A 144,179-nucleotide genomic window follows, 5' to 3' on the forward strand; every position below is an offset into this window, starting at 1 on the left:
ACATGGATGATACAGCAGAGGATTGGGAGAATGTCATGTGGTCAGATGAAACCAAAGTAGAACTTTTTGGTATAAACTCAACTCGTCGTGTTTGGAGGAAGAAGAATACTGAGTTGCATCCCAAGAACACCATACCTACTGTGATGGCCATGTATCGTGAGATTTTGAGCCAAAACCTCCTTCCATCAGTGAGAACTTTGAAGATGAAACGAGGCTGGGTCTTCCAACATGACAATGATCCAAAACACACCGCCCGGGCAACAAAGGAGTGGCTCCGTAAGAAGCATTTGAAAGTCCTGGAGTGGCCTAGCCAGTCTCCAGACCTCAACCCCATAGAAAATCTGTGGCGGGAGTTGAAAGTCCGTGTTGCTCGGCGACAGCCCCAAAACATCACTGCTCTCGAGAAGATCTGCATGGAGGAATGGGCCAAAATACCAGCTACTGTGTGTGCAAACCTGGTAAAGACCTATAGTAAACGTTTGACCTCTGTTATTGCCAACAAAGGTTATGTTACAAAGTATTGAGTTGTATTTTTGTTATTGACCAAATACTTATTTTCCACCCTGATTTACGAATAAATTCTTTACAAATCCTACCATGTGGATTCATGGATTTTTTTTTCACATTCTGTCTCTCACAGTTGAAGTGTACCTCTGGTGCAAATTACTGACCTCTGTCATCATTTTAAGTGGGGGAACTTGCACAATTGGTGGCTGACTAAATACTTTTTTGCCCCACTGTATTGCCGTGCTGAATAAGACATGTGCAGTAGCGATAATGTTCCATTTTCATGAGCATGTACAGGCAAATTTGCACAAAGTAACCTACCTATTCAGCCCTGGCCTTTGATTTTAAAACGAGTAAGTACTGCACCGTCCACTTGAACATTGTGTCCTCAGTTGGACCTGCACAAAAGCAGAGCAGTTTGCACACTCTATAGTCAAACAGAGGGTTATTTGACCTCACTTTCAGCAACTTACAGTAGTTAACAAACTTTTTAGTTTGCTCTGGGGTTTCCCAGCATTCAGTGCATGTTCAATTAGCCCCAATCTACGTTTTGCTGTCATGCGTTGTGTGTTTTGGCCTTAAAACAGTCTCTCATTACAGAGACACATGCGATAAGGGGAAAGAAATCAACTCTAATTTACTGTAGAGCTCTTGACTTGGTATTTGTTTTGGAATCTAGAAGAGCTTCTGTACTAGTTTAATAAAAAAAAAAACCACATCTGCAAAGACCTTGGCTTATTCATGATATAATATAACAGTGATGTGATGGATCTGTGTGGTGTGATTATTTGTATACCTACAAGAAGAGCAAAGGACCCCAAAAGTCGTTACGTCTGCCCATTAGCAGCGAGCTGTTCAGGAGAAGAACACAATGCCCACCTACTTACCCATTCACTTCACCCTTCTCTCCCTCACTTCTCTCCCTCTCCATCCCATTCTTTCTCTCTAGATGCCATTTGTCCACCGTGGTACTCTGATGCCCTTCCGGAGAGTCGAGTATCACGTTTCTTCCCCAGTGTCCCCCAGTTCCCTCCACCATGCATTTTTAATGGACACACTCGTGCAACGGACAAATGATTTTTATTTTTGACAGGGGAGGGTGGGCTCCAGTTACATAGGGATGGAGAGCGAGCGAGCAACACACACCCACAAGAACATGGTGAAGAATGTGCGCACGCACACACATCATGGAAACAACTAGGAAAGAAAATCAGAAATGCTTTGCACTAAAGTCGAAAAAGATGAAACATTTTCACAAATTTATACAGAGAAATTTAGCAGAGATTCTTTCCTTACATGTTTCCCAAAGCAAAGACCACACATACAGACACACACACTCATCCTCCGCTTACCAAAAAGTGGCTGATTAATTCACCACTTGGACTGCAGTGGTCCAATGTCTAGGATGATGAAAGGGGCGAGCAGCACACTAAACCAGCATTCATTAAACCAGGATTAGAGTCCGTCTAAATCCATTAACTCTGGCTTAAAACCACTTTAATTCCAATTAAATCAGAATTAAAATTCACTTTGTGAGATTATGTACATCCTACACTCTGTGATAGCAGTCTGCTATGTGCTAAATCGTCAAATTGTGTGTGTGTGTGTGTGTGTGTGTGTGTGTGTGTGTGTGTGTGTGTGTGAGAGAGAGAGAGAGAGAGAGAGAGAGAGAGAGATAGGAGATCTATAACCGGGTATACTTAACAGAAACCACAGCACTATTATTACAATGATATTCCATTTAATTGTTGTGGTCAGAGGGAAAGGTCAAGAACAAGACATTTGTTAATATTTAAGTAACTAAAGATAACACAGGAGGAAATAATTTGAAGTAATATCTTATAGGGGACCTGTTATTCTTATTTCCAGCTCCAGATCTTTATTCCTGAATACTACTACAGTTAGTTTCCGTGCCTTCCAGATTAAAATAATGCTTATGTATCATTTACTGCGCACTGGTGCAGCTCCTTAGCTCATCCTGTGCATGAAACTAGCAGCTTTAGCTTCTCTTTTAAGCCAAGTTTGTTGTGATTGGCTGTTCCTACATGAAAGAGGTTTGAATAGGAGGTGGGTGTGGCTTCTGTGCTCACAGCAAGAGCTGTGCCTCATAGTTAACCACAATAAAGATATTCACTCTTACTGACATCCAATGTCCCAATCTTTTAACTTTATTTGACTATTTGAAACTTTGTCGAATTTTAATATGAACATTCACCATTGTAACAAAATGTGTGGGTCATACACTCATTATGGGCATGAGTGTTATGGTAATCTGGGGTACCTAATTTTTTTTAACAGCTTTTTTCCTTTCCCCGGGGCACACAAGTTTGAATCGAGGGTAAAAAGTACATATATACACATACACCTCCACTGATATTTGTTTAAACGTTCCTAAGACAGTTGCACCTCGATAAGATATTTCTGGTATCCATCAACAAGCTTTTGGTATAGTTCTGCGTGGATATTTGACCACTTCTCTTAGACGAATTGGTAGAGTTCATTTTAAGTGATTGGGTTCCTGATGAACTATTATTCTATTGGTCTAAACTGTGTCCAAATTTCAACCATTATTAAATCCATTTTGTGCAATGTTCCAGAACCACTGGCAGCAAAAAATGCCACCACCATGCTTGATGGTAGAGTGTTCTTAGGTGTGAAAGCCTCACCTTTACTCCTCCAAACATATTTCTTTTCATTCTGTTTAATTTTTGGCCTCATCTGGTCATACAACTTAAAAAGCAGCATAACAACATAAAAAGCAGCTGCAAATTTTAGTCAAGCCTAAAGATGTAGATTTCAGGGCAAGGACTTATTTCCCGGTCAACACCGTCTCCATCAGTGGCAATGTAAAACTCACTTCACTGTGGATAGTAACACTGGTTCATGATCCTGTTCATGATAGCCTCCTGAACCACCAAGGATCAGTTTGGGCTTTCTTCCAAAGTGGTGACACATTTGAATGTACTTACATACAATAGTTTTGTTGTAGTTTGTATTTCTTCTTCTTAGATCTTCTTAGATTCCTGGACTTTCCCATTGTTCTCAGTATTTCTCAATCCAGCGAGTCAATCAAGTCTCTTTTATGTTGGCCAAGAGAAACTTTCGATTGTAGTCAGTCGTGATCAATAATCAGAGGTTAATAGTCATTTTCGAACTACACGGCAGTGTAGAACCTTCTGTACCACATGTTAAAGGATTTAAATGAGTGTATGTATGTATTTGAGCCTGTATATATTGTGTGTGGGTTAGCAAAATTAAATAAAAAAATCAAACTTGTGCACCCAATTATAGTTTTTTTAAATTAATTAAAGATGTATGCTGTATAATCGTTTCACCCTCAAAAAAGGACAGTTTGCAGAAATCGTTCAAAGCCCCAAATTATAAGCTATATGACATTTATGATGAGTGTGTGTGAACATCTGACCACAACAGTACATAACACAACAAAGGGAACTCCCATTGATGATCAGTACTGCTCCTATATGTTTCATTTCAGTGTAAACCTCAGTGTCAGGTGATTTCCTTACAACAGAACAAAGAAAATGTTAGAAAATCTGTCTCCAGTCCACATGCTGTGACGCAACCATCTCCTGGCTTTAATTTAATATTTACTTCATAGTTATGACAGTTTCCTGACGGGGGTTAATAATTTTCACAGAACTAAGAAATAAGAGCACGAAACAAACAAACAAAAAACTAAGAACATTATTTGAGCAAATATTTCTATTAAACAGCACAAACTGAAAAAAAAAACTATCTCATTTCAGTGTAGAAAATATGTGCTCTATAATATATATTATAGCATGCATGATGGATGCTTTTTTTAGATGTGTTAGTGCATATACATTAGACAGAATCTGAATGCCCATGAACTGATTTTCTCTCCCCACAAACAAAAGGTTCCTTTTTTACACTTCTTCCTACATCTAAAGCTCTGCTTTAAAGTAGAAGTAAACATAAGTAAAGTCAGTTTGATATGTTACTTTTCCCCGCAAAAGAGAGGAAATGATGGGGAGAGAGAAAATGTTCGGCAGGTTAGCTGAAAGAGCATTCCCAGGTGTGACCACAGCATTCCCTCTGTACATTTTAGCAGACCAATGTGTGTGTGTGTGTGTGTGTGTGTGTGTGTGTGTGTGTGTGTGTGTGTGTGTGTGTGTGTGTGTGTGTGTGTGTGTGTGTGTTTGAGGTTTGCTTGCAGCCAAACTGGAGCTGAACTTCATTCCTCCAGCCAATAACAACAATTTTAAACTCAAACGCACCCACACTGACACACAAACACAGACTTTGTTAAACACATTTGCACGTTGTGAGGTGACAAGTGAGGGTGAAAATGATTTTCATTTGAACACGCAGCTTTCGACGTTTAATTATGGGTAACTTGTCCTTGGAACTTTCTCAGTGTGCACTGGTAAAAAAGCAAATGGGTGGTTTGTGTTGTTGTGTGAGCGAGTGTGCAGCGGTGAGTGTGTACGATGCCTTAAAGCGTTCCTGACAGTGTGTTAGGACATTAGCTCGGTTTCACTTTTTTCTTCTCTTAATCCTCGCTCTTTTGGCTTCAGGTTTGAATGAAAGAAATTTGGCTGATTATGTGCTTGAAATGTGTCTGCGTCATGACAACCAGAGCCAAAATATGGAGTATGTGCTTGTATAAATGCATGAGCTTGTGTGGTTAATTGTGTGTGTGTGTGTGTGTGTGTGTGTGTGTGTGTAATGCGAGCCTCTTTGTGTCACAGCAGTTGGCAGATAGAGGGGACTGAGTTACCCATGCTCCTTTGGGGCATCTACATTATAGAGTGCTGCCTGGGGCACTGCAGCGGTGTGCATAGGTGTGTGTATGGGTGTGGATGTGCATACTCATCTCCTGGTAAGGAAACATGGTGGTTCATGCATGGGGAAAGAAAGATGGCAGCCTGTGGTAGAAAAAGAGGTAAACATGTGAGTCTATCATATGAAAGATAGTAACCCACAGTAAGAGCAAACCAAGAAAAAGGCACTGAAATAAAAACAGAAAAAATAGCACAGAAACACAGGGAATAATACTACATATTATTTCTTTTTGGAAGTAAATTTGCTTTCATTCTGTATGCTTAAAACCCTTATTTGTAAGATCTGCTGTTATAAACAGAGTGGCAATAATACTAAACCCTGACTGGCCTGTGCACGACTTTCACTAATGCCATCTTAATCCTCCTGTTTCATTGTAGTTTCATTATATGGAAATCCAAGTAAAACAGTTGACAACATTGCAGAAAGAGAAACTTGTTACTGAATTGTGGTAAAACATCAATAAAGTTAATTCTGACAGCAATCTTAAAGCTGCGCAAATTATTATGTTTACATTGGCGGTACATCAGATGACCAATGTTTAATGTGGAATGCATTTACTAATTGCTAATTTGGCTTCATAGCCTGTAACATTACTGTTTTGTAATCATTCTCATCGCGTTCATCCAGCATCTAGGATGGTGGGGGGGTGAAAGGTATCGTATGCCATTGGTGTACCACAAGAAATGAAAGACATAATGCGCAGTTAGAGATCTAAACAGCTGCTGCTCAGGAAGTAAAGCTGAGAGTTCATTAATAGCAAGGTTGGTGTTTGGTCTCTGCACACCGAAGTGATCTTAGGCAGGACTCATTTTTCTTTCAGATACAGTGAAAATGCTTTTAACAAGAATCCTGCTTTATTGTTAAAGTAAGTCATGCATTACTTGTTTACGCTCTGCTGCGATCAGTCGGTTGTTTAGTTCACGGTATTCCAAACAGATCTATTGCCAACAGGGAAGTTGGGAAGTTTACCTCTGATGAACAAGGTGTTTCTTATCTCTCTCATCCACGATTTTAAATACTGATACTTATATATTAACAAATAGCTAATATTGACCGATATATCGGCAGAGCTCTAAATACATCCATCTGTTTGAGTGTGAAAAGAGATGTGTGAATGGCTAAGTGTGGCTTGAAATGTGAAGCACTAGATATTAGTACTCTAATGAAAAATTGTACTGACTACATGAAATAAGTATGTTTTGTTACACTGTAAGTGTAAATAAAGATAAGGTAGATTTTAATGGAATACTTATTTGGGAAAATACTCGGCCTGCCTTGTTAGGCTGAAAACAGCAGCAGCTGCTGGATGGGATCTAACAGATGGTACAGGTACATTGCTAAGACACACACACTCTGCTTGCATGATGCAATGCATCACATTGCACACTCTATGCACACCCTACCTGTAGCATAACCTGCGAATGAACACAAATGAGATATAATGGCAGTTTTACATATCCGTCATCTAACTTTCTCCCCATTCTCTCTTTGAGACTTGTTCTCTCACTGTCCCTCCTCTGTTCACCAACTCCATTCAGCCTGACCTTGTTATTTGAATGAGAGGAGTGGACCACCCTGGGGAGGAATAGGGGAGATCACATTACCCCCAAAAATGTAGAGGGCCTACAAAAGAGCCATGAGACATCAGGGTGAGGGAAAGAGGGCAGCAGTGAGAGAGAGAAATAGGAGAGCACATGAAAGAGTGCATTAGTGAGAGGGAGAGAGAGAGAGAGAGAGAGATTGATTGGGATGAAGAGATGAGGGGACGGATAAAGAGAGGTGGAGGTGAGATCAGAGAATGGCTGAATGTGGAAAAACACTTCTTTTTATTATAACAGTCAAAGCTTGTATATGTACAGGACTTCCACCTGCCTTCTGAATATGATTGAAAGTGTATATTCAGTCTTTTTCATTCAACCTGCCATTATTTTTTCTGTTTTGGCCATTATTTGCAACCAACTTCCTGAAATCTAGAAAAAAATCAGACCATTACAGAGGTTTTGATCAATCTCCGACGACCCAATTTAATTCTATTTTTTATCCAGGTTGTCCATTTCTGTCAATTCTTCTAAACATTTGGCTTCACATTTGACTTCACAGTGATCTCTCTTAAAAGAACCAAAGCATTTTTATTGCTTTATGTCTACTTCCTGGACTGGAAATACTGTTAAAGTAATCTTTGTAGTAGGTAAAAAAGATGCAACCTATAGGACACAGGATTACTAACTTACCAAGCTTACTGCTCTGTGGCTTTCGACTGCAATGTAAAATTATTCCTGATATGTAAGAATGCATATTGTGCTTTCTCTGCCCGTTAGATAGATCGATCCTTCATTAATCATTTGCAGGAAATTACATTGCCACAGCAACTACAACACGGACATAACACCACATATCCCAAACAGCAGAACAATATAAATTCCCAATAAAGTTTGTAACATATAAATGAATAAAACTGTCAATCACTAATATTTGCCAGCAGGGAAATATGCAGATAAAAATATATAATTATTTTTCTATAAACAGTCTTATCACAGTGGGTATGAAGGACCTCCTGGGATGCTCAGAGTTGCAGTCTTCGACTGAAAATGCTACTGTTGACAACCTGAAGGGTATGAAGTAGATGTGCAGGGGAGGTCATAACTGATTTCAGCTCCTAGAGCATTCATCTCTCCATAAACTGCTGGACTCTCTTCTCTTCAGACCTGACTACATAGCCAGGATTCTTGATAAGTTTTTCTATTTGTTTCCTGTCTGATGTGCAGATACCTAATCAAACAGAGCATCCTTTTATTTAAAATCCTGCAAACCACACTATATTGGATGTTGGAGCTAATGTATACCTGTTGATTCAGGACATATATTGCTACAATATTCTTCTGTATGACCCTGTAATTTATGGGTATGAATGTAGGCTAATTATGGAAGAGATAAGGGTATTCTCAAATATAAGTCAACCATTGAATTTCTCATAAGTTAACTGAGCTTCTTTCCTCTCACAGAAGTAAATCAATCTTTCAGGAAAGCTGCAGCTTCCAATACTTGTCCTTAGGGGGCGCTGTGGGTCAGGACTTTGGGGATTTTTTGGAGAGTCTAACTCTTCCTTTCACTTTCATTGACATCTAATGATAATTATAACTTGGGTCACATCAGGGGGACATACACACACACACACACACACATAGGTTCACTAACCACACGCACACACTGCCTGGTTAAAAACATGAAGACATTAGCAGTAACTTGACGCTGAGTGAGTATTGATCTAGTCTCAGGGGGCTTAGAGAGTGAGAGAACACCAGACAGCACTTTATCAGAGCACTTGAATATCGCAGCTCAACGAGCGTTAAGTGTGTGTATTAGTGTGCGCCTTTATGTTACAGATAGGAAGAAGCAACATTTGCAAAACAGTTTGTTAATCATTTATTACGGGGTGAAAGTCCAGTCTCTTAAAGTCTAGCATCGTTTTAGTCAGAGAAAGATTTTATTTGGCACTAACTTTCTTTCATTGCTACATTTTACTCAGATTTTCTAATAAATTATTACTTTCCTCTCTTGCATCACTTTTCCTCCCAGTGTCCTCCTGTGAGGTCCTGACTGGCATGTTCAATCTGCATCTATAACATTATACAGACCAGACTGAGGAGCAATCAGGCCTGTGTGTGTGTGTGTGTGTGTGTGTGTGTGTGTGTGTGTGTGTGTGTGTGTGTGTGTGTGTGTGTGTGTGTGTGTGTGTGTGTGTGTGTGTGTGTGTATCAGACCAGTGGGGAGTTCATGATTATGACCGCTGAGGACACGTACTGCTCAGATTCTTCTCGGTGATTGCCTCCAAACGAAACATAATGCAGGAGAGAGAGAGAGATGACAACATCCTATACTCGGAGTCTTGTTTCTTGAAGATATCCAGACCACAATAACAAGAGTAAAAAGTGACCAAGAAGGACCTGAAAACAAGGAGCAGATGGAAAAACAACCGCATAAGAGTGCACACGTGTGTTTCCATGCTCATGCTCATTTATCTATATATTACTTTATGTACACTGACTGCTGTGGTGTTTTCAGTAACTGTAGCGTGTGCATACAGGTTGTTGTGCGTATAGCTGTTTTTCTTATTCCACCACTTATTTTAACTGATTTGTATGTCCATCATCTATCCATTTGTGCACACTGAGCAAAGGTTTGCAAGCTCTTAATGAAAAAAAAGTCAGTTTTTAATAATACTGTGAAAAAATTAGAAAAACAGATATTTGCTCCCATTTATAGTGCATATAATTAAGCTGTTCTGTGGATTCCGGCTTTTTCTATGTGTCTTAGTTCTCTTTGTGTAGTTTGAGCCTGACTCAGTGAGTCTGGGACTACACACGGCTCTGTGGAGACCATACTGTCTGTTGCTGAACTTCTTCTTGTCGCTCAAGCTACACTACAAGGGCAAAAGTAATGGACCACTTACATTGCACTTATAGGAACTGCCTAGCCATGGAATCCATGCCATGAAGCTCCCAGTGCACAGTTTTTATGCTGATAACAATACCCGCTCTGTAACTTTGTTGCTGAGTCTGCACTAATACGACTTGATACTTGAATGGCAATATTAGCATCATATTACAGTATCACTCTTGTATTTGCTGAGCTCTTTAGAATGACCCATTCTTTTGCAAATATTTGTAAAGGCACAGTGTATGGTTAGGTGCTTGATGTTGTGGCATTGGGACCAGGATTCAAAGATCAAGAGGTGTGGCCTAGTACTTTTCAATACTTTTATAAGGCATTTTATTCATATAGTGTATTCAGGACCAACCTGCATGTTTGAGGTCATTTCCATGTTGCAGACTGAATCTGAGGTCACTCAAATGATACCTGATGGTATTACATGATAAATAATCTAAATCTCCACAAGGGCTCTTTAGAAAATTGGCACAGTATTGCACATTTGCAACTCTTTCATCACCAACTGAGCACATACACTGAGACACACTGTCATCTCCTCAGAAGCCAAGCCAAGTGTGACTACAGAGGCGCTGGTCCGAAGTACTATAGATCTTATGTCTCCAACCTCAGGGCAGTTGGCACATCTCTCCCCTCCCTTTGCTCGTCTCGTTTGTTTTCTTTCTATTCCCATCTAAACTTGTGACCTGCTTACTGTTACCACTCCTGCTCGGAGCCGTGTTGTCAATCTCATAAACATCATTGCTCCACTTTTGATATCTTTGTCCTGCTTCATTAGTTCGGTGCTTCTTTACCTCTGACCTGTGCGCAGTGATTTATGAACAGCACACTCACATAAAGTACCTACATGTTTGAATCCCATGTACAATATACACACAACGATTATATTTATGTCCCTCTTAATTTATTTAAGGAAATTAACTGGTGCTAAAAAAAATTATTGATTTTCTCTGTAATGTTTTGGGACAACACTAATGTCCACGAACTTACAAAAACAACGGCTTGAGCTTTGAAAGTTCTCAGATTTGATTTAAAGAGAAATTCATTTAAAATAACATTTGACATATTCTGCTCAGTGGCTCAGTTCTCTGTTCAAATATCAAATGATTGATTATTTAAAGGGGATTTTGAGAGAGAAAAACAGTTGCTACACTTTTAAAGAAATTGACTGTGTAGGGAAAACAGTGTGAGTAAACAACAACAACAACAACAACAACAAACCATAGAGGAAACACATTTTTATTCCAGAAATTGAAATTTGACACAATTGAGTTTGCAGTAAGGTTTGTACATTTACAAATCAATTTTAACTCAGTAAATATGAACAATATACTGATGATTAAAACAACTTTCAAAATAGCAAAAGCAAAATTCCCTTCATATAAATCTGAAAAATACACGTTTCTCAAATTAAAGTAATTCAAACATAATTCCCTCACAACCACAGTTAAGCAGGCTTGTCAGTCATTCTCCATCTCGAACCTTCATTAGCTCTGACAAAAGCAGACTCACACTCGTGTAAAACATGCAGAGGAGTCCAGACTAAATGAAGCCGTATGCCCCGTTCTTCCATTCTTCCCTTTTCTCCCTCAGTGTTTTCTTCTCTCGATCCCTTTTCTCTTTTAATTTGGCCCCTCTGTTTGTTTTTCTTCATTCTTTCATTAGTTGAAAAAACATAGCAGGCATTCCAGCTGTAATACCACCGAGATTCAGTATCAGCACGGCTGTGGATTCATACATGGGAGTGTTTTAGTGGTGAAAAGACTGAAAAAGAGAGCGAGATTGTCGTACACTATTGTCATGTGGTATTACCTCATAACCATTCATTCATGTACTCTGTATACATGTAGACCGATATTAGCCACAATATGGGGCATTGTGGAAATACTGTATATCTATTACATTCAATCACTGAAAATTTTGGTTACATAAATATCCACAACATTACAAAAAAGAGAGTTTCAAATGAGTCCTTATTTTATGAGGACTTTGTAGTTTTGCAGAATGTCTATTTTACTTGTGTTATCCCTACTGACAATTCAGGTGGAAGAATTTTTGTCTTACCGCGAAAGTATGGAAAGAGTTTTTCGGTAAAAGTGTATCTGATGGTACGTACGGGCACTTTCCGGCCAAGGTCAAAAAATGATAGTATTCCTTTGTCATAATCTAAGTTCACTCTGACCTTCTGAGGAAATGAATCTTCCATTACCTGTTTGTCAATGTCTTCTGGTGTAAGTTCAAACAGAATGTTAGCGCAAATACACACATAGATGCCCCAGATCTTTTTAGAATAAGAAACACTGGTTCGAGCAGCCACACCAACAGTCCAGTAACCATCTACCTCTACATCCCAGCTGTGCTTTCCAGAACTAAAGCCTTCATATCCAAGAATATCTGAACCATCCAGCCTTTCAGGGTTTTCAGGAAATAATGTAGAATCACATGATGTTAGACTTGTCAAATGTTCTGATACAGTCATTCCCTGGGAGCAAGTGTTGGGATCCATAACTACAGGAGCTATTAGGTAAAGAAATAGAAATAAAAGGTTTTAGTACAACACCCTGTTCTTTTACTTAATGAAAACATTCAACAGGTACTTGCAAAAGTCCCAGGTACTTCAGATATAAGGTCAAAAAGGGGAGTCAGAAACAACAATATTTTGCTTACTGTATTGGATTAGAGTCTTCATTTTTATCCAGACTGAGAAGAGCAGTTTCCCAAGGTGTTTGGCCTCATCGATCAGAGCTCCTGATGGAGTGACTGGATCTGAGAGTGTGCACTGAGATCTGAAAGAATGGCCAAACAAAACAAATCAAATGCACCGCCGTTGATTTTTATTTGATTTATTTATTTATTTTGCCTTTTTGTTCACATGTAGTCACTCAAAGAGAAGTGAGTGGTTATGATGGACGGATTTTCAAACTTGAATACATCATTAACCAGCAGTTTCTTGTACTTACCGCTCCATAGTGGATTCGATGTTCTATCAAATAAAGAGGAAAGAAATTATTTTTAAAATCTGTACTTCAGATTTTGTTAGATGGCAAAATTTAAATCAAAAGTATTGATTACCACATATACCATCATAAATGCCATGTCTCCAGCTTTCATCTCCCCCTCTAAGGTTTTGATTTTGTCTCTAAGTGAGGAGATCTCAGCAGTCATGTTTACGATCTTCAGGTTCATTGTCTGACTCTTGAGTGCTGCCTCCTTCCTCACTGCATCTATCCTCCCAGCTTCCTCTGCTCTCAGGAACTGGTAAAGCTTCTGAAACTCTCCTTTGATGGTCTTCTCTGTATCCTGGGCCTGGAGCTGAGGAGAAACACAATTCTGATGGAAGACAAGATACAATGTTTGCTTTAGCTTCAATAGCATTGTATGTCTGTAACTTACCTTAATGTGGTTAGCCATTTTATCATATCTGAGTTTTTCTGCTTCAAACGTCCCCAGTTTGCTCTTTAAGTGCATCACCTCAATCTTGATTTTAGTCTACAAATAAAGTGAATAATTATTACATAGTATACGGGGGATCACTTAGTTAGATTTCACTCAGATTATTTACAAAACATTTGTTAACTTTTGTTAACTACCAAATTAAAAACAAATATCCATGGACTGCTTACTCTGTGCTCTTCTGCTGCTTCGTTGATGGGGACACAGTTGTGTTTCTTATGTTGTTTAGAGAGACTAAACTTAAGGCTTGACAATAACGCTCCCCTGAGTTTTGTTTAAAAAACTAAGGAAGCACAAGGTGCCAGACTTCCGGCCTGCAGGCCACATACGGCAGTTAATAATGTCAATTGTTAATGGCCCAATTGTTATTGGCTCTGCTGAGAATCCATGCAGGTAGGGATGGGACTTTATTTTGAGGGGCACACCATGTGGCCAATCACATGCAAAGAAAGACTTGGCTCATACCATTATGTAAAAGAAGGAAGGAGATCTGTGTTCTCCAAAAGTTGATTCTGTTCATCTGAACGTAGCGTTTTGTGGGAGAAACGTTTCGTCACTCATCCAAATGACTTCTTCAGTCTCAGCTGACTGCAGGTTTCCCCAATCTTATAAACAGTACATTTGCATAATGACTGAAACCGGCCCACTGAAGGAACAATGGGCTGGGAGGTCAGTTACTTCATCATGATTATGCAAATTCTCATGACCATTGATCAACAACCACTGATCAATGACCATGAGTACCATTCACAGAGAGTTGCGGAATGCCTGCGATCACAGCATTATAAGATGGTGAAAGATGTACCCTCAGGCCCCCTCCTCAATTCAAAGATGGTCTTTCCCTTTTCAAGTAAATGGCCTCCTTGACTCTGCGAGCGTTCCTCCCTGTCCAGGATGTGTACATCCTCATCATTGAAAGAGTGTCCACTGGCCTGTAGGTTTAGATAGACTGCAGAGTCCTGGCTTGACAAGGTAGCTCTTCTGTGTTGTGCCATCTGCTTCGCCAGAGGTTGTTTGGTTTCTCCAGTGTATAAATCCTGGCAATCCTCCTGGCACTTAACAGCGTACGCTATGTTAGTCTGTTTGTGTCAGGGGACGCGATCCTTGGGGTGGACCAATTTTTGGTGCAGCGTGTTTTGGGGTTTGAAAGCCACAGAGACCCGGTGTTTAGAAAAAATGCATCTCAACTGCTCCGATAATCCTGACACATACGGGATCACTACAGGTTTTCGCTTAGTCAATGGCTAAGAGAAAACCTGTAGGCCTGAATGGGCACTTAAATCCGTTTCTAATTCTTAACTTGTTTGATCTGCTGCTCACCACAAACAAGCACAAGGACTTTTTGGACTTTTAATTGTTTTGCAGCTTTTAATACTGATAAAAACCTCCATTCATACTACACAAAATAATTAAGCAATAATTAGTTAAAACCTGTTGAACCCTAATGCCCCCGGTACCAGGCTAAAACATTTCAACAACCACCAAACAGCTAAAACAACTGAAGAGCAGGTAACCCGATTCCACCAAAAGATGTAAACAAAAACATGTATCTTTCACCGCTGTCTTGCTTCCACCATGATAAAATCACACGTTTTATTTATACTTATTTCATATTGTAAGTCATGTGCCATGTAAAGTGCCTTGAGGTGATTCTTGATCCAGTTTGGTGGTACATATATAAAAACTGAAGTGATTTAACATTAGAAATTCTGAAGCAGATACATACTGGGTAAAAGTCATGTATGGCTACGTAGAATCTGAGATCACATATTTTCCAAATTGATGATTAACTTACATCAAGTCACTGTTACAAGCAAAAGCACACCACCAATCATTTTCTTCCATTCTCTTCCCCCCACCAATCGTTTTTCTCATGGCCATGCATTTGCATGAAGGCACACACATAAGCTACATCCATCAGATTCTAGACAGTGAAAATTTCTAATGATTTGTCCTCTGACCACTGCAGCAGCTATCAAAGGCTAACTGTTTTAACATGACAGCACTCACCACCATGTGGCTACTACAGTTCCCGCTCTCCCCGCTCTACTTTAAAAAAAAAAAAAAAGTGGAGTCTGTCTGTCCCCTCCCGCTTAATGTAACCAACTTGAGACATGGCATTGATTTGATTCAACTGTTGGGTTATCTACATCTCTCACACTACGCAGTGTGAGGTCAGTTACGCAGCTTTTCCCACTTACCTACAGGCTGGCGTAATTATTAGAGCAGGGTGCTGTGGTGCGACTGTTTCTATACTTAAATATTATGTCCATAACCATAAAACATTCAATCTACATAAAACCTAGTGTTCTGGATCTGGCCACAGTAGCATCCCAAGGGTGGTGCTGTAAAGCCGTCCAGAGCCACAATTAGATGGAGAGAGTTGGAAGAAATACTGGATGGTGGCCGGGACTGAACGAGAGCACAGCTGATGGTAAACTAATTTTGTTGGCCTGATACCCCTACCCAATACACACACATACACACAAACCACATGCTTCTAAGTGAAACACAGACACTGCACTGTGCTTTCACACATGAGAGTAGCCTCTCGAGCCTCTGAATGTAGGACGAAATCACACACTTTCCTGCTCTTTCCATCTTGCTTCTCAGCTGCTCTAACACACACTTGATCTCCATCTCAGCGAGTAAGGCATATGCTCCATCATCTGCCTCCAGGGACAAAAGACTAAATACTGGGAAGTAGTTCAGTGAGACACCAAGTGTTGGAGAAAAGTGTTGTATGATATTTGAAATGTGTTTGGAGACTTTGGAGAACATTTTTGATACATTATATATATTACAAAATCTCATAGCATTTTTTTTAGACCTCTAAAGCTCATCTCAGCTCATTAAAATGACATAATTAGACGTTAGACCTTCATGCATGCAAAAAGGTGTAACTGTAAACTGACCTCATTTAGAATCCGCAAATCCATTAACATGCAAATCATTCCTCGCCTCTGTAAACCCTACTCACAAGTTCTCTTGTGATGGGCTACACTGCTGAAGTGTGTGTTTTGTTAAGAGGGAGAGGGCCTTATTAGTAAGGCCTTATCAGTGCCTTATTAGTAAATCAGGAAGTCTGTAACCCAGCTAGGGCACCGTTCTGGTGGGTCAGAGGAGAGCAAAGACCTCATGTCCATCCCCTCCTGCCTGGCCATGCAAATCACACACTACATTTCTTTCAAGTGCAACTGTTCTCCCTGGATATGTCTTCTTCTTCTGTTCAGTGCACAATAAAACTCACCTCAAGGTGCTTTATTATTGCAGGGTAGAGACTCAACGAAAATAAAGAGAAAACTTTTTAGATGACCAAAAATGAATAAACACTTGGCGACAGTGGGAAAGAAAAACTCCTTTTTAAGAGGAAGAAACATCAGATAAAACAAGACCAGGGAGGAACAACATGTGCAATGACCAGTTGGGGAGGAGGGGGGGAAAGAGCAGAGAAAGACGGGAGAAAAGACTTGACTCACATTAAGAAGGTGAGTTTAATAACTGTAAATATTCTTAAGATAAATGTGTCAGAAACTTTCACTGTCTGAATGCAAACTGTTATTTTTTTAATGATTAACTAAGTTAAAACAAAACAAAAATAAATTTTGAGGAGCAATGTAACCAGAGGAGCAGCTCTGCAGCAGGGCATTACATGAATTTACGACGTGTGAAATGTTTCCTTTGTTCTTCCCTGTGGCAGCTTGCTCCGGGCAATTACAGAAGGCAGTGACCTGAAGTGAGATCATTACCCCCACAACCTATCATCAGCCCACATCATTTTTGTCCAGTATGATATGATTGACGCAGGAAAACTTTTCATATGCTCTTTATCAGCTCTTGCAGTAACACGGGGTTGGTGGTAACATGAAAGTAGCTTTTGCCTTCTGCGTTTCCACCTTAAATAGCTGTTAGAAGTGTAATTTATCATCATGTTTTCCCAGTATTGTGGTAAAATCTTACACCGAGCCGTGGCACCTTGCCAAAGTCTAAATTGCTCCACACTTCTTCTGTTTTTTTCTGGGCACTCGGCCCCTGAAATAAACTCCATTTGCCATTCCATTTTGTAAACCAATTTGAGATGTAGGGTGGGGGCAGGAAAGGGAGAGGTATAGGTTAGCTGTAGTAATAACCATAAATCACCTCTGAAATGCTGCCATGTCACATGCCACACTGCACCACTAATGACCGGACCCATCTTTCACTGGGTATTTTTATCTGTGTGCCCTGACACTCGACTTCTGGAATCGTCCTCTCGTTTTACGTCGTCAGCACCTCGGCCAGGACTGAGCACAAGTTCCTCACATATCTATAAATACCAGCCAGCTAAATGGCATTTTCTCTCAACCCACCCCCTGCTTGGCAAGAACCGGGAGCTCTGTGACTTGGCACACAGACTCACAGTCCTACGCCACGAAACATCTTGGGGCTTAGCCCCCCCGCACCCCACCCCAGCGTCACCCTCCAGAGAACAGCTGGCCAAAAAAATAGATCCATCTGCCACTGCCTTCAAATTCCAAAGTGGTCTCAGTTTAATTGAAAAAGCGTCAATCGGGCTTCACAAAATCGTGTAAAACATGACAAATATCGGCACTGCGGCTCTGCTTTAGGCCGCCTGTTGGATTAACTCTTTAGACTGCTGATGTAGCTGAAGCATTAACATACCGTACGTCAGCGCATGTCGGCTCATACGCACAGGCAGTCTCACACACACCAAGAGGAACACACAAACACCTGTACATGCTTCCTTTGTGCAGAATGTTCTGCCAAGTTTTTTAAGCTTGCTGACATGCGGCACTAGAGACTGCAGTTCAGCAACAGCTTCTTGCTATTCTGGGATGTGTCACAGCACGAGGTTTTAATTCATTCTGCCAGAATGTGTCAATCACTTAGCGGCGGGGTCCAGGCCCGGGTTCTGCTGCTGGACTGAGAAGCAGGAAGGCACAACAGGCTAGGCCTTATTAAAGGAGTCAAACAAGGATTCAGCTAAACTGTGCTATTCATAGACTTTCTTCAGAGGTGGGGTGTTAGAGGGGGCGAGGGGGTAGCACAGGTAAAACAGACTGACACGTGCACAACAACAAGTTGGCTGTTTACATAGTTTAAACTAGGTGACAAATAAGAAAATGAGACTGATATTTCCAAGTGTTTATATTAAAAGAGAGTGGGGGTACTAGTCACAGAGCACTGTGCTTCACCTCCTTTCAAGATAACACTCTAAGTCTATTTTATAAAGCATTTTTTTCTAATTGCTGTGTATTTGAGAGAAAATGCAACTATAGCTTTCTCTTTCTTCTGCCATCAGGGTACCATTTGCCATGCAAGTTCCTGTACACAAGCCATGCCAAGGGTTTGAATTTGACCCACCCAATGCGGTGCCAAAACACACATATCAGTCATCATGCGATGTCATGCCAGCTACAAATGGCATCAAATGACTTTGCACTACTTATCCTGTCCAATTCCATGTGATAAATGATGAAAAAGTTAAATTGTGCAGTAGTGTGACTTTGGAAGATGACAGACCTCATTTCTGTGCCCTGTCATTTGGTGATCACTGTAAAAAATGAACATTGTGAAAGCGGCTATGAAACTTAATGTGAGATACGTCTTTCCTTTCTTACCCACAAACACAAAGAAAGATATTTACTTCCATTAGAAGGTATAGTTTTGGTAAAGGGCTGCTCCCACTTTCCTGCCTTTTCTTTAGGGCGACTTTGACTTTTTGTCTCTGGGATTGCCAGTTAAACTGCCAGCCAGTCCAACAAGGAAATTTTTTTTTGTTTTTTAGTGTTTGTGCAAAGCATTTGAAACCACAGAAACTTTGGCTCTTTTCATCTTACATAATATTACCAAGAAAACTTTGCACATAAACAAAAATTGTGTGTTTGTGAGTGTGTGTATGCGAGGGATAGTAAAAGAAAGTAGTGGAAAGCATTTTTCACTTTCTTGTATCTGTGTGTGTGTGTGTGTGTGTGTGTGTGTGTGTGTGTGTGTGTGTGTGTGTGTGTGTGTGTGTGTGTGTGTGTGTGTGGGCATGCGTGTGTGAACATTAACAGGATCTCTAAAGCAACAATCAGCGATCAGTCAGAGTGGTCGCTGACATCACGATCTTAAATAAATGACAGCATGGTAAAAGAGCGCTGATCCGAAGCCAGCGGGGCCCAACAGTCGGAGAATCTATAAGCCATAACAAACAATATTTCAAATAAACAGACCCCATGGCCAAGCCTGTCATCTTTCTGGGGCGTCTCCAAAACAGTCCTGTCTGACTTTACTCTCATGCTGTTTTCTGTTTGTTTTTTCGTTGCATCTCCAGCGTGTTTTCTGGCATCGTTGTCCTCTGTCTGATCCCCTGCCTGTAACTGTATACAGATTAACCACCACATTTTCCTTTGACGTGTTTGCATAAGTTTGCATTTTTGCCTTTCATGTTTACATATGTACTGTGTATTTTTAAAAAGCTGGCTTTCTATGGATGTTGTTTTTGAATATAAAAATACAGTAAAAAGTCTATATATACTTTTGCTATACAATTTTTTTTCTGAATCCTTTATAATACTGGATTAATGGACTAATTGGAGACCAGATAGATAGATTGATAGCTAGATGTTTTTGCTCCTGTGGGATATATAAAACTGTGAGCACATCATTTGGGCCAAACTATTAATAAGAAATCATTTTGGTCCCCTCCACCCCACCCCACTCTGAACCCCATTACTTCTTTGGACTCTTGCCCGGTAGTATCCGCATGGCAGCTGGACGCATGCGCAGGAGCAATCTTCAATAATGTCCCATGCCTCTGAACTGCCTGGTGCTCAAACTTGGACGCGGACTGAAAATAATGTTGTTTCCCGCGGGGGCGAGCGTTCCGGTCACCGAAAGCGAGCCTCGGGACTCGTGTTTGAGTTTGTAAAATTGTTTTAAGGACTCTGAATAACTCATCGGCTTGTTTTTGGACTCTTGCTGATAATGGCAAGCAGTAGCTGAGTGTTTTGATCCCGGTCAGTGACAGCCTGCAGACGGCAGGGAGAGCTGTGTGGCGATCACGCAGTACTTGATTATGAGCGCTCGCAAGAAGTGAAGAGAATCTGGGAGCTGATTTCTCGCTGGGACGACAATAGGTTTAACACAGGTATGTTTAAACTAGTTTGTGTTTTCCCCAGACGGCTGTGGCTTTATTATTAGACACTTAAATTGTAGGTCAGGTGGCAGAAGCGAGAAAACTGTTATAGTTTTGTTGAGTTTGATTAATTCCGATTTAAAAACATTTATATGAAAGAAAAACAACAACAATTCAGTAAAATGTATCAGTAACATTAAAATGAATTATCCTCCATCAAAGAGTGATAGACTCTGTCCAGTTTTCTATAATATTATTATTAATATAAGTCTTTACCTTACGTTATTGTTGTTGTAAGGCCAGTGCATGCCTGTTAATAACGCTGATGTGTTAAGTGTGTGTTCTCCGACTTCATCCCAGCCCCGGAATCACGGCACACCGATAGATTACCTGATATTAAACAAGTGGACAAAAAATAATAATAATAAAGATTTAGTGGTTGCTGTAATTTTTTGCTGAAACATGGCAATAAATGAACAGACAATTACGTCAGATCCTTCCCCGTAAAACTGAATAGTTGTGCAAAAGGGTTTTCTTATTAAAAAGAAAAGAATGATAAAATTACAGTGATTATTTTTTGGTGGTTATTGGTCACACATCAGTCTTTAACTGCAGGTCAGTGCGGTCCATCCTTTTTTCCCCTCTCAGTTTGTGGACACGTGAAGGAGTTTAGTCCCCTTGGTGTCCCCTCAGTTCTCAGTCTTCATCCCTCCGCGTGTCCATGGCTTTTTCTCTCCATCTCGGCTCTCATCCCACGTGGAGTTTGTGTTTATATTTGATATGTAGGAAATGGGAATCTTATACCACTGCCGGGCTCTCAGGGCTTGAATGGCCCCCGGCTATTGGCCTGCCTCTAACAACATGACAAGTTACACGCCGACTCAAAATCTGATAGGGGCCTACTGCGCCGTAATCCATACTGATTAGATTTCACACTAAGGGCTCATACTTAAACAACGCGCATTAATGCGCAAGATTTAGAGTGTGGAGAATTTTTGGAAAATTGTAAACTCCTGCACTGGCCTTCTATCTCATTTTACATTACGGCTCGGTCTAAGGATGATAATCCCACCAGAAATGTGAAATATTTAGGATTAAATATTTTAATGCAGCCAAAGGGGATTTTTAGTGGGTGTTGGCGTTTGCTAGTATATTTACATTTTTTGTTTAAATGTTTTTTTGGTTCTTTGTAATATCGGTTAATTAGAGGCCACCTTAAGGCATTAAATAATCCCGTATATAAACTGTATTTAACACGTCACATTTGTTTCTATTTATTCATTTTATTTTTCCTCTAGTGGGAGAACTCTAAGAGTATCCGTTTCATTATCTGGAAACTGTTTTATGTTGTTTAACCCTGACCCGAAACGGGGAGGGCTGCAAAACACACTGTTTTATCCCTTTTAAAATGACCAGAATAAAGAACAGCATCGCACTCTTACATTTTCCAAATCTTTTTTTGTACTTAAAAAAATGAACTCGTATATGCATATCGCATTGTTTATAGAAATGTTGCGTTAGGCCTAAACCTGCCTAGCATAAAATATTTTATTCTGATATGAAGATTTGAGTCTTCATATCAGAATAAAATATTGTATTTTTATTTATTTGTATATTTTAACTTTTTAGGTTAAAAGCAAATGTAAATATTGACCATTTAAACGTCAGAGGCCTTAGGGGTTTTTTTTTTTTGGGGGGGGGGGGGGGGGGGGGGGGTGTAAACAGTTTAAATTTTGCACAGACTAATCCTTAACTGGTAATCTTGGAAACTGCTCGTGTCATTTAAAGATCGATAGCTGCATATAAGCGATTGCTAAGACAGCGAGGTTAAACTCAAATTTAACATATGATTTTTCCCTGCAGCCACTCCGACCTGCAGCAGTCTGCGGTTTGTTCAACATTCTCCTTCCTTCGGCTTTTATAGCGTGAAATTACCGCGGTGTAGCTATTTGGTCCACTTTCTAACCCTCTGCCGTCCCATATGTGTTTCTTATGTCGCTGTCAATAGCCATAGTGAGAAATATAATTCTCTCTTCTGGGACGCCGAAGGAAATGGCAGGCACTATTGATTCCCTGTTTAGTGTCAGGTAACTGCTGGGTGGGTTTTAGGGCCGTGCAGGGCAGCTGGGGCAGATAGACAGCATCATTTAATAAGAATTAGTTCTGACATTAAAAAAAAAAAAAAGATCCCCTTTTAATCAGCAAAACTCCTTGTGGCTTATTTGTGCTATACTTTAATATAAAAAAAAACAACAACTAAGGAAAACTAAGACAAATGCTCCATTACAAGCATGAAGTAAACTTTGCTCTTTGTGGGTTTACTGCCCATCACATTTCCGCTAAAGAAGAATAAATCATGAAGGGAAGGGTGAAACCCAGCCAGCTCGAATAGAAGGCTGATTATGTCCTCCACAAAGGTGAGAGAGAGAGGGCGGGAGGGAGGGAGAGGGTGGGGGTTGAGGGAAGCAGGGAGGCTTGGGCACAAATCAATTCACCTGAGAGACGCATTATTGTCTTCGGTTTCAGGCTAGGAGGAGCTGAGCGCTATGAAAAATTAAAAGGATGCCAGTTAGTTTAAAGGATCGAGCCAGAAAACTCCACAGTGCACACACATGCAAACACACTCGGCAACAAAACACTGCGCAGACTGAAGAACAACTTGGAGTGCCCCAATTTTGTGCTCATACCTGTCCATATTTTGGGAAAAACATTTTAGACCCTGATCAGTCTTTGTGGTAAAAGTAAACAAATCCCTTGTATCTGTCTTTTAGAAAGAGCAACACACTTGTATGCACATTGTAGTATTCACGATTACAGTCAAAAAGTGTTACAGTAAAATAAAAAGTGTATTTTGATGGAGAACTTGAGATAGGTACAGTTAGTGGCACTCTTTACCACATTGCTGGGAACAACAGATCTAATGACGGGGAGGACCTTTGTGTTTGCAGGTTGTGTGTGTGTGTTTTTGCAGCTTATTCTTTTTTCTGACGCCTTTTGCGCAACATACCAGAAAGGAGCCATTCAGTGTCACCCTGTTGGGATAATGGCACCTTTTTCCATTGTTTTGTTTTGTTTTTTTGCAGTCCTTTGTTGCCGCGTCACTCCGTGCATGACAGTAGCGACAACAAGACGAGGACGCATTGTAGCTTCTGTCCTCATCTGGCTGATCGCAACGCCTCATCTTCGCTTAACTTGTAGACAATCACCTCAGGCTTCTCCGAACTCCTCCGCCAACCTGTCTCCTGTCTAGTATTAATAGGGTCACTCACTATCTTCGTGCGCTAGCCAGCCACTGTGTCTGTGGTCCAGAGGCAGCCAAGCGGCCCTATCACTTACACTTCTCCATTTTCATTGTTGATATTTACTTCTGCAATTATCTCTCCACTTCACCCTCGGCTGAAGATGATATGCTGAAGTTAACGCTGTCGCTTCCCTCCTTCGCTCTCCTGTTGCTCACACATAAACGCAGTGACTGAAGGGCTAACCGACAGATGCACACACACGTACAAAGTAACTTAAATGCTGAACCGTGCGCGATTTCATTCACGATATAAGCCATGAAACTCCCAGAAGAGTGGTTTGTTTTTGCTGGGATTTTGGTGGAAAACATCTCAGTCTATCAGATGATCTTGTTTACTTTTAAGTAAACAAAGCGTCACTTTTAGGCTTCTGACATCTATTTTATTTCCCTATTTTCTTTTTTGGCTTTCAAGTGTGTGGCAGATCAAAGCCAGAGGAGCCATGGAGGCCTCACAGGACCTCAGCGAACAGATGGTGAGTTAAAGGCTACTGTATGTAAGTGTGTGTGGCTGAGCGAGTAAGTATACCTTGTATCGGCCACACAAGTGTGAGGAATGGGTGCATTAGAGACATACATTGTGTGTGTGTGTGTGTGTCCAGGCTAATACACAGCAGCTGTGTTTCAGTGAGCGTACAGTAACCATATGGCACCAGTCAGAGTGAATGAGACTTCAGGAGAAACAATGTTGGGCATAGATGTCAATTTAACAATCATGTGTGTGAATTTTGTGAGCCGAAGTGTGTAACGCAATTCAAATCACTCATTAAATTGAAAAAGGAGGTAATTTTTATCTTTATCTTTTACATTTCAGTCACACACTGACACAGACACACAAACGCACACACACACACACACCACACTTGAGCCCGAGGGTTTGTGAGCGTCCCAGGACAGCGGGCCATCTCTGCGTCACGTCAGCGCAGCGTCCCAGTTCTGCTTGTTTAAAGATCAGGCCGTATTGTTGGGAAAATGATTTTGGCGGCGAGCGAGGGCCACTCGCATTTCAAAGTCGTTAGTCAGCCACCAGAACAGGTGTAATTTCATCTTCTTCTCCTCCTCCATGAAGCAGCGTTCTCTCTCCCTCCCTCTCTCTGACCTGCCAGCCTCGACAGTAATAATAGCGCAAAGTGGGACAGAGCCCACGAAGTATGTTGTTTTTTTTTTTCCCCCCCGACTTTTTGTGCTGCTCTGTTAGCCTCACTTCAGGTTGGATTACAGGCGGACCCCAGCGGAGTACATGTCACTCATACATAAAATGCACGCGCACACACGCACAGACACGCACACTAAAGAACACAAAAACACAGAAATAAAGAGAGAACAGAGAAAAACATCTATCTTGTCTTGCCGCTATCGCGACATCAAATATTGATGTGCATATTCCACAGTTACTTCACCTACTTTAAATAGGGCAGTGATATCATCTATAAGTGAATTTGAGCTGCGGCTCAAAGACATTGATTAATTGTTCGTGTTGGAAATGAGATATCGGAGCAAGGACAGAGATTTTTATTAGTTCGATGGTTTTATAGGCTCAGATTTGTGACTTCTAAAATGTTCAGGCTCAGCATTTTCTGTAAAGGGGCCAAAGCTTACTTTGTAACTTGGACAACCGGAGAATTCAGGTGTGTTGGTATTTAGGAAACTCGGTATATGGTTTTCACATGTGGACATAGCTAAAATCAATACAGGTCAATATAATAGCCCTGCACTAACACTACTTTCAGTTATTGGAAAAATTGAGTGATATTTGGGGTCATTAGTTCCAGTTCTAACACCCGACAGTATGCTGTAACTGTACTTAAGGACTGAGACTGAATTACTATAAGGTGGCCACTGTTTTCAGATATATGGCTAAACTTTGAACTGCAGTCTAATTTCAAAGGTTTATCAAAAAGATAAAGAAAACTGCAGTTTCATCTGAAACTGTTAAAACAGCTGACATATGCCATTTTTTCCTTTTAAAAATGGTTCAAAATATGTCAACCTCAAATACATTCAACCTCTTTTTCAAGGCTTTAAATGGAAATTTAATTTGCAGCTTTGCTCGTATTGTTTCAGTCTGATTACAGCTGAACCTTTAAACCTTTGATTCTAAGTATGAATGACAGCTTTAACATCTGACTGAACATTTTAAATTATAAACTTATCCTATACTTGTAAAAAAATTTTCAAGCTTTCCTTTTGGTTTTAGTCTTTAAACTGAAATTGGCTAATTCTTTCCCCGCACTCCTTCATTGAAATAGGCGTGTCTCGGGTGACTAAGAAAACAACTCAGACCTCACACACAAGGTTTCGGGGAGTTGTCTGTTGATATTTAATACCCCCACTCCTCCTCTTTACCCTTTAAAGTACCCTTACTTCCTCCACCCCGCCCTTTTCCCACCACATCCATCGCACGTCATCTGGGTTATGGTCAGGCGTCCTCTCTGGCCGCTTGCCTGTCGAGAGCCAGCCTGCCGTCTGGGGTCCTCTGGGAGCGCTGGAAAGGAGCCTGAGATGGCGCTTGCAATGGTTCGCTCCGAAGCGCTGCTTACAGCTTCTTGAGGTGTTTCGCTTCACCTGTTGTCGCATATTTTGTTTCGCTTTGGAGAAAAGCTGTTGTTTTTAGGTGATGCTCTGTGAGATGATGTCGACGAATACAACGATTTGTATTTGAATTCAGCTGTGAACATTAAGGAGATTGGATTGACAGATCAGCGTCAGTCATTCAGTGCACACACAGAAAACAGAAAACGCATGCAAACTCCACACACAGTCTCAAGAGCTCCTGATCCAACAGACCTCCGATTGAAGTCTCCAGTCTTTGGCTTGGTGGAGGTGGAAGCAGTGAGAGATGGGGGAGCAGGAGCATTTGTTGACCCCAGGGAGCTTTGCAGGATTTAAAATGTTGAGCCACCTGAAGGGAAAAAAAGTAAGAGAGATGGAGAAGAAAGAAAAAGCGTCTGAAACATGAGGGGAAAGGGTTCTTTTAGCTTTAGCCTTTTCCTCTGGTGCACTGGGAGAGGCCCCTAGTATGGCAGCTGTCCTAGTGTGTGTGCATGTGCGTGAGACACAGAGCGAGAGACCAAGTAGGAGAAGGAAAGGGGTCAGGTTGCACCCCTCTTTCACCCCTACAACCCCATACAGACACATTCACACAAACGTACATGCAGCAGCAGTAGCTTAATATGACTACAGCCCAACCCTGATTGCTAAGATTGCACTGGCGTCATAGATGGCCGTTTCAAAATCTGCCCGGCAACGGGACAGATCACTGAAGTGTAGAGTGTAACAGCTACCCCACTGGCATCCCTCTGGTAGGCTGGCATCCTAGCTGGGGCACCGAGGGGCACTTCAATTTCAGCTTGGTGTACAGTGCTTCTCGTAAGATTTATGTGTAGCTGACAGCTGAGTGTTGCTGAGTGAGTCTTCTCTCTCTGTGCAAGAAACGCTGCAGATTATTTTGATCAGCACAGGAGAAGGCAGTGGAGTAGGGAGAGCAGGATATGAAATATGGCATGCACAATGTAGACAATAAATGCTAAATGATATTAAACTGCATGCAGTTGCAGAGAAACCGTGACAAGAAAACCAAGCAAATGAGAGCAGATTTAGAAAATCATAGCATAATAGCAGGAGTTATGATAGTTTTAAGATTGCATGCAGAAGAATGCTCAGAATTTCAATATGTACATATATTTAATTAAAGGAATGCCTTTCAAGGACCGACAAACTCTGAGCCTCCATCCCAAAGTTTATATTAATGTAGTATTCAGGTTGACTAAACATTATATTGTTAAAGCTACAAACTTTAGCATGAGCCCAATATGGTAAGTGCTTACAATTTTAGCGGGAAATGCTAGTTTTTGGCCAATGAGTTAAATTGGGCTTACCATGGCAACACCGTTTGATCTAAATGGTGCGTGTGGGGGGGAAAAATTCACTGAAAAGTGTGTTAAACAGTTGGACACATGTTTCATCTCTAAAGGACTTCTTTCCCCAGTCACTAAATCACCCATCAGCACCTGAACCGCTAAATAAGCTAAACCTGTTGTTGCACTGGTGCAACAATGGATAAGACTCACAACAGATTCCCAACAGCTCCACCCATGTGGCGATGCATAGTTGCGCGTTACTGTAATAAAGATGTAGGGAAGTGCACAGCACAGTGTTTTTCCTTGGCTTAGTGCATCCATAACATGAATCGTCCTGGTGCTGCACATTGTTATTATTTAAGATGTGTGAAACAACCAAAACATCTGTCTTTCGCCAAAAGCCCTTCAGTCCATGCTTTGGTACAGATAATTTATAACTCGTATATGAGAATAGAGTGAGAGTCTGTCTGGCCAGAGAAAGGCAGCTAGGTGTGAGGTCAGCGGGTCACAGACAGTCCCTGAGCCACTCAAAGCCTGACAGAGTCAAAGCCCCCAAAACAGACTGGAGAATCCATCTAGAAGCCAGAGCAAGTGGCGTGGGTTTTCTAGAAGAACACACCAGACAGGAAACCACATGATATGTGTGCTTTAGTGTCTGGTGTGTGAGAGTACGAGTGTGTAGGTGTTTCTTTCTCTGTTATACGCATATACTCTCTGTGGTGTGGGTTGGCTGAGGTCATCTGAGTGGAGACTGTCTAATACTGTGGCCATGCTTGTTTAATGGAAGTCAATCAGGGCTATGTATTTCTTGCCAAGACTCATCACTTTATTGATTACTCTGAGACTTCTCAAGAAAATCCCTATATTGCCAGATGTGACATTTTAACATAGTTGGTTATTATTTCTTTCTTTCTTTTTTTTTGTAACTGACGTGCTGAACTGATGCTTTGAATTTGCTCCGTAAAGATAAAACACGTTTAAAATGTAAAAGCATAACCCCAAGAAGAAGTCATTATTAAAATAGTAAAACATTTTCTTCTTTGTTTGCAGTAACTTCCATAAATAGAGCCGTCGATATAGCCCACCTTTTGTTCGGCCCCAACTTCTGGCTAATGCTCATCTGCCATTGGTTCCAAAAAGAGGAGCATATTTCCTCATTTTGCTGGGAAGGAAATGAAATTGCAACAATTGTGCTTTGGTAACGGAGGAACCTTCTGCCTCGCCTGCCGCAAGAACTTCCTCTGTTGCTCTGCTGGGAGATTGGATTTCTTTCTCTGCAGCAGCGCAGAATCAGAGAGGTGGGAGAGAGGGGTCGGCGAGGCTGTGACCTGTGTCTCTGTGCTGACTTGACTATTGCTACAACTAATGGCTGTTTTCATTATCTGCCACTTTGTTTCTTGTTTTAAGCAGAGATTAATGCCTTATATTATTAGTGTTCATAGTCATGAGCATGGCCAAGTCACATATTTTAAAAAATCCATTTAAAACCAAAAGATCTTCAGTTTTTCATCGAATCTGACAGTTTGGAATTGGAATTTTGCACTTGTGTGCAATTCATGCTTTCCTGTCTCTTAAGAGTATTCCTTCCTGAATACATTAAAATAATATTGATATTAATTTCTTACATGTTTGTGCTTTGTATTTGGTGCTGGTGTTAGCCTAAAGTTCTGCATGGAGTAGAACAATGACTGGATACACTGAAAGTAAAAAAATTATTTATTAATCTTAATATTCATGAAAGACTTTTTGGTTTTGGTTTTTTGCGACCACATCTGAACTGCATCATTGCAGCAGTGATATCCAAAGAGAAAAATGAAGTCTTTTTTTTTGTTGTTGTTGTTGTTTTTGGTTTTGTCGTGTTCTTCTTCTTCTTCTTCTTCTTCTTCTTCTTCTTCTTCTTTTTTTTTTTTTTTTTTTTTTTTTTTTTTTTTTTTTTTTTTTTGCTCCATGTCCTTGATTTTTTTTTTCCTTTTCTTCGATCTGTCTGACTGACTGTCTGTCCCACCTTCTCTTTCCCCGCCGGCCTTCCCGCCTCTTCGTCTCTCTCTGTGTCTCTCTGGCTACAGAGTGATGATTCAGGCCCTATTGTGAAGTCAGCAATCCGATACAGAGCAAGCCCAAGAGCGAGGGTGGGGGGGGGAGGGAGGAGGGGGTGGATGGAAGGATAGAGAGAGGGAGAGAGCAGGGGGGGGGGGGTGGATGAGAAACAGGATTATGGGTGTTCTCGTAGCGGCGTCCGTGCTATTGCGAGCCCTAGGCGGTTTGGCACCCTTACCTGTCCTCTTCTTTACCTGTTGCTCTCATTCTCCAAGTTCACTCTGTAGTCTACGTGTCTCTCCTTCTTTGTTTTCCTTTATCTTTATCCTCCTCACACCCACCGAACTCCTCACTGACCTTTTTTTCTTTTTTCTTTTTTTTAAGCTCCTTGACCATCTTTTTTTTTTTTTTTTTTTTACACTTACATACTCTCTCTCCCCTCAATCTGTCTTCCTTTTTTGTAGACATCTGGTATTGTGAGTGATTTTATTAGGAAGTTGATATGAAGTGTTTCGAGGCCTGGTATGATGGAACAGCTTGCCACTTCTGAGACATTTAACTCCTGTTTGCTCTCCGTGGTGCATAGGCCAGCCGTAACTTCTAATAATCAGCCGCATAAAGAATCCACAAGCAGATGGTGTTTGCATGTGTGGGTGTGTGCGAGAGAGACCATACCTTTCTCTGCACTGAAAGTCTCTCCTTGTGTCCCTTTTTTTTTTTAAGGATATCTACCTTATGTTGTACCTCTCGCATGCATGCACACTGTGATGTCATGAGCAGCATTATTTAACAGGCAGCTGGGAGGCCATTCATCATTTAATTAAAAGCGTCTGAAAGGGATCTGAGGCCTAATGAGATTAGCTTTAATTATTGATGCCGCTGCTGCTGCTGCCCCACACACACACCACCTCCAGTGATGACCACCACAGATATTTAGACCGTCTAGTCTTTCAGCCTTAACACAAGTAGTTGCATGCACATTTTTTTTGCTTTTCAGTTCTTTTCTTCCCTACCTGATGTCTTCCCAGACCCACGCACATCCCATTGATATTTGTTTCCCTTTGGGATGTCAAGGTGCTTTGGAGGGGGGGGGGCTACGGTATGAAGACCAAGCAGGGGGTGCGGTAGCTGTGGTCAGGTTGGCGATGGGGGTGTTGCTTGAGGCTGGTGTTGAGTTTCTTTAGGTCTCGCACACCAGCAGAGAACTTGCTGCTTTATTTTTTTCCCCTTAGTTTCATCGCTTTCATACATATCAGTGGATTTATTTTGGATCCATTCTGTTAAGTCCTTGGTTTTCATACTGTAGCCTGGGCAGAAGGTAATATTTTGTATGGCTTGTGATAACAACTTACTTCATGTCACACTATGAAACATTAGTATAGAACCAGACCCAGACAGCATTTTCTTCCACTCTGGCTGTAGCTTATCATAGCAGGCCAAACCTTTTTAACTTTAACAAGGATCTGGTGTCGCCTTTATTAATCGTTGAAGAACACTATTAGGTACACCTTGCTAGTGTCAGGTTGGACCACCAAATGTTTTCAGGATGGCCATAATTCCTCATGAAATAGATTCAAAAAGGTGTTGGAAACATTTCTCAGAGATTTACGTCATGTTGATATGAGAGCATCAAACAATTGCTGCAGATTTATCAACCTCACATCCATGATGTGATTCTCCTGTTCTTCCACATCCCAAAGGCGCTCTATTGGATTGCGATCCGGTGACTGTGGAGGCCATTTGAGTGCAGTGAACTCAATGTCATGTTCAAGAAATGAATTTGAAATTCTTTGAACTTTGTGACGTGGTGTGTTATCCTGCTGCAAGTAGCCATGAGAAGATGGGTACACTGTAGTTATAAAGAGAGCAAAAATAACAGTCAGCTAAAATATCAGCTAGGCTGTGATCATGCTCAGTTGGTACTAGAAGGCTCAGTGTGCTAAGAAAATATCCCCCACACTATTACACCAGCACCACCCTGAACTTCTGGTACAAGACAGGATGGATCCATGCTTTCACGTTGTGTACCCCAAATTCTGAGCCTAACATCCGAACGTTGCAGCAGAAAATGAGATTCATCAGACCGGGCAAAGTTTTTCTAATCTTCAGTTGTCCAATTTTCATGAGCCAGTGTGAAAAGTAGGCTCCGTTTCCTGTTCTTTGCTGTCAGGAGTGGGGTCTTTTATTACTGTAGTCTATCTGCTTTATCATGTTGTCCATTCACAGATGTTTTTATGCATGGTTGTAATGACTAGTTAAGTTCCAAGGCATTCTCCTCTGACCTCTGGCATCAACAAGACATTTTCACCCGAACATCTGTAACTCACTGGATATTTTCTCTTTATTGGGCCATTCTCAGTAAAGCCTCGGGATGGTTGTCCCGGTTCGACCAAGTCTAGATGACTTGGGCCGCAATCACATGTTGTTCAGATAATAAAAACTCTGAAGACCTCTGCCCTTTAAAAACCTCTTTTTATTTTCTGTTTAAAATGTAATTTATAATTAAAATTCAATCTATCTGTCCAAGGTCATGACGCGAGAGAAAGGATCACCAGTATGTTTAAATAGAACACCATTAAAAAAATGTAAAAGTGGAATATTGGCCAGGTAAAATGGTTCCAAGTTAGGCAGATTGCTTGATCAAGGCTTTTAGAACAACTTATAACACCACGGTCCAGAAAAGTCTTCTCACTTACTTTTAAGCTTAATCTGTGAAAACTCATATTCCTTCTCTTTCACCTCAAGGCTTTTACATTCATATCACACTTCCCAGGAGTTTCATATATTGTAGTCATAATTTTTACGACTGCATCGTGGGGTCTAAACCAGCGATTTATGGGGATAAAGCTAATGCAGGTGGGGAAAAGATGACAAAAGAAAAATTATTGCATGAAAATTACTTATATTACCTTGCATGCAGGGAAATTTGCAAATTAGTTTGCCATTGTGCTGAATTTTCTTTTAATAAAATTTAACATTGGTCCTTTAAACAGCATACTAAATCGCAATGCAGCGCAGATATGGGAGTCACTTAATGACGCATACGTTATGTTGTCATTTAGATCAATTAAGGGTCACTGATTAATCATTATGTCTGAAAAAGGTTAACCAACAGTCGATTAAATAGCATTTTAAATTATACTGATCCTTCCAGTTCATTGTCCACTCATCTGACCTACTGTCAGACTTTCAAGAACTTCATATTAAGGTGTTTGTTCTGGAGTGTGGTTCTATACCACTAAGTAGTTGAGTGATGTGCTCAGTATGTGTGTGTGTCCGTGCACGCAGTCAGCCATGGAGTGGTTTAAGTTTCTCCCAGTTGTTTTTTTAATCACTCTCATCAGATTAGCTGAGCAGGGCCAGTTGAGGCCAAACGCACTATTAACAACCCAGAACCAGTGTACACACACACACACACACACACACACACACACACACACACACACACACACACACACACACACACACACACACACACACATCCATCACTGACTTTTCATTTGTCTCCACTGAGTAAAGCTGCATTAAATCGTGTCTGTGATCCGTCACTCCCTTAGACAATGAGGAGCCAATTTAAATAGGCGATATGAAGACCACCAGCACGGTGAGCAGCATGGAGATTGGTCTGTTCCCCTCTGTAGCTCTTCCTCCCCCAAACACGTGGATTTACTACCGCAGTTCGACTGAAGAAAAACAAACGCTTGGGACTTCAGGATTAGTAAGATGCACTAATGATATCTGCGGTTTTGCTTAAACATAAACGCCCAGAATTTATACTGTGATAAGACTTAAATGGAAAAAGAAAAACAGTTTTACTGTAAAAGTGTGACTTTTATCAGCGAGCCGAATGGAACAAAAACTAGATCCACGAGGCGGGCGATAGTCATTGATTCCTTGTAGGCAGCCCACTTAGCCTTTAGTGGCTCATTCTGACCTTTGTCAGCAAGCTTGTTAGAAAGAAGAAATAATAAAATAAAAAAAAACTTGTTTTTTATGTATTTTTATATTTTAAAAAAGTCCCAGTTTACCTTTGGAGACGCTGATAACAGAACAGCTTAGAACACAGTATTGTGCAACATTTTGCTGGCTTCATTTTTATTTGTATTTAACTGTTTATATTTTTAAATGTCTTTAATTGATTAGCATAATGTAGCTACTGCTTGTTGTAACAATAACTATTTATTTGGTGAAATCTTTCACTGCGATTAGTTATGCTGTCCAACTTCATCATATTAGTACAAATATATTCTCCTGGCATGGTTTGCTGAAGACATCGCAAGTCACTCGGTGTTGTGAGTTAGGCTCTCTTTCTATGTAGTAAAAGTTGTGAACATCACCAGGCTGGCAAATTTATGTAAGCATGGCCAGGTGAAGCGAAGTATACCTGGCTAGAAAGACATGGAGGGAGAGAGAGTGAGAGAGGTTTTCGGAGAGTACCTATTTCACCCAAACACCTCCTCCTTCTCCCTGCTCCACAAACTGTTCTCTCCTTTCACTCCCTCACTTTTTTCCCCTCCTTTATAGCTTCCTACTACACCTGAAAAAGGGGCATTTTTGGAGGCATAAAGAGAGGGATAGATTTACACCTCCCCAGGCTTGGGGAACTGTGGGGTGTAGGAGGAGGGAGGGCTGGAGGGTGGAGGCTCGGCACAATGTATTTTACATGAAAGGAAGGGGATAGAGTTACCATCCCGATAACCACTCATACAAACGTGGAGAGCAGAGAGCTTTGAGCAGGGGACAGGTAAACGGGTGACTCTGTGTGTGTGCATATGCGTGCACGAGGGGAAAATGCAGAGTATAGATCGAGATGAAGCTTGTGTTTGTGTGGTGAGCAACATTCTTCATGAATGTTTTGTGGTCGACACACCAGCCGATGGCGCAGGCAGGGATGGTTGGGTGATCGTGTTGCACAGGTGTATGCGTGCATGCCCGTGTTTGTGCGCGTGTGCAACGACTGTCCCTCTGTGTCCCATTAACTACACAACTAAAGACTACACAGCTACATTCTTTTTCTGATCCTGATGTTTTTTAGCCTTTTTAAATGCAATTAAATTAAAACTATAGGATTTATTTAATACAGAAAAACATTTAGTGTCCATTTACATTTACAGTTTTCAAGTTTTAGGATTATCATCAGTAACTATTTAGAGCAGTTGTGACTATTTTTTTTTTCACCCTTTTTAGAATTTTATCCAAATCATATAATCAGGCATATGAAAAAGAAGAAGAAAAAAGTCCATAATTAAGCTGGTCACCCCTCTGTAATAGATTCCTTGGGTCTGGCTCTTTCAGGTTAAAAGGAGGGTGTTTTTATTTAGTTTTTTTCTCCATTGTTGCTAGCTGCTCACTCACAGCACCACCTGGATCATTGTGTTTTTAACTAAAATGTCCTGTAAGGGCTGTTTTAAAGTAGTGGTACTTTAGTTCTGTAAAAGGACGTGCTAAGGATATAAAGAATGTGAATACTTTTAACACCACTAAGGTTAGCTTACTAAACCTAGCCAAACACTGGCCTTAACTGGGAATTCTGGTGCAATGTTGTGTCTTGAAATGAGGTTTTTGGAGATCTGGAATGTTAATGCTTTTGTCTGGAAAGCATTTTAGTGCAACTTCTGTTGATTTAAATGTGCCATATGAATAAAACACATTTGATCTGACTTGACTTGATCTTCTTGTCTAACTTTAACTGATGAAGTGAATGAGCCTATGCTTAGGCCAGATTTAATAAATCAATTCTAAATTTGTTAGATCAACATCAAAGTGCTCAGAAGTGGATTTTTAAAGTGTGATGATGGAGCTAAAAAAATATAAGTAAATCATGAAAAGCTAGATAAAAAAGGAGCAGGGTCTGTCTTAGTCAGCCCTCCTGTTGGAGGTGAAGAGATAAACTGCTGTTGTTCCACTTGAAGAACACAGTTATTCTCAAGGGCCTCTTCAAATTGAATGAGCCACCTCCAACAGGCCCTTTGAAAACACTCCTAAAGTCAACAAAAACCAAAAGTAAGTGCAGCTATTTGACTGTATTAATATAATGCCCTCTTCCTCTGCTCAGTTCACTGCTCAGATGTGCCCATGCCCCACTCCTGTTTTTTTTTTTTTTCTTTTTGTATGTGTGTGTGTGTGTGTGTGTGCAAGTGCATTTCATCAGGCGTGTTTTGGGACGCCTCCCCTGCTCCCTTCTCCACTTGCTGTGAAAATATTTCATCGGGGATGTTTTTGGACGACCCCCCGCCCCCCGATCGGGTCTAGCCTGGCTAATAATAAAGTGCTTGAGTTGTCAAGCGCTTCGGCAACACCCTAATCTGTTCTGACAGCCAGTCCTCCACATTCACTCTCAAACGTCCAGTACACACACACGCGCGAACGCACGTCGGCATCCACATATAACACACTTTCAACAGACATTCGCCACGATCTGTGCACACAGGTCCTCTAGACAGTCTATCAATCACGGAGTTTATTGGGGCCGGGGATAAATGCTTTGGGACGGGGCCGCATGCTGTCACTATGGTGAGCGAGCTAAAGGTGGCTGGAGCACAGTTGGAGACAGTGGCTCTGTTCCAGATTGGTCTCCAGGCCTGTATAGATTTGTTACTGCTCCCTTAGCTATTTTCTATTGCCGTGTACACACACAGCAACATTCAAAATGTTCTGAATGTTGTTGAAGGATCATTCATGCCAATTAAATTCTATTTAGTTATAATCGTATCTAGCCACCATTTGCAACTATTAACAGTCAATTCATTCTTGATTGGTCTATTTAAAGTGGCATCACCAGCATAAAAAGCCTACACATCATGTTTTACATCTCATATTTTCCAGAATTTTAAGTGCTTTGACATTAAAACCCATCCACACACATATTGAAACAGCAAAAAATACAATAACTAAAACTAAAATGTTAATAGTAACTTTAGAAATGTGATGCTTTGTGTGCATAAATCTAAAAGAGTCAAGATCCACTGGTTTCCCCAGCAATATGCAACAATATGAGGTCTAAAATGTAAACAGGAGGAGTTTTGTTGTGCCTAAATTCATTAATTTTTTTCACAAGGCACCTTCATGTAATATAAAGTTAGTGAAGAGCACTGAATTTTCTTCCCCTCTGGGTTAAACAGGACTAAAATTGGGCCACGTCTCTCCAAAATGTGCTGAGGGAGTCAGATGTCAAGAGTTTGCTTCATGAAATATTTTTCTCCTCAAGTGCTTTTGTGTTAAATGTGTTTTTGTTGTTTTTTTAGGTCCTTTCAACTTTAAAACTCTGATTTTTTTTTTTTCAAATCATGGGGAAAAAAGTAATGATCTCTATTTTTGTTTCCCATTTTAACCATAGCAGTATAAATAGAATAGCATTCGTCTTGTGTTTACTGGGAAATCTCAGAAACATTTATCTCAAAACTATACGCATGATCCTGTGCTGATACAGAAAAGTAAAAAAGCCAGTTTTGTAATGTGGGCGATCTGATCCAAGTATTGGTTCTATGGTGACGTTTAGGTAAAGAAGTGAGTGTCAGAAATTTGCAGTGGCCTAGTTTAGGCGCATGTATGAGTGTGAAATCATTCACTTTTGTTTGCTTAACTCCTAGTGAGTGTGCAAATGTGTGTTTGAGTCTGTCTCCAGGGGTTAAAGTGGGATTTGGCATGTTGGGGAACCCTAAGATTGGTTGTAAAGGCACCGTATGGGTAAAAGAATTACTTGTGAAGCTGTGATCAGCTGACCCAAGCTGCTACCCTGATTTATGGCTCTCTGTGGGTTCTACAAGATATAAGCAAATGTTTCATGAGCCATGGCTGATTTTCCAGTATGATAAACACTGTGAAGCTAATATAAAAGGTAGAATTCAGTGAGTGATTCTAATCAGCATCTTTACCTTAAATATAAACAGATTTTTGTTACCTTTTGATGTAACCTAACACTGATCTTGAATGCCGTGTCTCCTGTGTACCAGTCCAGCATATAGTGTATCACTGTGAACTTCACCATAATAGCACAAGCCAACCTGTTTAGCCTGCTCTACAATGCTTTGTTGAGCATTCCGTACCTCCTGTCCTCTTTCTTACATTTTTCTCTATTTTGTGACAAACATATTCCTGTTTGTGTACTTGCTGATATTTGTTCAGAGGCTCACAAAGATGCATCTTAATTTATCTCCCAAGTAAAGACAAAAAAGTTACTGCTTATAGCTCCATTCAGTGCCTCTAGCTAGTTGAGAAGCAGTTTATATCTACACCTTGAACGCATCACACGGATGAGAGGAAAGGATGTGTGGAGGGTTTAAGTGGGCTGTGGGATGTCTTTATTTTCTTGTTACTGAGCAAGTATCTCCATGAAGCATTAACTCGTTTGACGGTAACACGTCTTAAGATGCCTTTTTGGAGTTAATTACTCGTTAGTTGACAGCGCCGGAACGCCGGTCCAGATCATTCCGAGCCCACTTTGACCCCTGTTGTTGTGAAAGGGTGCCATCTTCAGACTGAGGAAACTGGCCGCTTGTGTGTCTGTGTGTGAGTGTGATTTGATATTACACTCAGCCCATTGCGCTAGCTCTGTTAGACTTCACATATGAGACAGATGTGCAGCCGTGTGTTTCCAGTTAACACAGATTGAAAGTATGTGTGTGCGCGTGTGCTCAGGTGCACATGTGAGTCAGTGGGTGAGATGGGGGAGGGTGTGTGGGGGTAGTGGTGTGTGTGTGTGTGTGTGTGTGGGGGGGGGGGGGGTCTCCTGCATGGTGTGAAGTTTATGGTCTGGCCTGTACTTTCTACTGCACAGCAAGATATTGACACTGCGTCCACACCATTTCAGCTTCATGGAAGTAATCACGGCAGAGCTGCCATCAGCAGGATTTATATACGTGGATGTCTTTGATTTTAGGAAACATCCTAAAAACGTGTGTACAGCTCAGATGTTTCCTAACTTAGTTACTTCTGTTTTTCATTTAAATTCTCTTCCTTTTATGTTTTCATTCACAATCGAGTTAGGGAATTAAGTTTAACGGTGCCTATGTTAGGATTGGACCCACACATAAAAAAAAATGACATCTGTTACATTTAAAAAGTTCTTTGGGTTTAAACGTAAGCTTGAGTGAGCCTGTAATGAGTGACAGCTGAGAGAGGGAGAGGGAGGGAGAGAGGAGGAGGAGGAGGAGGAGGAGGAAGAGGAGAAGAGAAAAAGAGGGGGTGGAGGCAAAGGAGGAGGGAAATGGGACGAGTGAAATGTTCCCCATTACTGGAGTCGAGAAGACAGAAGCTGAGCATGGATTGACCTTAGAGACAGAGAGGAAGAGAAAACGCTTGGTTTTTGTGCGGTCGTCATTTTCTAGCCCCTAGATATTTCTTCTGAGTGAAAGGGAGCGTCACAAAAGGAAGCAGGAAAAAAGTCGTCATTTGCTCCCTTAAAGCAGAAACTAGATAAACGTAACACCTGGAGTGCAAAGTGAGGAGAGGCAGGTAGACAGAGACGAGCGCTCAGTGTGTTTTCCGATAGTGTGTGAGAGACCAGCGAGCCTGCCTGTGAAGGGGAAGCTGGTGGATCGTACAGCTCTGTAATGCTTTGTGGAAATAAAGGACTGCTAACGGACCCGATTACACCCTGAGGTAAGAAAAGGATCTCTCGGTCTGTATGGACGTGAGTGTGTTTCACGCTCAGAGTAATGCTAGTTATTTTTATTCAAGCAACTGAGATATTTTCTATATTCTTACATAGTTTGCTCATTTGTGAACAAATGTAAGTTGGACATCATTTGACACAGCACTCAGAGAATTTTTAAATGTATGGTGACAGCAGTGTTACTGGATTAACATTTGTTTTACTTAAATAAGACACGCTTTTACCGTAATTCTGTGTAAATACATTTTTCTTTGTGCTTTTAATACAAGGCGTGTTTTATTCTTCATAGTACTGTTTTCACATATACTGAAAAATATTCCACTTGTTTTTTTAAATGTTAATGTAGAAAATATAACCTCATCTGTATTTTCCAGTTTTTAAAAAAGTAAAAAAAAAATTACAATTTTGATCAAAGTAGGATAGCGACAGAAATTGACAAAAAAAACCTTTTTTTAAAAAATTGTGAACCATAAAATCTTATTTGTAGACAAATTTAGAAATTGTGTTTTTTAAAACCATCAAATATTAAGTGTGTGTGTAACTCACTCATTGCTGATGTGCTGGATTATGTGTTGTTCTTCATTCTCCATCCCTGTTTTGTCTTCCTGCACTGAACTTCCATAATGTATCAAAGAAAATAACAAAAAACTCGTTCAAGCACCATTTTTATGAACACTTTTGGATTCTGTAGTGAACTTTTCTTTTTAGAAGAACAAGCAAGAGAAGGAAACACAACTCTGACTAGACCAAGGGCAGCTTCTGCTTATTTCTGACTCTCACATACGCGTTAATGCTTCTTAAGGCCAAAGAAGGCCTCACGTTATTATTACATCCATTAGATTGAACAAACATCATTAGTTACACAAACACAGCAGTGTATAATTCCCTTTAATAAATCATTGTTATTAGTTCTAATTACCTGTAGCACTTGTATTTTTCCCGTAGGGAGTGCTCGGGCTGCCTAGGTAGTGTTCTAGACCGGTCACCTGGCCAACCAGGTCAAAGGTCACCTATTTAAATGGCTCAGGTGACACAATTGGGGTCTTCGAGCATAGTGGCCACCAAAGAGTGGACTCAGAGGTGTGTCGTTTCAGTATTAGAAATGAAAATTGGTGCATTGTACTACAAAATAAAGGAAGAATAGCATAGACTATCTAAATGCGGGGCTTAGTCATCATTTATTTGCAGCTTTTTTTAATGTGCTGCAAGTTGACATCAATAATGTAGTTTAATAATATAGTCGATGAAAATGGCTAAAGTCTGTATTGATCAAAGCCAAAACAAGTGGAACAAATGAAAGCTGGATGAAACAGGAAAAATAATGCTTTTGATTGTTTTATTATGTTAAAAAGAAATTGTGATGTGATTAGATCAGTAAGAGAGTTGAGTAAAATCAATATGTGGAATCTGTTTAAATGTGAAACTAGTTGTCCTCGATCCGACTGAAAAAGATAAAAGTGGCGAGATGTTAAGAGAGGTGAGAGCCTCTAGACCGCGGTTGACGCGGAGGGAAAGCGTGCGTGGGGATAAAGCACGACGATAAAAGCTTTTCAGGATCAAAGCCCGCGTGTGCTTTCACAGATCATGCCGGGACAGAAACAGTCCGGCTTGTGTATTTTCAAGTGTGTGTGTGTGTGTGTATACGCACGAGAGCTGTGTGTACACCTGCGTGCTGTATGTAGCCCTATGTGTACGTTACATGTGCATTGCAGTTTCTCACGGCCATGACGCTGATGTCGTGAGTGACAGCCTTGTTAAATTTCACTAAAGCATGAAACGTGACATGAAAGTGGCTTGTGTGTGTGTGTGTGTGTGTGTGTGTGTGTGTGTGTGTGTGTGTGTGTGTGTGTGTGTGTGTGTGTAAAGTGATCCATACTAGGGCACCGGCTAACCTTTGAACCCCGTCTTAAACAGCTAAGTGCTGCTTCTTATTCACTCACAGCAGGACCCTCTAATCAGAACCATAACAGCACAGTGTGTTCTCCACACACACACACACACACACACACACACACACACACACACACACACACACACACACACACACACATAAATATTAAAATGTCTACATACCTGCAGTTCAGAGTCTGCTTAGCCATGCACTTTCTCTGTATACTTACCTGTGATTGCGATAATGTGCAAATGACTGCTTGAATTTGGTGTGGGTGTGCGTCTGTATGCGAATTTCCATGTACGGGTGTGTGTCTTTGGCACCCCACACGTGCCCTACACCTCAGCAGTGTGTTGACACAGTGATTATAGGGCAGCTGGTACACATTGGCCCTGGCTCCGCCCTGCATTTACTGTTCTAATTAGTTCCTGTTGCAAATAAGACAGAGGAATTTTAATAGAGAACCACTGGTCTGCAGTCTAGCTGCACACATACCCTCACACACAGCAACAGCCTGCGTGTGAGCACAAGGAGAAAGTTTGCGGCTGAAGAGTGTTTTCTTGATTCTTTTTTCTTCCCTACATCAGTGAAGAAGTAAAAAGTTCCAGCGCACTAACTGACATGGCCAAATGTCCCCCCACCCACACAAAAAAAGTTAAGGCTTGTTTTAGTGTCTGTGGTGACCTGTTTAACGGCGAAGACTAAACCCCGTGCTTTGACCTAACATGACCCCGCCGTGACCTTTCAACTCTTTAAGGGTTGAAAATGAGGCTTGAGCGTGAGCTGGAGTGGGGTCACGGGTGAACAAGGGAAAATTAATATCTGTCACTTAGATGCCAGTTAGTACTTCTGTCACAGTGGCGGCTACAGCTACTGACACCACATCCTGATTTATTTCTTTTTAAACATTTAACATTTGAAAATGAGAACATTTGTAAGTCACATTTGATGTGATGTAATTTCCCGTTGAGGTAACTGATGATGCGATTTGGGTTTTTAATGCCTACTTGGCAGAATTTTCTCTGTATTTGGTGTTGTTCAAAATGTGATGATTCTAGTATATGAAAAAAAGATCTGTGTTCAGCTGCTCACGTATTAACATGGTCGGTAGTGGCACATGTTGGAATTGACAGATTTTTAAGCGGGATGCCCTTCCCAAACGCAAGCCCGAAAGGATTTGTGTCTCCCCCCAGGATCGAACTGGCAAACCTTAATTTGTTAGTTAAATGTGTTAGCCACTTCGGTGTTAATACTAATATAATCTGTCCTGTTTACAAACTGATTTATGAGGTTTGTTTATGACACACTAAATGCGTTTTCTCATGAACTGTATGTGTGTGTGTGTGTGTGTGTGTGTGTGTGTGTGTGTGTGTGTGTGTGTGTGTGTGTGTGTTTAATAACATTTCCTTTCCTCTGTTGTCTCGGCAGGTAAAGAAATCACACACTGAATCTCATGTTCCAGACCCTTCAGACGTCAGGTACGCTCATGTGTCTGTTTGCATAATGTGAGATACAGAATGTGCTTTTTCAGAACTGTGTGTGTGTGTGTGTGTGTGTGTGTGTGTGTGTGTGTGTGTGTGTGTGTGTGTGTGTGTGTGTGTCCGTCCTAGTTCATTAGTCATGGTACAGAGAGGTGAGGTTTCACTGCAGTTGCAAGCAGTGATGAGGTCATCAACACTTCCCCAAGACCTCTGTGTCCTAAAACTGCACACCTACACACACACACACACACACACACACACACACACACACACACACACACACACACACACACACAAAGAGGAAAAGATGTACTGATTTGATCAAACAGACAATAAAAAGGGAATGTGCTTTACACACAGTCAGTACATCAATTAGTCAAATTAGGAAATCAACTACATGCACTAAAATGCTACACCTTTGAATCTTTGAATTCAGGAAAATCAAGCACCCTTAGTGCAATCTGTCTGTCTCTGTACTACGATGCCCCCTCCAGTTTGTGGAATTCCTCCCCTCTTGGGAATTCTACGATCAGCTGAAAGCTTTAGGCATTAACATCAGCACAAAAACTGTGCGCTGGGAGCTTCATCGAGAGTCAAAAAATTTTACAGTGTCAAAAGACTGCTGTAGCATGCTGCGTCTAGTTAGCTGTTGATAGCCTGAAGTGCTGGCAAATGTAGACAGTTTTGTTTTTGTTTTTTTAATTATCCACTTTAACTACTTATCCTAGTCTGAAATAGCTTAAATTGCAGAAACAGAGTAGCTGCAACCTGACAATTTGGAGATTTGACTTACTGCATGCCAGGATCCTGTAGCTTTGCCATTCTTCTCTTACTACCTGTTTTCCCCTTTTGTCCCCCTTTGGTAGCTTATTGATGAAGCAGTTTATACTTCTTAACAGCTGCATTGCAGCTCCTAACTATTTTTCTTTTTCTTCTTCTTCTTTTTTTTGCCTTCAGAAGGAATTGACAAGAAGGCACTTTCTTGCATAAAAAAATCCTCTGAAATGGGCTTCTGTTTATATACTGCAACTTATTCAGTTAAGAGGGGGGAAAGGAGTGGATAAATCAAAAACAACCAGCTACAGGCCTAAATCTGCTAATTTAATAACAAAACGCGCCGTGCATCTCGGTAATATAGAGCATATTTTTTCAATAACCGAGCCATGATGTGAAAACCAGAGAAGAGTTTATGAAACACCACAACTCTTGCCATCGCCTCCCGAGAGGAGTGAAACAGAGGGAAAAGAGGAAAAAACAAGAAGGGGAGACAGAATCATTTCCTGCTGTTGAAAGACAAAAGAAAAGGATGGATGAAGGGGTTTAAGCACATGATGGAGAGAAAAAAAAATGCGGGTTGGGGGTGGGAAACGAAGTGGTGGCGGCAACATAATCTGTGAAAGTTCTTAACTTTTCCCTTGTGTAGCAGATACACTTAAGGCCTTTGTTTGAAGGTAGGACTTGGCTCGTTTATTTTGTCCGCCGTAAACTGTCGTTGACGTCCATGCAATGAACGGGAGAACAAAATGAGTGTTTAGCCGTAAATAAGGAAACAAAAAGAAGAGTTGACCGAAATGGAGAGAGCTGATTTAGAGTGTTTATCTTTCACGCATTCTCCATTTTGCACCGTTTAGCAGGGTCTTTCTCGTTTGCTGAAAGCTATATGTTTATACCCGTCAGTCCGACTGTGGGTTGCAGTCATGTGTGGAGATACTATCTGCCCATAGCATTGAGATGGCCTTCTGCCAGACCGCCACACAGATGCACACGCTCTCTTTTCGTACACACACACACGTGCGCGCATAAACACACACCGAGCAGCAGCGGCCCGCATTTGTTTTATTCTTCTTCCATCTCTGTCATTTCTGGCTTTGATGTCTCACACAAGAGCACAAGTGTGACCAACCTGCGGGCTGCATGAGTCAGTGCTCAGAAATATGCACACACACACATTCGTAAGAAGTATTGTCCACACACAGACCGATTCAACATGAAACTATAGTCTTGGTCCGAATGTACTGAAATCTGGGTTTGTGGTAACAGTGGTGAAAAGTCTGAATAAAGTATTTAATATACATTTGCTTGAAATCTAGAACTATAAAAATTTATTAATAGGATTTTTACCTCTTAGTTAGGGGTTATAGAGCCTATAGAGAGAGCAGTTGTTGCCACAATAAACTGTAATACACAAAAGGCAGACTTTTATTCCACTATGTGCATCTGCACTCTGTTCATGTCTTACTTACTTCCACTTCCAGTCATCCGCGCACACACGCAGACACACTCTCACTTTACCATTACCACCTTGTGTGCTGGTTCGTCCCAGTCATGCATGTGGAACACATTGTAAAACTAAAGCACGCTGGCAGGCTGTGGGTTTGTATTGGAGCCCAGAATTTATATATATACACACACACACATACCGCCACACCATAAAAGAGCCAGCAGGCCCACATACAAGGTGTAGCCCCTCTGAACACATGCTCATGTAAGCTAACTGGTGCTGAGAAGTATGAAGTTTATGACTGTGAGGATCTACAGTACAGTGGGATCTTAACATAATGTATGGTCGATGTAAATTCCCACCTGTGAGAACATATTGGCATTGATCTGCTATTCATTAAATAGCACATACAGCACATAACAGTAGAAGAGAGTTTACCTCTTTTTCCTTGCCATCTTCTCTCCCCAAATAGGTCTATGGAAATGCAGGACCTAGCCAGTCCTCATAACCGAGTGGGAGGTGGAGATTCGACAGGCTCCAAGCTGGACAAGAACAACCTTGGCAGCCCGTCTATCACCACCAATGGAACAGGAGGTGAGAAGATGGGATTTTTAGGAGGTTTTCTTAGGGGCTCCAGTATTTTGTACTCAGCTGTGTATCTGAAACTCAAAGAAAAAAATGTGTTCGACTGCTTAATAAATCTGCACACATTCCCAGAGGAAGTCAATATGATGGCAAATGCATAGATTTAGTTGTTTTCTGAGAAAAAGTGGGCTTATGGGTTCATGGCAACCCCAATGCTACTCCACCATCCCCACATTACTTTCAAGTAGCTGATCAGCTCCCTCCCACTCTAAGATGCCAGTTTAAGTAAAGCACAAAAAAAGAACTAAGAATTTTAAAAATTAAGTTTTATTTTTCCAAAATAAAGGTTGACGTTAAATTATATGAATCTTTCTTTGTTTGCAATCTTCTTCCATGAAAAAGGACATTCGATATGCTGCTGCAATAGATCTTTGCATTATTGACTGCCCACTGTGTCACAAAACCACTGTCTGACTATGGCCAACTGTAGTCAAAGGCATGACCTAATATCCCTGTGTGGATGCTTTTCCCACATCGTCATATTAATGTTGGTCCAGAATGAGTGTTACAGCTGACCAATAATGTTGTGATGTCATAGCTTTGTAATGTTGGGGTGGGGGGGCTTTTGTTAGTATAAAATTCTCTTCTGGAACAAATGCTAAGCATTTCAAGCATTTTCTTTATTCATTTATACAATATGATAAATATTGTTTGGGTTACATTTAGATTTAAATTTAGGTTACCAATGTTGCTTTGCTACAAGTGATAGTTTCTTTATAGCATTAGCTAACCTCTTGGCTAATGCTAACTGATTGCTCAGACAACATCATCCGTCAGATGCAATGTTTATCCAGGAACAACACCAACATGGGGTATGTCAGATACATAAATATCAAATATACTATATAAGAAATAAATAAATAAAACCTATATGTTTCCCTTTTGAACTAAACAAACAAGATTTGTTCATTTTTAAGCTTAAAAAGGTGCTGGTAAGCCAGATTGGTTACATTTGGACAGGAAAAAGCCAACAGTTTCATGTGTTTCAAGGCTAACTAATCTGACCCTCTTAGTCCTTTCTAACTCTAAGCTAGAAAACAAATTTGCCAGTATGTACGTTTACTTGAAATGCTGCATAAAGGTCCATGATGTATTAAAGTTAAAGGGTGAATTATTTCTTTGAAGAAAGGAGAGAGCCATTGATGCAGGAACAGTGAATTTACTGATTTCTATTTTTTTTTACGTTGTATAAAATGTAGTTGAAAGTCTAAACTCCTCCATTCAGAATACTCATTGTCTTTTATTCCTTTTTTTAATATAATCTTAATGCCAAAGGAGGTCCAATGCACATGTTGAAAGTCACTTAAGGCAAGAGCATTTGATGAGAAAAATGTAATGCAATGAAATTTATTGCAAAATCATCAGTCAGAAATCCTTTCAGCATGTAGAGATAAATACTTTTTGAGGAATTTATGGAGATGGAGGGACACACGCACATACAAATGCATGCATACACACTTCCAAGCTGGCATGAGTTCTTGAATAAACCACCGGAGAATGTGTGTAAACACACGGCGAAGCACTTCTGCACTCCTCCGCTAACGGCTTGGCAAAGTGTCTGTATGTGTGTGTTGGAGAGCAAGCTCAAAATCCCACTGGAAACTATTTCCTCTACAAGAGCATTAAAGCATCACTGCTCTCTTATATGTCAACACCAGTGAGCCCGCTCCTCTCTTTTTCTTCTTTTTCTTTACTCTGAGTCCGTATGCGTTTCTCCTTCTTTCTATTAATCTTTTTTTTCTCCTCTCACCCTTGATCTTCCCACTTTCTCATGCTCTGTCCTCTGGAACCATTTCTGTCAGGACAGTTTGATGATATAGCCCTGGACATGGTACTTTTGTTGAGGGCCATTGTTTGATCTATTGCTGATTTACCAGGCGGTGGAAACCACTTCTAATAATAATAATAATGTCATGGAAAAAGTGAGATGCTGTATTTTAGTCATTTTGATGTGTTAACATACTCGCAGTCACACATGCTCAGTGTGGGCTAACAGCACACCGAGACTGTATTAGAGCACATTAAATCATTTTTGATGAGCTCACAGTTAATGATTTAAGCAGACAGAGCTCGGGCTTCACAGAGAGCCAAAACAATCTACATACTCAACATTCCCCTCACCTGACATCAGCGAACGCTCAGGCCCAAAGGCCATCTCCATAGCAATTCATTTGTCTTCATTACAGCTTGTCCAGTGGATTGTATTGTTCCCTTAGGGGATTAATGAAGTTGTCCTGAACTCAATTGAGTTTTCAGATGGTTGCTAGTGATGGGCGTTTGAGAAAAGAAGCCCCTGAAACACATTATGTAGAATGATAAACTGATTAACAGGTGTCCTCTTCTTTTAAAAAGCGCAATCATGTGATGATAGATGAGCTGCTAATTAGAAGAATAGCTCGAGACTTTAGCAAGAACATATTTGTAGAGACAGAAATATCAGGAGATTAATCTAATAGCTGTTTGTTAAAGCAGATACAGTTGTCATGTATTATAATAAAATAGCTCTGTCTTAAAAGTCGCATATCCTTCTACTTTGACATATTAATGTTAGTCTCACATGTCCCCAGAATGTATATGTATTTATATTTCTCACTCTAACTCAAGCTATCTAAATGTGCCTTTTTGTGGATGAATCAGGGATTAAATGTGTTTAACCAAAATTCAGTTCAGTTTCATTAGCTACAACCAGTCCTGGCTACTACCAGACCTGTTGAATCAAGAACTTATTGAAACAGAATCTGTATGACAAAGTGAAATAGGCTTATAGACCTCAAAAAGTCCCAGATCATGCCACCATCTATAGAAATGTAAGACCTGTTTAGAATCGGTTAAAGTCACTGGTTGGAAACTGCCATTTCTAAGGCATTGGGACTGCATGGTGAGAGCTATTTTCCACAAATGGAGAAAAAGTGGAACCATGGTGAACCTTCTCCGGAGCGGTCAAGCTACCAAAATTACTCCAAGAGCACATCGACAATTCATTCAGGAGGTCACAAAAGAACTGAGAATAACATCTAAAGAACTAAAAGGCCATACGTTCCTTCAGTTATGGTCAGTGTTCATGATTCAACAATAACAAAGACTGGGCAAAAATGGCACCCTTTGGAGAGTTCCAAGGAGAAAACCGCTGATGACCAAAAAGAACACAAAGATTCACATTTGCCAAAAAACTTGATGATGCCCAAGACTTCTGGGAAAATATTCTCTGGACTGATGAGACAACACTTGAACTTTTGGGAAGATCTGAGTTCTGTTTTATCTGGCATAAAACTAACACAGTATTTCATAAAAATACAAAACCAATATTCAAACATGGTGGTGGTAGTGGGATGGTTTGTGGCTGCTTTGCTGTTTCAGGACCTGGACGACTTGCCATAACTGATGGAACCATAAATTCTGCTCTCTACCAGAAAATTCTGGAGAATGAGGAGAATGTCCGGCCATCAGTTCATGCCCTGATATTCAAGCAGGACAATAATTTGAAACACCAGCATTCCACCTCTGAATGGCTCAGAGAAAAAAGGTTTTGGAGTGGCCTAGTTATAGTCTGGATTTCTGATTGAGATTCTTTGGCATGACAGGACGATCATGCTTAAAAACCCTTTAATGTTGTTGAATTGAAACTATTCTGCAAAGAAGAGTGGGCCAAAATTCCTCCGAAGTGACATGAAGACTCACTACATGGGTTGCTGTGTGACTTTGTGTGACCAATTGAGGCAGCATCAGTTCTTTCTTCTGAAACATGCTCAGTTTCAGAAAGTTTTTTTTATTGGATCTTTGATATCATAAAGAAGGGATATCCTTAATATGGTCATCACAGCCTTCTGGTTATGGATGTGAGCACAGGAGCCCAATCCATCCGTTCTCTTCAGTTTATCCAATTCAGGGTTGCTGGTGGGCTGGAGCCTATCTCAGCTGTCTTAGGGTGAGAGGCAGGGTACACCCCGGACAGGTCATCAGTCTGTCGCGGGGGAAAGCACATAGAGACAGACAACCATTTGCACCACATTGACTCACCCAGCTATTTTTCTTTTCTCTTTTTCCCTAAGGGGCAGCCAATTACAAGAATGTTTGCATAAATGGGGTGACTTAAAGGGAAAATTATTCAGACAGAGAATGATTTGAAGGGCTTACCAAAATCCAGTGTGAGATACATAAGGGTTATTTTGACCTACACCCAAATGGATATATTACCTTTGATTTAAGACTCAAACTAGACTTAACAGGTGGGAAAATTACGTCTGGCTTTGTCCAAGGGTAACAAAATCCACCTACCAGCACCTCTAGAGTTCTGAAATCAGTTTGTTTTAATCTGTACAAAAAATCAGCAGGTTGGGGGTTATATATGCCTTTACTGACATCTTGTTTCTAAGCTTTTGGAGCGCTGGGAAGCAGCTGTTCTACCAGTTTTATAAGCTAACCATTTCCTTACTCTAGCTTCATATTTAGCATAGAGACAAAATTGTTACTGACCGTCTTAATAACTTGGCAAGAAAACATGAAAGCAAGACGATGGGGAAAAAAACACAAGTCTTTAAATATTCTCACAATATAACTATTTCGGGAATGTTTGTTTTTCTTTTATATTCAACGCAAATGTCTACGAAAAGATCAGTACCATGTGACCCCGTATACCTTTGACCTGCATCTGGTTTTCAGTGGGTCGTATCCTCATCACCTTCCCACCTTGCACCCCTATAGGTGAAAGCATGACCGTTCTTAACACGGCTGATTGGCTGTTGGGCTGCAGCAGCCCATCCCCTGCCACAGGCTCCAAGGAATATGGTACAGAGGTGCATGTGTGTGAATCCCAGAGCAAAGATTTTACAGCAATACAGCAAAAGCATAGCCGTTGAACTTTCTTTAGTTTTAGCTAGCCACGGTTGTTGACTTGTTGTTAGTTGTGTTTTTTTTATTTTGGGTTTTGTTTGTTGGTTCTTGCCAGAGTTGCTCTGACTGATTTTTGGTTTGCTGTGAATTTTTTCTCTGCTTTCTGAATCTTCATTGTTTTTCTGCATCCCAGTTTATTACTGTGTGTGAAGTTTCTTTCTCTCTTTTTTATTTTTTTATTTTTATAGTATATTTACAGGGTTCCTACCAAAGACCCTCTGAAAAGAGGGGAATTTGATAAATTTGCAGGGGGAGGGCAATAAATCGCAAACATTTGCTAAGGATCACTTTGCATTAATTCATTTTTGAATGTGTTACTTACATTTTATAGTTTTCAAAGTCATCCATATCTTAAAAATAGCATCAGAAAACAATGACGAAGTAAAAAGCTTCAAGCATAGTGGTTATAGAGAGCCATTTAAAGACTGTGAAATTAAATAGTGCTTGCAATGGGAACCCTGCACGCAGCATTAAGTTGACATGCTGGAATTGCATGGACGTTTTCTGCTCTTACCCACTAAGGTTTGTTTCTGTCTGTGTGTTGCGGGAAGTCTTTACTGCTTTACCCTAATACTGACCTTTTCCTTTTCCTTTAAGTGAAAACAGAGCCGTTGAACAACAGCGATACAGTTACTACGACAGGGGACACAGCCCTGGATACATATGCAGGCTCAGGTAAAGCACAGACCCTTGGATAAATATGCACACAATTCAGAAATATCACCAAAGTCCATACCTGTCAGTCAGAGTTTATTCATTAATCTAGCATTAAGAATCCAAAAGGAAGACTAGGAATTTGCAAAGCATCATGGGCAGGATAATGGCGTGTGGACTTGTGACAAAACCAGAAGAAGTGTATTTTGCATAGATTATAGTTAGTTTTTAACTTGCTTCCCCAAAACAGCTATTGCTAATTTTAAATTTGCAGGCTTGAGTTTAACCTTTTGACTGTCTTTATGTAGTAGTTGTATAAGTAGCTGTGATAGTGGTCAGAAAGCTGATCAATATATAATATACATTCTGTGATTCAGGTGAATACACTGCTTTTTAAAAACAGTGTAGGTTTGAAAAAATCAAATCCCTCTGCACTCGGAGTTGCTGTAAGACTGTAGATGGGGAAAAAAAGTACAGTGAGTTGACAACTGAATCAGCCATAGATAGACGCAGAAATATAAATGCCTTCTGGTCTCCGCTTGTCTGTTTTTGTTCAGACGCACAGAAGTCACACAATCACCATCATCCATTTGAGCTCACTGGTAGACCTGCTGAAAGCTTTAATCCAGTGAAATATTGCCTGTCCTTGGATTGCATCATCAAAGGCTGGCAGAGGGATAAGAGAGGGGCAGAGACATTTTACATTTGTCTTTTTTCTTTTTTTTTGGACTCACACACGTCCCCCATTCTCTTTCACACTGTAACACACACACAAAGCCATTCTACAAAACAGAGAGAGGGGTTTAAACCCAGCAGGGTGTTTGTCAGTACTGAGCTCTGACATCTCAATGACCACAAACAGACATTGTGTTTTGCTATGAGGCCCACTGTAAGGGTTTCAGGGACTGCGGTGATCTCTAAAGGAAGAACTTGGCTCCCCTCCATTCAAAATGCTTCAAATTACGTTTACTGGAACGGCATCTCGGCTCAAATAAGCTGGAGGCCCCGAATTGTCCTGCTCAGGAGTGGTTTTGGTAAATGCTCAGAAAAACAGCAGATTTGAGTTGACACCATCCGTAACATGTTTTTGCCTTGTTGTTTTTGATTATTTTGCTGTTTTTAGTAATCACCAGCAGCGGCTACAGCCCTCGTTCAGCCCACCAGTACTCTCCCCCTCTCTACCCATCCAAGTAAGTCCAAGTTTTAAAACTGAACAGGCATCTTTGTTTACATTCTGTAAGGTTAGCTAAAGTTGAATTTTACTCAACGAAATAACTCCTAAATGCTATAATATACCAAGTGGCTAATTTACCTACTCCCACTGTCACTTTCCTCTCTCTTATAGGCCCTACCCTCACATCCTCTCCACGCCGGCAGCTCCTTCCATGCCGACGTACACCGGCCAACCTCAGTTCAGCAGCATGCAGCAATCAACCGTCTATACTGCTTATTCGCAGACAGGCCAGGCCTACGGATTGTCTACCTATGGTGTGAACCAACACACGCTGAATAAGCCACATAGTTCTACCCACACATCTCCATACAAAAACTGCAGAAAAATTATTTTTCGAAGATTTACAAACTAAACTGCAAGTGTTGTGTGAAAGAAGGAATCTTATTTATATGGTATTATTTTGTGGTAGGAGACATTGTTCAAACTCAAACCTAAGTTTTCCCATGCAACTGGGTTGATGTGTTTGTGCTGAGTGACTGGTTTGGATGCCCTTTAAAAACTAGAAGTAAACTCATTATGCTGTATTCTATTTGGGGAGAAATTAAATATTTTCACCCATTCAATCATTGCAACTGGGTACAGCCAAAGATTCGAATAAACTGAACTGAAAGTGAACTCGTAGCAGAATGAGGACAATATGCAGTTAGATCCATAAGTATGTAGGCGATGAAACAATCTCTTGTAACTTTTCCTGTTGTACACCACCGCACTGGATTTTAAAACAAGCAATCAAGATGTGATTGAAGAGCAGACTTCCAGCTTTAATTAAATTGAATTAACAAAAGTATTGTATTAACTGTTTAGAAATTACAGCCATTTTCATACCAGTCTCCCCATTTTTAGAGGCTCAAAATTAATTGCGTAGTTGACTTTTGTTCAGTTTCGTGTCCCAGTAAGGCCTATTCATTTGTTATTCAATGAAAAATTAAGCAGATGAAAATGTGGAGTTGATTCAAAGTGTTTTTATATTACATTTTGGTTATTCTTCATTAAAACTGTCAAAATGAGGTCTAAAGAGATGTTGATGTAAGTGAGGGAAGCCCAAATAAAGCTATCAGAGAGACAGTGGCCAAATCACTGGTAGACTCTTAAAAATCTACGGCGTTACTGCCCATCTCAGCAACACCAAAAGTCTTGAAAGAACACAGAGGCTAACTAAAGTGGATGAGGACAGAACTATTTCCGTGGTTAAGAAAAACAACTTCAGAACATTTAAACACGTCGGGAACACTTTCACAGAGATAGGTGTTTCATTGTCAAGGCCTACAATCAAGCAACACCTTCATGAATGGAAATGCAGACCAGCAAAGTGCAGACCGCTGGTTACACTCAAGAACAAGAAGGCCAGAGTGGACTTTGCCAGAAAACATCTAAAAGAGTCTGCACAGTTCTGACAAAAATTTTTGGACACATGGAACTGAGATTAATGTGTATGGGTGCCAGTGGAGCTGGGTCACTAGTGTTTATTGATGATGTGACTGCTGATAGAAGTAGCAGGATGAATTGTGAAGTATTATGGGCTTTACTCTCTGCTCAGATTCAGCTGCAAAACTGATTGGACAGCACTTCACAGTGCAAACGTTAATGACCCAAAACGAACTGCAAAAGCAACCTAGAGTTTCTGAAAGCAAGAAAAATAGACTCTTTCTGATGGGATATGCTTTTCAGTCACCTGATCACAGCCAATCAGAGCATGCTTTGCAGTTACTGATGACAAAACTGAATGCACCGAGAACCTCAAACAAGCAGCAACTGAAGGTGGTGGAAGTAAAGGCCTGGCAGAGCATCTCAAGCATGGAAGGAGCATATAGTGATGCCCATAGTATCTTGACTTCAGTCAGTCATTAACTGCAAAGGATTATTGTTATAAAAATAATCCTTATAATTGAAATTACGTTAGTTTGTTCAGTTTATTTCGAGTCTCTAAAACTGGGGACAATGTATATGTAAATAGTTAATGCAATACTTTTCAAATTCAAATTTTATTTGTCACACACACAACCATACACAGTACGACACGTGGTGAAATGCTTATTGCTGTGCAATGCCCGACCATTAAATGATTTACATATTTACAGATTACTACAAAATTTGCAGATTTTAACTTAGAAATTTACAGTTAAAATGTGCAAATAACAGTTTACGTAAGAAATTATGAATAAAAAGAAATGAGAGGAGTCCATTGTTGGGATGGGAGAGGTCCATCATAATCTTCCTGGCTTTAGTCTTGCACTGCTTGGTGTAGATGGACAGCAGGTCAGGAAGCTCTGATTGAATGATGAGTTCAGCCGAGCGCACCACTCTTTGCAGATCTTGTCTGTCCTGCTTGGTGCCGTTCCCAAACCAGGTGCAGATGTTTCCCGTCAGGACGCTCTTGATGGTGCAGGAGCAGAAGTTCTTAAGCACCCTCAGTAGCAGGTGGAAGTCTCCAAGTCTTCTGAGGAAGAAGAGACTTTTGTTAAACTCTGCAAATTAAAGCTGAAACATTTAATATCATTATTTTTTTTTCAATTGCCATAGACCTCGGTGTAATGCTTCCCGGCATAAAAACAGAAAGCGGCCTAGCCCAGAGTCAGTCTCCTCTGCAGACAGGCCTCAGCTACAGCCCCGGCTTTACCACACCTCAGCCTGGACAGACTGCCTACTCCCCCTATCCAATGCCAGGTCTGTTTATAACACAGCCTTTTATTTAACTTAAACATTTTTGGTTTTTAAGTTCTTGCTAAAGGGGGGTTAATTTCTGAACAGGTTCCAGTTTCACTCCTTCCTCAGGCCTCTACACCACCAACAACTCAGTGTCCAACCCCGCCAACTACACTGCCACACAGCAGGTACGACCGCATGCATTTGTGAACACAGGTTGGTCTATCATACTAATACGAATTTCATATTAGTTGCATTAGGATTTCAGACCAGAAATGGTTTTCCAGGCATGCTCCCACGCAGTTTTCATCATCACAATGCAACCTTGCAACAGGGAAAATTCTGGGAGAGAAACAGACAATTAGTCTTTGTGAAAGAGTGTTATGGTCTGAATATTTCTCTATGTCCATATGGTGAATTGCATTGTGGTAGTAAAAATGCTTAAAGGGGGATTTTAATGTCTCACTATGATAGATGTGGCTGTTTACAGGAAGAAAGTCAAGGTTTGGCCCATGTGGGTGGATTAAGGGGGAATATAGTGTGTGCGTATGTGTGTGTACTTGTATTACTCATGTTGTGGGGACATAAATCTTTTTAAACAGTCACACTGTGGGGACCTGCCTCTCTTTTGGGGACAAAGAAGCAAGATCCAGTTGCATGAATTGCAACATTTAAGTTGGTTTAAGGTTAGGGTTAATCTTGTTGGGTAAGCAAAGTAAAGTCGAAGTCATGGTTAGTCTCCGGGAAACAAATGCAAGTCAAAGTAAAAATCTCTATGTAGAAACAAGCTTACTTTCTATGACTCTGTTGCGTTTACATTTTTCCTTTACCCCTTTTGATACTTCAGAGCGTGCGCACAAGTGTTGCACTGTATGACTACACACCAACTGTGCCTTCTTATTGTGTGTGGCTTTGTTTAAGGACTTCTGGAGATGGATGTAGTGACAGGTTTAGAGAGCTGACTCATAAAAAACGTCCATCTCCACTGGGTCTGTAAAAAGCAGCAGCACGAGGTTTTAATTGTTTCAGAGATATAAAATACAGAAAGGCAGGGACAAAAGATTAGAGACATGAGAGGGAACACTTGTAAAATCTGTCTTCAGAAGTCAGACTGGTCCTTTCAGGAAAACCTCTCCGTCTCCCTGTTTCTTTTTGTTTGCTTGGTATGTCTTTGCGTGCTCATAATTCTTGTTATTTTCCGCAGGATTATCCCTCATATACGACATTTGGCCAAAACCAGTATGCTCAGTATTATTCCACCTCCCCTTACGGGACGTACATGACCTCCAACAACGTGGATGGCACCGGTTCCACAGCAGCCTACCAGCTGCAAGATCCCACCCCCGCCATAACCGGACAGGCTGCTGAACTTCACCCAGGTTTGTGTTAACATGGGCATAGTTTAGAAAGAAGCAGTCGAATTACCAACACCACACCCCGGCTCTAACTTCATAAATATGCAAACAAATGTCAAAAGAATTTTTCACCACTTCTGATTGCGGTTTCATAATCTTGTTTCCACAGTTTTAAGTTAACTGAGTTCAAAGCCCTCTTTCTACGATGATGAAGCACAGGAAGTAACTTTAGACTGTAGCCATAGTTACCTGGCATTGCGCTGGCTAATTGGAGAATCGACATGTGTTTACATTAGCGTCCGAGACTTTGATTAGAGACAAGTCACGTTAAATATTGCACTTTGGTGGGCAAGCCGGAGGAGAAAGTGGGAAGCAAGAAGGACTTAAACTGCACACTTGTGCTCAGGAATATGGATTCGTGTTCGGCTTTTCGTTTTTTCCATATTATTATTTGGTTTATTTTGGCTGTAATTCAGGAAGCCTGATTAAAGGAGCTTATCATTCTTCCTGTCACTAGCTCTTTTTCTTCCGCTGGCTTTCTCACTTTTTCTCTTTCGCTCTTTGTCCAGGAGTGTCTTTTTTTATTTTATCACCAACTTTTTCTTGTGTGTGAGTATCTTTATCCACCCCCCCCCCCCCCCCCACCCCCCCTTTCACTCTCTCCACCCCCCCTCCCTTTTTCTCCCTGATTGAGACATAATAATATGCGAGCCGAAGCTCAGAGTCTGGTTCTAGTTACCGCGCAGCAGTGGGAGCATATGGCGTTAGGAAAGTGTGCGTGTGTGTGTGTTTGAGCCTTTGGGAGCATTCCCATGTATTCTCCTCAAGAAAATTGTATGTACTGTATCTTAGCAAGAAGCATCACATTACCTAACCTAACTAATTTATTGCACACTTCAATCTTCCCACTCCCCTGTTAAATCTTTGCATGTGCACGCTGTCATGAATCAGTCAGAATACCGGTGGTACTTTTGTTTAGGTTTCTTGGTAGCCTTTAAGTTGATCCGTCATGCCAATTACCTTGAATTATTAAACCTGACAACATGGCTTATTACTGTACAGGGTTTGAATTATTGCTTCTCCTGAAGTGGCTACAACTCCAGAGCACCTGTGGGATCACCTCAAACCACATCATTAGTGCTGCTTTTAATGGAGTGACTTTAGTTTGTGATTGCTTGTGCAGTTTAAGACAGATATTTGATCACATGTAAATTTAAAATGTTTCAAAAGCCCTGTGTGTGTTTATATACACTCTCAGGGGACTTTGATACAGTGCAGAGCCCTTCCACACCCATCAAAGAGCTGGATGACAGAGCCTGCCGGAGTGGGGGGTCTAAGTCTCGGGGCAGGGGCCGCAAGAACAACCCCTCCCCTCCTCCTGATAGTGACCTGGAGGTAAGAGACTAGAAAACATACACTGAGAGCACCGAGATTACTGAATGAATGCTCCCATGGACACATGGTATTTTCTTTGATCTTTGTCCATTTTCTTTACTTTAGTCTCCAAATTCAATCAAGCAGAAGCTATTAGAGTCATTGTCATTGTCAATACAGGCCTGAATGTATATATTGGCCCTTATTTGCTAATATGCATATATGTAAAACAAAACAAAAAAGTGTAGATGCTATATTAACAGCAGATTTATAAAATCTGTACACCGGACTATTTTATTTGTACTACTGCGCATTATATTAGTAAATCAAACTGTGAAACAGCAGGGTTGTGCAATCTGCATCCTGCTCCGTCCCAGTTTCTCTATATAAGGAAGCATTTACCGTTAGATGGAATTAGATTAGATGGCAGGGGGAAAAAAGAAAGAAGTGGTGACAGCGTTGTGAGAGTTGAGCTTGCATCTCTAAAGCAAGAAAGCAGGAGACAGACTGAAGAAACTGAAACAATCGCGTCCAAAGACGGGGACAGAAAAGGCGCCCTCTTCATAAAGCGAGGCTCCGGCTGAAATAACAGAGGTTTAGAATATTGTTTCTCCTGAGAACGCTCACTGTGGCTCAGGTTTGGACATCAAAGCTGATGTGAAAAAAAGGCTAACAGAATATAAGAAAAAGAAGAAAACAGATGGACGACAAGGAGAACATGATCTGTCAGCCTGTGATGAGAAACTCATTAAAAATAAATAAAAAGCACCAGTGGGATAGTGCCAAGATATTAGACTGTAGGTGATGACATCCAGCAATAATAGAAGTCATTTTTAATGGAAGACCAGATATTTTAAGATAAGAGAAAAGGAATGCTGGGATATGTTTAAGTAAACACTTTAAAGTCTGCATCTTTATATCTCCTACTTTGTTTTCTTTACATACAATTTAATTTTAGGTTAAATCCGACTGTAATTCTGAGCATTTTATTGATTTATGGTGTTTTTGAAAGCAGTAAATAATAACCAATAGGCAATAATAGTAGTATAATAATCATGCTATCATCTTACTATAATGATGTAGCCTATGTTTGTCTGTTTCCTAACTCCACCTAGACAATCATAATATTTTCATGTACAGATTCACATCTACATTTGTTCATGAAGTGTAAGTAAATTCAGGAATGAAAATGTTGATAAATCAGAACATTTGTACTTAATAAATAAATGTACTTATTAAATAAGGGCCATTTGTAAAATCAGAAGAATAGACTCAAATTTCTTGCATTGTGTCTTTTTTGTTGTGATGTGCAGAGGGTGTTTGTTTGGGATCTGGATGAGACGATTATTGTCTTCCATTCTCTGCTCACAGGCTCCTATGCACAAAAATATGGCAAGGTAAGACTGTTTTACTGTGTTTACTTGCTACGTTAAGTTTACTGTTCGTAAAGCTTCTATATGTATCTACGCTTGACTGCCCATTGGATTCACGAGCAATGAACCTTCACATCGTGCCAGATTTAAAGCTTAAGCATCAGTTTGACTACTAACACAACTCATAATAGATCATCCATAATAACTGAGCCATCGAGAGGAGGGCCTAATCTTGAACTTTACAAAAGGTGGGCATGAAAATAAAGCCAGTGTTGTTTCTTGAACCTTCAACTCCCCAAGTGAGTCTATTCATGTGGATACTCATTTAAAAAATCTGGTACAGAAAGAAAACGAAAATTGTTACAGTACAACAGGAGGTAAACTCACCCAGTTAAGTGATGACACCTAATGTTACGCATTATTAGAGGTGTGGCGTGTTGGTGCTGACACCAGCAGCTGCACCCAGCAGCTGTCTGCTAAGCTGCACCTCAGCTATGTAACGCAGCCCTAAGTACACCAAATGATTCGATAGTTTGTGCAGCTAGCTTTAGCAGCAATAACTTGTTAAATTGTTTGATGTCCACAGCACTTAAGTGGCGTTTAGATCTGGACTTTGATTGCCTTGTTTGTTTGTTTGTTTTTTCTTTTTCCTTTTTCTGTCATTCTGTTGTCGATTTGCTGCTGTGCTTGAGGTCATTGTCCTTTTTGTGACCCAATTTGGGCCAGCTTTAGCTGCTAGACACATGGCCTCAAATTTTACTCCAGAACACTTTAGTATACAGAGCGGTTCATGGTCAACTCGATGATTGCAAGGTGCCGAGGTCCTGTAGCTGCAAAACAAACCCAAATCATCACCTTGTGTAACCGCTGTGGCAGACAGTTGGTATGAGGCATTTGTGCTGATATTCTGTGTTTGATTTTCTCTAAACATCACACATTATGGCCACACATCTCCACTTTGGTCTCGTCTGTTCAAAGGACATTGTTCTAAAAGTTCCTGTGGTTTGTTCAGAAGCAACTTTACATCCCTAAATTCTGCCTCCATGTTCACGCTGCCCGGGAGCCTTTCTTCTGGTAACACTTCCAAGCTAGCAATTCTTGTTCAGTATTTTTTCTAATTGCATTGTCATGAGCATTTAGTATGCTACCACAGACCTGTAAAGTCTAAGATGTAGCTCTTGGGGTTTTGGCTATTTGTCTGAACATTTCACGGTATAACTTTAAGGTGAATTTGCTGGGGAGATTTGGGCACACCTGAATGATCTGCACTATTAAACAGCTAAAATTCCTGCTGTTATAAGGGCGCTCACACTTGCTGCATAGTTAATCAAGGGTATACTTACTCTCTTGAAGAAAATATATGGTGGTGGTTTACTGTTCAGGCTACTGTGCCCTGTGGTGTAGTGAGGTGTGGAGCTTTTTTTTGGTGGTACATGGCCACATTCTGAAAACACATCCCACCTCTTCTTATTTACAGGTGGAAAATAACGTTAAATGCTAGGTTAAATTTTAGCTTTGAAAGTTAATGTTTTCTTGAAAAGATACAATCAACATAGATTAAAATTGGTAAGTTACCATAAATTGGTAAATTATATAATGTAGTGAGGATCTATCAGTGAAGCAGATTTTTAGGGACCAATACTCCACCTTCATACACCATCTCTGAAACCAGAGTTTCCATCCTTACTTTGATTTTCACAATGAGCACGCAAAGTGAATAAGCTTCATTTGTCTCTGTAGATTTTTCAAAATGACATCAGCCACTTCAGGAATGTTACGGTCAATTTGGGATGATAATCTAATGGATTATAAAACAAGTCTTTAAATTGCCAATGCTTTCTTTAATTGAATGATAATTTAATGTGCTAATTTCTTACTTGGGCTGATGTTTATTCCGCTTTTCTCTGTGAACTTATTTGGTGGTCTCTCCTTCTCCCATAACAGCATCCTTGTTTATAGTTCCCTTTATTTTAATAAAAAATGTTCTTGGAACTGATCTGTGGTCGTCCCGCGTAGCCAAGGCTGCAGATTTTTATTGGGTGATGTCGTTTCCTGTGGGCACCGGCGTGGCCACCAGCCCGCCTGTACGGACTTTGCATCATAAATCCGTTCTGATATTGCTGTTTGGCAGTCGAACAAAAGCTGGCACAGCGTACGCACAATTTGGAGCCCGACTTGCATTGAGCCATAGGAGCCCAGGCTTTTTACAAATAGGGTTTGCAGGCATTGATGTGCTTCCTAGTTGTTCTGCATTTGTGGACTTTAAGGTTTGGCAATTGGGATTTAATGGGCATAAGACAGGCCCTGGTGAGTTGTAAAATGCCATGTTTAGAGCGAGGGCACACGTGGTCTTGATGGATAATTCAGCCTCTTTGTGTTGTATTTTCTGTAGAGAAGCACTGAATTGAATGGTAATATCAAGAAGTGAGGTTTTGCATTTGTCTTGACTTGCAAACTAGTGAATTAGATGTTTCCAAGAACTCAAATCGGGGTTTAATGTACCCTCTCATAGCACGCCACGTCAGATTACCCGCATGGCTCATGACAACTGGCAAATCATCGGCATTAAAAAAAAAAGGATATGCCTCCTAATATTTGCCTGAAAATATTTGTGAGAGAATTTTTTTCACCTCGTTTTCTGCCGCTGCCCTTGAGAAATATAGCAGCAGCTGTGTCTGTTCACACCTCACCCAAAATAGTGTTTACACTATTAACATAGAAACCACAAGACCTAAGTGCCCCTCTCATGGTGCTTTGAGGATACAGCTGCTCCAAATGATGTTTTGCCTTTTTGTCAATACAAGCATAGACGTCTTTATCGCACAAGCCAATCTCACTCTCTGTTTCTTACTATACTTAGTATGCTGCTCACATCATGAGGAAGTGTTGAGTTTCCAGAGCTTAAGTGATACCAGCGAAGGTGAAGAGTGCATCTGGATTTTTGTGCAGTAATATTATAATAGTTATTTAGCAATAACAAGTAGGAGTTATTGACTTTTGTATGTGCGTAGAATATAGCCAGTGATGAGTCATAGTGGAGATTTAACAGATGCTCTTCAATCTCTGTCGTTCACTGTGTGTCAGAGATAACAAATTTCAGTAACATGTGTTGTTATGGTACAGAACTCATAAGTATATGTGGTGACAGTTTTGATTAAATGAAAAAGACTTTAGGCGATCGTCCTCAGTCTTCCTCACCGTTAGCAAATTTCTGATTTAAGATGCACATCCTTTTGCACTTTCTGACATTCATGAATGCCGCCAGTTTCTCTCGCTTTCCGTGCCTGAGCACCTCGCCTGCTCACTTTCGCTCTCCTTCCTGTTAGTTTCTTTCTATTCTGGTCGTCTGACAGCGTCAGCGAATCGTGCGGCAAGCTGTCGACCCTTGCTGACCTATCACAGATGATAGTTTTTGCAGCTGAGCGCTAGCCTGGCAGTGCAGGCCGCGTTCTCCAGAACGCCCGCACACACACACACACACACACACACACACACATAGACACACACAAACCATTCACACACCACATACACTCCAGGCATCTCCCTTTGAGGGCACCTACAATTTGCAACACACACACATGGAGGGACACAATCTTGCTCTCTCCCCCCCCTCAAAACGTAAGGAATGCTGATGGGACAGAACAAGTGCAACCTGTCTGTCAGCGTCTGCAGTGATGAGCGGAACGTACCAAGTATACAAATAGGGGTTTGTTGAGGGTGGGGGGTCTAAAATGGTTTTTGAGGTGGAAGTAAGTATTAACTCTGGAAATTTGTTGTCATGTTGATGTCATGATGATGTTATCTTCCTCTTCTCTTAGGACCCTCCCATGGCGGTAACACTGGGTCTGAGGATGGAAGAGATGATCTTCAACTTGGCTGACACACACTTATTTTTTAATGACCTGGAGGTGAGTCACAGCTGTTAACATTGTCAACAGTTTTTGCTCCGTCTTTAGCTTTTGCACAAAGCGTAATGTTGAGAATGTCATTGTTCCACTGATTTGATATACACACCTTATCATACACCAGCTTGGACTGAGCAAACGGTAGGGGACACCACTGTCAAAATTCGTGCTCACAGTCACATCTAAAGCCAATTTCCAATCAACAGTTATCTTAACTTTTGACTTTTAAGTTAATACATCGTCTTCTCGTTTATCTGTATTTGTTTCTCTATTGTTTTCTCTTGTTCTTAACTAATTGTGAAGCACTTTGGTCAACTCTGTTGCTTTTAAATGTGCTATAGGAATAAAATCTGAATAGAACTGAATTGAATTAACATAATGACTTTGGGCTGTGGGAGGAAGCCTGAGGTCCAAACCATTACCCAGTTAGATACAACTGCTGCCCTCTAGTGGTGAAACTGAAGTTAACATACTGTAAATGTCACAACATGTCTATATTCTATCTTCGGCACATTGTGCTTGCAATAATTGTTATTTTTATGTGTATCTGTATACAGGAATGTGATCAGGTGCATATTGATGACGTGTCATCAGATGACAATGGCCAGGACTTAAGGTGATTATTTAAAAATTAACTTTTGTGTAAAGTTGTAGTATTCATTCATTTCTGTAGATCATATATTCAGATAAACATTAACAACATTTGTCCAGTTTGTGTTTTAATATTAACTTGATGACTAAAATTTTAAAAGTATGTAGATGATACTTAACTGCATTCTTACAAATAAATGCTTGCCGTTGTGTTTGTGATACCAATACCAAAATACAAATAACCATCTTGTTTTTTTTTCTACCAGAGCAGATTTCCAAATAAAACATATTATTATTATTGACAGTACTTACAGTTTTGCAACTGATGGCTTCCATGCAGCTGCAACCAGCGCAAACCTGTGCCTGGCTACGGGCGTCCGCGGTGGAGTCGACTGGATGAGGAAACTGGCCTTCCGCTACCGACGAGTCAAAGAGTTGTATAGCACGTACAAAAACAATGTGGGGGGTAAGCCAATCAGAATAGACTCAGAACGGAGTTGAAAATGAGTTTTACTTTAGTTAAACTCTACAGGAGTTGAAATGTTCTAAAATTATATTCACACTCTGTCTGGGAAAGGGGGGAGCATTCAGTCCTGATCATCTATTAGATGTTAAAAAACTGTTTTGTTTTGGGGGGGTTTAACTTTGTATAGGACTATTTAAATATTAAAGTTAATTAATAACAGAATAGAAGAATAGAATAGTCCCTTGCTGTCACAGGGAACACTGTGCAATGAAATAGTGGAACAGTATAGACACAGATACAAATACAGCAAATACAGCTTATTTTTTAATGCTCAAACAAAATTGGAGTGCATTGTAGAGTGCTTATAGAGTAAAGAAGTTGGTGCTGTGTTTTAGGTCTGCTGGGTCCTGCTAAGAGAGACGCCTGGCTGCAGCTCAGAGCTGAGGTGGAAGCTCTGACTGACTCCTGGCTCACCCACGCACTCAAGTCCCTGTCCATAATCAGCTCCAGGTGCCACTTTCCATTTTATTTCCACGATTTACACAGATGGCAATGTCTCTTCTAGTCCTCTCTTCCTTTGATTTCCGTGGTTAAGAGTTAGGGTTGGACCTGAGCACCAGTGGACACTAGAGGCACTCGGGAATCTATTCATGCATTTACCTACCCACCTCCACTGTGCATAATATGGCCTATTCTTTCTCTTTGTCCCTCAGGAGTAACTGTGTAAATGTGTTGGTGACCACAACACAGCTCATACCAGCGCTGGCCAAAGTTCTCTTATATAGTCTGGGATCTGTTTTTCCTATTGAGAACATTTACAGTGCAACAAAAATAGGTAAGCACACGTAAACACACGCATCTGTACACAGTCCATGAATTTAAAACAAAGACTAAATTAATGATTTCATTCATGGACTGAATTAAATAATACAATATATTGTGGAATAGAAGTCATAAAATAGTAACTGGATAGATACAGTACTGTGCAAAAGACTTGAGTCACTCCTCATATCTTTGTTTTTCTAGGAAAATGGGAAATAGGTGCAATGATTTATTAAAACATGCGTAAACACACACGGGAAAACAGTCCATTTGTACAATTCACACAAGTTTGAAAGTCAGTGTTTAATATGACCACTTTTATACACAGCCTGGACTCTCTTATTTAGGCTTTCTGGTAGATTCCTTGAGCAGTCATCAGGAATAGTTCTCCAGGCTTCTTAAAGACATTCAAATCTCCCCCTCTCCGTCAATAGAGTGTGTGTGTGTGTGGGTGTTTTAAATCCAGGTATGCTTTTACTGCATCCTTTCCTTTTTTTTATGCTTGAATGACTCATAGGTCAGTGTTAAGATGTTAAATGGCTTAACAAGCAAAAAAATCATCCCTGTGAAAATGATCAGATATAAGAACTCGACTGAAAATGATGAAAAAGCTGCAAAAAATAAATAAATATCGAGACCATTGCTAAACAAACTGCAAGATAATCTGGATAGATAGAAGCAAGTAAGGGGTGACTCAAGACTAATTTAAACGTGTGCTCTTATACTACTAATGTCAATGATTTTGATTGAAAGGGAAGATGATCTTTTTGAGGTGGATGACGTCACACAATCCGAAACACAGCTCCACCCAGCAGATGTTTCATTTGCCACATTAGGCGAAGTCACCTGTGTGGGTGTTGAGTGTCTTTAGTATGACTTACTTATCCCCACACTTACAGTATTCTTCCAGCATTATATCCGCACTCAGCTCGTGCGTTCCCGATCTGGCCTCGACACACATGTCGCTCAGGCTGCACGTCTACACTCTGAACGGACTCTAACCTCAGCTGGTTGTGACAGTGTACCGCAACCATGGCCAGTGCTGACTTATTGAAGAGTGGAAACAAAACAACTCAGACTGGGGTTTGGGTAGAAAGATACAACACTCAGGAAATGTATGTGTGTGTCACTATGTGATATGCCTTGATTCAAACAGATGTAACAATCTGATATCTTTAAAAACTAGTGTTTAAGGTCAGATGCCACGCCACTTCTGGGTACGCTATTTTTAACTATTAAATCACTAGACACCATCTTGTGTGTTTGTGTGTGTGTTCACTTCACCCTAGTACGCACAGCTCTACCTCTTCCTGTGTTTTATTTCAATCTAAACAAAGGAAAAACCTGTGAAAGCCATTTGTTTGTCTCCAGGCAAAGAAAGCTGTTTTGAGCGTATAGTCTCCCGCTTTGGCACAAACATTACATATGTTGTGATTGGCGATGGAAAGGATGAAGAGCATGCCGCCAGCCAGGTAAACAAATGACACCTGAACTTTGACCCCTCTGACCATGTGACCCTCCTTCCTCCCCCTTGTTTATTTGTTTTTTGCAGGAAAAGAGAGTTGCTTTGAACGCATAATGCAAAGGTTTGGCAGGAAAGTAGTGTATGTTGTAATTGGGGACGGTGTGGAAGAGGAACAGGCGGCCAAAAAGGTAATGGACCCGCAACCTCACCGTGACCCCCGCCTACTCAGCACAGCGTGTGCTCTGATTGGACGAAGCCCGCCTTTCTTTGCTGCTGCAGTTTTGTGTTGGTCCTTTACTTTTTCTGGTCTACTTGCTTTGGTTTTTGTTTTGTTTTTTTCATGGGGTGACAGGAGACTTTTGCAGCCGTCAGAGTGAAAATTTGAGAATGAGCCTCAGCTGCTGATGGATATTTTTGCACCAGCTTTTTCAGCGTCAGCTATTCCAAATTTGTGTCAATAACAGATTTTTATTAGATTGACATTGGCATCTGCAATTGTGTAATGAATGGCTGTGTAAATGTACACGCTGACTGGGCTGTGAACGGCCTCATTTGTTCAGAGCAATGATCCTGCCGTATCCTGTGACGTGTCTCCTGTTATGTGTTTTTAACTGATGTTGTAGTTGTATAACAAAAAAAAGGGAGATAAGTAGTGATCTATTTTAAGTTTGCTACACCAGAATATTTTCTTAATCCTCTCTTCTACAGCTTTGGGTTTCATTCATCTTGCTGGGTGCTGGGGTTGTTAAAAGATGGCTTTGCATTTTGGGATATACTCTTTTTTTTTTTAACTTTCTTACTGAGCACTAAATACATTGGATTTGGATGGTTTTCAACATTAGCATCATCTTAAAATTGGTTCAGTCCCCCTCCTGGCCCCCATCAGTCTACACACAATACTCCACAAGAACCTAGTATAATAGGATTTTGAAGTGTTTTGTCAAGTTATTAAGAATAAAAACCTGGAATAACCCATTTGCATGACTACCCTTCACTTGTGTTAAAGCTCCTTTGGCAGCAGCGAGCGGAAATGAACCTTCAAGCTTTCATTTGAAGATTTCTCCAGTTCTCCTTAGCAAAATTGTTAAACATCAGCCAGCTCAGTCAGACATTTTCAGGACTCTCCAGAGGTGTTTAGGTCTGGACTCTGGCTGGGTCAGTCCAGGAGTTTTCCCAGAGCCACTCCTGTGCTTTTTTGGCATTGCACTAGGGCCTTTTTTTCCTGCTGAAATATAATCCTGAGCACTCTGACAAAGGTTTTCACTCAGGATTTCTCTATATTTTCTGCCTTCATCATTCCCTCTATCCTTACTGGTTTCCCAGTACTTGACAGAAAATTACTGATGGAGCATAATGCTGCCACCTCTGTCTTTGACTGTAGGATTGGAATTAATGAGGTGATGCCCAGTGCCTAGTTTCCTCCATGCGTCTGTCTTTATTTTAGATCAGATTGGATTACTGTCTTAATGAATGTTTCTCCCATCCCTACATAGGATTTTATTCATAGTGACTACTGGGTTCTTAGTTACATGGCCTCCGTCCCAGTTACGGAGTTTGGCTGAAACAAGGAGAACATTTAATAAAAGTAGGAAGCGCCACAACTGTGAGTGTCATAACAACAGGTTTGTTATCATCCATCCATTCATCCATCCATCAATCTTCTGCCACTTATCTGACACTGGGTCATCAGTCTATTCACAACACAGGGGTCATGTTTACCTCTGTAGCATCCCCTTTTCTTTTAACGACAGTCTGTAAATGTCTGGGAACTGAGGAAACCAGCTCCTGGACCTTTGGGAAAGGAATGTTGTTCCTTTCACACAGTCCAGTGTCATAGCATCAGAAATGCAGGCTTTCGAACTGAACACTCTTGAATCCATTTTACCAAAATTTTGATTCATCTGACTGCAGAACAGTTTTCCACTTCCAAAACTGAGGTTATTGTACTAAAAATCTTAAAGATACAGTGTCTAACCAGATGCTTACTCTGGATGGCTTTACCTTGGCCTCCAGTAACACTGGGATGAGTCTTGGAGTCTTTTTTGACCAGGATGTCTCCTTCAATGCACATATTAAATATTGTACAATAAAAAGCACCTTGAGGCAACTGTTGCTGTGATTTGGTGCTTTATAAATAAAACTGAATTCAACCTGATGCTCTTTTCATACCCAATCATCTTAATGGCCTGCCTCAAGTTAACCTGATAAGTAGCAAACTCTTCATCTAGATATTTGTTTTAGCACCACTTTTAGGCTTTTCTTGTCCCCATCCAAACTTTTTTGTGATATTCCGCTGCCGTCACCTTCAAATAAGCCAACATTTCTCATAAAATGGTATATTTTCTCAGTTTAATATCTTTATTAAAATATGGGTTTATGAGATTTGCAAATCATTGCATTCTGTTTTTATTCACATTTCACAGAGTGACCCAACAGTTTTTTGGGGTTACGCATGAAGACAATGTTTCTGTCTCTAATTTTAGTACAGTATCACAGGACTCTGAAAACTCTGTTTTGTTATTGTGGAGTATTATGTGTAGACTGTGTTTAGAAAAAAACTGAATTCATTTCAAGATTAGTCTAAAACATAATAAAATGTAGAACAGGATGTAAAAACTTCCCACATACAATTTTGGCACTACTGTTAAAGCTTTTTAGGAAACTATTGACTTCAAGCTACAGTCAGCAAAAAGTTAAATTACCTTAGCATAAAGGCTGGAAACATTGGGGAAACTGGTGTTTTAAAAAGTAAAAATTTCTTAGTCTTTACAGCTCACCAATTTAGTTATATCTTGTTGATTTTATTATAATGAAAACAAAAGTCAAAAACAACAGCTGCAGGGATTTTCTATGGGTTATATGAGTGTTTCAAAGTAGAGGCTAGCATCAGTCAAAGTAGAGGCTAACATCATCAGCACAAATCTTGTTATCCTTCATACATTTTTTAAAGTTCTTTGTACATATTATTGCTGATACATATATGTTACAATTAAGTTGGTGATATTGAGAATTGCCCTTTGTAGATTTTTGTGCTTTTTTTAAGGCTAAGGTACCTATTTTTAAAATTTTTATGCTAAGCTAAACTGACGAACCGCTGGCTGTAGCTTCACCAAGAGGGGAGAGATGAGTGATATAAATTATGTCATCTGATGTAACCTTCTGAACAGAAGGATAAGCATAATTCCCAAAATGCCACCCTTTGTCTTAAAGCCTTAGAAATGCATGGATTTTTGTTTGCAGTGCAGCTACAAGCTACAGTAGTGTAGCTTGCATGTGGTTAGGCGGTGGTGGTGTGCAACAGTGATAATTGTACGTCTGATTTTAATGATGTGTGTCCACTCCGCAGCACAACATGCCTTTCTGGAGGATATCAAGTCACTCTGACCTGCTGGCATTACACCAAGCACTGGAGTTTGAGTACCTGTAACTATTATAGCAATATGGACTCATTGCATTGTCACATGGACACGGTCAGCCAGGCAGCCCCTTTCTTTTGTATAACTATTTAAGAACACACGACACTGCAAGTGTTTCTGTGATTACTTTCGTTTCCTGTCTTGTTTTTGAATGTCTGGATTTACAAACTCGTAACGGTCTTAAGAGGTTAAAGGAGGTAAAGAAGAGGAAAGTGGGATTAGGAAAAGGCTATCCGACACATCCTTGCTCAGCCCCCCTGGTCCTGATGCTGGGGACAGACCTCTGAAAATCCAGTCTGCTGTTCTTGCAGCTGTAGCAGGCTAAAACTGTCAAGGCTTAAGACCTTCCTTGGACTGGGAGGATATTTTTTTTCCCTTGAGATCTAGTTTGTGGTCAGAGCACCCAGGTGGAAATGAGGACTTGTGGCATCACTTGGGGGGGAAGATCATTGGCTATGCATTAATTTGAAGGCTTCTCTGTACAGACCATATCATGTATACTGGGATAACAGCTTTTTTTGTAAGGGTTTTGTTCCCAGTGGTATAATAATCACGACAAAAGAATGCAGTCTGTGGTAGAAATTTGTGTAAATTATTTACAATAAACTTACACGACAGTGGTAGGGTTTTGGGGTTGTTTTTCTTTTTCTTTTTGGTCAAATAATTGGAAATTTTGAGGCTCTTTTGTTTTTTCCTTCTGGTTTTTGTATTTTGTTTTCTTTCTGGTGGGTGGGGCTTGAAGATGTGCGTCATGATGTGTTGTGCCTTAATGTGTTTGAATGTCTTTTCTTTATTCAGAAATGTCTATGTATGTAGATATAAAGGAGAAAACTTATCCACATGACCTATGCATCTTCTTTCATAAAAGAAACAAGATCCTTAGCACAACCTGTGATACTCTGAAACTAAAGTCACAAAATGACAGGGCTATAATAAGAAGGGAGAGCAATCTGTTAGTGAGCACACTGAGCCTAAAGAGTTTAACATCCCTATTGTGCTCTACCTGAACAGATTGCCTTTGAACCTTATACTGCATACCTGACTCCTCTTAAGGTTATTTTCATGGTTTTTGCTTAAAAAAACATGAAAACCCAAAAAACAAACACACACACCACACAGGTACGATTTCCTATTCTGCTGATGTACTGAGAGAGATGACAAACAATAGAATATTTTGATTTTTTTTTCTAAATTCAGAATAATAACTGTCCCATATTCAATATCCATTTTATGTACATTGGAGAATTCTAGGCCTTTGTTTTAATTTGATTACGGTTTATTTATAGCTCATAAAAACCATCAGAATACTTGATTTCAAGCAGTATAAACACTCTTTTGGTCTGCTCAAGTACCCACAACCTTAAGGAAGACGGCTGACTTGACAGTTCTCCGGGTCATGATCATTAACACCTTCCATAAGAAGGGTAAGCCACAGAAAGTCACTGTTGAAAGGCTGGTTCACAGTGCTGTATCAACAGATATTCATGGAAAACTGACTGGAAAGGAAAGTTGTCGTAGGAAAAGGTGCACAAGCAATGGGGATGCCCGCTGCCTTGAGGGCATTGTCAACAACTTGGGTGAGCATCACAAGGAGTGGACCGAGGCTGGTGTCAGTGCAGGAGACACCAGATGGAAAGAGGCTACAAATGTCACATTCCTCATGTCAAACCACTGCTGAACCAGAAATGCGAGGGGCATCTTACTTGAGCTGAGGAGGAAAAGAAATGGACTGCTGCTCTGTGGTCTCAAGTCATCTTTTCAGATTAACCCTTGGAGATCCTTAAAAAATGCATCCACCTTGGTCCCGTACCTGGCGGAATGCAGCCAACCTGTCATCTTGGCGTCTTGGTCGGGAGAGCTTGTCGTCAAATCTCATTGCCCTGGACAGAGGCGGAGCCAGACATTTGAAACACCCGGGGCTTAGCCCTAAAGGGTAGTATGCATGTGGGATTTTTTTTTTTTTTTTTTTTTGGGGGGGGGGGGGGGGGGGTAGAAATGACTGAAAGATTAATAGGCTCTTTTTTGACTTTTGTTCAAAAAAGAATGACTTCATATAGGGAAAAATATTTATCACATGTGCAAGACACCTTAAACTAGTTTTTTAATTAAGCAGCGAGGCAGAACAAGGTCAGGGCTGTATCAAGACACGAGGACTAAACCCCAATTCAACCAGACCCAGAACTGATCCGGAATTAAAACAGGACTACAACAGTTCAAAACCAGGACTACTGAGGACTTAACCAAGACAGAACCAGAATCAGAACTAGATGATAGTAGCACTAAAAATCATCATAGACCTGCACTACACTTATTTTTTTAATTCTACCAAAGTACAATATTTAGATTGAGAAAAGTTTATATAATTATTTAGCCTTGTTGTGCAAACAAGCCTGCAAAACATAATAAATATAGAATTTGAAAAATAGCAAACCTAAAAAGAAACACTAGGTACTAGATACATGAGTACCTATGATACAGTTATACTTTTGGTAAACAACCATTTGACTAACATGTGTGTCTCACCTGCTCTTGTTCATCTCTGTTCTGTCCTCATTCTCCATCTCCCTCTCTGTTCCTCTCTCTCCCTCTTTGTGCTGACAATCATCAAATATACAGTTGAAACCACATATTTATGTACTCTTCAGATCAAAACACAAACACTTTTTTAATTGTAAGATCAAATCAGACTAAATGTTTATTTTTTTAGATTGATAAATATAAAAAACATATTTGTTAACTTTGAGAGTAAAGAGAGAAACTATCTGTATTTCTTAATTGCAAATGGCACCAAATTGTATTCAAACTGAGCCACATTTATGGAGCTCCACAGTTCTTTTCCTGGTGTTTTGGTTGACATCTCTTGATTTTCCCATGTCAAAGAAACAGGCTCTGTGTTTTGCCTTATATGCATCCACAGCTGTGCCACCAGTTTACTCACATGGACTCTACTAACCTATCAGAAGCTTCTTCAGCTCAGAATGGAATCGTCTGGAGTTTTCTTATTAATTAACAATAAACTTAGTGTACATGTACTCCTAAATTTGATGAAAGTGATAAAAAATAGACAGCTCTGTCTCTCTTTATTCTGACATTTAACTAATTCAAAATATATTTCAATATTTATCTAAAACAAAAGTTTACTCTAAATTGATCTTGTACAGTAAAAATGTTTTATGTTTTCTCCCTAAAGTGTATGTAAATATCTGGTTACAAATGTGAATATCCTGCTGTGTACTGAAATCCCTCTTGTTTTGCATAGAAATATACTGAACAACATACAAAGCATAATATATAAAATAACATTTACCTGAGTTTTTTTCTTTGAAAGAAGCCTCGAATGTCCATTCTTATGTTTCAGTACATAACTGAAACCGATTTAGTCGGGGAGGGTAAGAACTGAAAATATGAAATAAACACACGTAAGCTAAGACTCTCTAAAAAAAAATAGCATTTGTTCGGATTTTCATTTCGCCATTTGTTGATTCACTTGAAGAGCAAGTAAGGTAATATTGGTCAAGTGATCAGTTTGATATCAATCTTTCGTGATGCACCGTCATATTTACATTATTTGTACGGTATGAATGATTTGCTTTGGTACCTGGTCAAACTTAAGCTCTCCTTAGTATGGCTGGCTCCGTCTCTCCAACAGCGCACTCACGGGCAGCAGCTGCCCCGCCCCCTCGCTCAGTCGCTTAGTGCCTGAGCTTGGATCATACCAATATCAGGGGGGGATTCACGCACAGTCGTAAATTCCCACAGTGTGCACTATGTGCTTCGAATATTGTGTGTACTTTTTGTTTTATACAGTTGTCAGCCAGGCATCTAACTATGAAAAAATTACACTCCAAAATACCCCGGGCTTCTGACAAAACAACCCGGGCTTAAGCCCCGTAAGCCACCCCCCCGCTCCGCCCCTGGCCCTGGAGATCTGACGAAACCGTTTGTGTGACATCGTTGCCCGGAAAATGCTGCGTCCCGATTTTTCGCTCCACAGGCTGACGGTAGATTCATGTTTTGACCGGTAAACTCCGGCCAAAACGATGAGCCCCACATAAGCCCGGATTTCGTCCGCATCCAAATCCCGCCAGGCGTCCAGTGTCCGTCTGCCGTGTTGGTTAGTCATAACAACAATATGCTGCACGATCTCGTCTGTCAAAAACAACATAAAGCTCGAGATCGGGTCACTTATCCGGGCGACGGCGTAGTGTGTAGGTCCTGGAATTAGCCCCGTGGCTGCTGGCAAGTAGCGCAGCGTCTCTTCATTCGTGGGGGACCAAACAAGCTTCCCGTTTTTCGTGGTCCATCCTGCTTCGTCGTGCGTCTCCTCTTCGCTGTCAGAGGAAGAGGAAGAGGAGGACTCCAGCTGATCCGTGTGCACGGAGGTATTATCCGTGTCATCCCCGGAAAGGGTGGCGGGTGATGAGGAGTCTTCCTCGGCCGGTGGCGAGGGGAGATCCTCGCTATCAGAGTGCATTAGGATGTCGATAACTTCTTGCGTGTTGTAACGGCCTGCCATCGCTAAAATGCCTACCCACCCCCGCTAAAGTTTATTCTTATAACCTCTGCTGGAGTGCACCTGTGTAAACAACCGGAGCTTGAAGAAAAGAAAAAGTCTGATTTGTTTATATTGAAGTGTGGACTTCAGAGAGAAAAGACTTCTGACTTCGGACATAGAAATACTCTTTATAAAGTTAGAAAAAGACACAGACATATTAGTTTTTTCTTTTTCTAGGCAAAAAGACCTTTATTTTTTTTTTTAAAAAAAGCACACCTGCAATTATCCAGCATTAAAAGTGACGCATAAGCCATTGCAAAAAGGGTGAAAAGTGATGCACGCTTTAAATGTGAAAAAATGGCGCTACCTACTGGTCAAATAAAAAAATTATAAATTTAAGCCCCCCACTACCCAGAAAAACCCTTAAGTCCAGAATTGCATTTGTTAATGTTAATATAAATTAGGGGTAAAAAATAGCGTTTATAATGGTTTTCAATGGGGACATTTTTGTCCAAAGGGACTAAGGTGGATGCATTTCTGTAGCTTAGCCATTTTAGGCTAATTCAATGAATTTACACCACAATTATAAAATATAATTAAAAAGAAAATTCTTTGACAAATTTGGCTATATTCCACTCAACACAGTGAAAATGGTTTAAAATTAAAAATGCAAAAAACAATAAATGTCCCTAAGGACCTCTGAGGGTAAAGTAAATTTGGGATTTTCGTTTGAAAATTAAGGTCCCCGAGTCTGGAGGAAAAGTGGAGATTCACCCAGTGAAGTTTTTTCAGTCTGATGATTTGGATTTTCATGTCAAATACTAGTGTTGATGGTAGTCGGTCCATTATGTTTTATCAAGTCCAAAGTCAATACAACCATTTACCAGGAGATTTTAAAGCACTTCATGCATCCATTTGCTTACAATCTTTATAGAGATGCCAATTTCCTTTTTCCAGCAAAACCTGGCTCCTGCTTGCAGTACCAAACCTTCCCAACTGAATCTAACATGAACACGTGTTCTCTGTAGAGATGGAAAAATAATCTGACTCCAAAATACAGACAATCTGAAGGCTGCTGTCAAAGCAAACTGGACTTTGATTATAAACTCAGCAAGGCCACAAACTGATGCAGTAATTTGAGGCAAAGGAGACTCCATTGAGTTCCATTTAAATGAAGCTGGGCATTTCTGTATTATAAATTAATGATCTTAGGAAATATTCTAATTATCAGGTTTGATGTATGATTTCCTTGAGTTATAACCCATTATAATTAATTCCAAAATCAAAGGATTGAAATATTTCAAGTCATACTTGATAAAAGAATTATGCAACAAACTCGTGATAGTCTGGCTTTTTGGTGTACTCGATTGTAACCTGAGGAAACGTATGCAAACCTGCCAAGCTGCACAAGGTAAATGGTAAGCTTCTCGTGCAAAAGGATTTCACATGCATCATTTTATGTAAAAAAAAAAAAAAAAAAAAATAACAATAATACATAAGCGCTGTTTATTAGAACTGGTTTTCATGTCATTTTTTGACACTAGTACTATAGCAAATAGAACAATCTAGAAAACCAATTACTTCGATGGTATTCATCTCAACTATTTCATTTCTCTCCAATTACGTAACTGTTATTCCTTTATATTCTTTCTTGGATAATGTTCCATTTAAGTGTTCATTTGATGTTTGCGTTTTAACATTTCAAAGCTCTGTTCAATGTAATACATTGGGAGGCATTCAGTATTACACTTATATAAGTTTTTAAAGATGTTTTGAAAGCTTCAACAATGTTCATTATCTGACTGGCTTTTTAGTTTTCAGTCAAACCAGCTAAGAGACAGCAACACTCCATGGAGCCTAAATCATAGTAAGTGGACTCAACTTGAGGTCAAGTTAAGGTCACCAGGATTTGAACTTTTACTAGATGCTCCAATGGTGTGAATTTCAAAACTGCGCATTGCACGGTTCAAGTTTCACTCGTTCATACTCACAAATTTGGGATCCATGCTGCTTGACCATCAACGTTTTCTGGCTAAGCAGTAACAATGTTATCCAGAGGGCAAAGAGCTTTTTCAAAATTAAAAATAAATAAATAAATAAATAAATCTGAAATTTTCAATTTGGAGAAAGAGCTCATGAAATGATGCACTAACCAAGCAACAAGATTGGTACACAGTAAAATAATGCTCAATATCCAACCAAGCAACTCAAATCAATAACACACTCCAGAGCTTCATTTCATTGTTTTATTGACACTTCATTTCTTGGACTTGAAGTATTCCTCAATCACATCCTTGGCCTGGGACTCCTTGCCATAATCCTGTAGGGGGGATAAATAAATAAAATTAAGGTCAACTGAGCCCAACATCACAGACATGTATGCCTGCAAACATTAAACAGCCATTTGGAAATAAATGTAAGTTTATTACGCAAGGGAAACATAACGAGCTATAATTAACATGTCTCCAGATATATTTAAACACTACTTGTTTCAGTCTTTGTCATAAATTATGGCTCAATGCAGTGTGGAGGTGATCAGCTTGTTACACCGTGTCAACAACTCACCTCTGAATTTCATTTAGTTCAGGCACACATGTTTACTGCAGCTGTGGTATAGGTATGCTGCTTAGACTGAGTTAAATACACCAACCCTGATTTTATAACTACACTAGTGATGACACCGTGGCTCGCCTTCTAACTGGTAATCGTAGGTTTGAGTCTATCACCCCATTTCTCACTGTCCTCCAATTAAACACTGCATTGATTTCAAAATCCTACTGCTTACTTATAATACTATCATACTATTCACACGTCTGATTCAATCCAGACCTTCAAGTCTCAATTGAAACCCCACCTTTTTAGCTTAGCCTTCCCGGCCTCCTACAGCATGCCTTTTAAGTGTACTTTCTTTGCCTATATTGTTTTATTGTTTTTATCGTTAAGTCTTGCTTGCTTATCTGCGTACTTGTATACTTGGTTAATCAATGCCTTCCACCTGCTAGCTTCTCTGCTATCTGCTTTTGTACTTTACTACTGTTTTATTGGATGATGTGAAGCACTTTGGCTACCTCTGGTTTTAAATGTGCTAGACAAATAAAGTTGTATTGTGATCATTAAAGGGAAGAGGAATTGCATGGATTGTCTTTATAGCACCTTTTTTGCCTACTGTCATTTGGTACTCTATGTAGCCATCCTTAGGGACCCCGGACACCACAGGCAGATGACGGGGCTTGTACGCTGGCTCCTCTCTAGCCAGGAGTTAAACAGCTGCATGGCATGAGGCACAGCAACTGCACTTGACTGGCAAATATAGTCCTAACTCATAACTCTGTTTCTTTCGCTGTTATGTTAGAGGGATCTCATTGAATTCCCATTTAAGGTTTCCTATATAGATCAAAAGGCTAATCAAGTGAATTCAGACTAGCCAAAGAAAGAAAGCAACATAATTACCTTAACAACGACGCAGCTGCAGCCAACCACCTTGCGTGGTTTACCCTCGCGGTCGATCTTGCACAGACCAACCCACTCACCAAGCTTCTTGTTGTCATCAACCTGCCAGAGTTTAAAAGGTCACTTCAACTTCATGAATGAATTTAAGTCAACACAGTAAAAATAATAATAAGCACGGGTAGAATAGTGCATTATAGTCCAAGCTCAACTGTATCTCAGACAGAAATTGGGTAACAATCTCCTCACAGTGTTCAGTAGAGGGAGCCAAATTGTCATCAGCGATACAGCAGTGCTACATTCACTTTATGCAACTGGTTTAAAAAAAATAAATAGAAGAACGCAGTCCAACTGTCCATGAACATCAAACCAAACCCAAGCAAATTCAGTACCTTGATGAGATTGATCTGATGCTCGGCGCAGAGGGCCTCCACCAGCTTGACGTACATGGGCTCATCGCAGTTGGCAGCAAGGACGCAGAGATGGGCCTGACGTCTGTGAAAGAACAGGGGAAAAAAAAAAAAAAAGAACTCACATTAAAAGGCTACTACATTATACCATTCACACTTTAAACTGATAGGATGGCTCTGACGTTTTAAGTTAAAGCTCTCTAAAAGGTTTAAGACTTACTTGTCCAGAGCCTTGGCAGCCTCACGGATACCGCGGGCTAGGCCATCGTGGATGAGTGCGGTCTTGAGCACTTCAGGGAGAGCGGTGTTGACATCCATCACACCTCCGGCAGGACTGCTGTTGGAAGTAAGATAAAAGAAAATCAAAAAATTTTGAGGAAGATGAGCACAAGAAATTGGGGCCTCTTCAGCTGAGCTTTTGGCATGTCAGAGCGGCGAGCGTCTCACTCATTGTAGAGTGAAGGGGTATCCGACAAAAGATGGGATCATCAGTCATGCACAAAAGCTCAGCTGGCAGAAAAACACAATAATGAAATTTCAGAATAATATCCAGACTAAAGCCCTAATTCTATACCAGGTTTATCAAGCCTTCCTGCATCTAAACTGGACTACGACGGTTTGGAACTCCTCTCTTGCCAAGTTACAATTAGTTGTAAATACTGCAGCCAGACTGCTGACGACATGATATATTCCATCAAGGTGTACATGTTTGGCTTCTCAATCATTTAAATCTGAGCTGAAGAAAGGCCAACTGAGTCAGTGTTCTACACAACACTGTCACTAGGTTTCAAATAAGTTACTGCTAGCATGTCAAAGCCCTTAAATACTTCAGATCAGTGAGAAGACTTCAAGTTACTGAAAAACATGCCTGTTTAAGACTCCACATATATTTTTCATACATAGCTGCACTAAAGGCAGGACTACTACTTCTAAACCCTTTGACTGTATTCACATATGAAGAGCAATATAACAAAGATCAAGGTGATTACACTAGTGATCATTAAAGGGAAGAGGAATTGTAAACGTCAGTGAAGCTGCCGCATATCAGTATCTCAGGTTAATTTTAAACTAGATTTACTATTGTGTGATTGTATAAACCTGTTAAACATTAGCCCCCTGGACATGACTTATCTATGAGCTTTCTATTATGTGCCTTTCTCTCATTTTGCACACATTTCTTGTGACTGTATACATTTCTCCTGTTTGCAATTTATCTGGCTGGTGACCTGTTACATTTTATTCCTACACAGTTGGTGTTGTACAATTGCGTTGTACATGTACAATGACAATAAAGGGCTATTCAATTCAATTTTATAGTAAATTGCTACATGCGTGGGGGTAGTATAACTGAACCTCTATCCCTGCTAAGCTAGCAACTTGTCTCATGTGAAATATTCTCTTTTATGCTATAAAGCACACTGTTACCAAAAAGCTTATGTTTACAAGGTCACTATCCTCTCCTAAACAAATTTCAGCTGTAGTTTAACTACGGCTCGTTTAAGTAACTTTTATTATCAAGTCATCATACAGAAATGTCTTGCTCACCCTTCCTCGGCCATTGTAGATTTGCGATGGATGGTGAACTAAAAGTTCTGCAATGAAGAAGAAATGTGATATAAAAGTTATTATCCATTGTAAAGCGCCAACTCTTATGAATGTACAACTTAGGATGTTTGATTAATCCAGACGATTGTGTCAGGAGTTGAGGGAACGCACCTTTCCTGCAGATAAGCAGCGAGTAAAGAGGACGTCATAAGCCCGCGACGCGAATTTAACACCAGCAGGCCCCATCTGCGCCTCACTGTGGCGCCAGCTAAGTTGCCTGTTGTAGCTTTAGTTAACAGCTGAAACTACAAGTTGCCTCCTAGATATTATTCAGGCCTGCCAATACCGGCGAAAAACACGTTTTATGACCCACAGACACAATTCAGACAAATACATCTCAAGGACAGATGCACATTTATTCATGTCGTTAGATAAACTCGTCATGTGGGGTACTTCTTAATGTCATTCAACATTTCCCATTGGACATTTTCACAGTGTAAACACTGATCCTCCTCAGAAACAGTGGATTTTGATCTTACTGGAATTTTCTTCCTTTACATGTTTAGAGGAAAACAAGCAAACCAAAGAAGTTTAAACTTTAAGAAAACGTTAAAAAAAAGATAAAACGTAAATAATAATCCATAAATGCAAAAGATGCATAATTTTCCTCAGAAATGTGTTGTTTTTTTTAATTTTAGGAAATAGATTTTTTCAATAGAAAACATAATAACATAAAATATGATCTCCCCTACCAACTAATAAATAAATAAATACATTTAACCAGCTCTCACATGAATATGGAAACAACAACATGAGATGAGTAGAAAACAAAACAGCATACAATACAATAAATAAGCATCTTCTTTGATGTGTAGATAATCAGAGCAAATTCATAGGAAGAGTGATGCTGTATTTTTAAAGGAGCCACATTAAACCGTGACCGTGCTACTTCCTGGCTTTTTAGTGAAGTGGAAAAAATTGCCCCCTAGTGGCTGCGGGGGCCCTATGCATCTCTAAAGTCTACTTACAGCAATAAATTGCTCTGCAGAGAACTTTATAATGCATGATTTAAGACTGCATCACATTTTATTGTACTTGAGCTTCATTGGAGCTCTGTTGCTTTAACATTAGACACTGATTTTATCATTTCAGCTTTAAAGTCAAAAAGAATTGCCTGGATTTAAGCATATTTGCACTGCAGAAGACATGATGTGGATTGCACAACACTGGACATTATATTCTTCATTTCCAGTTAATACTTGTACAGCTGCTGTTATTGTGTATATATTTATTTATATTTCTTCATACATTCTTATATAGTTCTATATTGTGTATTTTGTTTTCAACTTTAATTTATATATTTTATCTTATTCCTTCCCAGTTAAATTTACCCTTCATTCTAATTTGTGTTGTACAGTTATTTCCTTTTTAACCTTAATTTATATTTTATTCCTTCCTAGTAAAATTTACCCTTTTTAATTTTTCATATTTATTTCCCTTTTTAATTTTTCATATTTATTTCCTATCTTATGCATAGCCTTTTCCTTTTTTTTGTTTTCTTTAGGTCACGAGCAGTTGTCCAAGCATTTCACTGCATATCGTACTGTGTATGACTGTGTACGTGACAAATAAAATTTGAATTTGAATTTGTCTTTTGAATCTTTTTCTCTCAAATTCACACCAATTTTCATTTCGCATAAATGATTAGTTTAGAAATTTGTTAGTGAGTTTCCATTCTTCATTTTACTACAACAAATCAAAATACTTTTTACACCTGTTCTGTACGGGATGTAGTCATTCCGGATTCAGACAGGGGGGAAAAGTAAACAAGATAGCAAAATTGCCAGGATCCTGGGTCATTTTACCTAGCGTTCTTAGTTTTCCTGTGTTCCTGTGTCATTTGTTAATTTGTTATTCTATGGGTCCTAAGTTGTTCAGGTTAATTTACTAGATTTCCCCTCATGTCTTTATCCCCCTTTGTCTCCCTCTGTGTGACCGTGTACATAGTGGTGTGAGTTATTGTGCTTTGTTCATACTCCTCATGTTCTGTGTTTTCCTCTTTCCGTCATGTTCTCTCTGTGTACTCTCTGTGTTATGTTTAAGGTCCGTGTCTTGGTGTCAGCATTTTCAGTTTCATGTCCTCTACGCGCTGTCATGTGTAATTGTCCTCAGCTTGTCATGATCTGGCTGTGTGGCAGGCAGGAAATAGGACCCAAACGCACACTCACGGAAAACAGGGCTGAACTCAAAATACAACTTTATTGCTGATAAAGATGACAACGATACAAAATAACATGAAACTAAACTGGGAAGAACTAAGGAACGGACTTACAAGGAAACACACGGAGGGGCACACAGTCATGAGGGAGAACGCGACACCGAACCGAGGGAGACGCAGACATAAATACACAGAGGGTTAACACACGGGGAACACAGCTGACACAGATAACCATAACGAGACAGGGCAGGAGTGAACATAACATGACGCATACAGACGAGAGATTATCAAAGTAAAACAGGAAGTACACGGAGGTTCAGACAGGAGGAGAGAGAGCACAGGGAGAACAGACATAACAGGCTGGGGAAAACATGGAATAAACACAAGGAGAGACTAGGGCTCACAAATACACAGAGGGGCACACGGGGTAAGATTCACAAGGGGAAAACACTTAGGGAACAACGTAACAGAGCAACCCAGGAAACATGGCCTAAATAAGGAACAAAATACATGAAACTAAGAATACTGGGCCAACATGGCCCAGGATCATGACACAGCTGTGTTCCCCATGTGCTTCCACTTCCCTCATTACCTTCTGTGTATTTATGTCAGAGTCTCGCTTTGTTCCATGTTGCGTTGTCCCTCATGCTGTGCGTTCCCTTGTGTGCCTCACTGTGAAGTTTAGTTTGTATTTTCCCAGTATAGTTTAATTCTGTATCTTTTCCTCGAGTCTGCAATAAAGCAGTGCTTTTGAGTTTATTCCCCGTGAGTTTGGGTCCTCTCCTGCCTGCACACAGCCGAAACATGACAAAAATAACATCATAGTTTACCCTCACACTATATCTTGCAGAGACGAACACAGTAACTTAAACAAGTACATCTTAAGGACAGACTCACATTTAAGTGCTTAGACACAATTTTAATTATATTAATGCAATATTTAAATAAAGGTTGGTCAAAATAATTTAGTCATTCATGAGAAGTGATGCATTAAAGTAAACGCTTTTAATAATGCCACTAAGTTTAGATATGTACTGCTTTAAAGCAAGAACATAAGGTCACAACAGCTGCGCATTAACTGATAACTGTGTTCCTAGCAATGCAATGACACTATTTCTATGCCTATCTACTTGTTAGACTATTATCCTGCTTGTGACATAATCACCCTGTTTATCAGGTCACGCGTGTTGCCTTCTTGTTCAAATAAAGATGTGATCTAATTTCCCATCAGAGAATTTCAAATCCTGCAATGATTTACCCAGATGTCAATATGTGCTTAACTTGTTGTCCATTACAAACACAAGTATTCTCTAATTCTCTTTTCTAGTTCTGTTACTGATATTCACTAATGTTAGAAAAAAGGCAATATTTAATACAACGGGCCAGGAAGTGTTTTCATAATGTTCAGACCCTCTGGCCTCCAAAGTAATAAGACTCTTTAACACGCAAGTGAAATATACCTACCAGCCACTTCATAAAGTACACCTGTTCAATTGTTCATTCACTCAAATATCTAATCAACCAATCACGTGGCAGCAATTCAATGCATTTAGTAGGGTAGACATGGCTAAGACAACCTCATTAAGTTCAAACTGAGCGTCAGAATGGGGACGACAGGTGATTTAAGTGGCATTGAATGTGTTAAGCGTTAGGGCCAGATGCCTTTGAGTGTAGTTCCACATCGGTAGAAGATCAGTTGAACGCAGCCTGCCTGAGTAATGCAGTTGACAGTGTCCATCCCACAGTGTGCAGATGTGTACTGATGGCTGCTTCCAGCAGGACAAAGCACCATTCCATTCCTCAAAGCACAAATCATCACAAACTGGTTTCTTCAAACATGACACTCAGTTCACTGTCCTTAAATGCCCTCAACAGTCACCAGATCTCAATCCAGCAGTGCACTTTTAGGATGGGGAGATTCACATTGTGGCTGTGCAGCCAACAAATCTGCAGCAACTGTGTGATGCTGTCATGTCAACATGGACAAAATGTCAGATGAATATGTGTCACACAGAATTAAGGCAGTTCAGAAGGCAAAATGGGGTCTAACCATGTACTAGCAAGGTGTACCTAAGATGATACCCTATGGAACTCCAAAGTGTTCAAAATTAAATAAATAAATAGGTCAAGATGAAATAAATAACTATGTGAATTAATAAGACACAGATATGTAATGTGAGAATGATATTGTGAAATCATGGAACACATTTTGAAAACAATGCTCATTATTGTGAAATACATTACATTCTGCTATATAAATTTACTTATTATTGTGAAATATTATTTCATGGTCATTATTTTTCACAATAACAGAGATTATTCCTGAGGCATTTTATTTATTTCCAGCGGTTTATATTCCAAAATGACCTTTTTTCAAAGTCAGTCTTTATTTCAAAATCCCGTTTTTCCCGATGGTCTATTTATTTCATAATGCGACTTTTCAGCAGAAGGACTTTGTCTGTCAATCAATGTAAGTGGGCTGGACCTTTGCACCTATTGGCTTATCGTTTACCATCGACTAGTTTTCCTGGATACAGGTGTTGTGCCAAAAAGTGATTGTCTGCCAGAAACTGATTGCCGTCCGCGGGAGCGCGCGCAGCCGCTTAAAGCTGCAGCGCCCGGATTACTTGCGTTGCCAGCTACTTCCGTGCAACTGATATAACGTGGGGGAAAAAACCCCAAACACATTTATGCCTTTGTTATTAGGCAAAGGTATGCATTTATGGAGCTTTAACGTTTCTTGTAACCGAATTATGACGCTTATCAGAAGCTTGCTTTCAGTGTGTAGCGCAGTCACGAATGACTACACGCATCACGATGGAATAATTAATGCCTACAGGTTTAGTATGTCTACTCTCGTTGTTCATATTTGTTATAAGACTGTCGAATAGTAGTTAAAACAATAAAGACCTATTGTGCCAGTATCACCATGACTCTTTCTTGTTTGTTCAGAATAACGACTGAGAACATGGCATTTTAGCGCTACCAAAAAGTGATTGTGGCCTATAACTTGTCACTGAAACAATATTTCGGCTTCAAACTTGTTGGATATATTCCAGAAGGGTTACATGTGATATATTATATCCCAAAAACTCTCCAAGAACTGCTGAATAACTTGTACAGGAACAATAAAACTGATAATATGCCATTTTCAAGCTGCCAAAAAGTGATTGTGGACTATAACTTGTCACTGAAACAATATTTCTGCTTCAAACTTGGCGGATGTCAATTAGAAGGGTCATATGTCAAATATTACATCTCAAACAGTCCCTTAGAACTGCTGGATAACCTGTAAAGGAACATTAACATTGATAATATGCCATTTTCAGCCTGCCAAAAAGTGATTGTGGCCTATATCTTGTCACTGAAACAATGTTTCTGCTTCAAACTTGGTGGATGTCATTCAGAAGGGTCCTATGTGTCATATTATATCTAAAACACCTTCCAAGAACTGCTGAAAAACTTTTAAAATAACATTAATACCGATAATATGTCATTTTCAACCTGCCAAAAAGTGATTGCCACCTATATCTTGTCACTGAAACAATGTTTCTGCTTCAAAATTTTTGGATATCATCCAGAAGGGTCATATGTCAAATATTACATCTCAAACAGTCCCTCAGAACTGCTAAATTACCATTAAGGGAACAATAAAACTGACAATATGCAATTTTCAACCTGCCAAAAAGTGATTGTGGCCTATATCTTGTCACTGAAATACTATTTCTGCTTCAAACTTGCTGCATGTCATTCAGATGGGTCATTTGTCAAATATTATATCTCAAACAGTCCCTTAGAACTGCTGAATAACTTGTACAAGAACAATAACACTGATAATATGCAATTTTCAAGCTGCCAAAAAGTGATTGTGGCCTATAACTTGTCACTGAAACAATATTTCTGCTTCAAACTTGTTGGATATATTCCAGAAGGGTTACATGTGATATATTATATCCCAAACACTCTCCAAGAGCTGCTGAATAACTTTTAAAAGAACATTAATAACGATAATATGTCATTTTCAACCTGTGCATAAAAAGTCAAATTTCAAAAATGTTAAAAATAATACAAAAAAAGGATAATGGCCAAATGGAAACAGGTGGGAGGAGATCTGCTTAAACACATTAAGAACACCAAGTAATAGGAAAGACAAAACAAACGGTAATAAAAATGTCATTCCAATACAGCACTTATTAATTGAAACGAAAACCAAAAACAAATAACAATTACATCCAATTAAAGAAGAAACCACCAGTTAAAATAAACTAATTGTCATGGTGAATTGGATTAAAGGACTCAGGTGCGAGACTCCTTGCAGAATGACAGTGGATTTATTTACAGTGAAAAGGTGAGTTAACAAATCGAGTCTATAATCCAAAAAGGGCAGTGCAGTGATACGGCGACCTCTCCTCACGGTGACAGTGCAGTAATAATCCACAACAACTCCTGGTGCCGGCTCCTCCTCCAATCCCTGAACCCTGGAGGCAGATGAGAAAAAACACACGCTCAATAACGAAAACGTCCTCTCCTTCACAAACCGGGTATGCTAATCATGACTACGCTACCCGGTTTAGTTCAACGTTCCAGCGTTGGTTGTGACTCAACCGCCCCGTTAAATAGGTCTGCGCTGCCAAGGTAATTCTGCACAGGTGCGATGATTCTAGCTCAGGACACTCCCCTGCGGTCAACTGCCGTTCCGTGCCACGGCTTCTGGAAGTACATGTTCCAGCAGAAAAACACATGCACAGGATGGAGAGGAGAACACGACACAGTACACACGAACACCACAACAAATTGGCAAGACGATCCGTGAGGACCGTCTAGCCATGACACTAATAAATAGACCAGAAACAGGGGGTATAGCGGAAGCTCAACACCAGTAAACCATGGAATAACATATATATTAATTCTTTGCATACAGTAACTATGCTAACATGTTAGGAAACACAAAATAATTGAATCATCCTACAAACAAATTGCAATCAAAGCTGAACTCTAATGTTGTGAAAAACACAGAAACACACACAGCAACACGAACATAAATTAATGAATTAATAAACAAATAAACAACCAATAAATATTATAGGAGACGACGATACAAAACAAGAAACATTTCAAAAACTTTGAAAAATTGACAGCAACCCTCTGACCAGCATGCTTCACAAACAAATGGGGGTTTTTTTGGTCTTGCGGGGCTTCTTGGCACAGCTCCTGTGGTACCACCGTGGGTAAATCTTGCAGCCAGTATGAATTAGACAAAACAAGGTAACACGAGTATTTTGTTAAAAGTTTGAAGCAGAAATATTGTTTCAGTGACAAGTTATAGGCCACAATCACTTTTTGGCAGCTTGAAAATTGCATATTATCAGTGTTATTATTCTTGTACAAGTTATTCAGCAGTTCTAAGGGACTGTTTAAGATATAATATTTGACATATGACCCATCTGAATGACATGCAGCAAGTTTGAAGCAGAAATAGTATTTCAGTGACAAGATATAGGTGGCAATCACTTTTTGGCAGGCTGAAAATGGCATATTATCAATGTTAATGTTCCTTTAAAAGTTATTCAGCAGTTCTTGGAGAGTGTTTGGGATATAATATATCACATGTAACCCTTCTGGATGATATCCAAAAATTTTGAAGCAGAAACATTGTTTCAGTGACAGGATATAGGTGGCAATCACTTTTTGGCAGGTTGAAAATGACATATTATCGGTATTAATGTTATTTTAAAAGTTTTTCAGCAGTTCTTGGAAGGTGTTTGAGATATAATATGTCACATAGGACCCTTCTGAATGACATCCACCAAGTTTGAAGCAGAAACATTGTTTCAGTGACAAGATATAGGCCACAATCACTTTTTGGCAGGCTGAAAATGGCATATTATCAATGTTAATGTTCCTTTACAGGTTATCCAGCAGTTCTAAGGGACTGTTTGAGATGTAATATTTGACATATGACCCTTCTAATTGACATCCGCCAAGTTTGAAGCAGAAATATTGTTTCAGTGACAAGTTATAGGCCACAATCACTTTTTGGCAGCTTGAAAATGGCATATTATCAGTTTTATTGTTCCTGTACAAGTTATTCAGCAGTTCTTGGAGAGTTTTTGGGATATAACATATTACATGTAACCCTTCTGGAATATATCCAACAAGTTTGAAGCCGAAATATTGTTTCAGTGACAAGTTATAGGCCACAATCACTTTTTGGTAGCGCTAAAATGCCATGTTCTCAGTCGTTATTCTGAACAAACAAGAAAGAGTCATGGTGATACTGGCACAATAGGTCTTTATTGTTTTAACTACTATTCGACAGTCTTATAACAAATATGAACAACGAGAGTAGACATACTAAACCTGTAGGCATTAATTATTCCATCGTGATGCGTGTAGTCATTCGTGACTGCGCTACACACTGAAAGCAAGCTTCTGATAAGCGTCATAATTCGGTTACAAGAAACGTTAAAGCTCCATAAATGCATACCTTTGCCTAATAACAAAGGCATAAATGTGTTTGGGGTTTTTCCCCCCACGTTATATCAGTTGCACGGAAGTAGCTGGCAACGCAAGTAATCCGGGCGCTGCAGCTTTAAGCGGCTGCGCGCGCTCCCGCGGACGGCAATCAGTTTCTGGCAGACAATCACTTTTTGGCACAACACCTGTTTCCAGGAAAACTAGTCGATGGTAAACGATAAGCCAATAGGTGCAAAGGTCCAGCCCACTTACATTGATTGACAGACAAAGTCCTTCTGCTGAAAAGTCGCATTATGAAATAAATAGACCATCGGGAAAAACGGGATTTTGAAATAAAGACTGACTTTGAAAAAAGGTCATTTTGGAATATAAACCGCTGGAAATAAATAAAATGCCTCAGGAATAATCTCTGTTATTGTGAAAAATAATGACCATGAAATAATATTTCACAATAATAAGTAAATTTATATAGCAGAATGTAATGTATTTCACAATAATGAGCATTGTTTTCAAAATGTGTTCCATGATTTCACAATATCATTCTCACATTACATATCTGTGTCTTATTAATTCACATAGTTATTTATTTCATCTTGACCTATTTATTTATTTAATTTTGAACACTTTGGAGTTCCATAGATACCTTGCTGATGATACAATATTAGAAAGTTGGATAAATTAACAACTTTGTTTTTATTTCCTATTAATTCAATCCCATAAGCCTATTGAACATGCTCAGTTTTGAAGTGTAGTATCACTGTGTGTTAAAATAATATACAATATAGAAACATAAGGAAATACAGCATAGTTTCATATGCGGACATATGCTCACTGCAAGAAGAATAAATGGTCTGATTTGCCAAATGTCATAATAAGTTATTTTAAATTTTACTGTTACACAAATACATAAAATGTAAACCATCTAAAACCCAAAAAAGAGTAGCTTTCTCTTAAAGGCTTTTCTTTCTTCCTGACATGTAACAAGAGGAAAAGCAGAAGTGGTCATATTATTCATACAGGATCTCTGCTAGACTTTTCTCAAAACATCCCGTTTTGAGAAAAACAGCATGAATTCTGAAGAAAACTCATGGCCCAATTTGGGGGTTTTTTTCTACTAAAATGACATCAATCTTCTTCCATTAATAAGTTAAGTTAAATGTTTTCTTTTTCTTTTAAATATTTCCACAGGCGTTGTGGAAAAAAAAGATAAAACCCTCTCATCGTCTCATCTTTAATGATTGATCAAAAAGTCAACATGTGTCCAGGTTGCAGTCCAATACAGGTGGACCTTTTCATTTAAAATAGTTACTGGATCTGTTCTTGGGGAACATGAGAACGTTTTTATTAAAGACTCTGAGGTCCTTCTGTTAGCGCAGCAGTCTTGCAGGATTTAAAAAGGTAAGAGGCCTATATAAACACCTTTTGGTGAAAACAAAATGACTAAGGTATTATGGTATTATTTTACAGTGACTGGCCAACACTGAAGACACAATATGATCCTCATTTTTGATGAAAAACGACATTTTCTTTTTCACTTGTCTCTTGGTGAGTTACTGGAGGCTTTTGTCTCAGTTTGACTTCATGTGGACGTGTGTTTTCTTGAGTGTAGTGAGATATATTCTTAGATGATTGAAAAGTGTTAAACATTTTTTAACGGATGAATTTAAAATTATCCGGGACCCTCTTATGTTCCCGATTTGTAAAATATTTGACAAATTATTGACTACAGTGAAGGCTTTTAACTTAAGAATGCTGTTTTATATCTAAACCTCTGGGCTGTCAGGCTTAATCAGATCACTTTTGCGATATGTATTTTTGCTGCAGGCCTGTTGAGTTTCCTGCAGTTTACAGGTCAGTAAGTAACTCATGAGACTTTGATTTCTACATTAAAAAGATAAAAATTGTGAAATGTGGTTGAGGACAAGGTTACACATTGTGAATCCTTTGTGGTTTTGTTTTTTTCATATCCAGAATGTGAGAATATTAGGCTGGTCGGACCTTTGCGTTGCTCTGGCAGAGTGGAGGTCTTCCACAAAGGCAGTTGGGGAACTGTCTGTCACGATCAGTGGAGCATTGCTAACGCTGAGGTGGTGTGTCGAGAGTTAAGCTGTGGGACAGCTATCGAGGCTAAAAAAGACGCCTTCTTTGGACAGGGAAAGGATGAGATCTGGTTGGATGACGTACAGTGTACTGGGCACGAGTCTTCCATCCTTCAGTGTCAGCACAAACCGTTTGGGGTAAATAACTGTGGCCACAATGAAGATGCAGGAGTGGTCTGCTCAGGTAAGCCTCAATGATGTTTGACATATTTTTGTTTTCCCTCACAAACCTTCATAGAAAACCTTTTCTTCGAGAAAATGTGCTAAGACATTTATTTTTTTTGCTGCCACATGTTAACAGCTTTCTCAGTCCAATATAATATCACTTTAACAAATGCAACATGTTTAGGTTAGGTAGGTGGATTTTTTTTTGTCACATTCTACCATTTTCCAGTCTTTCTGCCAAGCTAAGCTAGCACTGCATTAACAGTTAAAGTTATCAGAAGTCAGGCAGAATTCATTCACATCAGCAAGATGTCAAAACTGCCCCTTTTCGTAAAATGTGGAACTGTTGTTGAAGTTGAGAAATCCTGTACAACCTAAGAGAAAACCAAAGAAAACCAACAAAAAAAAAAAAAAAAAACCTAAGAGAAAACCAGCTAACACAGCAATTATGTTAGCTCACCATGTTATGTGGTTTAGGTTTCTCGTTGCTGCAACATTTCCACAATTGTTAGGCTTTGAGAACAGCCATCATGGAGTCACATTTGTTCTTCTTGAAAGAAGCAAGAAGAAAATGTGCTATACATATAGCATTTAAAGATAACGTACATGTCTTATGATTTAATTTCGTTTTTGCTCCTTCTATTGTGGAAAGAAAAATGATGTCACATACTTTTATGCATGAGTCAGTATATTTAAAAAGTGTATTTAAACTGTGCTAAGATATATTAATTAGTATGTTTATCTTGCCCAGACACTAAAAAACATTTTGATCAAACATTACGCACACAGTCCTGTTGAAAACAATTTGCAGTGTATGACTCTTGATACATTAAAAGTTTAGCTTTGATTACAAACAATTATTTTGTGCATTATCAAGAATTTAATATCAATTAAAAACAGGTAAATTAACAGTTTGGCTTCTCGAGAAGTAAACTTGAGCTTTTGAGATAGTGGAAGACAGATTTTTTTTTTACTGGCAAGAGCATTCTCCTAGTCTTGAGGGTATCAGCAGATACTTATGAGAGCAGTATTAATTTCTCCAATTGACCTTTAACATTCTTTTGCTTTCCCAAAACGCTGATTTTGTTCATCTGCACGTAGCGTTTTTAGTGGGAGAAATGTTTTGTCACTCATCCAAGTGACCTCTTCAGTCTCAGTTCGCTGCAGGCCAGTGGACACTCTTTCAATGATGAGGATGTACACATCGTGGAGGAACGCTGATTGGAGCGAGGAGTCAAGGAGTCCATTTACGTGAAAAGGGAAAGACCATCTCTGAATCGAGGTGGGGGCCTAAGGGTACATCTTTCACCATCTTAAAGCACTGTGATTGCAGCCATTCCCCAACTCTCTGTGAATGCTACTTATGGCCATTGATCAGTTGTCTTTGACCAGTTGTTGTTGATCAATGATCATGACAATTTGCATATTAATGATCAAAGAACTGACCTCACAGCCCATTGTTCATTCAGTAGGCTGGTTTCAGTTATTGTTCAAATATACTGTTTATAAGGTTGGGGAGACCTGCAGTCAGCTGAGACTGAAGAAGTCACTTCGATTAGTGAGGAAACGTTTCTCCCACTGAAAACGTTACGTCCAGATGAACAGAATAAACCTTTTGGGATTTACTTATGTAGCACCCCACCCGTGATACGGAGTCTAAATCCACTTACCTCAGTTTGGACCCCCTAGGCGGGGTGTTAGGTTCGTTACAGCCTAGATACCACAAAAAGGTTCTGGTATAGACAGGAATCAGGGAAACTACCAGTAAACCTTTGCCTGCAAGTTAGACTTAACCAGTAGTAAAAGAATCAACCCCAGACAACTCTTTAACACAAACCAAACGTTTACTGAATGTAAGGGCAGGAAAAAGTAATGTATAAAACACCCTTTTCTTAACTCAACTCAAATGATATCCAGCTCCATAAACAAATGAAACATGCTGTGTAAATGAAATATTTCCCTTTGAAATTATGTTAAACAACACAAATTATGTTATCACCTCTTGGTAAGTGACTCACGAATGTACACTCAAAAATATGCTATATAATCCACTAGATACACAATATTCACACATGGGCCCCACACACACTCACATTCACACTTGTTGCAGGCCTGTTTGCTGCTCACGCCGGACGATGGAGAAAAATCCTCTTCTCCCCAGTAAGAGCACGAAAGTCCAACTTACAGTTCAGTTGCTCGGTAGGTTTCCGTTCGCCAGTCCCAAACTAAATTCACTCTCCGCTCTCCCTGCGGACCGGATGCTGTCTCTGCTACAACGCGTTAGCCAGTCACTGTCCAGCTCTCCGACAGTCCATAGCGGCTGCCTCCGTGGCGCAGCCAGGCAGTCCGGGCTAGCCTTTAGCCTCGGCGGTCGTAGCTGGAAACACAGTTTTTTTTCACGGTGGTGCGACCATTGAACACAAAGTCACTTCCCCCACACTCTGTTGCGAAGCTCTCACACGGTTAGCTTTCTAGTCCGACACTCTTTTGTGCTAGGTAACTTCAGTAAAACTAGCTGAGTCTCTCACTTTGGTTCAGCTAACCTCGTGCATCTCTCCATGCCGTTCTCCTCTCTTCCTCCATTACAACAGATACACAGGTCCCGTTTCATGCTACCTTCACGGGCCTCCAGAAAATTAGAACTCTGAACAATACTTTAACTCTCTTCAGAGTTACATACCATAAAATAATACTTTATGATTAACATAACAGGTTCATTGCTCTAATTACCTGTATTTACCTTGTGACATATTACAGGGCAAATTACATTCAGAGTACAGTTAAATCACATAATATTAACTGTGAACACCTTATGTTACTGTGGCGTTTAAGTCCATGGGAATTACGAGTATCTACTCCCAAATTCCCATCCGGGCTACACCCTCCCCCTTCTAAATGCGTTTGATGCCCCTATCAAACCCCACAGATTTATAAACACAAAAATCTGTGCTTTGTTAGTCCAGCTCTAATTTAACACAGGAAGGGCATAGTGCTAGTGGGTGACACCATGAAGTCTGGCAAGTGTGATCTCGTGAATGTCTGTAAGTGCCACTTCCCACCAAAACCCCATGGCTCAAAACCACTACAGGGTGATCTGATGACTGCCCGAGTTCATCATAACTCAGTTTCACCACAGGCCTCTTTAGTCTTTGTGGGCGGCACACTGGATGCTCCTCTCCTTCCAGCGACATCCCACTCTCTTCGGTTCCCTCCTCAGGGCCAGTCACTGTAACTGCCTCAGGGTCTAGCTGGAGATCTGGAGGGTTATGATCATCTGAATTTCTTTCAATATCTGCCAAATCAGTGGTTGAACTCTCAAGATCCAACACATTTGGCTTTTGACCTTGGTCCCTCAGAAGCTGTTCTGACAGTGACAGAAGGTTTTCACAATCCATGTATGGGAATTGTGTCAGGCATGCATCTTCGGATTCCGACCCTGAAGAAGATATTGCATCTCCCTGATTGTCAACTGGTGTAGCCTTGGCGAGTCCCCTTTGGGATCGAGTGACAGGTCTATCAAACAACTCTGGTTCACTATCATTTGGAAGTCTCACTAGATACCCTATGGGTAATAAGTGGTTACGATGCACCGTTTTCTCCACCCCCCTTCCCTTCTCAGGTTTCACTCTGTATACTGGTAGACGGGGCATTTTGTCAAGCACAACATAGGGTGCAGTTCTCCACTTATTCTTCAACTTGTGCTTTCCAGAGACACCAAAATTCTTTAGCAACACCCGGTCTCCTGGTGCCAAGGTCTGTTCTTTCACATGCTTGTCATGTGCTTTCTTGTTTCTCTGATGACTTTTGTCAGCAGCCTCTGTCGCTAGGCGGTAAGCTTGTTGCAAATCAGCTTTCAGCTTAGCTACGTACTGGTGATGTGTCAGACTGCTGTGTGTCTGGTCGTTGGTTCCGAAACAGATGTCCACAGGCAGCCGGGCCTCCCTGCCAAACATAAGCAGGTAGGGTGAGTACCCAGTTGCTTCGTTCTGCGTACAATTGTACGCGTGTACCAAATGACTGATGGACTGATTCCACGCCTGTTTCTTCTTGGGATCCAAGGTTCCCAGCATGGAAAGTAACGTCCGGTTAAATCTCTCTGGCTGTGGATCTCCCTGGGGATGATAAGGCGTTGTCCGGGATTTCCGGATTCCCAACACTTTCAGAAGGTCGTGGATCAGCTTACTCTCGAAATCACGTCCCTGGTCGGAATGTATCCGGGTCGGAAGTCCATAATGCACAAAGTACCGCTCACAGAGAATCTTGGCTACTGTGGAGGCTTTCTGGTCTTTAGCTGGAAAAGCTTGTGCATATCTGGTAAAGTGATCAGTCACTACCAAAACGTTAGCATATCCCTGAGAGTCTGGCTCTAGGGATAGGAAATCAATACACACGAGATCTAGTGGCCCACTACTGGTGATCTGGTTCAATGGTGCAGCTCGTTGTGTGGGTGCCTTACGTGCAACACATCTCCCACAATTCCTGATGTACTGCTCAACTTCTGCACTCATCCTAGGCCAGTAGAATCGGTCTCGTATGAGCTCCACAGTCTTGTCCACCCCCAGGTGACCTGACTCATCATGAAGTGATCTAAGCACCATGGCAACATGCTCTCGGGGTAGTACAAGCTGATGGATTTCCTTTCCAGGTTGTCTCTGTACTTTCCTGTAGAGTACTCCATCAGTGATTGCCAACTTGTTTGCCTCTCTTTGAAGCAACATGGCTTCTGCATTGGAGTCTTTGTCGAAAGTAAAGGGAATCGCTCCATTCATAGATTTCTTTACAGGAGCGATCACTGGATCATTGTCTTGTGCTTTGATAAGCTCGGCCTTGCTTATCTGGGTCAAACACCCATAGTCAAGATGAGTGGGGAAAACAAAACACTCTGGGAGTGCCTCAGGGGAAACTCCTAACGATTCAGCAAAGCTGACTGCCCCCCCTCCTGCTGAATTTCTACAGGAGATCTGCTTACACAGAGCTTTGACACTGTCCAAGGGCAGAGTTTGCCAATCAGTGTCCTCTGTTGGTAAGGGGTTGCGCGATAACGCGTCAGCATCAATGTTGCTGCTCCCAGGTCGGTACTGGAGAGTGAAATCGTAAGTGGCAAGAGCAGCTAACCACCGATGCCCGGTGGCATTGAGCTTGGCAGTGGTGAGGATATATGTGAGGGGATTGTTATCCGTCCTCACAGTGAACTGTGCTCCATACAGGTAGTCGTGAAACTTGTCAACTACAGCCCACTTCAACGCCAAAAACTCAAGCTGGTGCACGGGGTAGTTTTTCTCTGATGAGCTAAGCTTTCGGCTAGCAAATGCAACTGGTCGCAGCCCTTCTGGGTGTTCTTGGTTGAGCACAGCACCCAACCCCTGAAGGCTAGCATCAATGTGCAACACATATGGCTTGGTTGGGTCTGCAAATGCTAGAACAGGTGCATTTGTAAGAGAATGTATAATGTTCTGGAAAGCTTCTGTACATGCAGCATCCCACCTGTCCCCAAACGGTTCATTTACGCGATGGTAGGTCTTTTCTGGGACTCTGACAGCTCGCTTTCCCTTCTGGGTTGGTGGGTAACCTTTACATAGTTCGGTTAACGGCTTGACAATGATGGAGTAGTCCTTTATGAAGCGACGATAATACCCACAGAACCCTAGGAAAGACTGCAGTGATGGGAGATCGGTGGGTTGCTTCCAGCGAGCTACCGCCTCAACTTTGCTTGGGTCAGTGGCAATCCCTTTCTCTGACACTATGTGTCCAACATATGTCACCTGTGGCCTGCAGAACTGACATTTGTCAATGGACAATTTTAGGCCAGTCTCTTCCAGTCTGTCAAGAACTTTGATTAGTCTCTGCTCATGTTCTTCCAAAGTTCTTCCGAACACGATCAAATCGTCAAGGTACACTATGACCTCAATCATGTGCATGTCTCCCACTGCTTTCTCCATTACTCTTTGAAAGGTCGCGGGAGCTCCGGTTATCCCCTGGGGCATTCTCTCAAATTGAAAGAATCCCAAAGGACATATGAAAGCGGTCTTCTCCTTGTCCTCTTCTGCCATGGGAATTTGGTAGTATCCACTACGCAAATCCAAGACAGAGAACCACCTGCTGCCAGACAAACAGTCCAACGCCTCGTCAATGCGAGGAACTGTGTATTGGTCAGGGACAGTTCTGCGATTCAGGGTCCGATAGTCCACACACATGCGCAACCGCCCCGTTTTCTTTCGTGCCAAGACGATGGGGGAAGCATAGGGACTCCTTGATTCTTTTATTATCCCCGCTGCCAAAAGTCCTTGCAGGTGGCGGCGTAAGTCATCCAGGTCAGCTGGGGCAACACGGCGGGACCGCTCTCGGAAGGGGGTATGGTCAGCTAGACGGATGTGATGTTGCACTCCTTTAGCCAAACCCACATCCCATTCCTCCGTCGAGAAAACTTTGCCTCTCTCTGCAAGTTTCTGACTAAGCCTCTGTTTCCATTCAGCTGGTATAGGAGAGTCCCCAAAATTAAACAGAGATGGGTCAAGCATAGTAGAAGCTTTTGTGTTTGGGCCGGGGACATCAGTCACTATGTCAGCTACATGCAGATGTGCGACCACAGTGCCCATGGGAATGGCAGTGTCTTTTAGTGACTGGTTGCGCATGAGCACCAGAAACTTGTCTCTATCAAGCATCTTGGAGAACAGTACGGTTGGCTGCACAAGCACACTCGGGGGAAGGGCATGTGAAGCTGCCCGTTCTGTGATGAGGATGCTGTCTCCAATAGTGTGGATGTCTTTGACTTTACAGACAGCTATGCGTTCTTTCCCAGCTGGAATGACCAGTGGGCCAGGACCAGTCCACTTAACGTTAGCTACTGGACTGTCATCATCCTTGGCAGACTCAGACATAATAGTCGGTAGGTTCTGAGGCTGCTGAACATTCACTTTGGCAGAGCAAACATTCCCCACCCTCACTTTCTTTCCAGTTGCAGGAATGGGTCTGATTTTATGAACATTGGTGCCCAACAAGACAGGTATGGTATCTGAGCACCGAGGGTCTGGGCACACCAAAGCGAGGACTGGGATAGTCTCAACTTTCTCTCGTCTTTCTTCGGGGAATTCCAATTCAATTTGAATGTACCCCCTGTAAGGATAGCTGGTCTCTGATTCACTTAGTCCCCAAATATCTAGGCCCGTAACAGAGCGTAAAGGCACATGAGACAAGTGTTTTGAATACCAGCTGTCAAAAATGATGGTCACCTGAGAGCCACTGTCTAAGAGAGCGGTGCAAGGTACACCATCTACCTTCACACCGGCTGTGGAGGGTGGCCCTACCAGTCCTTCAGGGAAACTAGGCGTCCTGACATTGACAACACTCCGGTTAACACCTACATTGGTGGTGGTCGGTTCTTTGGCAGGACTGGGAGTTCTATTACTTTTTCCCTGTTTCCGTTGAGCATGAATGAATTTCTGTATCACTTTAGGGTGGTTTTCTGGAGCCTTACACTTGGTAGAGATGTGCCCATCCTCCCCGCAGCGATAACAGAAAAAGTGACTGGGATCTCTGAGTGCTCTTGCTCCCCGCTGAAGGTGCGTGGGAGAACCATGGTGCCTGGGTGAGGGCACCGCAACCCCTTTGCTGGGGTTGACTGACATGACAGAGATCTGTTTTCTTAGCCTCACCACTTCTTTCTTTAATGCTTGGAAGTTTTTGTCTTCTCCCAAGCCGTCTGCTTCCACATTCTCTGTGGATGCTGCCCCAGGTGAATGGACACCTGGCACCCCGGCAGCAGTGGTGAGATCACTGACTTGGGTTTTCAGACCTTGTATCTCAAGTCTGAGATTTTCCACGTGTGCCCCTGTGGGTACAGTAGCGCTTTTGACATGCACGACTTTATTGAGGTTAAGTCTGCGCCGAGAAGCTTCATGCTCCTCTTCAATGCGGACCTCATTTAACAGCTGCAGAAAGGTAGGGGGATTATCTTTTCGTTCCCTTAAACGCAAACTTAACAGCATCAGGTCAGACCCTGTTGCACCTTTAATGAGCTGATCAAGACGTGCTTTGTCTATTAGGGCAGGAGACAGACCTCCCCTTTTGACCACCTTGCTGAGAGATCTCTCCATTCTTCTCAGAAACTCAGAAAGTTTCTCCCCTCTGTGTTGACATAGCATTCGGAAGGCAAAATAGAGTTCCTCTCCTGTTTCTGGTGTGTCAAAAGTATTCTCAATTACATCAATGTATTCTTGAGGTGTTGCTTCAGGGTTATTAAATCGTACAGCCTGTAAAATCTCCAACGCGGGACCCTTTACACTTTCCATTATCCTGATTTTCTTCTCTCTGTCAGGCCGATCATATTCCTCTATCATCAGTCGAGCCTGTAGTATCCAGTTCTCCAACTGCTCCTCTCCTGGGGGTGTGGGAACAACCCCTGAGAAGGTGCGCAACCTCCTGTAGCTGCTATTGTCACTGGCAGGCTTAGAGGTATTTTGCAGAAGGTCACCAACAGCTCTGATGATTGCTTCAGGAGTGGAGGCCTGAAGTGTGGCGGCAGGTCCCAAATCAGTTTGAGATGCCTGCCAGTCATCTGCAACCAGCTGGTCAACTGAACCATCCTCCTCCTCTAAGTGGCCGATGATTCTCCAGAGTGAATTGCTGCCATCAGCTAGAATGTCCAGAGGAATGGCTTTAGTATTTACCTTCTCTCTGCATTCACACAGTACAGTCAAACACTTGCTCTGAGGATCATACATACGTCCTCTAACCTTCACACGTCCAAGAACTTTAATGGATTGCAGAGTTCTTTCTATGACTTCAATCTCTGTGTCCTCGGGAACATCTTTAAGTAGTATGGCATGCGAAGGGTTAAGGCCTTCTCCTTTACACCAGTGCCGTAACTGAGCCATTTCTTGGTGTTGAGTGTGTGAATCTTACTGTATGTGTATAGTGTAACACAATACCAAACACAAACTGATTTTGCTCTGCTGTAACCTACTATAACTTCAAATCACCCTCTCTTTAAAGGTTGTCTGGGTCACAAGTTAATACTAATTACTACCAGTCTTTATCCCAGCGGTGCCTCCATTTTATGTAGCACCCCACCCGTGATACGGAGTCTAAATCCACTTACCTCAGTTTGGACCCCCTAGGCGGGGTGTTAGGTTCGTTACAGCCTAGATACCACAAAAAGGTTCTGGTATAGACAGGAATCAGGGAAACTACCAGTAAACCTTTGCCTGCAAGTTAGACTTAACCAGTAGTAAAAGAATCAACCCCAGACAACTCTTTAACACAAACCAAACGTTTACTGAATGTAAGGGCAGGAAAAAGTAATGTATAAAACACCCTTTTCTTAACTCAACTCAAATGATATCCAGCTCCATAAACAAATGAAACATGCTGTGTAAATGAAATATTTCCCTTTGAAATTATGTTAAACAACACAAATTATGTTATCACCTCTTGGTAAGTGACTCACGAATGTACACTCAAAAATATGCTATATAATCCACTAGATACACAATATTCACACATGGGCCCCACACACACTCACATTCACACTTGTTGCAGGCCTGTTTGCTGCTCACGCCGGACGATGGAGAAAAATCCTCTTCTCCCCAGTAAGAGCACGAAAGTCCAACTTACAGTTCAGTTGCTCGGTAGGTTTCCGTTCGCCAGTCCCAAACTAAATTCACTCTCCGCTCTCCCTGCGGACCGGATGCTGTCTCTGCTACAACGCGTTAGCCAGTCACTGTCCAGCTCTCCGACAGTCCATAGCGGCTGCCTCCGTGGCGCAGCCAGGCAGTCCGGGCTAGCCTTTAGCCTCGGCGGTCGTAGCTGGAAACACAGTTTTTTTTTCACGGTGGTGCGACCATTGAACACAAAGTCACTTCCCCCACACTCTGTTGCGAAGCTCTCACACGGTTAGCTTTCTAGTCCGACACTCTTTTGTGCTAGGTAACTTCAGTAAAACTAGCTGAGTCTCTCACTTTGGTTCAGCTAACCTCGTGCATCTCTCCATGCCGTTCTCCTCTCTTCCTCCATTACAACAGATACACAGGTCCCGTTTCATGCTACCTTCACGGGCCTCCAGAAAATTAGAACTCTGAACAATACTTTAACTCTCTTCAGAGTTACATACCATAAAATAATACTTTATGATTAACATAACAGGTTCATTGCTCTAATTACCTGTATTTACCTTGTGACATATTACAGGGCAAATTACATTCAGAGTACAGTTAAATCACATAATATTAACTGTGAACACCTTATGTTACTGTGGCGTTTAAGTCCATGGGAATTACGAGTATCTACTCCCAAATTCCCATCCGGGCTACACTTACTTACGGATGATTAAGCATGCACCAAGGCATTCTTTTGTTTTCTTTTGGTAATATGCTTTAGATGCCAGTTTCTTCCAATTTGGTTCTGACAAAGTTAAAATCTTCACTAGAATTAGTAGTATTATTGTATATAGACTATGGGAAATACAGACACACTGGCTGATTGTATTATTATTTATGAAACACATTATTATTTTATTACGTTTAATATCCACATCATTTGCAGAACATGTGCGGTTTGAGAAAGGAACCACTCGTTGTAATGGCAGAGTGGAAGTCTACCACAAGGGTCAGTGGAAAAGAGTTTGCAATGACTGGGGCAAGGAAGCAGCTCAGGTGGCATGCAGAGAAGCCGGCTGCGGCGATCCTCTCGGTCAGAATGAAACACCATATTTTGGAGAAGCACATGAACTGTCTGCCATCAAAACCACTTGCTCTGGAAATGAGAACTCAATCTCACAGTGCAAACTTAAAGATTTCAGAGAAAGCTGTGTTGATGCTACTGTTGTCTGTGCAAGTAAGTTGGCCATGGTACATGGCCAGTAAAACTGACACTGTTAGATTGTCCCTTTCTGAAAGAAAAACCATGCCCCTAACTTTTTTTTTTTTTCTTAACAGACAGTCAACCCATTCGGCTGGTGAATGGGACTAATCGCTGCTCTGGTAGAGTTGAAATCTACTATAAAGGACAATGGGGAACAGTTTGTGATGACAAATGGGGGATGCAAGATGCAGCTGTAGCTTGTCAAGAGATGAACTGTGGGAATGTTCTCTCAGTCAAGTACAAGGCTTACTTTGGGAGAGGCCAGGGTCAGGTTTGGTTGGATGAGATGGAGTGCACTGGTCATGAAATGTTACTCGCTGACTGCCCTCACAAAGATTTTGAAGAACATGTCTGTGACCACAATGAAGATGCTGGTCTTGTGTGCTCAGGTAACACAGGCTCTGTTCTGTTTGTTTCTCAAAACTGAGTTTTAATGACAATCCCAATGATGCCAAATTTTGCTTTGCAGAGACAGTCAGATTGATAAATGGGAGTGACACTTGTTCTGGCAGAGTGGAGGTTTTCCATGATGGCCAATGGGGGAAACTTTGTAGTAATAACCGGGGTCTTAAAGAAGCTACAGTCATATGCAAGGAGCTCGACTGTGGAGCTCCAAAAAATTCCAAAGACACCTACTTTGGTGACAGCTCACTGCGAGGGCTCACAAGTAGATGCTCTGATAATGTGAACTCTATCAGCCAGTGTCAACTGCAAGAACACAGAGGGTCATGTGAAGGTGTATCTCTCGCATGTGCAGGTAAAAGATACAGACATGCTGCAATCCTGCTTTCCAAAAATAGCAAATGTCATGTTTGGACAACTTTTAAAAGAAAAGGTTGGCTCATGTGGAGTATTTCTTTTACTTAATATGTACTTGTGAATGTGTTTAAAGGTCTGAGGCTCATCAAAAGCATTTAAACTAAAATCCTGAAGGCTCAGTCTACTGACAGACACTCACAAGTCAAAGACAATAGAATGGGTTACAGTTTTGCACTTTAACTTTTTTTTATAAAGGCTTCATAAAGCCATTTCTGCATTCTCTGTGTTTCTGTCTGTTTTGTTGTCCACCAACTACTTCTTTACAATTAGGAGCTGAGCAACTAAACGTGGCATAGCTTAAGACTTTGAAGTTTCTTATCTATATCAGATATTATTATATCACTATGTAGCCTGGCAACCACCTAGCAACATGTTAAAATGACCTATTTTTAATGTTTGCCTGCCTGCAACAGGTATAGTTTTATTTCACCACAGTAATACGTAATTTATATCTACACAATCTCAGTTACTCCTGACATTATGACACCATCAGGCTGCAACCAACTAGCAATGGACTAAAATGACCTGTTTTTTGCCTTTATGCACCTAGAGCTTGTTATAAAAGCATTATCTTTCAAGACATTAACGTCTTATTTATATCCACAAACTCTGATTGTTACATGATATACACTAAATGGCGAAAAGTATTGGGCAACACTTCTTAATCTTTGAGTTCTACTCCCATTGCCAACACTGATTTCTGAATCAGGCTCTCAGCCATGTAGTCTGCTCATGTGTGATGGATAGATATGAAGCTACACAACATGCTGCTGTAAAGCTAGTTTCTGCTGTCCCCAAGACGCCAAAAATGAATAAATAAAAAAATCTGTTACAACAAATTTTAAAATTGATGACAACCTTAAAAAAAAACAAAGAAAAGCAACAGCTTATAATATTTATTGTTATTTGTTTAACGTGTGCCCTCAGGTCAACCACCGCTAAGGCTTGTGAACGGCATTGACCGATGCTCTGGCCGAGTGGAGATTCTGCATGATGGCCAGTGGGGAACAGTGTGTGATGATGACTGGGACTTAAGAGAGGCTGAGGTGGTGTGCAGAGCCATGGACTGTGGAACACCTCAGAGAGTTAAACCTGGTGCCTTCTTTGGTGAAGGACAAGGAGTGATCTGGCTGGATAATGTCAACTGTCTGGGTAATGAGACGTCTCTTGGGCAATGCAGTCATCGCTCCTTTGGAGAGAATAACTGTGGTCATGATGAAGATGCAGGAGTGATTTGTTCAGGTACAAACTATTGATGTTTCATTTCACAAAGTGTCTTTTTTTTTTTTTTTTACCTTTAGATCCCAAAAAGTTCTGGATGTAGCATTTTCTTTGGATATTTGTACTCCAAAAAATGTTCAGTTATTGATTACATAGCAGTTATTTCTGCAACACCAATATCAGATGAAGCTTCAATTAATACAATTCTTTCAGATGAACACCAACGAATTGCTGATATTTTTTCTCTACTGTGCTTTGTAGCTGCCATTCGACTAATCAATGGGACTGACCTGTGCTCAGGAAGAGTGGAGGTCCACCATGGGGAACACTGGTCACAAGCATTTAATGTTAACTGGGGAATGAATGAAGCTGCTGTGGTGTGCAGAGAGATGAACTGTGGAGATCCTGTCAAGATCTCAGAGTCATTTGGTAAAGGTCGAGATCTGAGAGGGTACGAGATTCGCTGTAACGGCAGAGAGAGTTCTCTCACGCAGTGCACGTTTAGAGACCATACCAGATCTATCACCGATGGTACTGAAGATGCCTCTGTGGTATGCTCAGGTAAAGTCTGATGTCAAATTGAAATTAGACTTTCAAAAAGAAAATGAATCCATTATATTCTTCTTTAAAAAAACTAAGATGGAAATTGTTTCTGGCCCTTTCACACAACCTTTAAATATTGGTAGAAGGGCTTCAAGTTACATGAACAAATGCAGAAAACTGGACTAACTTTAGAAAAAAGACCAGTGATTTAGTGAAACACCGTGTTCATGCAAAACACCCGATTTATAATTATGCAATGAAACCCCAAGCAGTGATTTGTCAGGTACCAATCTAGATATGGAGTATCTAGAATAAATATGGAAACTATGTTCAACTAAAAGGTTAGATTAGAAGGCACAAAAACTGAAGACTTTCCAAGAGTCTTATATACTGAGTTTTTAAGGTGTGCTATGTTTTTGCGTATACTGTCAAAAGCTCAGTAGGCTTAGTCCCGACATACCACACAAAAATTCATCCTACTCAGACATGAAGCAAAAGTATCAAGATTTCACAAGCACAGTCACTAAAAATAATCAAACACTAAGACACTGTGTATATACAAAACTAACGTCATATATCAATAATACCAATAGCATCACTCTGGCTTTTGACTGGCTTTATTGACAACCACCAGTCAGAAGAATGGAAACATTTCTCCAAGCTTCAAATTTGATCATCTTCCTCAGCATGGCAACCACAAACCAAAAAAAGGATTTAGCCTTGCTAGCCAAGCATAACGATAACTGTAATGTCTGTAAACATGAATGAAAACATAGAAGCCCAGTAACCACAGGTCCTCCTTGTATCAAACAAGCACACTCATTCATAGAGTTCCTCTCTCAACTGTCATTCCCATTGGACCAACTTCTACAGATATCACATACATGTCGATATATTACAGTATGGCTACATTTTCAACATAAAAGATGTTTTACGTGCTTCGACTGTCCACTGCTGTTTGGATCCAGCACAAAATTAATGTGATGCAACACAAAAATATTAACCACTTAATCAGTCAGCAGTACATCCCTAGTTCAAAACCAAAAAAAAGTCATACAGTGCACTATATACAGTGTGGGTCAAGTTGTATTTCATGTACATTAATATAACAGCTATCATTTCCAGGAAACGTGAGATTAACCGGTGGATCCACTCGTTGTGATGGAAGAGTAGAGATTTATGACAAAGGCCAGTGGGGGACTGTGTGTGCTGAATCCTGGGACATGAATGATGCAGCAGTGGTGTGCAGACAGTTGGACTGTGGGAGTCCTCATAAGCTTATTCAACTTGGCCCTGGTACAGGACAGACCTGGAATGATCAAATTGAATGCAATGGAAAGGAGCCTACATTGAATCAGTGTCCACAAAGACCAGGTCTGGACAGAACCTGTGACACAACTGTAGTTGCCGGTGTTTCCTGCACAGGTAAGAAGAAGCAAAAATAAAATGCCAAAATGTAATTTTGGCAGCTTCTTCTTCTGCTTCTTCTTCTTCTTTTGCTTACTTTTTAAGATATTGTCTTCTGAATTTAAATAATGTATAATATAACTAAGTACGTCACAGTTTAAAAAAGAATATTCTTATATACCTGTGGCTATATTTTTTGTTTACTTCACAGGGAGCTTGGCAGTGCGGTTGGTTAACAGTACTGATGAGTGCTCTGGGAGAGTGGAGGTACGTCACGGCGAGCAGTGGCACGCAGTATGTGACACAGACTGGACTCTAAGTAAAGCTGGAGTGGTGTGCGAGCTGCTGGAGTGTGGACGCGCCGTGAATGCTCCTGGTGCTGCTTTTTTTGGCCAAGGCAGTGGGTCAGTGGTGGAGGCTAGCACTTCTTGTTTCCACAGCGTGACTTCTCTTCAAGAATGCTCGGTGAAGGGTTTTACAAGAGAAGACTGTGGGCATGAACATGATGCCGGTGTTCTCTGTGCTGGTAAGGCCTTTTATATCAAAGTTGGTTTCATAAATTTCCAAATTATAACACTGGATTGTAAAACTGTCGTATTTAATTTGGTCAGCCATGTGCAGATTAATGTTTAACAAAATTATTTTCTTTTCGCGTTTTTGTTTTTTTTCTTTAGAAAATGTACATTTTTTTTTTACACCTATCTGGCTTAGGGAGTAGGATTAGCCAGCAACTGTTTTGCCTATTGCTTGCTACGTATTGCCAAACAGAAAGCTGTAGAGGTCACTGTTAGACAAAGCCAGTCTAGGTAATGCTTTCTTTATAGCTAAGCTAAGCTCAGCTAGCTTACTAGTTATTTATCTTACATAGACTTGAGTAGTATGGACTTCATCCATTAAAAAGCGAAAACGTCATATTTCCCATGACTTGAAACAGTTGTTGCAATACTCCTTTTGCCTAACATAATGGACTAATAAACGATATAATATCCAATTAATATTATATTTTGGTATTTGTTTTTTATGCATTAATACAAACATTTTGTAAAATATATAGAGAAGAATCCTTTCAAGTCCTTTTATAGTTTTGTCTTCTTTTTGGTTGTTTTAAGGACTTTCCATTGTACTTGTATTCACTCTTTCTGCTCTGTTATGCAGCACAAGTCCGGTTGGTGGATGGCTCAGTTGAATGCTCCGGCAGAGTGGAGGTCTTCTATAAAGGACAGTGGGGAACTGTGTGTGATGACGATTGGGAAATGAGCGATGCTGATGTGGTATGCAGACAGCTTGATTGCGGTCATGCCATTTCAGCACCTCTAAGTGCCCATTTTGGTAGAGGCTCTGGTCCAGTATGGCTGGATAATGTGGCATGCTCAGGCCAAGAGTCTGCACTTACTCATTGTTCACACGATGGATTTGGAGAAAATAACTGTGGGCACGATGAAGATGCCAGCGTTATCTGCTTAGGTAAGAGACATAGCTCATTTTGAACTAACAAATTATCTCATTGCTCCTGAGAAAGTTGTTTTGGCTGTTACACAAAAAACATTTATTATCTGCTTCAGGTGGTCAACAGAAGCCCAAAATCACAATAAGTCCTGCTGCAGAGGTTAAGTGGGGTGACAAAGTTGAAATTACCTGCACGCTAGTAACAGAACGCATGGGTGGGAGATTTCTCCTGAAAAAAACCCAAGGGTCATTTCAAATGGAGAAATTCTCAGATCATGCATCTGCAACCTTTGTCTTCCCTAAAGTGGACTTTAGTCAGAAGGGCTCATACTACTGTGAATATCAAAAGGTGTTGGCCAGTGAAGTCATCTACTATCCTCAAGGAAATCCTGCTGACCTTTCCGTTGTAGGTCAGTAATTTTGTGCATTGTTTCCTCTGTTTTGCACAATTATCGGAAATTGTTGTTTGCAGTTAAAGTGGAAAAACCCAACATCTCCCTGATGTCCCCCAATGCAATGGAACTCACCAATCCTGACACAATTTCTGTCTCTCGAGGCAGCACCCTCACTGTCACTTGCTCTGTTCATTCTATATACCCTAGAGGCGTCTTCTATTTCACACATTTAAACACAAACACTACTGAATCAAAGTCAGCATTTGGCCACTCAGCCTTCTACCTGGCCAATTTTGAGCTCGCTGCAATAAGTCATGAACAGCACGGAGAGTATGCCTGTCTCTACAGCGTTAGCATCGCCAAAAAATCCTTCAATTCAGTTCCTTCAAAGACTCTTAATATCAGTGTAATATAAACCATTTATATCGTTGTTATTTCTTCTTTTCTTGCTGATAATAAGTTAATCAAGTGCATTTGATTAGCACCACATGGAAGCAGTAAGTTGTGGACACTGCTTCTGCATCACTCACTGGTGATGAGTGTTTCACTTTACTGTGGAGCCATTTTGGTCCACTCTTCTTTCAAACTTGTTTTAATTCAGCCACATTGGAAGGTTAGCTCCTGTTAAATAAATGAAACACATTGTAATATGCCATGTATAGTTGTTCAGCCAAGGTTGTGTTTATCAAAGACCTGTCAAGAACCAGAGGATTGTTTTTATCATCGTGTCTTTATGCGTAAAAAGAGGGTGTGCTGGTCATGTGTTGTGGGGATGAGGACCAGCATAGCATCAGAGGCATCTGCACAGCACACAATAGTGGGCTACTGGAACAAGAAGGCATAAGTGGACACCAACAGCTTGAATGCTACTATGCAAGTAATCCCACAGAAGGTGTTACACGAAGAGAACAGAGGATGTGGTCTCACATAAACTTCACAAATAAAAAATGTCACTGAAGGCCATTTGCAATTCTATTCTGAGCATTTTTTTATTTAAAAAAAACTGCATTTCTAGGACTAGCTCTGAGGAAACTTGAATACATGATATATTATCACACAAGTGTGGGTAAAAACAAAGTAAGAAAAAGAACAAAAAACACCTCTTTAACAGGTTTAGTTGGTTATGGCAATGTAGTTGTTGTCACTGTTCCTTTCAGAGCTTAAGGAAGTCCTCCAATTGTTCCATCTCTATTGCATTGTCAAATGCACTGATGTCCTGTAAAAGAGAAGACATGCATGATGGATTCCGAGAAACAGAGTGAAAACACTATTAGTACAAAGGCATTATTAACCTATTTAAAAATATTGCACTGTGTACTGTACATTTGTCCAATATGACATACAACACAACAAGCCAGACATTCAGATAACTGAGATCACCATTAGCTACAGTTATGCTTACTGGGGTAAGCATATGTTCATGTTCACAACCCACAAAAAGACACAAACCATTAAAAACACAACTCAACTGCACATGAACACGCAAAACAGCACCCTACTGTTGGGTACGCATTTTTTAATCCAATAAGGGTTTCTTGTTTTATCTTTCTTTGCATTTCTTTATAGCCCAATTCTTTCAGTTGAATTTGTTCTTGCACTGGATAATAAAAAAGGAAAAAATGGCAGATTTAAGAGAATGAGAAAAACAAACAATATTAAGATGCTTTGTGGCAGGAAAAAGTTGAAATCTTAAAACAGCTTCTGCTGTGGCTGATTGGCTTACTGCTGTCAAATAATTAATATCTTTGGGAAAGACTATCTGGACTGTTTCACACCTCTTTCTGATGTTGTCTTTGTACCACAGCATTTTTTGAGCTTTAACCCTATAATGCCCTTGGTATTATATTCGATTCATGAGTGTCTGAGACCTCTATCTCATCAACACGATCAATACTTGCCATAATTTCAAAATATTATGGACAAAACTCTTTTTTTTAAACTAAAAGTAACATTGTTGTTAACAAAAAGTTGCCAATGTATCAAATGTGATTCAGAAAATATATAATAAATATATAATAAAAAAATATATCATACACAACATGACATAGGAAAAAAAATTGCCTTTGTTATATGGGTTAATAAACATCTCAGTTCCAAAAAAATCTTAATTTTCTGGCTATTTTTGATGGGTTGGGTCTTCAGGTATTTTTGGCAATATTCATTGTTTGCATGCTTGTAGTCTTTATCTGTTATAAAAAGTAAATTGAACACAGTCTATAGTGCAGTTAAAAGGTTTCAATGTTTTGGAGATATTCGGTCCTTAACTAAAGTATTACACAAACTAAAGTTTGCTATGGCAAAACGTTAACATGCTTCATTACTTGTGGGTACATAAATGTCTGTATCAAAAGCTGCCAATCAGGTTCTTTCCTCCTATCTTTCAGTTTTCTGATATAACTGTATATATACCATTTGTAAGTTGGAAGGATGAAAGGAATACTCTGCAAGCAAATAGTTTGTCTCACTAAGTCTAACTGGAAGGCTGAAATCTGATGAGTGATTGAATGAACAGGGAGTGTACAAGTCAAAGTATTGGTATGTATGCATTTCTCCATGTATTTCTGTCCCCTGGCTTAACTGTGTGAACAACCAGTAGTTAGCATACAGTGTAAATATTGATTTTAAAACTGTGTCCACGCCTTAGACTAACCACATGGTTTCTATTCTTTTTTTGTGTGACGACATCAGCAAGCGTGTAAATAAAACACATCTGATCATAATTTTAAGTTTTGAATCGCAGGTTCAGCTTATTATTAGTTATTCTATGAGACTTACTCCACAGTAGACGTCTCCATTAAATATTTGTGGAGGAAGCGCGGTCGGATCTCCTGCTCCCTGCCTCATTAAATCCTTATCATCAGAACTCTGAGAAATGTCCACAGGTTGAAAGGGGATCTTCTTGGCGTTTAAGATAGAAAAGACTCTCTCTTGGTTCTTCTTAATCTGAAAAGGCATATTTAATCCGTTATCAAGACTAATAGCTGTGTGACTTGTTATAAAAAGTTTTCTTGTATAATAAAAGTTGCTGAGTTGTGCATAGAGAGCAGTAAGATTGTCTATAAAAGTAAATACTTTACACACATCTCACAATATTTTGATAGTATCAGTGATATATATTAATCACTGGCTAAAAATAAAAGAACAAGACAAGTAAGATTGTGTACTGTACCTGTGTAGAACCACTCACACTTGTAAAAAACACTTTGACTGGCATTTCTGCTATATTAACAGGAATAGTCCAATACAGAAAAACACTGAATGACAGAGTGGGAATGACAGAAGCGCAGAGAGAAGTGGAAAGTCACAGAGTGATCCTGTGCTAGATATGCAGGCACTGCTGGTGCAACCACACACAAAGTAAACAGGTTTGGACAACTCTTACCTGTCTGCAAGGACACACCTACAGGACTGAGTGCACTTCGAGTTGTGGCCTGTCTACTTCAGTTGTGAAACCAGTCAAGTACACAAACACACACACTCTATTTCATATCTTAGTGAGGACATCTATTTAACATAATGCTTTCCCTAGCCGGTTACCCTAACCGTAACCATCAAGAATGAATGTGTTGCCCTAACCCTTAGCCTAAACCTAACAATAAACTAATTGTAACCCTGACACTAAAGCTACATTTTAAGCCTCAAAAATGCCTTCAAACTGACAGGCATTTTGTCCCCCTACAAGTATAGTGGCAAGCCAATTTCCCGTCCTCATAAAGATGTCTAAACATGTATACACACACATAGATTGATAGATAACCACATTGCTACATTTCCTTAGGCACTTTCATTTCATCAAAGTTCACAGGTAACTATTGTACCTTTTACACAACTGCGTAAGTTGTGTTACAGACAAATTTTGCCTTGTAAAGTAAAAGCACTAAATAACAGACAAAAAGTTGCCAGGATTTCATTTAGCCCTGTATGCATGCTCACCTTGGTTGTCACTAGGACACTTGTGAGTTTACCCAAAACAATTGTTAATCAACTAGAAAACTATACACACATATGAAGCCTTTGACTTCATATACTTACTCATCCATGTCTTTACGGACCTTGCTTTGTGCACTGGTGTGCAGTCATGTTGGAACAGGAAGAGGCCATCCACAAACTATTTCCTCAAAGTTGGGAGGATTACACAGTCCCAAAATGTCTTGGTTTGCTGAAGCATTAGGAGTTCCTTTCACTGGAACTAAGGAGCCAACCAACTCGACCAACAACCCCACTCAACAAAACTTACACTCGGCACAATTTGACAAGTACCATTCTCCTGGGAAGTGTCAAACCCAGACTCGTCCATTGGTTTGCCAGACGTAGAAGTGTCCCTCCAGAGAACACATCTCCACTGCTCTAGAGTTCAATGGTGACCTGCTTTAAACCACTGCAACCGACGCTTTGCATTTCACTTGGTGATATGTAGCGTGGGTGCAGCTCGACCATGGAAACCCACGCCATGGGACTTTCTAAGCAATGTTCTTGATCTAATCTCAAGGCCACATGAACTTTGGAGGTCTGTAGTGATTGACTCTGCAGAAAAATGGGGACCTCTGTGCACTTCAGCATCCACTGACCCCACTCTCTGATTTTATATGGCCTAATTTAATTGCTGTAATCACTTCCACTTTGTTATAATACCACTAGCAGTTGAATGGAATATTTAGTAGTGAGGAAATTCCATGAATGGACTTGTTGCACCGAGCTCATTCACACCCATTCTTTCACAAATCTTTGTAGAAGCAATGTGCATTCCTAGGTGCTTGATTTTATTCACCTCTGGCCATGGAAGTGTTTGAAACACCTGAATTCAATGATTTGGACAGGTGACTGAATACTTGGCAGTACAGTGTGTACGTAGACACTAAAGCTGGTGGGCCTAAATGTCACACCAGGAGGTTCTTTAACACAAGGGGGAGCAAGCGAATCAGAACCCAGGGCACAGACTCAGCAGGTCCAATCAGTAAAGGTTTATTCCCAGAGAAGGAAAACAGGAATAAACACCATTAAAAAAATTGCAAAATAAAAAAAATGTTCTTTAAAAACTAAAATCCAAAATGTCTTGATGCATGCTCAATCATCCAGGTAAGTAAATCCCAGTAAATACCGAGGCATTTTCAGTGGGAGAAACATTTCGTCACTTATCAAACTGACTTCTTCAGACTTCTCCATTTGACACTTTAAATTTTGTTAATCTAAATATATTGTACTTTATGTAGCTTATTTAATCTACAAATGTATTTTGACCAAAGGTCTACTGAGATATTTTTAAATTACAATGAGAATTTTACATAAAAGTTATGTACAACCTAAATATTTATATTTAATGAAATGTGTAAGTTATATATTTTTCCAGTATCGACTAATGATATGCTATTGATATAGTCAGTTTTGATACTCTTTGATACTTGAAGGACCTCTATAACGTATATATTTAATCTGTGATTATGATAATTAAATTATGATGTGCAAATGGACCATGTATAACAAATGACCCATGTTGTATATGAAGTACATATTTATTCTTATACCAGAAAAGATTAAGAAGAAAAAGCAACTCATCATGAAATATAGTCAGTGTTAAAGTCAAACAAGATATTCATAATAGGCATCTTCGTAAAAGTCCTTGAACCTTGAAGTGTGAGAATCACTCAGTGCAGACAAAAATTACCAAATAAAAACACGTGAAAAAGACTTTTGCATGAAAGAGGAATACTCTGACAGGATAAGCATACATGTTATTTTAAACAAATCATTTAAAGTTCTCTTAAAAGACTGGAAACAGCTCAGGTTTAATGAAACAAAGTCTGAAGATTTATGAATTATTTGTTGAAAAAAGAATTTAAAAAACCGACAATCCTTAAACAGTCCTAAAGAGCAACTTCACACAGAATGAAAGTGTTTATTTTGCTGATCTGAAATAGTTTGGTAGTCACTTTGCTGTTGCGTTGAAAACTATGGTTCAGAGTAGGTCATTGCAACATCACTATGGATGTGGTTTAGATGTCAAAAGAGAAATGAAACTTTTTGCAAATATTTCACTAAAGTTCTGCTTTTTAGCCTACTGTTATACTCCTCTTTATATTTACTAAAACCACATTACTGAGGTTATGTTTTCATACATGTTATCATGAAACAACAAGAGGTTCAAGCTCATAACACACTTTTCCAGCCAGGTCTTCGGGTGCTCTCTCAGCATTGCTATCAGTATCTGCATCAGTTTTACTCTGTTCTGGGCTGGGAGTGCATGGCTCATACAGTTGGTTATTCCTCTCTCTGAAGGAGAGAACAAAGAGCACAAAATTGGCAATTATAATCATATCATATATTTTTTAAACTTTCTTAAATTCAAAATATTTGTGCATGTTTGAAATGCATGTTTCATTTTTTCCCCTTACCTTTCATCAAGGGCTACAGTGGTTTTGTCCTCCATTTCTTGTTTTATTGCTGCTCCAAATCTGTTACTAAACTGAACAATGACTTCTGAAAATGGAGCAAACATCACCATAACGTTAGCAGTCCTTTTTTTTAAACATTGGAGTGAACCAATGAACTGATTCAAGGTGCTGCTGAGGATCAACACTGACATTATAAAGAAATAAAGTTGATAACAGTGTAATCAGTTGCTCAGTTACACCTCAAGAAGACAGTGAGCAACAATGCACTGGTTATGAGATTCTGTTGTTTCAGTGTAAATTCACTCTCAGGAGTTATGCATATCACACCAACTGGTCTGGAAAGTACGGTAAATATAAATATCTCTAACAAATGATGAAGGTGAGACAGCCAACATATTGCCACTTACAGTCATGTGAAAAAGAAAGTGCACCTTCTTTTAGTTCAAAGGTTTTACTTGTCAAGACATAATGGAAATAATCCAGTCTTTATCAGATCTTAAAATGATCTAACTACAACCTCAGCTAAACTACAAAATATGTCATGTTAAGCCATGTCGATATTTAAATCACAAAAAGTAAGCTGTGTGTGTATTGTGTCTTTTCAGTGTTTCACTTTGCGTACTCTTCTCACAGTTTTCTGCCTTAAAGATGTGATTGAGAAAAGTGAAGGTATTGTTGATATTATAACTTTTTATGAGTTATTAATCCCAAAGGTACAATTTAGTGAATTTTCTGAAATAAAGTTGAAAAGGTTTAGTAGTAAAGTAGTTCCTTAACCAGTTTGATGTGACTGAGCACTGCTCAATTGAAAGATTTCAGTGGGTTTACCAGAGAATAATGCTGGTGTTTATAAAATCAAAACAAGGACTCCAAAGTTGCTTTAAAATACCTAAATAATAATGAGTACATTCATCTCTACAAGTGCCACCTCATACGTTATGCATAGTAGATTTGTCCATTGATAACATCAAAATAGTTTAGAGCACTTTCAAAGACAATATGTATCATAAAAAAGAGGATAATGGAGTTATAAAAACTGTTTCTTACCAGAAACCCCCCACTTCCTTCTCCAGACCAGGAAAATAATAACCACGAGGAGTAGCAAAACTACTAGCACACCCACAACAGCTGCGACAACTGAAGAAGATGAGCTTGCTGTAAGAATAAAAAGAGTTAGACACAACAATAACCATATAAATACTATATAAAGTAATATATATTTATTGTTTTCAATTTCAGATCTTACAGGTAACGGAGATATAAAGGTTCCTTGAAGGAGCAGAAGAGAAGGACATTGCAGAGATGTTAACGCTGTAGTGACACGTGTACGATCCTTGGTCTTTAAAATCTACTGAAGGGAGCTCAAAAGTGGCCAGGTATAAGACTGAGTAGCCAAATGCTGACATTGTTTCAGTATTGTTCGTGTTTAAATTTGTCAAACTGAAGAAACCTCTAGAGTAAATGGAATGAATAGAACAAGTGATGGAGAAGGTGCTGCCTCGGGTGACTGATACTTTGTCGGGACTGTAGACCACCATTGCATGGGGGGACACCAGGGAGATGCTGGGTTTTTCCAGTTTAACTGCAAACAATATAAATATATAAATATATATTAGAAAAAGTCAAATTTCCAACAAGTATACAAAAACTGTGCATGATATTCACTGACCTACAACAGAGAGGTCAGCAGGAATTCCTTGAGGATAGTAGATGATTTGATTGGCCATTTTCTTTTGATATTCACAGTAGTATGAACCCTTCTGACTAAAGTCCACTTTAGGGAAGACAAAGGTTGCAGAAGCTTGATCTGAGAATTTCTCCATTTGAAATGACCCTTGGGTTTTTTTCAGGAGAAATGTCCCGCCCATGTGTTCTGTTACTAGCGTGCAGGTAATTTCAACTTTGTCACCCCAGTTTACCTCTACCCCAGGGTTGATCGTGATTTCAGGCTTCTGCAGAGCACCTAAAAGAGAAAATTAATGTTGTGTAACTGCCAACACGGTATTCTTACAAGCAATGAGATCATTTGTTAGTTCAAAATGAGCTTTGTCTCTTACCTAAGCAGATAACACTGGCATCTTCACCATGCCCACAGTTATTTTGTCCAAAACCAGGATGTGAACAGTGTGAAAGTGCAGACTCTTGGCCTGAGCATTCCACATTATCCAGCCATATAGGGCCACTGCCTCTACCAAAATGGGCACTTGCAGGTGCTGAAACGGCATGACCGCAACCAAGCTGTCTGCATACTACATCGGCATCGCTCATTTCCCAATCGTCATCACACACAGTTCCCCACTGTCCTTTATAGAAGACCTCCACTCTGCCGGAGCATTCACCTGAGCCACCCACCAACTGGACTTGTGCTGCATAACAGAGCAGAAAGAGTGAATACAAGTGCAAAGGAAAGTCCTTAAAATAATATTTTTGTATTAATACATGAATCATATAGCTCATATACAGACTTTTGCAACTAATAACAAAATACTGAAGTATAATATTACTTATATTATATAGTTTATTAGTTTATTAGTCACTTTAACATTTTAATATGTTTTACATTTTGTTTTTTAATCTATAGAGTAAGATAAGCAGTGCTGTTCATTTAACGGGTTTCAAAATAACTGTAATCACATTACATTTCCCAGTAACGCGGTAATGTAACACATTACTTGGTCAAATCCGGTAATTACATTAGCTACAATTATGTCATTAGCATGTGGTTTCCCAGTTCAAACAGCCTGTTTCTCATCACCTCTAGTTTAAAACACCAAGATGGTGACTACGAAAAAAGAGTAATCTCAAGGCTCCATAATAGGACTTCACAAACCAGTTGGTGACACTTGGAGCTACATTCATCTTTTATACTGTCTTTGATGTTAGGAAAAAATATCTGAGAATTTTGAACACACAATGATAAAAGTCTTTACCTGCACAGAGAACACCAGCATCATGTTCATGCCCGCAGGTTGCTCTTGTAAAACCTTTGACTGAGCATTGCTGAAGAGATGTCACATTATCAAAGCATGAAGAGCTAGCCTCCACCACTGGTCCACTGCCTGGGCCGTGAAAAGCAGCACCAGGAGCATTCATGGCACGTCCACACTCCAGCGTCTCGCAAACTGCTTGAGCTTTACTTAGAGTCCAGTCCGTGTCACACACTGTGTGCCACTGCTCGCCATGACGTACCTCCACTCTTCCAGAGCACTCATCGTTACTGTTATCCACCCGGATAGCCAAGCTTCCTGTGAAGTCAAGTAAACCAAAAATGTAGCCACAGGTGTGGAAGAATAATCAACAAAATAACTGTGATGTGTTTAGGTATATTGTACAGTCTTGATGCATGCTCAATCATCCAGCTAAGTAAATCCCAAAAGGTTTATTCTGTTCATCTGGACGTAACGTTTTCAGAGGGAGAAACATTTCGTTACTCATCCAAGTGACTTCTTCAGTCTCAGCTGACTGCAGGTTTCCCCAGTCTTATAAACAGTACATTGCATAATAACTGAAACCAGCACAACTGAATGAACAATGAGCTGCGAGGTCAATTCTTTGATAATTAAAATGCAAATTGTCATGACCGTTGATCAACAACCACTGATCAAATATTAATGATCAAGGAATGGACCTCATCATGTTCTGTTTATAAGGCTGAGGAGACCTGCAGTCTGCTGAGACTGAAGAAGTCACTTGGATGAGTGACGAAATGTTTCTCCCACTGAAAACGCTACGTGCAAATGAACAGAATCAGCCTTTTGGGATATATTGTACATTATTTAAATTTAGAAGAGCTGCCGACATTACATTCTGGCATTTTTTGTACAAATCTAATTCCTAAAAAGTTGGGACACTGTTTAAAATCTAAGTGAAAACAGAATTCAGTAAGAAAATATTTTATTCACAATAGAACCATGGAAAAAAAAATCTAATATTTCAACTGACAAAATGTAAGAAAAATATTTGCTATATTTCCAACTGCTCAAAGCGTTCCCAGATATAAACATCATCTTGCATGGAAACACATGTTGCTTTAAAACTTATATGCAGCATTTTGATTCTTTCCAGATTTGTAAGCTGCTAATTTCATAGTCATCAATGCTTTTCCAGAAGAATGTCAAATTTTGGTGTTTTCTAGGTTCTATTGTGAATCAACCATGGATTTATAAGATTCTCACATTACTGAATTCTGTTTTTATTGACATTTCACATAGTTTCACAGCCTTTATTGTATGCTTTTCTCTTACCTGTGCAGAAAACACCAGCCAATACAGTGTTGTTGCAAGTCCTGTCTGGATATGGTCTTTGTGGACACTGAGTCAATGTAGACTCTCTTCCATTGCATTCAATTTGATCATTCCAGGTCTGTCCTGTACCAGGGCCAAGCTGAAGAAGCTTATGGGGCCTCCCACAATCCAACTGTTTGCACACCACTGTTGCATCATTCATGTCCCAGGATTCAGCACACACAGTCCCCCACTGGTTTTGATCAAAATATTCTACTCTTCCATCGCAACGAGTGGATCCACCATTTAATCTCACGTTACCTGAAAATCATTGTTTTCAAATTAATGTACGTGAAATCCAACTTAGGGGCCAGGTCAGAAACAGAAACACTAAATCCTGTTTACATTGTCTTAGCCTTTGTTAAGTTTCAGTGTCTGTGCGTCTGAATTCATGATACTTACACCTGCTGTTTGAAGAGGAGGTTAATCATCTGAACAGATGAGATAACTATGTATTTCATTGTTGCTTTACAAAGTTGCAGGCTAATTATTTTGTGTGCTTATACATCTGTGTGTACGTTGGCTTGCCTGATCCTAGTGACCTTCTTAGAGTACATGCTCAGGCATAGCTCACATGTCTGAACATAGCGACCATGTTTTTGGTATTGGTACCAGATGCATCAACACATGGGTTTCAACTATGAAAAAATATCTGTCTGGTTGTTTGCATCAACACATTAATTGGAACCACTTATATTTAATATTTTTAAGAAGGCTATCATTGATTCACTTACATTTTGAAACTCTAATTTAATTTGACATAAAGTCTTACCTGAGCATACCACAGAGGCTTCTTCAACACGGTTCGTGGCAGATCTGCTATAGTCTCTAAATGAGCACTGTGTGAGAGAGGTCTCTCTACCATTACAATGGATCTCGTACCCTCTCAGATCTCCACCTTGACCAAATGACCCTGACATCTTGACAGGATCTCCACAATTCATCTCTCTGCACACCACTGTAGCTTCATTCCTCCCCCAGTTGACATTAAGTGCTGGTGACCAGTGTTCACCATGGTGGACCTCCACCCTTCCTGAGCACATGTCAGTCCCATTGATTAGTCGAATGGTAGCTACAAAGCAAAGAGGAGAAAATCAGCAATGAGCTGGTGTTCATATGAAAGAAAAAGTGAATTCATTGAAATCCATGTGATATTCTTATTAGTGTTGTAGAAATAACTACAGTATAATTTATAATAAAATGCTAATCAGAAAAAACAAAACAAAGTAACATCTAAAAGTAAAAAGAAGGCATTGTATGAAATGAAACATCAACAGTTTGTACCTGAACAAATCACTCCTGCATCTTCACCATGACCGCAGTTATTTTCTCCAAAGGAGGAACGTCTGCAGTGCACAAGTGACGTCTCGTTACCTAGACAGTTGACATCATCAAGCCAGATCAATCCTTGGCCTTCACCAAAGAAGGCACTGGATTTGGCAGTCTGAGGTGTTCCACAGTCCATGGCTCTGCACACCACCTCAGCATCTCTGAAGTCCCATTCATCATCACACACTGTTCCCCACTGGCCGTCATGCAGAATCTCCACTCGGCCAGAGCATCGGTCAGTGCCGTTCACTAGCCTTAGTGGTGGTTGACCTGAGGGCACACATTAAGGCATTACCAATAAATATTACAAACTTTCAAATTGATTCTATTAAGCTACATGCAGTTACATGCATATTGTAAAAAACAGACTCATTATTCATTTTGAATAATGAGGGACCCTCTTATGTTAAAGACCTCATAGTACAATACCCGCCCAATAAAGCACTTCTCCCTCAGACTACTGGCTTATTTGTGATTTCCAGGATATTTAAAAGTAGAATGGGAGGCAGAGTCTTCAGCTTTCTGCCCCCTTTCTCCTGTGGAACCAGCTCCCAGTTTGGATTCAAGAGACAGACACCCTATCTGTTTTTAAGATTGGACTAAAAGCTTTCCTATTTTGTTAAAAGTTATAGTTACGGCTAGATCAGGTAAGCCTAAATGCTCTTTAGTTATGTTGCAGTAGACCTGGGCTGCTGGAAGTTGCCCATAATGCATTGACCATTTCTTCTTCACTCACTTCTTTTCACTCTAGATGTGTTTATAGAGACAGACAAACTTGTTTGATAGGATCTGAACTTTTTTCTCTTTGAGAGCAAGTGACTCCAAAGGGTAGTGGTTTATATGTTTTGCTAAAAAGCAAATATTCCTGGTTTGGGCATGGGAGGAGACATGGCACATGTTCTGACCACAGTGTGGTCCCATGTAGGCAGCCCACTGTAGGTTTGCTGAGTGTCCACACATGAACCCCAAGGGTTATATTAGCTAGGATAGTGTTGTAGGATAGTTTAATGTGTTCTGCTGACTTAATAACTGTTCCAGACCTCTAGCATTAAAGTCAGCACAACAGCACAACAACTGTGTGCTAGGAGCTTCATGGCATGAACTTCCATCGCTGAGCAATTCCTGAAACTTTGATGTAACGTGGATCCATCCATCCAAAGTTATACAAAGTATAACTTTGTATCCATCCAAAGTTATACTTTGTATCCACCTGGGCCACGTCCACATTTATACTGTTCCCTACTATTCTTATTCACTCAATATTTTCTTATAATACAAATGACCTTTGCCTTTATAAATTACTAAATGCATAACTAGAAACCATTATGTTATCTTTAACTTGTCAGTGTCTACCACTGGGTTGGTAGATTTATTATTTCTGATGAGCCTCGAACCTTTAATTTAATTTACTGGTAAACAATTAGTAAAAAAAAGATAATGGACAAAAGCTATTCTTCTTAAATAATCAAACATGACGCTTGCTATCCTTGGAAAATGGTGGCACAATTTATCTGTATCTTTAGTCTCTTACCTGCACATGCGAGAGAAACACCTGCACATGATCCCATGTGTTCTTGCAGTTGACATTGGCTGATAGTGCTCACATTACCAGTGCATGTACTTCTGAACCCTCGCAGTGAGCTGTCACCAAAAAAGAAGTTGTTTTGGGATTTTATTGGCACTCCACAGTTGAGCTCCTTACACACAACTGTAGCTTCTTTAAGGCTCCAGTTATTATTACAAAGTTTCCCCCATCGGCCGTCATGGAAAACTTCCAGTCTGCCAGAACAACCATCAGTCCCATTTATCAATCTGACTGTTTCTGCAAAGCAAAATTTGGTGTTGTTAAGAATTTCTTTAAAACTCAGTTTTGAGCAACAAACAGAATAGAGCCTGTGTTACCTGAGCACACGAGACCAGCATCTTCATTGTGGTCACAGTCATGTTCACCAAAACCTCTGTGAGGACATTGAGCAAGGGACTTCTCATGACCAGTGCACTCAATATCATCCAACCAAACCTGATCCTGGCCTCTCCCGAAGTAAGCCTTGTACTTGACTGCGAGAGCATTGCCACAGTTCATCTCTCGACATGCCACAGTTGCTTCTTGCATCCCCCATCTGTCATCACAGACTGTTCCCCATTGTGAATTATAGTAGATTTCCACTCTACCAGAGCAGCGATTAGTCCCATTCACAAGCCGAATGGGTTGACTGTCTGTTGGGTTAAAAAAAATGTTGAGGGTAAGTTTATTCAGCAAGGGGACAGTCTAACAGTGTCAGTTTACAACAAATTAGTGATAGTTTTGTGGGCACAAGTGTGACTTACTTCCACAGACAACAGTAGCATCTTCACAACTTTCATTGACTTTTAGAACTGAGCACTGTGAGACAGAGGTCTCATTTCCAGAGCAGATGGTTTTGACTGCGGTGAGGTCACGTGCTTCTCCAAAATAGGGTGTTTCGGTCTGAGGGAGAGGATCACCGCAGCCGCCCTCTCGGCACACCACCTGAGCTGCTTCTTTGCCCCAGTCACTGCAAACTTTTTTCCACTGACCTTCATGGTAGACTTCCGCTCTGCCATTACAACGAGTGGTTCCATTTGTAAACCGCACATTTTCTGTAAATGATGTTAATAAAAAAAAATGTAATAACGAATATCTCTTAAATATAAAACTAAGAGGTAAGTTGGTGTTAAATAATATGATGGATGGATGGATGGATGGAAGTTTTTTTGTTAAGTTAGCTTGCTAATTTTAAAGCCTTCTTGGCCAGGAGCTGGTTGGTTAAGGCCAGAATCAAAACTGGAGTCAGCTATCACCATCAGACAGGTTTATCTTGTTTGTTTAAGCTGATTTGCTTAGTAATCAGTGATCAGTAATAGGTATACGTGTACTTCCCAGTAAGCCAAATTGTTAATTTACCTGTTTTCATTTGACACTTTCACTAGACATTAAGGGCAAAAATAAATGTTTGTAATAAAGATTAGAAATATTTATTTTGTGTATATTAATGTATATGTTATTATTAGTACTATTATTATTATTATTATATATCATTATAGTCTTGTGTATATGAATGCATATATTGTACATGTTACATTGCACACTGTAAAATATGCTTTAAATGTAGGCCTTCACAACCTTTAAATCTTTATAGCAAGTATCAACACATAATAAATCTATTAAATATCAAATTCCTGGTGTGAACTACTTCAGTAGTCCAAAAAATTGGAGGAAAACATTATTACCTCTTTAGTTGGACATGGCAAGAACAAAAGACTAAAAATGGATGTTTGTGATTGTGTGATAAAATCTGTACTCATATTTTGTGCAAATAAATGAATCTTCTCTATAATATACACAGATAGCTGTCTGTATTTCAATACCAAACACATGAACACATGATTGCATGTTACAATTTATACAGGGTTATGATGGTTTCTACAGCAATATGTAAAATTCAGTTTTATCAGTTATATTTTTGTTTCACAGAAATATAATCACAGAGGAACTTAAAACAGGAGATACTATAATGCCGCAGACTAACATAAGTGCTGTGTTAGCTGTTTTTTTAGTTGTGCAGTATTTCTCAATTTCAACTACAGTTCCACATTTCATGGAGAGGGACATTTGGGGGTTTTGCTGAGCTGACACCTTGCTCATATGAAGGAATTCTACGTGACTGCAGTCAGTGGTAATGATAATGGTTAGTACAGTGCTTGCTTAGCTTAGCAGAAAAATCAGAGAATAGTGGAAACAGCCAGATTGTCCGAGAATGACAAAATCCACCTTCTCAACTAGTGTAACATTTCATGTGTTGCTTGTTTCATCTTTAAAAAAATCATATGTAAACATGTTGAATTCATCAAAACGATATTATTTTTGAAGCTAAAGTAAAGTTCTTAATACATGTGTATAAGGAAAAACAAATACACAAACATCTTCTTTGAGAAAATGCTATTTGATAAAGTTAAACCTCACATCTGAAGTCAAACATTATTTAGGCTTACCTGAACAGACCACTCCTGCATCTTCACTATGGCCACAGTTATTTTGCCCAAAAGGTCTGTGTTGACACTTAAGGATGGAAGACTCATGGCCAACACACTGTACATCATCCAACCAGATCTCATCTTTTCCTTGTCCAAAGAAAGCACCTTTTTTGGCCTCCATAGCTGCCCCACAGCTTAGCTCTCGACACACCACCTCAGCATTGGCCATGCTCCACTGATCATCACAGACAGTTCCCCAACTGTCTTGGTAGAAGATCTCCACTCTACCAGAGCAACGCGAAGGTCCGACCAGCCTCATTTTCTCACATTCTGGATATGAGAAAAACAAAACCACAAAGGATGCACAATGTGTCGCCTTGGCCATAAAGCCATTACAATTATTTTTTTTTTTAATATTTGTGTGTTACTTACTGACCAATAAACTGTAGAAAACTCAAGAGGCCTGCAGCAGAAATAGCAAAATGATGTGATTAAGCCTGACAGGCCTGATATGTAAATCTAGATATATCCTTCAGTTAACAGCCTATACTGCAGTCATAGCTATAATATGTGAAATATATTATAAATATGGAACAGTCGGGGATATTTTCTAATTGATCCAGTAAAGCATATTTAACACGTTCAGTCATCCAGGAGTATTTCAGTGCAGACACTAAAACTCCCATTGGTCACTTATGATGTTAACAAGCAATCAAACTATGTCCACTCAAGAAAAAACACAAGAAGTCAGACTGAGAAAAAACCTCCAGTAACTTACCAAGAGACAAGTAAAAAACAAAATGTCGTTTTTCATCCGAAATGAGGATCATATTTGGTCTTCAGTGTTGATCAAATGCTGTAAAATATTTTTGTAAAATTAAAACAGTGGCTTTACGTCTCCTCCTGTGTTTAGAAAAGCTTTTTAAAGCCCTTTTGTTTTTATCCAGAAGGTGATCATATAGTCCTCTTACCTTTTAAATTCACAATGTCTAGAACACTGTTAAAATGAAATCAAAATTTAAACGAACTTGCTCATGTTTGAAATACCCTAAGGATAAAAGCCCCATGAACATATCCAGTAATTGTTATGAATCAAAAGGGACCACCTGGACTTGGACTGCAAACTGGATCCATGTTGACATTTTGATCAATCATTAAAGGGGAGATGATGAGAGGGGATTTTGTTTTTTACACAATGCCTACATTACTATTTAAAAAAAAAAACAGGTGTGAAATTGAGCAGAAAGAGAAACAACAATTTAACATTATGCTGGAAAAGAATTATAACAGTAAGAATTATTTTTGCACGCAACATAGATAATTGGGAAATAGAGATCACAGGGACGATTTTTGTGAAATATCGATTGGTGAACTTGACCACTGACCACCCTCTTTACCTGCCTCCTCCCACCTCTGGTTATCATTCACAGCAGTGCTTTCATCTTTCATTTGTACATGTTGCAACAATCCTTTTATTTAATTCCACTAAGCAGGATGAGCTCATGTGCATACAACCTTTTTTTTTAATAAAACAAAATAAAAAATTCTACATCACAGATTCTCTTAGGAAGCCTCAAGACAAAAGCTGATTTCAGATATTTGACTTGAATACACAGCTTAATTATAGTTGTTTTCAGTATCACAATAACTTTTACACATGTTAGTGGAATTTCAATTTTCATATATATCATATATTAATGCTGATTTGGCACTTTGTGCTTACAGTGTGATATTCTGAACCTGGATTATTGTGCAGGATATCTCTATTCTCCTCTCTGTACATCTAACACAGCATAAGAAAGAAGTATTTTGTTATGTTAGATGAACCAAACTTTAAACTTTAAATAAGCTATTTGAATATATTTTGCAAATAATGTTCTTACCTTTAAAATAGATTATTGTAGGTTTTGTTCATCAGTATAATGAAAAATAACTCTGGTTTGAGATACCAGATCTCAACTTGCTGAAGTTTGTTCCTTCACTAAACTGTTCAGACCCAGTTCTTGTCCTGTATTTTATTATTCAAGGCGTTCTCATCTGGGATTGGGTATGCAAAGCACTTCCTGTTGTGAAACTCTGAGTCTCAGTCAGTCTTATAAATCTGTTCTTCTTTTGTTGTAAATACTAAAAGCATATATTACTTTAGTTAGTCAGATTAATAAGAAATTGATGACTAATCATTGCTTTAAAATGACCTTTCGATAAAATGTTTTGTTGTTTTCTAAGAACGCTGTGTTCATTCTTTACTTGCTATTTCCTAATTAATTTGTCCATTCAGCATTTAAGTTGATTTTGGCTGATTTTGTTATCTGTAGTCACACAGAGCAATTTCCGTCACATTATCTTAACTTCCTCTTTTTCCAGCCTATGTTTCTCAATGTATTCCTTACTTTTCCTTCATATTTGCTTTCCTGAAAGAAAACAACATTTTAACAAGGAAAATGTCAAATATTGAGAAGAAAGTTAATGGTTTGTTTCCAGTGGGTTGCCATTTACATACTTTTGTTCAAAGAAGAGGGGATCCTACAAAAAAATGGCCCTATCTGCTTTTTTGAGACGTGAGCAACTATTGAGCAATAAGAGGAGATGAGTAGTTGTCCCATTCTTGTCTGATAGGATTATAGCTGCTCAACAATCATGAGTCATCTTTATAGTTTTCATTTCATGGTGTGTTTCAAATGTTTTCAGGTAGTGAAAGGTAGTTCAGCATGTGGACTCTTCTGCAGTGAAGCAATGCTGTTGTAATAGTTGCAGCGTGCCGTTTAGCAGTGTTTCACTGGCATACAGTGGGGCAAAAAAGTATTTAGTCAGCCACCGATTGTGCAAGTTCCCCCACCTAAAATGATGACAGAGGTCAGTAATTTGCACCAGAGGTACACTTCAACTGTGAGAGACAGAATGTGAAAAAAAAAAATCCATGAATCCACATGGTAGGATTTGTAAAGAATTTATTCGTAAATCAGGGTGGAAAATAAGTATTTGGTCAATAACAAAAATACAACTCAATACTTTGTAACATAACCTTTGTTGGCAATAACAGAGGTCAAACGTTTACTATAGGTCTCTACCAGGTTTGCACACACAGTAGCTGGTATTTTGGCCCATTCCTCCATGCAGATCTTCTCGAGAGCAGTGATGTTTTGGGGCTGTCGCCGAGTAACACGGACTTTCAACTCCCGCCACAGATTTTCTATGGGGTTGAGGTCTGGAGACTGGCTAGGCCACTCCAGGACTTTCAAATGCTTCTTACGGAGCCACTCCTTTGTTGCCCGGGCGGTGTGTTTTGGATCATTGTCATGTTGGAAGACCCAGCCTCGTTTCATCTTCAAAGTTCTCACTGATGGAAGGAGGTTTTGGCTCAAAATCTCACGATACATGGCCCCATTCATTCTGTCCTTAACACGGATCAGTCGTCCTGTCCCCTTGGCAGAAAAACAGCCCTATAGCATGATGTTTCCACCCCCATGCTTCACAGTAGGTATGGTGTTCTTGGGATGCAACTCAGTATTCTTCTTCCTCCAAACACGACGAGTTGAGTTTATACCAAAAAGTTCTACTTTGGTTTCATCTGACCACATGACATTCTCCCAATCCTCTGCTGTATCATCCATGTGCTCTCTGGCAAACTTCAGACGGGCCTGGACATGCACTGGCTTCAGCAGCGGAACACGTCTGGCACTGCGGGATTTGATTCCCTGCCGTTGTAGTGTGTTACTGATGGTGACCTTTGTTACTTTGGTCCCAGCTCTCTGCAGGTCATTCACCAGGTCCCCCCGTGTGGTTCTGGGATCTTTGCTCACCGTTCTCATGATCATTTTGACCCCACGGGATGAGATCTTGCGTGGAGCCCCAGATCGAGGGAGATTATCAGTGGTCTTGTATGTCTTCCATTTTCTGATGATTGCTCCCACAGTTGATTTTTTCACACCAAGCTGCTTGCCTATTGTAGATTCACTCTTCCCAGTCTGGTGCAGGTCTACAATACTTTTCCTGGTGTCCTTCGAAAGCTCTTTGGTCTTGGCCATGGCGGAGTTTGGAGTCTGACTGTTTGAGGCTGTGGACAGGTGTCTTTTATACAGATGATGAGTTCAAACAGGTGCCATTCATACAGGTAACGAGTGGGGGACAGAAAAGCTTCTTACAGAAGACGTTACAGGTCTGTGAGAGCCAGAGATTTTCCTTTTTTGAGGTGACCAAATACTTATTTTCCACCCTAATTTACGAATAAATTCTTTACAAATCCTACCATGTGAATTCATGGATTTCTTTTTCACATTCTGTCTCTCACAGTTGAAGTGTACCTCTGGTGCAAATTACTGACCTCTGTCATCATTTTAAGTGGGGGAACTTGCACAATCGGTGGCTGACTAAATACTTTTTTGCCCCACTGTATGCAAGGCCTTACCTGAAAAAGACATTGTCTAGGTGGGAGCATATGTTGCTCTAAAACCTAGTGTTTACTTTTCACTGCACGGATGGTGAGTTTCCATTGCAAGCTGCCAATTCCATAGGCTCTAATGCAACCTGTACCATCAGGGATGCGGGCTTTTGAACTAAATGTTCATAACAAGCTGGATGGTCCCTCTGTTCTTTAGTCTGGAGGACGTGTTGTCCATGTTTTCCAAAAATAATTTAAAATTTTGATTCCTTTGACCAAAGACCAATATTCCACTTTGTCTTAGTCTATTTTAATTGAGCTTTGACCAAGATAAGACTGTTCATAGATGACTTCTTCTTAGCATGGCAGTGCTTTAACCTGCACTTGTGGATGCTACAGTGAGCTTTTCCACACTGACTTATTTTTGTATATCCTATGATATACTGTGAATCAATTTTTGTCAGACAGAAAAATCCAATGTGGTTAGCAAAGGTTATCATTGTCCCCTCACAGCAATAAACTTATGGGTTTGAATCTTGAAGTTTGCATGTTCCTTTGTGTCCTCTCTAGAGGTACTCTGGTCTTCTCCCACAGTTCAAAGACATGCATGTTAAGTTAACTGTTAATTGTAAATTGACTATAGGTGTGTTTGTGAGAATGGTTTTCTGTCTCTCTTAATTAGTTTTGCAACAGACTGGTGATAGCTAAGAAAATGGGTGGATGACTGGCCAAATATTTCAGCTTTGTTTGGTTTGTGGTTGTGCTTAGACTTGTGGCCAAAGTCTATGCTTATGTTTTCACATATTGCATAAAATGAAATCACATAGTAGGTTTATTACTTTAAAATTCATTTGTGTATTTCTATAACACTCTCCATTCATTTCTTTATACTTCAAAACCAGAGTTTAGCATCTTCAGTCGGATGTGTGGGAATAAAGTGATAGAAAAAAATAGATACATTTGTTTGTCTATTCAGTTTTATATTATTTGTTACAAAGTCTTATTGCCTCAGACTTGGTAACACATAAAACAGTCCTCAGAGGGAAGTACTTGGTTCATCTGTTAAAAGCTTGCATGCAGTGAAAATGTCCTTATAGGGACTGTTTGAAGAAAAAAAAAGGGTTGTAGCCAGCACAACCAGAGGCTGTGAATAACGTGAAAGTACTAACTGGCCCAATGAATTGAACTGAGTCTTGGCAATCTTCTATTTCCAAACTTTGTCAGTGGCCGAATTTGAAACTAGTGTTAGAGAATACTGGAGTTTGAAAGGACAGCAGGTTAAACACATATTGACATTTGGGTAAATTATTACAGGATCTGAGGTTCTCTGATAGGAAATTACATCACAAAGCTACCTGAAAAAGAAGACACTGTGTGCAGTCTGATAAACAGGCTGGTCATGTCACAAACAAGATAATAGTCTAATAAGTAGAAATGCGTGTATATACCAGAGTTATAATTAGAACAGCAATTGCAGCGCTAGGAGTACTTTTATCTTGTTATTGGCTTGGATTTGTGTTAATATTAGACTGTTGTAAGGACCTTGCACTTCCTTAAGACAAATACTTTGAAGACCTTAAATTATGTATTAAAGGCAATACTGTACAGTTAGCAACTATTTTTAACTTTCAAATGCTCACTCTACTTCAGCTTGAATTGTTCTAACATTTTTGGCAAGTCCAATAGCGGCCACTGCAGTTTCCCCACAGAAAATAAAGTCAGATACACTTACCAATCACTATGTTAGCTACACCAGTTCAACTGCTGGTCAATCCAAATATCTAATCAGCCTTTGACATGGCTGCATCTTAGTGCATTTTAGGGAAAGAGACATGCCTCCCAAAGTTCAAACCAAGCACCAGAATGTGGAAGAAAGGGGATTTAAATGACTTTGAACATGGTTGTTGGTGCCGGACAGGATGGTCTAACTATTTCGGAAACTGCTGATCTACTGGGATTGTAACAAAACCCTACTGTGGTATAGGGAAAATATGTGGTATAGGGAAAATATGTGGTATAGGGAAAATATGTGGTATAGGGAAAAGGAGAAAATCACTGCATAGATCCATCCTGCTTGTATAAACGGTTCAGACTGGTGCTAGTAGTATAATGGTATATGGGAACTTTGGCACACTTTAGGACCTTTAGCATCGGTTGTGCAGCTTTCAAACACCAAAGAATACCTGAGTGTAGCTGCTAACGATTCCCTTATGACCTCAGTGTACCCATCTTCTGATGACTGGTTTCAGTAATGTAATGTAATCAAGCATCTTTGCGATGTGGTTGGGGGCAAGTTCAAACTACAGCACTTCTGTTCGATTAGGCTATTATACAATATCACATTTTAAGTAGTGATGGGCAAATGAAGCTTTCTGAAGCATTGAAGCTTGTATTGAAAAGGGGTTAATTATTAAACGGTTTTCAACAGTCCTCTTTGGTGGCATCTGGTGGCCAAAAACATGAAGAGCATCTTAATTCTACAAATTAAACTGCTTCATTATGAATTCCCACTCAAGAGCTCAGTTGACAGCTTCTGTTTAATACCATGTGACAGTTATTCAATTCAATTCAATTCAATTCAATTCAATTTTATTTATATAGCACCAAATCACAACAAAAGTCGCCTCAAGGTGCTTCATAGATACAGAGAAAAACCCAACAATCATATGACCCCCTATGAGCAAGCACTTTAGCAACAGTGGGAAAGAAAAACTCCCTTTTAACAGGAAGAAACCTCCGGCGGAACCAGGCTCAGGGAGGAGCGGGGCCATCTGCTGCAACCGGTTGGGGTGAGAGAAGGAAGACAGGATAAAAGACATGCTGTGGAAGAGATACAGAGGTTAATAACAGATATGATTCAATGCAGAGAGGTCTATCAACACATAGTGAGTGAGAAAGTGCATGCATCATGGGAATCCCCTGGCAGCCTACGTCTATTGCAGCATAACTAAGGGAGGATCCAGGGTCACCTGGTCCAGCCCTAACTATATGTTTTAGCAAAAAGGAAAGTTTTAAGCCTAATCTTAAAAGTAGAGATAGTGTCTGTCTCCTGAATCCAAACTGGAAGCTGGTTCCACAGAAGAGGGGCCTGAAAACTGAAGGCTCTCCCTCCCATTCTACTTTTAAATACTCTAGGAACAACAAGTAGTTCTGCAGTGCGAGAGCGAAGTGCTCTAATAGGGTGATATGGTACTACAAGGTCATTAAGATAAGATGGGGCCTGATTATTTAAGACCTTGTATGTGAGGAGCAAGATTTTGAATTCAATTCTGGATTTAACAGGAAGCCAATGAAGGGAAGCCAAAACAGGAGAAATATGCTCTCTCTTTCTAGTCCCTGTCAGTACTCTTGCTGCAGCATTTTGGATTAGCTGAAGGCTTTTCAGTGAGTGCTTTGGACATCCTGATAATAATGATTTGCAGTAGTCCAGCCTGGAAGTAATAAATGCATGAGTATCACACAGTTATGTGAAATACTGGGCTACCATTGTGGTGCTGTATTATTTTGGAGTGAAAAAAATGTTGTCTATTTGTTTATTCATCAAATTTATCATTTGTCATTGTGTTCTCCCTTTGTTTCTGACTCCTTGACATTTGTAAACAGTTAAATAAAAAATAATTCTAAATGTATATTTACACTCTTAGAATAGGTTGGGCGTAATGCTTGTGCTATGAGGTACCTGCCTCATTGTGATTATGTAAAAACCAGTGTGTGTCGTACCTTGGTTTGCTATTTCTTACACCAAAACACCACAAATCCCGCAAACAATCACTTCCTTATCCGTGCTCGCATTCTCGCCAGTCCGGACTTCGTAAGTTCACACTGGAGTCTGGACGCAGCGCGATTATTCGAATGGCAGTGTACTTGATGACATCTTCTCGCCGGGGTTTTTTACTGTCATCCCCTCTTAATTTAATTGTGATTAATAAATGCAATGGACATTACACATGATATAAAAAAAAATACACGTGATGCAGTAGATTTCTTTAAGGAAGAAAAAACATAATTTTAAAAAAGTATCTTAAACACTGACAAAATTCGCTTTTACGCATCATCTGCTTCATAACGTCTAATAAGCTTCATAGTTAAGCACAAGCACTACGTGACAGAAACACAAGCTTAATTTCTCTTAATAAAAATAGTATACATGTAATGCCTGAATAAAAACAAACCGGTAAGATGTTAGAATACTTATTTTTATTTTAGTACACACTCAAAACTTAAAACAGACAGCTGGGATTCACGTGACTCTGACCAGATGAACCAAATGTGGGTTTTTTGGGTGGGGGGTTGAGACACCTGAGCATCAGCTTCAAATGGACAATCACTGATTTTATGATTCTAAAACAAATAGGAACACACTTTCATTCCATTAAAAAATGGAAAAATAGATTTTTCTCCTCTACTCTTTTCAATTGAGTAAACTTTAATCCATCTTGGAATAAGGTTGTAGAGTTATCTACGATAAAAACTATGTATCTATTCGCTGCTGTTAGCTTTGGTATCACACCGTGTTACTTGAAATGTCAGTTAAAAGATATATTGTTCTAAACCTGGCTTCAGTTCTCCCCACAGAAGCATATTTCTGAACCCCATGATTGTAGCAGCTATTACTGAAATATGGTCACCCAGACCTGACCTATAGGGCACACTGCTGGCTAACCGTGATATGGTTGCACTTCATCACTGAACTAAAGTGGAATTTACAGATATCTGTACTTTACATGAGTAGTTATTATTCTGACAACTTTCTACTTTTACTCTCTACATTTTTAAATTAATATCTGTACTTTCTACTTCTTTCCTCTTCAATACAGGTTCGTTACTCTTGGTTAGTGGGCCGGTCCGGAAGAAGTGCACGTGTGCCTAAGTTGTGGCCTTGGTACCATATAACATTTGATAAGCATTACAGAACAGGAGTGACCATAAAGGAAGCAATGTTTGTTTTGTTCTTTTTTAACTGTCAGGTAATTTCTAATGCAACATTTGAAATTACATGCAAGCAGCAGAAATGAGCTTCCTCCAAAGGATGGCTGGGCTCTCCCTCAGAGATTCAGGGACAGGGACACAGTACAATGAATATTCTGATACTGGATGACTGGTTTTCTTTGTTTTCGAGAAAGCATCCCCCTTAATATGCTGTTCTATTTTGTTAGCTGCATGAACAGAAGATGCATCTGGTTTATTATAAATAATAAAAAGTGCCTCAATTTTGTCCACTTGCCTCAGAGACACAGTGCATCCTGCTGAAATAATCTCCATGAGTACTGTGTCATCTCATGGAGTACATACACACACATGATGTGTGTGTATGTACACACACATGCATTGAAAAAACAGTCATGAAAAATAAAGTACACTCTCTTTCCATTTGAAGGCTCAACCTCAGCTGAACACGACATATTACACTGTGTGCCGTTTATTTAACAAAAGCTAACCCAAACAGCAGAAGCAGCCTCCAAGTTTATTCTTACTGCTTCCATAGGAATTAAGAGTGTGAGAGGCAGCCAGATGTTAATCAGTCAATCAAATGCACTTTATTGGCTGATCATCAGCAAGAAAATCAGGAAGGACAACCATATGTAATTCAATTACATTTTATTTTTATAATGCCAGATCACAAAAGTCACCCTAAGGTCTATAATAAATGGCTTATATTGCAGCGATATAGAGGGTCCTAACTGAAAAAGAACAGAAGGACTTTTTGGAGATGCTAACACTGTAGAGAGAGATCTGCTCTCCTTGGTGTCATATTCTATTGTACAGAACTCACAGGTATGAAATGAACAGAGGCAAGTGAAGGTGCTGCCTCAAGTGACTGATATTGTGTCAACTTTAGATCACCATTGTACTAGGTGACACCAGGGAGATGCTGGGCCTTTCCAGTAAGGCAAAAAAGTTGTTTATCATGGTATGTATATCAGAAATAGTTAAATTTATCAACAATTATACAAAACTGAGCAAACAAAGCACAAAGTTACTGATCTATAGTCAATATAGTATATAGTACTTATAGTACTTATATCGACTTATAGTCAATATAAGTCAGAAGCATTTCCATGAGGATTTCCATTTCCATTTTCTTTTGATATTCACAGCAGTATGACCTAATATCTACTTTAGGGAAGATGAAGATTTGTGATCTGAGAATTTATGGGAGAAATATCAAACACATGTGTTCTCTTATTATAATGTAGATAATTTCATTTCCGTCACTCCAGTTTACCTCTGGAGCAGGGTTCATTGTGATTTCAGGCTTCTGTAGAGCAACAGAAACAGAAATTAAATGTTTGTTATGTATTAACCAAATGGCAAGCAGTGAGCTAATTTGTCAGTTCAAAATGAGCTATGCCTCTTACCTAAGCAGATAACACTGGCATCTTCATTATGCTCACAGTTATTTTGTCCAAAACCAGGATGTGAACAGTGTGAAAGTGCAGACTCTTGGCCTGAGCATGCTACGTTATCCAGCCATATAGGGCCAGTGCCTCTACCAAAATGAGCACTTTCAGGTGCTGAAACGGCATGACCGCATCCAAGCTGTCTGCATACCACATCAGCATCTCTCATTTCCCAAAAGTCATCACACACAGTTCCCCACTGTCCTTTATAGAAGACCTCCACTCTGCCGGAGCATTCACCTGAGCCACCCACCAACCGGACTTGTTCTGCATAACAGAGCAGAAAGAGTGAATACAAATTCAAAGGGACATCTTTAAAACAAACATCTACATGTACAGTGGGGCAAAAAAGTATTTAGTCAGCCACCGATTGTGCAAGTTCCCCCACTTAAAATGATGACAGAGGTCAGTAATTTGCACCAGAGGTACACTTCAACTGTGAGAGACAGAATGTGAAAAAAAAATCCATGAATCCACATGGTAGGATTTGTAAAGAATTTATTCGTAAATTAGGGTGGAAAATAAGTATTTGGTCACCTCAAACAAGGAAAATCTCTGGCTCTCACAGACCTGTAACGTCTTCTGTAAGAAGCTTTTCTGTCCCCCACTCGTTACCTGTATGAATGGCACCTGTTTGAACTCATCATCTGTATAAAAGACACCTGTCCACAGCCTCAAACAGTCAGACTCCAAACTCCGCCATGGCCAAGACCAAAGAGCTTTCGAAGGACACCAGGAAAAGTATTGTAGACCTGCACCAGACTGGGAAGAGTGAATCTACAATAGGCAAGCAGCTTGGTGTGAAAAAATCAACTGTGGGAGCAATCATCAGAAAATGGAAGACATACAAGACCACTGATAATCTCCCTCGATCTGGGGCTCCACGCAAGATCTCATCCCGTGGGGTCAAAATGATCATGAGAACGGTGAGCAAAGATCCCAGAACCACACGGGGGGACCTGGTGAATGACCTGCAGAGAGCTGGGACCAAAGTAACAAAGGTCACCATCAGTAACACACTACAACGGCAGGGAATCAAATCCCGCAGTGCCAGACGTGTTCCGCTGCTGAAGCCAGTGCATGTCCAGGCCCGTCTGAAGTTTGCCAGAGAGCACATGGATGATACAGCAGAGGATTGGGAGAATGTCATGTGGTCAGATGAAACCAAAGTAGAACTTTTTGGTATAAACTCAACTCGTCGTGTTTGGAGGAAGAAGAATACTGAGTTGCATCCCAAGAACACCATACCTACTGTGAAGCATGGGGGTGGAAACATCATGCTATGGGGCTGTTTTTCTGCCAAGGGGACAGGACGACTGATCCGTGTTAAGGACAGAATGAATGGGGCCATGTATCGTGAGATTTTGAGCCAAAACCTCCTTCCATCAGTGAGAACTTTGAAGATGAAACGAGGCTGGGTCTTCCAACATGACAATGATCCAAAACACACCGCCCGGGCAACAAAGGAGTAAGAAGCATTTGAAAGTCCTGGAGTGGCCTAGCCAGTCTCCAGACCTCAACCCCATAGAAAATCTGTGGCGGGAGTTGAAAGTCCGTGTTGCTCGGCGACAGCCCCAAAACATCACTGCTCTCGAGAAGATCTGCATGGAGGAATGGGCCAAAATACCAGCTACTGTGTGTGCAAACCTGGTAAAGACCTATAGTAAACGTTTGACCTCTGTTATTGCCAACAAAGGTTATGTTACAAAGTATTGAGTTGTATTTTTGTTATTGACCAAATACTTATTTTCCACCCTGATTTACGAATAAATTCTTTACAAATCCTACCATGTGGATTCATGGATTTTTTTTTCACATTCTGTCTCTCACAGTTGAAGTGTACCTCTGGTGCAAATTACTGACCTCTGTCATCATTTTAGGTGGGGGAACTTGCACAATCGGTGGCTGACTAAATACTTTTTTGCCCCACTGTAGTTCTCAAAAGACATCTGTGCTGTACATGTGCGCACAATATATTGTACAATATTTTCACATTAATATGTAGATCATATAGCTTAGATGCAGCTAACAGACTCTTTCGATTTTCAACGAATAACAATTACTTACGTGTAATATTACTTGGATATTATATAGCATTTAGTCACTTTTATTTAAAATGAAACATTAAATGTGTATACTACTCAGGTATATAGTATGTAAGATAAGAAACTAATGAACTACATTAGGGTAGCTGTGAAGGAAGAAATGCCAACCCTGGCTTTTACAAAACATACCTGTAAGCACCTCTACAGCTTACATATACCAATTTATAACAAATTATACCAAGCAGCTCTTGGTTTTACCTACTTCCTTAACTTACAAGCATGAAAGTGCTGTAGACTTTTTTTTATCTGTTCAGGATAATGTAAAAAACATTGTATTTTCAAAAAATAACAAACTAAGCATTTATTTGCATTGTGCAAATGAAATCACAATTTTTCATGCCTCAGTTTTTGTGGAATCAAATACTGATGAATTTCCTCTATATTGTGTATTGTCTCATACGTTAAAACAAAACATCAAATTAGTTTCAGGTTCTTAAAAATGAACCTACATGCTTTTTAACAGCCACCAGAAAGTGACATCTGTGGTTTGCAAAATGCCTCCTATCCTACCAAAGTTTGAGGGAAAATGAGTTCTAACTTGATGCCTATGAAAACTTTCATTCTGAATTCATGGTATCAGTCATTCAGGTATACTGGTAAAAACATTTGCCTTACAGGTGAAATATTCCCAGTTTGCGAGTGGTACGCATAACAAACTCAGCAAAACAAGGTCACAAGTTAGTGTAACCCAGCGCTGGGGGTATCAAAGCACCAAGACGGTGATGGTGAAAACACTTATCTCAAAGCTCCATAACAGAACATCAGGGCAGCGGTTGATGAAAGTTAGGGTTACCCTCATCATTCATAATGTCTATGACCTTAAGAAAAAATGTGCCAGAATTTTTAACATATAATAATAAAAGTCTTTACCTGCACAGAAAACACCAGCATCATGTTCATGCCCGCAGGTTGCTCTTGTAAAACCTTTGCCCGAGCATTGCTGAATAGAAGTCACAGTCTCAAAGCATGAAGAGCTAGCCTCCACCACTGGTCCACTGCCTGGGCCGTAAAAAGCAGCACCAGGAGCATTCATGGAACGTCCACACTCCAGAGTCTCGCACACCACTCCAGCTTTACTTAGAGTCCAGTCCGTGTCACACACTGTGTGCCACTGGGAATCATGACGAACTTCCACTCTTCCAGAGCACTTATGAGTACCGTTAACCAACTGGACAGTCAAGCTTCCTGTGAAGGCAAATAAAGAGCACATGCAACCACAGGATATGGAAGAATACAACATAAATACAAGAACTGTGATGTATTTAGTAGAGATGGACCGATCTGATATTGCGTATCGGATATCGGAGAAAAATAAAAAATGTAATCCGATCCATTAAATATCACGAAAGCACCTCACAAAACTTGCAACACGCCGTAACTCGCCTCAGAACGTTAGCACGTCGGAGCAGTATGCATCACGTGATAGAGCGGCTCTTAGTGATGTGCGATACCACTGATTTCCTTTCCGATCCGATACCAAGTACTTTTCAGGGTGGTATCGACGATACTGATCCGATACCGATACTTTATACAAAAAAACATTTTATTTATTGTATCTCAAATTATAGCGTCATAATGATTACAGGACATCAGATTACTTGTTCTTATCACTTAATAATGCAGAGTTCATCACATAGAAATAAAAAAAACTGAAGTTGTGCGCTAGTGTATGAATGTGACAGTGAATGAATAGTGGTATTGTAAAGCGCTTTGGGTGCCTTGAAAAGCGCTATATAAATCCAATCCATTATTATTATTATTATTATTTGAATACCTTGCCTGCCTGCAGCACTAAAGGACTCTGTGAGAGAGTGTGTCTCGCCCTAGTAGCACCTGTCCCTCTCCTCCTCTTCAGTTCGTCTCAACATACGTGCCTCATATTCTGTGATATGATTTACTCTGAGGTGTTTGACAAGGTTAGTGATGTTGCCACAACCATACATGCCAACCCTCCCGATTTTTCCGGGAGAATCCCGGAGCCACCATTCTCCCAATTTTCCACCTGGACAACAAAATTGAAAAACCATATTGCAGAATTCATAGCGCGGCCGAGCCAATTCTAGTTTCCAACAATGGCGGCAGCGACTTAGTTTTAATATTACTCTTATTTCTCTTTGTGGGTCGCAAAAAAACCCAAACTTTTAACATGTTTTCAGGTGAGAATGTAGCTGTGTAAACTTCAAATATCTGAGCCGATCGACACATCGTCTTCAAACCCCCGCGGGCTTTCACTACTCGGGTTAAACATGATATATAAGTCACTTTGATAACTTAAAAATGTTATTGTTTGGCTTTTTCAGTGTTTTGTTTGTTCGTGAGTAAATCGGTTTGGCTGAGATTAAAGTTATTAGATTAGATTAAATTAAATTAAACTTTATACAGCCGTATTTCGCACATGACTATGAAAGGCGGAAGAGGAAGTAGTTCCTTTGAATGTAGACAATCCGAATGTTATAGTTTCTTTCCACTGTGTTGCTGTTAATGATAAACTACAAATTAACCCTAAATTACTAAAAATATCGATATTTTAATGTGAGAATCGATTCTAGAACATAAATGACTGGTATCGGAGGAATCGATATTTCAGGATCGATCCGCACATCACTAGCGGCTCTGGCATGCGGGACCTGTCGGTGGTCTGGATAGCATTTGGAGCTTCGCTAGCAACCCGGCATTTCATCTCCGACAAAGTTATCCCCGAGAGAAGTAAAGCAAGTGTGTAAGTCCATCTCTGAATGTTTGTAAAGCATTCCTGCTAAGCTTAACAAGCGACTGCCTCTTCTTGCTGCTACTTCAATCATGAAACTGCTTAATGATCAGCTGATCGGCTTTTCTGTCGCGAGTCCGTCTCTCTTGTTTGTTTTTGGCTCACTTTGCACCAGAAAGAGGAAACCAGCGGCTGAATAACAGCAGCACGTTTAAGCTTGATCAGCTGTTGCTAGAATGTATTTAATATTACTTTCTACACCAGGATCCTTTTCTACGTAGCTGACGCTGGTAACTGTGCAGGGGCGGATCTAGCAAAGTTTAGCCAGGGGGGCCGATAGGGCATTAACAGGGAAAAGGGGGGGCACAAAGACATACTTTTCTTTCTTATTCTCATTTAAAATGTCGAGCTTTTAATAAATAATTATCTGACACCCAAAGTTTTAATTTGATCTAAAATGAATAGAAGTCAATTACTGTATATAGTGACTTTTAAGTCTAATATATATACCCTAGTAAGTTATAGTACTTTTTCCTTTGGGAAGGTACCATCTGTGCAGTCTGCAATTTTGTTGAAGAAAGATGCTGAATCTATTTAATATTTCTTGAAAAATAATTGATTTCTGTGCATTTTTTTTCACACTGCATCAAATTAAGGTTGATTACGTCGATTAAGCATCATGAGGTGGAGCGTGAGGGGTGGTTCCCTATTTTTTATTTATTTATTTTTGTTGTTGCTGGGAGTTGGAACCCTATTAGTTAGGTTGCTTAATATTTACGCTAAGTACTCTTTTAAATACCAGAATAGGGAGGATGGTGTAGGTTTAAGTTTATTAGATTGATTAGTATTGCTGAACTATGAAATCTTTTTTTGCATACAGGTATAACATAATAGCTTTAGTGTAGTTGTTCTTTTAAACTTGAGTATGAACTTATACAAAATGCAGCAAGATATTAAAAAAACAGTTTTGTTGATTAAAAAAACACTATATCGGATTCATATCGGTATCGGCAGATATCCAAATTTATGGTATCGGTATTGGACATAAAAAAGTGGTATTGTGCCATCTCTAGTATTTAGGTATATTATACACTATTTGAATTCAGATACAATATTTTTTTTTTAAATTAATAAGAACATTTGTTTAACATTGTTTTTTGGCATTTTATGTAAAAATTCAGTAAAACATTTTTGTAAAATCAGAATCCAGTTAAAAAAAAAACAGAATTTGATTAATTACACACAAAAACAGAATTCATTGATTAATTCATATTTTATTCACAATACAATCTTGAACATATCAAATGTTCAACCTGAGAAAATGTACAATTTTAACATCACAACTTGTAATTTCTAATCATTATTATTAATACGGAACTGGAGTGTCTGTGAAGGTTCTCAGTCATCCAGGTCATCGTAGTCAAAGGAACTTGCAAAGAAAAGCGTCTGGACTTCTTTAAGTTGCTTGAAGACATTTCACTTCTCATCCGAGAAGCTTCTTCAGTTCTAAGGTCAAATGGTGGAGAGTCCCAGATATAAACCTAGTGGGAGTAACCCCCCACAGAGGGACAAGAGGACCCCCTGATGATCCTCTAATCGCCTGAGCCAAGGTGTGAAACTGGGTGTGGGTCCCAATCAGCCAGAGTTTCGGGTGTGTTCATTGTGAAACCTGGCCCCACCTTATCATGTGAATTCCTGAGGTCAGATGGCCCAGGATGTGAGTGGGTGTTAAGGCGTCTTGGAAGGGATCTCAAAACTGGATTATAGATGGCAGACAGTTGGTGTCGTAAACCACCGCCTCTGTTCAAAGATGGTCGCTCACAGTGGACATAGATGGCTTCTTTCACTCCTCTTTCAAACCATCTGTCCTCTCTGTCCAAAATGTGAACATTGGCATCCTCGAAAGAGTGTCCTTTATCCTTAAGATGCAGATGGACTGCTGAGTCTTGTCCTGTGGAGGTGGCTCTTCTATGTTGTGCCATGCGCTTGTGAAGTGGCTGTTTGGTCTCTCCAATGTAGAGGTCTGAGCATTCCTCGCTGCACTGTACAGCATACACCACATTGTTAAGTCTGTGTTTTGGCGTTTTGTCTTTCGGGTGAACCAGTTTTTGTCTGAGCGTGTTGCTGGGTCTGAAATGCACCGGGATGTCATGCTTGGAGAAAACTCTCCTGAGTTTCTCTGATACACCGGCTACATAGGGGATGACAATGTTGTTGCGTCTGTCCTTCTTATCCTCCCTCGCTGGTGTCTGGTCTTCTTTTCTGTGCCTCTTTGCTGACTTTAAGAACGCCCATTTAGGATAGCCGCACGTTTTGAGTGCTTCCTTTACATGTGTGTGTTCCTTCTTTTTTCCTTCAGGCTTAGAGGGAACATGTTCTGCCCGGTGGTGTAGGGTCCTAATTACTCCAAGTTTGTGTTCCAAAGGGTGATGGGAGTCAAAGAGGAGGTACTGGTCGGTGTGTGTGGGCTTCCGGTAAACTTCGATGTTGAGTTTGCCGTTCTCTTCAATGTGCACAGCGCAGTCCAGGAAAGGCAAACAGTTGCCCTTTGTGTCTTCCCTGGTGAACTTGATGTTTTTATCCACAGCGTTAATGTGCGCAGTGAAGGATTCCACTTCTTGTGTTTTGATTTTGACCCAGGTGTCGTCCACATATCTGTACCAGTGGCTGGGTACTCTTCCTTTGAAAGAGCCAAGGGCCTTCCTTTCCACTCCCTCCATGTAAAGGTTGGCTACAATAGGTGACACGGGGGAGCCCATGGCACAGCCATGTTTTTGTCTGTAAAAGCCTTCGTTGTATTTGAAATATGTAGTGGTGAGGCAGAGGTCTAACAGTGTGCAAATCTGATCGGGTGTGAAGTTGGTCCTGTCCTCCAAGGAGCTGTCTTCTTGTAGTCGTTTTCTGACAGTCTCCACGGCCTCCGTGGTGGGTATGCAAGTGAAGAGAGAGACTACATGTGACACGTATGTGAGAATGCTGTTTGTAGATTATAGCTCAGCATTCAATACCATCGTTCCCTCGAAGCTGGACAGGAAACTGCAGGATCTAGAACTGAGCAGCTCCCTCTGCAGCTGGATCCTTAGCTTCCTGTCTGACAGACGCCAAGTGGTCAGACTGGGCAGCATCACCTCATCCCCCATCACACTGAACACTGGTGCTCCACAGGGATGTGTACTGAGCCCTCTCCTATACTCACTCTACACCTACGACTGCACAGCCACTAACAACTCCAACATCATTGTGAAGTTTGCGGACGACACTACAGTGGTGGGTCTTATCACCAATGGTGATGAGACGGCTTACAGGGAGGAGGTCAGCGCCCTGACCCACTGGTGTCAAGACAACCATCTCACCCTCAACGTCGCAAAGACAAAGGAGTTGATAGTGGACTTCCGGAGGTGCAGAGAAGTACACACCCCCATCACCATCAACAGCGCTGCTGTGGAGAGAGTGAGCAGCTTCCGGTTCCTTGGTGTACATCTGGCTGAGGATCTTACGTGGTCAGTACACACAAACAAAACAGTGAAGAAGGCGCAGCAGCACCTCTTCTTTCTCAGGAGACTGAAAAGATTCGGCATGAGCCCCGCATCCTCAGGACCTTCTATCACTGTGCCATTGAGAGCATCCTCACTGGATGCATCACCACCTGGTATGGCAACAGCACCGCCTACAACCGCAAAGCTCTCCAGCGAGTAGTACGGAAGGAAGGAGGTTCTGCAGCATCCGGTCCCATACCAGCAGACTGAGAGACAGCTTCTTCCACCAGGCCATCAGACTGCTGAACACGTCATAGACACCTCACCTCCACTACTGGAACTTTAACATTATGCACTCCATACTGTACAGTAATGCCACTGTTTTGCACATGTCTCAACTCTGTATATTTTTATATATTTTATTTATTGTTTACTCTATTTAATTTGTAAAATATGTGTGTACACACACACACACACACACACACACGTAGAAAAATATTTAGTATACACATCCAGAAATGCATATACTATTATATATTGTACATTTATTTATTAGTTTCAGATGTAGCCATTCTTGTATTTTGCTTGTTTACATTATTGTATTTTGCACAACTCTGTTGCTTGTGAAGCTCGCACACAAGAATTTCACTCACATGTGCTGTACCAATTAGAGATGGACCGATCCGATATTACGTATCGGTATCGGTCCGATACTGACCTAAATTACTGGATCGGATATCGGAGAAAAAAAAAAAATGTAATCCGATCCATTAAATATCACGAAAGCACCTCACAAAACTTGCAACACGCTGTAACTCACCTCAGAACGTTAGCACGTCGGAGCAGTATGCATCACGTGATAGAGCGGCTGTGGCATGCGGGACCTGTCGGTGGTCTGGATAGCATGTGGAGCTTCGCTAGCAACCCGGCATTTCATCTCCGACAAAGTTATCCCCGAGAGAAGTAAAGCAAGTGTGTAAGTCCATCTCTGAATGTCTGTAAAGCATTCCTGCGTCAAGCTTAACGAGCGACTGCCTCTCGCTCTCCGGCTGCTACTTCAATCATGAAACTGCTTAATGATCAGCTGATCGGCTTTTCTGTCGCGAGTCCGTGTCTCTTGTTTGCTTTTGGCCCACTTTGCACCAGACAGAGGAAACCAGCGGCTGAACAACAGCAGCACGTTTAAGCTTGATCAGCTGTTGTTAGAATTTATTTATTATTACTTTCTACACCAGGATCTTTTTCTACGTAGCTGACGGCTGGTAACTGTGCAGGGGCGGATCTAGCAAAGTTTAGCCAGGGGGGCCGATAGGGCATTAACAGGGAAAAGGGGGCACAAAGACATACTTTTCTTTCTTATTCTCATTTAAAATGTCGAGCTTTTAATTATTTAATATTTATCTGAATCTTACACCCAAAGTTTTAATCTGATGTAAAATGTATAGAAGTCAATTATTGTATATAGTAACTGTTAAGTCTAATATACCCTAGTAAGCTATAGTACTTTTTCCTTTGGGAAGGTACCATCTGTGCAGTCTGCAATTTTGTTGAAGAAAGATGTTGAATCTATTTAATATTTCTTGAAAAATAATTGATTTCTGTGCATTTTTTTTCACACTGCATCAAATTAAGGTTGATTACGTCGATTAAGCATCATGAGGTGGAGCGTGAGGGGTGGTTCCCTATTTTTTATTTATTTATTTTTGTTGTTGCTGGGAGTTGGAACCCTATTAGTTAGGTTGCTTAATATTTATGCTAAGTACTCTTTAAAATACCAGAATAGGGAGGATGGTGTAGGTTTAAGTTTATTAGATTGATCAGTATTGCTGAACTATGAAATATTTTTTTTTGCATACAGGTATAACAGAATAGCTTTAGTGTAGTTGTTCTTTTAAACTTGAGTATGAACTTATACAAAATGCAGCAAGATATTTAAAAAACAGTTTTGTTGATTAAAAAACACTATATCGGATTCATATCGGTATCG

The 144,179-nt window shown here is 40.1% G+C and overlaps 6 protein-coding genes across 13 annotated transcripts; 2 read left to right on the forward strand and 4 right to left on the reverse strand.

Moving 5' to 3' along the window:
- Window positions 1–11,161: 11,161 nt before the first annotated feature.
- On the reverse strand, window positions 11,162–21,057 carry LOC308396493 (E3 ubiquitin-protein ligase TRIM35-like). Its single transcript, XM_080881845.1, has 7 exons — window positions 20,919–21,057; window positions 20,630–20,743; window positions 13,174–13,269; window positions 12,862–13,092; window positions 12,741–12,763; window positions 12,448–12,566; window positions 11,162–12,297 (listed from the first exon to the last, which is right to left on the reverse strand). Exons 3-7 carry the CDS (start codon window positions 13,246–13,248, stop codon window positions 11,789–11,791), a joined length of 957 nt encoding a protein of 318 aa, XP_080737971.1. The 5' UTR covers window positions 13,249–13,269; window positions 20,630–20,743; window positions 20,919–21,057; the 3' UTR covers window positions 11,162–11,788.
- On the forward strand, window positions 20,017–71,466 carry eya4 (EYA transcriptional coactivator and phosphatase 4). 7 transcript variants are annotated; one of them, XR_013971576.1, is made up of 21 exons: window positions 20,017–20,365; window positions 24,067–24,127; window positions 42,481–42,530; window positions 45,227–45,348; window positions 50,101–50,184; window positions 50,887–50,964; window positions 52,067–52,133; window positions 52,289–52,431; window positions 54,698–54,841; window positions 54,926–55,008; window positions 56,025–56,199; window positions 57,434–57,570; window positions 58,863–58,946; window positions 62,741–62,830; window positions 63,385–63,443; window positions 63,724–63,884; window positions 64,280–64,394; window positions 64,598–64,719; window positions 66,078–66,178; window positions 66,259–66,359; window positions 69,518–71,466. XR_013971576.1 is itself a non-coding variant. In XM_080881840.1 (20 exons), the coding sequence occupies exons 2-20, from the start codon at window positions 24,095–24,097 to the stop codon at window positions 69,596–69,598; spliced, it is 1,929 nt and encodes a 642-aa protein (XP_080737966.1). In that variant the 5' UTR covers window positions 20,017–20,365; window positions 24,067–24,094; the 3' UTR covers window positions 69,599–71,466. The 7 variants fall into 7 exon arrangements, 6 of the variants coding, with proteins under 6 accessions (XP_080737966.1, XP_080737965.1, XP_080737968.1 ...); XM_080881840.1 differs by lacking the exon at window positions 66,259–66,359; XM_080881839.1 differs by lacking the exon at window positions 66,078–66,178.
- Window positions 71,467–76,314: 4,848 nt separating this feature from the next.
- rps12 (ribosomal protein S12) lies at window positions 76,315–79,751 on the reverse strand. 2 transcript variants are annotated; one of them, XM_080883903.1, is made up of 6 exons: window positions 79,656–79,751; window positions 79,485–79,531; window positions 78,160–78,276; window positions 77,922–78,024; window positions 77,533–77,634; window positions 76,315–76,402 (listed from the first exon to the last, which is right to left on the reverse strand). In XM_080883903.1, exons 2-6 carry the CDS (start codon window positions 79,496–79,498, stop codon window positions 76,340–76,342), a joined length of 399 nt encoding a protein of 132 aa, XP_080740029.1. In that variant the 5' UTR covers window positions 79,499–79,531; window positions 79,656–79,751; the 3' UTR covers window positions 76,315–76,339. The 2 variants fall into 2 exon arrangements, with proteins under 2 accessions (XP_080740029.1, XP_080740030.1); XM_080883904.1 differs by lacking the exon at window positions 79,656–79,751 and having other exon boundaries at window positions 78,160–78,273.
- A 20,254-nt stretch (window positions 79,752–100,005) lies between these two features.
- Window positions 100,006–107,154, forward strand: LOC308397067 (scavenger receptor cysteine-rich domain-containing protein DMBT1-like; the record flags this gene model as incomplete). Its single annotated transcript, XM_080882786.1, has 10 exons — window positions 100,006–100,069; window positions 100,983–101,273; window positions 101,375–101,689; window positions 103,047–103,361; window positions 103,602–103,901; window positions 105,009–105,308; window positions 105,502–105,816; window positions 106,446–106,754; window positions 106,853–106,951; window positions 107,042–107,154. 10 exons carry the CDS (start codon window positions 100,006–100,008, stop codon window positions 107,152–107,154), a joined length of 2,421 nt encoding a protein of 806 aa, XP_080738912.1.
- Window positions 107,155–108,094: 940 nt separating this feature from the next.
- LOC308397118 (SH3 domain-binding glutamic acid-rich-like protein 3) lies at window positions 108,095–110,483 on the reverse strand. The gene is made up of 3 exons (XM_080882847.1): window positions 110,301–110,483; window positions 109,907–110,074; window positions 108,095–108,347 (listed from the first exon to the last, which is right to left on the reverse strand). Exons 1-3 carry the CDS (start codon window positions 110,343–110,345, stop codon window positions 108,285–108,287), a joined length of 276 nt encoding a protein of 91 aa, XP_080738973.1. The 5' UTR covers window positions 110,346–110,483; the 3' UTR covers window positions 108,095–108,284.
- A 2,261-nt stretch (window positions 110,484–112,744) lies between these two features.
- LOC308396449 (scavenger receptor cysteine-rich domain-containing protein DMBT1-like) lies at window positions 112,745–125,098 on the reverse strand. Its single transcript, XM_080881760.1, has 17 exons — window positions 125,009–125,098; window positions 123,904–123,981; window positions 123,562–123,588; window positions 123,144–123,455; window positions 121,461–121,751; window positions 121,035–121,349; window positions 120,664–120,954; window positions 119,088–119,402; window positions 118,576–118,875; window positions 117,765–118,064; window positions 116,451–116,765; window positions 115,578–115,886; window positions 115,190–115,483; window positions 114,767–115,102; window positions 114,568–114,675; window positions 113,521–113,605; window positions 112,745–113,398 (listed from the first exon to the last, which is right to left on the reverse strand). The coding sequence occupies exons 2-17, from the start codon at window positions 123,953–123,955 to the stop codon at window positions 113,251–113,253; spliced, it is 3,798 nt and encodes a 1,265-aa protein (XP_080737886.1). The 5' UTR covers window positions 123,956–123,981; window positions 125,009–125,098; the 3' UTR covers window positions 112,745–113,250.
- Between the last annotated feature and the right edge of the window lie 19,081 nt (window positions 125,099–144,179).

This window comes from Rhamphochromis sp. 'chilingali', assembly GCF_963969265.1.
Source record: "Rhamphochromis sp. 'chilingali' genome assembly, chromosome: 5".
In the NCBI taxonomy this organism is placed as follows: domain Eukaryota; kingdom Metazoa; phylum Chordata; class Actinopteri; order Cichliformes; family Cichlidae; genus Rhamphochromis; species Rhamphochromis sp. 'chilingali'.

Excerpts from the sequence above, each read along its gene's own strand:
- LOC308396493 (XM_080881845.1), bottom strand. The coding sequence starts at position 13,248 with ATGCACTTAAAGAGCAAACTGGGGACGTTTGAAGCAGAAAAACTCAGA. Across the intron at positions 13,093-13,173 it reads AAATGGCTAACCACATTAAG|CTCCAGGCCCAGGATACAGA; the intron begins GTAAGTTACAGA and ends GTTTCTCCTCAG. Across the intron at positions 12,567-12,740 it reads ATCGAATCCACTATGGAGCG|ATCTCAGTGCACACTCTCAG; the intron begins GTAAGTACAAGA and ends CCATTCTTTCAG.
- eya4 (XM_080881840.1), top strand. The coding sequence starts at position 24,095 with ATGGAGGCCTCACAGGACCTCAGCGAACAGATG. Across the intron at positions 52,134-52,288 it reads CCCCCTCTCTACCCATCCAA|GCCCTACCCTCACATCCTCT; the intron begins GTAAGTCCAAGT and ends TCTCTCTTATAG. Across the intron at positions 52,432-54,697 it reads CTACGGATTGTCTACCTATG|ACCTCGGTGTAATGCTTCCC; the intron begins GTGTGAACCAAC and ends CAATTGCCATAG.
- rps12 (XM_080883903.1), bottom strand. Across the intron at positions 78,025-78,159 it reads GCTGCCAAGGCTCTGGACAA|ACGTCAGGCCCATCTCTGCG; the intron begins GTAAGTCTTAAA and ends GTTCTTTCACAG. Across the intron at positions 76,403-77,532 it reads GCAGCTGCGTCGTTGTTAAG|GATTATGGCAAGGAGTCCCA; the intron begins GTAATTATGTTG and ends TCCCCCCTACAG.
- LOC308396449 (XM_080881760.1), bottom strand. The coding sequence starts at position 123,955 with ATGATCCTCATTTCGGATGAAAAACGACATTTTGTTTTTTACTTGTCT. Across the intron at positions 119,403-120,663 it reads TGTTTCTCTCGCATGTGCAG|GTCAACCACCACTAAGGCTA; the intron begins GTAAGAGACTAA and ends GTGTGCCCTCAG. Across the intron at positions 113,399-113,520 it reads ACTGTAGCCCTTGATGAAAG|AGAGAGGAATAACCAACTGT; the intron begins GTAAGGGGAAAA and ends TCTCTCCTTCAG.
- LOC308397118 (XM_080882847.1), bottom strand. The coding sequence starts at position 110,345 with ATGCCAGTCAAAGTGTTTTTTACAAGTGTGAGTGGTTCTACACAG. Across the intron at positions 110,075-110,300 it reads GTGTGAGTGGTTCTACACAG|ATTAAGAAGAACCAAGAGAG; the intron begins GTACAGTACACA and ends ATGCCTTTTCAG. Across the intron at positions 108,348-109,906 it reads ATGGAGACGTCTACTGTGGA|GACATCAGTGCATTTGACAA; the intron begins GTAAGTCTCATA and ends TCTCTTTTACAG.